The 144,179-nt window shown below is 41.4% G+C and overlaps 4 protein-coding genes across 4 annotated transcripts; all 4 read right to left on the reverse strand.

Annotated features, from left to right (window-relative positions):
* Positions 1-1,220: 1,220 nt before the first annotated feature.
* Positions 1,221-76,928, reverse strand: ptgfrnb (prostaglandin F2 receptor inhibitor b). Its single transcript, XM_030756506.1, has 15 exons — positions 76,597-76,928; positions 69,863-69,975; positions 68,654-68,912; positions 60,484-60,891; positions 55,966-56,379; positions 43,443-43,589; positions 43,202-43,362; positions 42,924-43,044; positions 41,688-41,907; positions 41,388-41,575; positions 32,474-32,581; positions 6,579-6,765; positions 6,340-6,458; positions 6,159-6,209; positions 1,221-4,515 (listed from the first exon to the last, which is right to left on the reverse strand). The coding sequence occupies exons 1-15, from the start codon at positions 76,640-76,642 to the stop codon at positions 4,403-4,405; spliced, it is 2,655 nt and encodes an 884-aa protein (XP_030612366.1). The 5' UTR covers positions 76,643-76,928; the 3' UTR covers positions 1,221-4,402.
* A 5,794-nt stretch (positions 76,929-82,722) lies between these two features.
* LOC115798888 (immunoglobulin superfamily member 8-like) lies at positions 82,723-89,386 on the reverse strand. The gene is made up of 4 exons (XM_030755889.1): positions 89,143-89,386; positions 88,640-89,047; positions 83,868-83,965; positions 82,723-83,094 (listed from the first exon to the last, which is right to left on the reverse strand). The coding sequence occupies exons 1-4, from the start codon at positions 89,384-89,386 to the stop codon at positions 83,056-83,058; spliced, it is 789 nt and encodes a 262-aa protein (XP_030611749.1). The 3' UTR covers positions 82,723-83,055.
* Positions 89,387-101,147: 11,761 nt separating this feature from the next.
* On the reverse strand, positions 101,148-111,747 carry si:ch211-132g1.1 (T-cell surface antigen CD2). The gene is made up of 8 exons (XM_030746560.1): positions 111,629-111,747; positions 105,961-106,251; positions 105,769-105,848; positions 105,273-105,438; positions 105,087-105,143; positions 104,868-104,945; positions 103,352-103,620; positions 101,148-103,109 (listed from the first exon to the last, which is right to left on the reverse strand). The coding sequence occupies exons 1-8, from the start codon at positions 111,687-111,689 to the stop codon at positions 103,026-103,028; spliced, it is 1,086 nt and encodes a 361-aa protein (XP_030602420.1). The 5' UTR covers positions 111,690-111,747; the 3' UTR covers positions 101,148-103,025.
* Positions 111,748-128,705: 16,958 nt separating this feature from the next.
* Positions 128,706-137,489, reverse strand: LOC115792150 (uncharacterized). The gene is made up of 10 exons (XM_030746572.1): positions 137,196-137,489; positions 135,642-135,760; positions 134,871-135,161; positions 134,528-134,607; positions 133,858-134,023; positions 132,806-132,882; positions 131,857-132,031; positions 131,680-131,736; positions 131,461-131,537; positions 128,706-129,313 (listed from the first exon to the last, which is right to left on the reverse strand). Exons 2-9 carry the CDS (start codon positions 135,709-135,711, stop codon positions 131,464-131,466), a joined length of 990 nt encoding a protein of 329 aa, XP_030602432.1. The 5' UTR covers positions 135,712-135,760; positions 137,196-137,489; the 3' UTR covers positions 128,706-129,313; positions 131,461-131,463.
* Positions 137,490-144,179: the final 6,690 nt, after the last annotated feature.

The following is a 144,179-nucleotide window of genomic DNA, read 5'->3' on the forward strand; positions in this document are numbered from 1 at the left end:
CTTAACAGAAAGAGGGCAAACGTGGGCCAGCCAGGGCCAGCTGCAGGAACTACTGGCTTATTTACACACAATACATCAACCAGCAGCAACAGATGATACAAACACTTAAATGTTGATTTGAGCGGCATCAGGAAGAAGCTCACTTTGCATCTAGTGACACCAGTGGTCAATCAGTGAACTGCAGCACCCCTCAGTTCTTTATATTGTGCTTCAAACAGCCAGACTTTGTCGGTGTTTACAGTAATCTTGAGCAAAGTGTTTCTTTGGACATTGGCTGCTTTTTCACTCATTTTCAGTCCAGTACTTGTACCCAACCATTTTCAGAGGAATGATATTTGGTGTGTTACACCACTTAACACTGAGTTTTTCAAGCATGAAAAAAAGGCACCTAACTCAAGAGCTGAACCGCTGTTATGTCTGCATATAACTCATTTCATTTTTTTAAAAAATTAGCAAAAAGTTGATATACGGACAGCTCGTTATCAGACCAGCTTCGCTAACTGAGGAGGTAATTAGAGAGGTACAGCAGTGAGTGTCTACAGCCATCTGTGAAACACAGCGGAGGCTCTGTGGTGGTTTGGCGCTGCAGTTCAGCCAATGGTTTTGGAGATCATGTCAAAATTGATGAAACTGTGGATGCAGAAAAGTACCACCAGATTTTGATCCAGCATGAAATACAATTTGAAAAGTGTTTGATTGGCAACAGCTTCATTTTTTTCAGCATGATAATGATCCCACACAAACACTGCCAATGCAGTAAAAACATACCTGAATAGAAAAAATACACAATGAAATTGCCCTCCCAAGACCCCGGACCTCAACATTACTGAAGCAGTTTTCCCAAACATATTTTGCTAACACACACCTGTACTCTGTGCCTGTACGCTGCATCTGATTGGTTCTGGCCACCACTTTGTTTTTTGCCTAACCACTGCTGGAGAATGAGGCCAACGCCAATGTGCCAAAATGCAGTTCTTCTAACGGCCACTTGAGCTTCCAAAAGTGAGACCATCCCCACAGACTCCCATGTTAAATTGGCAGCTTTTTCCAGCATTAAAAAAGCAGTTTTGGCTTCTAGAGATAGCATCACCCTTCATAAACAACTCTTAGGGGGGTTGAATCTTAAAACGGGTGTAATATTCATGTGATTGTTGTACAGAGCCATGAAACACCAATGAAATGAGACCATATAGACAAAAAAAAAACTGTCAGAATGAATACATCTTACAAATCTGTTTATTTAAAAAAAAAAAAAATTATGAGTCATCATACTAATTGCCATAAAATGACAAAATAGAAAAAGACACTGGGGAGGCTTTGCAGTGACATGATCACATGATCAGGGGTGTGTACTGATGCTGCTTTGTAGGTCTTGTTTACCCTCGCAGAACGATATTATTTGCCTGTGTGCTCAGGTTCTGTGAATGTGTAGGTGTGTGTTAATGATAGTGGTAAAACCTGATCTGAATACTGCAACAGTACAATCACAGAGAGGATTTAAGGAAACATACTGGAAGTTTCTGCACTAACCAGCCGCCTTCAGTCGAGCCAAAACACCATTTTTAATAGTTAAAGGAGGACATGTGGAAATGATGCAGACCATTATGTTAAATTGTTTCAGTGAGAAAGAAAAAAAAACAAAAAAACAGAAAGAAAAATGTTGATCTGAGAACATTTACTCAGAATCAAAGTGGCAGGGATCTTTTACATGTTTACTGTGTGTTTTAGGTCTGATTGAGGGTGAAAAAGAAAAGTTCAGCTTTCTGTGACCTGTGACTCGACTGCAGCCTCATATTGCTCATAAAGATGCCTAAAACTCCCTTTAAAAACACACCAAAAAGTCTGATTCAACCTCAGCCAGTTCAGGAGGAAACTGCCTGGCACATCATATTTAAAAAAACAAAACAAAAACCTAACAGACCCACTTGGATCCCGCTGGGTTTGGACACAAACTTCCTCACTTTGTGTGTGTGTGTTCACACAGCAGTCATGATACACCAGTCACCGCAAGTCCATTCATTTGCGATAAAAACACCACAGAGACTAAACAGATGTCAGCTGATATGAGCTGGACACAGCCAACTTTGCCAGCCGGCTGATTATTGCAGGTTTCTTTTTCGTTGTTGTCGTTCTACAGAAATACAATTTAGTCTCTCATCTCCAAAGTGCAAGGAAAACAGCAGAACTCTCAAAAAAAAACAAAACAAAAAAAAAACAGAGACTACACATCTCTAAGGAATTAGGGTAATAATGCACACATTGTTGGTTGTAGAAATGTTTACCGGCCACTTTTTTTTTTAGCTACACTGTAGCTCGTTGTTTGTCATCAGACCGATGTAGGGGTGAGCTCATAACTAATAAGTAGATAGGGGTGTAAGTGTGTGACCATAGACAGTATAAAACATGGATGTAGCTTCCAGGTTGGAAAATTGAAGCCAATGAGGAAGTGCCTTCAACCTGCCTTCTATCTGAAGGCCACCAGATGGCGGTAGCTGTGGTTGCAAAAACACTGTAGAAGCTTGTGAGAAAACAGATTTCTGGAAACACTTCATAGGCTCAGTCCCTCATTTTGGTTCATACTGAATAAAAAAAAAAATCAAGTCTGTATTGTAAATCTCGGTCATGCTGTGTTTCAAAATAGAGGATTATCTGTGGTATGAAACTGCATGCTCATTGGCTAACAAGCTGTAAATCGCAAGTCGTTAGCTAATGTGCGTGCAGTTTGACAGTGTTCCTCATCCCCTTTTCTGCAACCAAATGTTAATGGTGGAAATGCTCTTTTCAAGGTTTTAAAATGGGACTTTTAGATGGCGGTAGCTACGGCCATCTTTTATACTGTTTGTGGGGGTGGGACTGCTAGCCTAGCTACACCAAAAATGACACAAATTGCTTGGCAACCATTTCAGAAAGTCATTTATGTTGGTTATGTAAATTGGGTAGAAATGTAAATGAGAGAAGAACAAGTTCTTTCAAAGCCAACTGTTTCATTTCCGAATGAGCTAGGCTAGCATTTTCCCCCTCCTCCTCCACTAAGCTAACCAGGCTAAGCACATTTCCATGTTATTTGACTATTCCTTTTAAACCCAAAGCTAAGAAACATGCATGGACTTTATTCAAAACTGCAAACTATGGAAGAAACTGAGATCCTTGCATCACCCAAAGTCATGCTGTTCACAGCACACGCGAGTCTGCCACAGCGAGATGACAGCTAGCTTTTCAAATCTAGATGGAGGAAGCTCTGATGTGATCAAAATGTAACCCTGGGGGGTAAAAAAATAAAAAATTAAAAAATGGACTTGTGTTGCTCATGAATGACATCATACTGCCATTACAAAACAGTACATGCAACTCTTTGTCTCACACACTGTAGCACAGCACTCACACAGTGTACGAAACACACAAGACTCAGGCAAAAATAACAGCTGGATACATTTTTTTTTTGAATATTTATAAAAGAAGAGTGCTTGCTGTCGCTGCTTTGAGCAGCAGTTCAAGTGTTGATGTGGCAATATGAACCAAGCACACCTCCATTAGTTCAAAATATTGGCACCATGTACAGTATATCTCACACACAAACACACTGCATATCTCTGTGTAAAGCTTAAAAATGTCTCTCACTTAAAATCTCTTAATTTTCAAAAAACTAGAGTTGAGAATAAAGGTAAATATTGTCCATGTGTTAAGGTAGGAATACTTTGGGGTGGTAGTGCAATGCCAGAATACCTTTAGCAGGCGTAGCCCATGTGATTTAACAGGGATGTGTTATGTCTTTAACCCTGTGCAGATTCATTTAAGTAATGGCACTCCAGTCTCAACGACCCCAAAGAACCCCTGAAATTTGCGTGCTTCCTCCCAAAAAAAATTTTTAGCGCGATTCGCTGGTACACTGCTTACTGGTTGCCTTGGCATCAGGATAAGAAAAAAAAAAGCATGTAGTCTGGCCTGAGCACTTCATTTGTTATCTCTAGTGGTTACAGAGGCAGCAGATCTATTTAATGATCCTTTATTCCCAAGTGGCAGTGTTGTCTCAGAAGTCTCCTGTTCCTCAGATATTAAACTCTGGATCCCTCAGAGCTTCTCCTACGGCGGTGGTATCAGCGGGGCACAAATTTATCTGCATAAAATTCTCTAGAAGCGCCACAGATTTCTTCATAGAAACAGAAGTCTGAAAAGGCTATTTCTTCCCATTGGTGAGTGTGAAAAGTCCCCTGCTCCTACACTGCAGAGTCGAAAAAAAATCCTGAGCACCTTTTAAAGCACTGCGAAAATGCGTTTTTTAATCCCAACGCCCGTCGCCTGGGAACAACTGGGTGTCCCAGAAATCGTCTATGGGCGTGTGTCTGTTATGCGTGTGGTGCTTCCTGTGAGCGCTGCAGTGTGAGGGCGCGGGGGAAAGTGTTTGTCAGTCCATCTCCAGGTCCATGAGTTTGTTGCGTGAGCGTGGAAGGTGTGCGGTGTTGCGGCAGCAGCACTGGGCGCAAACCAGACCCAGGACCAGAGAGAAGAGGCCAACACCTGGAAAAACACAAGGTTCAAAAAAACAGAAAAGGCACCATGTTACCAACACTAATAAAAACCTACAACACCACACCAATGATCGCTAATGTAACCATTTCCATTGGCAAAACAAACTTATTCCCGTGTACCATTTTTACTAGTAATACAATACGCATGTACAACTCCAGGAACCAGTTCAGAAAGCTGTGACTTTAATGCTTTCGCCCCTGCTAAGTGGCTAACAGTCGACACACATTTCAAATGTAAAGCCATGTATAGAAGATCCCTTATTTCACAAGGGACTGGCCCATTTGGTAATAATGTTACACCAGATGCCCTTCCCATTTGATCCAAGCTTGGGACTGGGACTAGGCTTGGATTTACCCCTGAGGGTGGGCTTGTGTCTCCTCCTGGAATTGAACCACAACACCATGGCCCTGCATAAGTCTGTCAAGAGAGCTTTGTGGGTTGTCCTGGGAAAAGGGACCAAGTTCCAGAGGTATGAAGCATTATAAAAGATAGTTTTAACTCAAACTGAAGTCTCATTACTCCAATCTCATTTTCTTGTCTGTTTAAGGCACTGATTCGAGCTCTTAAGCGCTGATGTGCAGGGATTCCCTTATCTTCAGCTCATGTGGCACTGGGAAGACAGGACTATGTCAGGACTATAATCACTTCTGTGGCTATTACTGCTGCTAGCTTTATTGCAACAATCGCCACTCAAAATACTGATTTTTATGATTAACAGCAAACAGGAAAGCGCTTTCCAAAAATCACCACAAGTGCTAATTAAGGCATACTCTACTGACTATTTTGATTCAACTCAAATTCTTGTTCGCAGTGCATGGATGATGCCACCTATCAGAGTGGCACGTCCTAAATAGAGATGAACACTGTCAGCAAGTGAAGTGCAGTGCAGTGCAATAGAAAACACAAAAGAGAGTCTATTGGCCAGCACTTTCAGCAAGGATACCCTCACTTGACAGCAAGCATCAGCAAGCAGAGCTTTTCTCAGTTTCCAGAGACTTTTTTTCTGCTGCGGTTGGCTGCATTTACATTTTCTTCATGCTAAGTCAACATTTTAGTTAGCCAGCTTACAGAATCAGACTACGATGGCTTGTCAGCAACATAACAGTCTTTTAAAAATGCCTACACGCAACCATATACACATAAGAGTGGAGGATACTTTAGGGAACAGTATAGGAGAAGATGGAAACAGGAAAGCTGTGATGTAGTGTTTTAGTGCAGATTTAGTCAACTGTCAAACTTGTAGAAATACTGAATTAGACTCAGCAGTTGGTGGTTTGTTTTCTGACCTAAACATACTGTTACAATAGTGGTTACAAACATTAAAGTTTCAAATAAGGAGCTCATCGTATGTAGAATTCCCATGAGCCAAAAGCCCTGAGCTTCACACTGGCCTAAACAGTCTATTTCAGACATTTTTTTCCTACTCTGGGCTCTATGATGTCACAGAAAGGCCTTCTGTTTATAAGGGCCAGCCAATCAGGAGAAAGTTATCTTAAACGGAGGGCAAAGGGAGCTGAAATGCCTCGTTTCATACAGAGGTTGAATTGAGGGACTGGACCAGGGCTCGATATAAAATAAATAAGGATTATTTTGTAGTGTAGTGCAACAAACATATATAATGGCTATATTACCCAGTGAGGCCGATGCACCATATAGGAGCGGTAACTTTAGGGAGTCCCAAACTGCAGGAGGAGAGAGGAAACAACAGATCCGGTGTTACACAAATAATGTACATCTGTAAGAAGATCTTGACGTTTAAATGTGTTCATGTTAGATGTAACTGCAGTTTTGTTTTGTTTTTGTGCACCACACCTGCAAATTTGACAGTGAGGAAGATTCTGGATGATGTCAGCTCTCCAGCTTCTGTCCAGGCTCCCGTTGAGGCTGACAGGTACCAGGGAGTGACAACGCAGTAATACTCCCCACTGTCACTGGAAGCCACAGAGCACAGAGTCAGACAGTGCAGCTGGGATGATGTCGTAATGATGGTGATGTGTAACTCTCTCAGCCAAAAAGGGATTAAACAGACAAATCATTAGTTAGCACCTCACCTGTCCTGAGTGCCAAATATGTTCAGCAGGTAGGTGTGCGTGTCACTGCGCTCTATTGTAACGTCGCTGGATGAGTTACGGTTGATTTTCCTCACGACACCAAAGCGGTCGACGTTGGCCACCTGAGTCAGCGTATGTCCGCCACGCAGCCTGGTGAAAAACCACTTCACCTCATACGCCACTTCATCTAAGAGAGACACACAAACGCACACAAATTTAAGCCAAGCTGTAATGGATTTATAAAACATTTAGCGGTTGGTTAGTCTTTTGTGTGTATAAATAGTCAACAAGCAGGTAAATGCTCTTTACATCAGGCTCTGAATGAGATATGAACAAAACCGCATCTGTAAAGACCCTCAAAATACAAACAGAAGGAAAACGGAAAAGTTTGGTGCTGAAGTGTCAAATGGCTTTCTTAGCATATATATATATATATATATATATAAATAAATAAAAGCATCTATAAATACAGTACCACTGTAAATACCCAACACTAGATTTTTTACATACTGACATGCAGATATTGGTAATGTGCTTACATTAACCATATTTTCAGCAGCCAAATACCTTCAACCTAAATCTTACAAACCACAAATGCACAAATGCAGGCAAAATAAGGCGTGTGCCTGTTAATGAAGCACAGCAGAAGTGCCATTACAAGATAGCTTTGCTGCAGTGACGTGACATATTTCAAGCCAGTAAGAGATCAAACGTAACCCAATGAGCTGTTCAGGAGAACAAAGTCACTTTATTTAACAGAAGAGGAAGAAAGGCACGGCAATTAAAATGTGTGTTATTGCTGCTCGTGACGACACTCCAACACAGTTTTGAGTATTTCTTTGAGATTTGAAGTCAGTGGCACGGGCTAACGCTGACTTCAGCTTGCCTGTAGTTTAACATTTACAGACAAGTGCTACTATACACGCCTCACTGTAGAAACTGAGTGTTTTTTCAGGGTCCAACGCAGCCCTAATTTCACTATGATAGCAAACCAAACAGAGGAAAAAACCTAGAAAGCAGAATAAATCCATCATCACCGCATTATAACCGCTGCTGTTCCTTTTCCCACAGTAAGATGAAAAGACAGGGAGATGGACACGCATCATAAAAAGGATGATAGCGATGACAAAAGAAATAAAAACAGGGACGAGAGTTTGATAGAATTTGTGATAATAGATGCAATCTTTGGAAAGGGGGCGAGCGAGCTAATTATTTCCAAGAGCAAGACGTAGAGAGAGAGAGAGCGAGCGTGAGAGACAGAAGCACAAACTAGTCATTAGTCTGTCAGAGAGAGAGAGAGAGAGGGAGAGAGAGGGACTATTAGCACTGTACCTCCCACACACACACACACACGCGCGCACACACACAATAAAAACCCCATGGAGTCTTAGTCATCCTCTGTCATTTAGGAGACAAATAGAGGATACAGATGAAAAAATAAAAGGAACATTTGTGAGCGACTATGCAGAGTAAAAAAAAAAAAAAAGACAAATGATGATGAAAAACAATTATGAAAAAAAGAGTGAGATATACAGACACATGGAGGAAGAAAGAGGTGGGGAGAATGGATGGAGCAAATATAATGAAGAGAGAAAAAAAAACTGAGAAGAGGAGTGAACTCACCCAGAGCAGAGAAATGAATCACATCTCAATTTCTCTCTCCCCCTCCCCCTTTAATATTCAAGTGCTACATCATTAAAAATCAGTAGTAGTAGTACGAGCAGCAGCCTTGGTTTCAGTTTAGTATCCCCGGGTCTTAATATTGGTCATCACCTGAAACCTGTTTGCCTCTCCATGTGGCACCAGGCTGAAATTTCATTAAGTGTTGCTGTGGATATTCAGGGTTTAATGTGACTGAACGCCACACTAGTGGATGACCACAGGGCCCAAAAAGTACAGTATGTACAGTACAGTATGACCAAAGCACCCCCCCCCCAAAAAAAAATATCTTGTTTTAACAGGAAATCTTATGACTGCTTCCAATATCACACTATGAACCACCTTTTGAAATTAAAGTGGCACTCAAAGACGTGCCCCTAAAGTATGTACTGTTTTCTTTTAATTACGTTTTAGCTCCACAGATGGCAAAAATGTCACCTCATCCAGCGCTTTCATAGGCTATAGCCCGCGTAATATAAAAATTTTAAAGCGGTTTGTGTTTTTCTTTGAAAATTCTGTCCATGGTCTTAAGAGAAAAACTTTCAGTTGTTTTATATTACAAAGCATGGGTGCAGCTTATGGTTCTGAAAAAAAGAATCCAGTGCAGAAGAGACTTAATCCTGCATTCATACCAATAATCTTCCCAGGAGTGGACGTCCCAGAAAATCCCCCCCAAGGTCAACAGCAAAATTCCCAAGAGCCACATCTCAGAGGCCTGTAGTCCTCCGTTAGCATGTTGAAGTTTGTGTCAGTACAATTAGAAAAACACCGAGCGAGCATGGTGCGTTTGTTAAAGTTGCCAGGATTGCCAGGTTTGGAAAGTTTCTGGAACAATGTCCTTTGGGCAGACGAGACCAAAACGCAAGACCTCGTAACAACTATCAAGCACGGTGTTGGAGGGCTGATGATTTGGGCTGGTTTTGCAGCAGGACCTGAGCACCTTGCAGTCATTGGGGCGACCATGAACTTCTCTGTATACCAAAGTACTCTAGAGTCAAACGTGAGGCCGTCTGACTGACAGCTAAAGCTCGTCTTAAACTGGGTCTCATTGAGGCATAATTTTTAATCATGGTCTGATGTTAACTATAATCTATTTGCAAGTTTGTTCATGCACCTTCATCATAATCGATCACTTCCTTTTTTAAATTTTGCCTTCTTATAGTTTACTCTGGATTTATTCAGGTTTTATAAGCTTACAAAATTCTGCTTTCAGCCTTCATTAATGGTAACGCAGCCACACCAAACATGCAGATTTTATTCATGAGAATTGAAATTTAATGCAGAAATAACAACAGCAGAACGTCACTAAACTTCACTTTTATTTTGAGCTCCTCCTTTTTGAAGAGCACAAGATTAAAAGTTGTAGTTCGAGACGCGGTTCCTCTCTCTAAAGTCTAAATCAATCACTTCCTGTTAGTGGAGAAGTGGACACACTGGACACCAGGATGTAATTTTGGCAAATCAACTCTACTGCTTCTCATTTAGAGGAGAGGAGCTGCTCTCCACTCATGCAGAGACTGATTTAGGTGGAGGAGTTGGGCAGATTTATACTGTTTAAATGTGAAATTATTTATCAATTTGACAGGTTATTGATTTTTTTTTAATGTAAAAAAAAATGCACATCATGTATAGATCATTGTAGTAAAAAGTCCACCATTACTATTGCATAAAATTGTACTTGTACAAATGAATTAATGGTCATTATTTTAATTAAGTAGTTGCATATTAGGACTTAATCATGCATTATGTGTGCGTGTTTTCAACTTTAAACAGGCTGCAAAATGGAGCCAGAAATGAGCTTCATAATCAAGAGAAGACTCTTGATTATCAAGGTAAAGAAAATCATTAAGATTTGGTCATTTTTAACCACTCATGACAGAACAAACACATTAAATATTCCTCATACAGTCTCATAAAGCCTCCCCTCACATTGTTAAATCTGACTAAATTGATGGCGGTGATGATGGTGGTGATGAAGATGCATTAAGACAGCGTAGAGGGAGGGCACCGATATTTTTGCACAAAGACAAGTAGCCGAGCGCTCCATCCAACCAAAGAGGAGGAAACAGGAGGTGACACTGCGGGTCGACTGACCTCGCACAACACACACGCGCGTGCACACACACACACACACACACACACATACACACCCTCTCTAGACTCGCTGACCAGAATCAACTGAACTGTAAAGTTCTGACAGTGAAACGAGGCCGAGTTACCCTTTAACATCCTCAAGAAAGCCCACGTTTCCTCAAAGTAACACAAACGCTGCAGGCCAGATACAAAATAGTAGCTGCTGGGTTTTGGAATTTGAGCTGGACAAAGAATTTTATGCACTGACATTTAACAGGTTAAAGGATTAATCAAGAAAATAATCAAACAGATTATCAGACAGAATCTGATAATCAGGATCAAAAGGTCCTTCCTTGCTTCTGCCACACCTTCCAAACCACAAACACAAGCTGTAATTCTTTGTGTTTATGACACACAGAATTACAGCTCATCATACTTTAAAGACGAGCTCTAGGTCAGGGGCCCCACCAGTACATGTTCCAGTGAAAGAAGAAACAGTGAAAGAGTTCCTGTGCAAGATGAAGGATGAGTACGATATGAATGATGATCTCTTGGGCTGTGGATGCAAAGTGACCCGATGCAGCAATCACGTCTTGAGCTCAGACCAGATTTAAATGATGGAACGGATGAAATCACAAAAGTTCAAATGAGGTTTTCTAGTTCTTTATATGATATAATTCATAATTTATAGTTTTAAAGGGGACCTACTGTGCTTTTCTTTATATTCTGTTATATACAGTGTGGAGAGTGGCAGATGCTCCTCTAAACGCTCAGTTTCAGACACTTTTTTTTTTTAGTCTTGACTCTGTATGATGACAGATATCCTAATAGGGTCATCTCAGGCACAGGCATGTTCCATATGCAGACTTCTGTTTAAGGAGTTAAGAGATTATTTATTCTACTTTTCTTTTTAGTCTGTCAAATAGAGCTACACTGGTAGGTGCTCCTAATAGAGATGACCAAATTTTCAAATATTAGGGTCAGCATGTATACTTGTAATACATATGAACTAAAAGTTCAGGCTTCAGAGTGCTCTAAAAAGCTCAGTTTTTGAGGAATTTTTATGCCATTGGGTTGGTATGACATCACAGAGAGGGGCTCTGATTTCCTCCTCGTGTCAGATGAAATGATTGGCTGCATCAAGGCCCAATATAAGATTAAAAAAAAAAAAAAATCATAAGTTTGAAATTATGCAAAACTCCAGAGGTAGAGTGTAAGCATAAAAAAATTGTCATCTGATGATCAGGAAACAGGTAAAACTGATCTAAACACTCGTCACAGTTCAAGAACAGATTATTACAACCTGTCAGGTGCACTAAACTCTAGTTTTACTTCTAAATAAAGGGGAGCATTTTGCTGGGTTAGCATCTGATTGTTAATGTTTACTTAAATTGTGCTACAGTGTTACTACATCCCAGAAAGTAAGCCTGTCCACTCTGCAGCCACCTTGGTTATGGTATCGTGAAGCTCCAACCGAAACGAATGGGAAGAAATCCATATAAATCCGGGAGACACGAGGACATTAATAACTGCATGAACAGAATCATCAGACAAATCTGATAACCAGAACATCAGTGATGTAGCAGCTCATCCGGCCCACGATCCATCACAATTCACAGGTTATTATAATGTGTGAAGAAAGTGATAAATTTTCCTGTCACTGGTTTGCTGTTTTGCACAAACTAATTAGAATTCAAATCCACTGAGAACAACAAATATGACCTTGACCACAAATCTGATGAAGATCCATTAGGTGATCAGTGTATGTAAGTTTCACTAAGATCGGACAGATGGATGAGATCATCGGCCCTTTGACCGGTTTATTACCAACTCAATTCAAAGTGCTGACATTTTGGGCGTGTCAGCATCATCCTAGCAGAGGACTAAACAAACGCCATGGCAATTCATGTTTCAGTAACCTGTGAAAGATGACAAGTACATTTACCTTCATCTTTACTACAGTAAAGAGTAAATATATCTGCCACAGCACATTTAAAACTGTTGTGCTCTACTGTACACGTGGGCCAGAGGAAAAACACGCCATCTCAGCCATTAGAGAATTGATTTGATTGATTGATTTCTAATCTTTGAAAATTCTGGTTACATGTTTAACAAATATGACCTATTTATTGGCTAAACACCCTTTTCCTTGAATATTTCCAAAGAAAAGGAAATAAAAATAACACATTTCAGCATCTAAAAAAACTATGTTAATCTACTGCATAATTACTACAGTTATACTCTCATATAATGACATCATTTAAAAAGTGGCTAGCTGACAGTCAGACGATAGGCATTTCTCTGACGTTCTGATAACACCAGGTTAGAGTCTGACATTGCCGAGAGTGATCAAAGACGAGTTTTGCATAATTCCACGGGACTGATGCATGAACTCCGGTTGCTTGTTTCAGCGACGACACCACTACTCCAGAAATGGAGCTATAATTAGAAAGCCTCTGCTTTCTCACAGTTAGCCTCCATCCTTTATTTCTTTGTTCTTGACGGCGGAGCGGACGGAGAACGAGGGGAAGGAAAGAGGGAGGGAGAGAGGATTTAAAATACTTAGTGACTTAGAAGCTTATTTTGTTTATTACACAGCCATAAATCAACTGCAAAAAAAAAAAAAAGGCACTCAAAAATGTGAACATATCTCAAGCCGTGCATTTGGAGAGGACGCAGTATCACCAGAGAGGCCTCCAGCCCCTCCTCACGAGAGAGGCTCTAGGAGTAACTGATCCCCCACTAGCAGGGTGACGCACAGCCTCTTGCCCACAGCTGTTCCTCATCTGAATCTAGACTGCCGTGCAGACACCCCCCCCCAATTTGAACTTGTGAACTATCTCAACAGTTACTTGATAGGCTTTAAACACTGCCTTTAAGCTTCCTGTATACTGCAAACAGAGCCACCAGAACAAACACTAAAGTGTGGATGTGCTGCTACATTAGCACATGCAGAGCAACATTTTCATATTTTCTCTGCATGTAAATACGGCATCAAAAAAGAACTCTAAGGGTGATCCAACAGACTGTAAAATAAGCTAGTTTGTGTTTTAATAAACACAAAATTGGTCCAACTATTTGCAATGAGGTGATGATCATCTGGTGAAAACCAGCAATAACTGGTCGACAACATGTCACCTCGAGGAGGCGCCCATTAAAGATGCTCAAAAAAAAAAGTGCTTGCTGGATTGTCAAACAGAATTTCAGCATCTCCCTTATGTCCTCATTTTTCTTCACACAACTACTTCAATCACTTTTCATGTGTACAGAAGGAAAAAAAAAGCCTTTGAGTGGAGCTAGGCCTGAAGTGTGTGGCGTTATCTCCATTTGTGCAGTTGCATTGAGGCACAGCGAGCTGCAGCCTATGACAGCAGGCTTCTTGTGCCAGGTAGTCTGCTTTTAGAGGTGGTCAGACGATCTGGCTTATTTCAGTCATACTGAACCCTTAACCCTTGCTCTGTTTCCTGTAAAGCAGGCACTGAAGCTCTGTGGTGTGTCTGTGTCATCTTAAGCACTGCAAAGGGATTAGAAACACAAACTGTTAGTTGAAAATACCATCACCATCTGGTTTGAGGAGACTGTCCTACCACAACACCCCCGACAGACACAAAAAAAAACCAGCCAGATAGATTAGGTCATAATAACAGCTGGCACAAAGATTTGGTGACTGGGTGAAGAAGTCGAGGAGGATGCGAGTGAATGCCATGTACTAAAATGAGAAAAAACTAAACCTAACCAAGACATGAGCAAAAGCAAAACCTAAACCTCCTGGAAACCATCTTCTATGCAAACTATAGTCAACGGTGGCAACCTGCTAGTGTCCGAAGTAATCACACGGAGGTTTTAGGTGCAAGTGGCTCTTTGTGGCCAAGAGCCAGCAACCTCCAGCAACTACTTGCCAACTGGTTGGAGAATATGCATTTTTCCCAAGCAACCACACTGACTGATCTCTTGGCCTGTTTAACTGGTCCCTGATGAGACTTTGACTCCTGGTCACACATTTCAACCATAGAAATACAACCCCCCCCCAAAAAAACCCCAGAACTATTTGTAGGATTTCTTGGATCTGAAGATCTTTGCTCCCCAAGGCAAAAATAAGCCATATTTCATTTTCCCTATTCAATTTTGAAACTTAAATGGGTTAAATTTGCTTGGGTCTAGGCCTTAAATCCATGCACTCAAGAGTACTCTAAAGCCGCATTTCCATTAGTACCAATTCAGTGCGGGTTGACTCGGCATGATTCGCAACTGTCTTGTTTTGTTTTCCATTGTAATTAAATACCACCTCAATGTGGATGGAGTCGATATAGCAACCCGGGCAGTAGTCTCTTGAAGTAATTTATATGCGACTCAAAACACAACACAACAATGGATGAGATAGAGGCAAGCTAACATAACTAATGCCAGTTTACTCTTGGCATCATGCATAAGTCCCCTGTACAATGTTTTAATGGATGAAGGTTATTATTGTTAAGTAACCCTACACCACCGAACATGTAAATCGACTCAGTGTACTTCAAAAGTGCTGCCGTTCGCATACTTCTGGCAACAATTACCGTAATAACTATGTTGGGTGTGAAGTGCAGTTTCTCAGCTTTCAGAAATTTTTCCGATATGACAAACGGTTGACATAATTACGGTAATTCAAAGTTCCTTTGATCAGCCGCCTCAGTGCTTGTTGTTAACCAGCTGTTCACAGCTAGTAGAGACTGGTAATGGGTGCTTCAGCGGCGATCGCCCGGCAGTATAGGGTTAAAATATTTATACTGTGTGCGTTTCAGATGGCTCTCTTGTTGCAAAACTACCGCTGCAAAATGTCGGTCTGGGCTTTCAACTGAGCCTCCCAGTGCTTTGCGTGCCTCCATTTTCTTGTTGTTGGGTTTTAAAAATGTCACAGTTGATTCCGGTGAAGGAGTCGCTCTTATGACTCAACTAGTGACGACCCTCCGGCATGCTGTTTTTCCACGTCACATTTTCAGATCGCCTTGGATTGCTTGGAACCCTGGCTAAGTGGGTACTACAAAAGTACCTGGTACAAAGTACTAATGGAAATGCCCACAAACCGTGTCGAGTCGAGCCGCGCTGAGTAGGTACTAATGGAAATGTGGCATATCAGGCATTCAACTGTGAGACCTAGATCTCCCAGTGGTCCATTAACAACAAGCCAAATCACAAGCTGATCAACACTACTGTCAAGCTTTCTCTCTGTTTGGTTAATAATTGTTCTGCTTAATAATATTTCATTTGATATTAGCCCTTAAATTAAACTAAATTCATGTATTCTTAATATTACTTGGTACTGAAATTTATTTTTACTCTGCTATACTCCACTCTCAAAACCCTGGCAAACCAGTAAAGCTGGAATGGATACACATCACGCAGACTTGGTCTGCAGTGACTGGTATGAGAAAATCATCTCTGAAAGAGCGGTGGCAAAGCCACACTGATATCCTGGTATTTTAGGAAGAATGTGAGAAAATGGTACCAAATCCCAGCCTCAGCTTTTGGTGCTTCTGCAGCAGCTTCATTAAGCAAAAAGGGGCATCGGCTCTGGTGATAGGATGGCAGAAACTAAACTACAGTGGATCTCTAATAGAATATCTGGCTCCTGTCTGAGCTAATAAAACTAAAATGGCTGTCGGTGGAAATGAAGACAGTCTGATTGGATTTCTCTGGATTAATCCCTTGAGGAGAGTCCAAGGCGTAAAACTGCCTGAAACACACACACAGACACACAAAAGACTGACGATTACCACCAGTGCTTCTAATGAAACTGTGTGTGTGTGTTCTCTGCTCCATAAAGCAGGACAGCACTGGTAGAGTGGAATACTAAACACTATAAAAACACCATTTAGCTTCACAGAAACAAAGCCACTGGGAGGCTAAGTTTCCCTCGTTACTCGCTGCATGTTTAATAAGAACTCCAGTAAATGAAGGCAAATTGTACTCCATATCTGGCACACTGACATACAGCTGCCTTTAAACAAATGACCACACTGATATGGATTTCATAGGAAATATACTTTTAGATCTGTTATATTTAAACAGATAGGATGTGAAAACTACAAAAGATATTTTCATAATTCTTTGTTCCAAAGTTCCATGAATATACAATGCTGAGCCATCCCTTATTTTTGCTTCCAAGGAGACAGACTTTGTGTTTTGTAAGGTGGTCTTGAGCCACAGTTGACCAAGCTTTCTGAAGGGCTTTCAAAATTTTACTTTGGACCTTGGCTGCTTTTTGACACATTTTCAGTCAAGTCCTTGTGCCTGTCGATTTTAGGAGAAATGTTTATTAATTAAGCCACTTAACGCTGACCTATGAATCAATCAAGCATAAAAACAGGTACCCGAGCCAAGGGATGAACCAGTGTTGTATCTATACATAACAGATAACTTAGTAAAGAACCCATTTTAAATGGTATCTCGTGGCACTTCGTTACTAGCAGCCTGTTACAAAACATGACTTGTTCCCATTTCTTCAATTTATTTTATGAAAAATCCCAAAGACAGCAGTTAGACAGGTGTATAATAGTATTTTTGCACCAACAAGGTGATTCCCAAAGTGCAATTAGCTAAAAACCATGTTCATATATGCCAACATATATCAAAATGGTGCACTTTTTGAGGAAACTGGACAAGTGGAGGGCAAAAGAAACTATGCACAGCAGATGAAAGTCATGCCCTTAAGAAATAGGGGAAATAAATCCAGCAAAGACCTGACAAGGGACCTGAGAGACGCATCTGGTCCTTCAGTCGATCCATCTACTGTTCACTGAAGACTCATCAGAAATCAGTGGAAGGGTGGCTGTCAAATAGCCATTCTTAAGGAAGGGAAACAAGGAGAAAAGGCTGAAGTATGCCACATTACAGAAGAACTGCCCTGCGGGCGTGGGTGGGGTGGGGGGAAAATCAGTGGAATCCTGTCTTATGGTGTAATAAATCAAAAATTTTGATTCAAATGGTCAATATGTCTGAAGAAGGTCAGGAGCCATGTCATGGTTTGGGGCTACATTTCAGTTGTGCTGGGGATCTTATCAAAATGGATAGAATTATGAACACAGAAAAATACCATCAGATTTTGATCCACCATGAATGTCCTTCAAGAAGCCTGGAGAACCAGTCCTGAAGACTGCTTAAAGAAATGACAAGAAAGCTGCCTCAGAGAGTTCAGGCTGTGCTGAAGAATATTGATTATTGATTAAATATTGATTTTCTAGCTCTTTAGAATTGTACAAACTCTTTTTTTGCCTTGTAGACTGTATTTACATTTGCACATGCTTCAATAAATTGATGCACCCATTTCGCATTTTCCCATGACACTCTATATGAACTAATGCTCAAAATGATCTAACCTAATCCATTAATTTTTTCATTAATTGCTACATTGCTTCATTAAGTGCTACAGTCAATTGTTTGTCCTATCTTGTGAACAAGAAAGCTGTCTCAGAGAGTTCAGGCTGTGCTGAAGAATAAAGATGCTCATACAAATACTGACTTTCAGCCAAGTTAGAGTTGCACAAACTCTGTTTTGCCTTATATGCTGCATTTCCATGTGTGTTTGTATGTTTCAATCACTGAACTCATTTCCCATTTTCCTAAGTTTCAAAAAGAAATGAATATTCACCTGCACCTTTTGCCTCACCAGAGCTCCTAAATATTTTCTGTGAACATGTGTTTTGCCAGAAAACCGAATATAACTTTTAAGAGCGAGCTGTCCCGAGAGACTGCCCCATAGATTTCCACAAGCTATAAGCATGACTAAATGATACAACCATATCACACACATTGGCAGTCCACGAAACACTGCCTTGTATAATCTGAACCATTCTGACATTTGCTCTTGTTGACTGACACATGCACTGTAAGCCCAAACGAAAGAATCCCCCTGCGTGCGGTCACCATCTTTTATCTATGCGTGTGGAACGCTTCTGTTGAAAACTGCTGCCTTAGCAGTCTGATGACACTGATCTGCTGTTTCCAAGGATTACTTCAAAGCTGCATCTCTGCTCCTACTCCTGTTTAACTGGGAAACCTAATGGAGTGAAAATTATGGCACTGTGCAACTCTGTGCAACATTTTCAATTTGTGTTTAACTGTCAACCCGTCCTTTCCCTTTTTCCTCTTCTCACACTCCCTGATTGGCAACCATTGGCTCTACTTTTTCAATGAAGTGAAAATATCCAGAATTGCACCGCATTTGATGTTTTCACTCAGTCTTCTTTCATTGAAGCTGAAAAGAGGTAGTTCTGGCTTTTTGTAGTCATCTAGAGGACACAGAATTTTAGAAATTTTTTCTGCTGTGTGTTTTCTCAAGTTTCATGTACTTTTGATACTTTATAAAACAAGCTGCACTTCTAAAAATGTTTATTCCTACTCAAACCGAAATGCAGCCATTCCTGACTTTAGTTTTCTTTGCATGCAGGTTAGAGTCATTATCATATGAATGACTGTAATAAAAGCTGAATGCACAAACAACAGGCATTTGGAACATTGATGAAAAAAAAACAAAACTACATTTACGCTGGTTACTGAACTGTGGTCACAGGTACTAAACTGTGTTTGCATAAGGGAGTAAACTTTCTTCATAAATGCCAGTTGCCGAAGATGCTGAGTGGAGATTACCAAATACACAAAGCCCTGCAGAAGGGGACGGGCATAAGCAGCTCCACCTGCACGGAGCGAAGAGGAAACGGTGTGCAAGAAGAGCAAGAAGTGCACAACCAGCTGGGCTGCTCACCTGACTTTTTCATTAATTGGACAAGAAATTAGAGCTGCTCTAGCTCAGATTGAGTGCACAACAGGAGACGAGGAAGTGACTAATACTTGACTCAAAAATAACTTGCAGGATTAAGCATTTTTGAAATTATGTATGTTGCTTTAAACAGGTAAAATAAAAGGCCTTGTCATAATTTGGACATAGTAAATATAAGGAAATGATCAAGTTGCAGATTATACCGATGTCCTTCCAGACATTTTAAATTTTTGGATATAAAATGTCATCCCTTCATGATTTTTATTATAATTAAATACATTGGTGTGGAATTTTGCCTTGATATGATCAGAATTCCAATAATTCTATTCTATCATGGCTCAAATGTGCCCATTGATGCCACAGTGACCTTGACTACCAAAATCTAATCAATTCCTCCTTGAATGCAAGTAAATGTCAAGAAATTCCCCTCAAGATGTTTCTGATATACCGTGTTCGTGAAAATGAAACAACCCAAACACATCATGCCTCTGGCCACTGGGCAGGCAGTAAAACAAAGAGAAAGAAAAATTCTGAGGCGTTAGTAGTGCATCGCAGCTGGTGGGGTGGTAAAGAGTTTGTAACCAGAACATGTAGAGGCCTACAAGCTCAACCTGGTGGTTCTGGTGATGGAGAAAGAATCCTGATACATTTTTACTCACCAAGTGGATACGCAGATGGACATAATGGGTTAATCTGTCATCCTTAAACTCTGAGGGCGTCCAGGCAAATAATGGGCCCAGTATTTAACCCATAAACTACTACTAACCTGAACTGACAAGTTGTTGAATGGACTCAGCCTATTTTTTTTTTTTTTTGTAGTAGTAGTAGTAGTAATTATTAGTTCCCCAGAAACATTAATGGAGTGCGAACCATTTAGCCTTTCTGTCATCTCACCACTTCATGCACTTCACCATCTATCCGCTCTTCATCCTTCCCTCTCCTCTTCTCTACTCAACGACTCTTCCCATTCTTTCTCTCACCACTTTGAATTCTCTGCCTTCCTCTCGTCCTCATCTCTCTCTTTAGGAAACTTTGCATGGTGTTCTCTAACCACTTTTCCTCCATTTACTGCCTCCTCTATTCACTCTCTTCCACTCTCACTCACTTTAACAATCTGTTTAGCTCCCTCCACTCCCCCCACCACCACCATTCACTCCCGCCATCTCTCCCATCTCTCTCCAGCTCTGGGTCTATTCTTTCTCTACCTCGTTCTATGTCCCCGGCCGGCTAACGGAGCGTGAGATTGGCTAATTAACGGCTGCCTGTCGGCCCTGCGAAGACAGCTGGGTTATTTGGTGAGAGTGGAGAGAAGGGAGGAGAGACTGAAGAGGAAATGAGAAGAGGAGTGAGGTGCATATCGTTATATGCATCGCACAACCTTATTTTAAAATACAACTTTAATGCTTCCAATGTACATTTGAAAAAAGTTGGTGCTGAACTTCTTTCCCCTCGGGTAATCCCAGGTTGTTCTAAACAAATGAATCCAGTTTGTGTGTATAAGGCTCTATTTTTTTCTAACCTCTCATTAGAAAGGTAGCAAGAGAAATAGTTTATTTAGATGTCTGTCCACCTGACCAAATTATGCCCAGTGCCACCTCTCCATTTAACTCCACTTCGGTTTCCAAAACTGAAACCACCATCCTCTAAAACAGACATGTTAGAAACACTAAATGTGTTTGTTGGTTTCTCATGTGTGGCACTCAGTCATGTGCTGGCACCCTAAATTGGCACTCAGTCGACAAATCCTTTAGAGCCCTTCATCAGCAGGCAGTCATTTGCCCATCATCTGTCTGTCTGTGGGTTGGTGACGTACAGGTGTGCAGTACTCAGTTTATCAGAGGTTCTTGGCTAAACCTGGAGGGCCAGGCGACAGTTCTCTGCAGGTTTGTCACAACAATCATTTTCACATCACATCCCGTCATACTTGCTATAGCCAGGAGGCACTTTTGCAAAATGACAAAAGACAAGGGCCCATTAAATAAGTCCACACATTTTTTATTAGATAGAATGAGCAAAAATGAAACGTAACGGACTGATTAGCTGCACCATATGGACAAAAGCACTGGGCCATGGAAATCCATGTCACAAAGCTCCCAGCACACAGTTTTTGTGCTGATGTTACTGTACAGCTGATTATGGGAGACCTACGAGGGAAGAAATTTCACAAACTTAGGAGTGGTGGCTTCATACTACAGTACCATGCTCAAATTAGAATGACGCAATCTTTGACAAATGGCAGACAGCATTGCTAGGTGCTTGATTTCATACACCTGTGGCGATGGGACTGAAAACACCTGAATTCAAATGTTATAAAAGGTGTGGCCCAATTCTTTCGCCAACAGTGTGCATTCAGTAGAGGTAAGTATTGACACTTGACCTAAATGATAGATAAATGATATATTCTATTGCATTCAAAAGTAAAACTGGACTCCAAGTGTAACTAGTGCTTTGTTTACATTTGAAATTGTTTATATGGCATTAACCATACATGGAAAGTCTCTAATAAAGTTTATTTGGATAATTGGAAAATCCTGTCAGGGACTATTTTGTTAATTTGGCCCAGAAGCTGTGAAGGAACATTTTGAGGTTCTGCGGGAAAGTTACAGTTTTTTATACGTCATTATCAAAACCAACGAATGTGGACAACTAATGTCAGTGTTACCTGTAAATCTAGTCTAAAATCAAAATTTTTAACTTTTAAACAAAAGAACTAAACACAATCAAATTATCAGGAAAATGCTGCCAGTACTGTAGTTTTATTCCTGTATTTAACAGTTTTTTTTTTGTTTTTTTTTTAGACTGTGGGTCTCTAAAAAACTGTGAACCTGGAGAGATGGTTGGCAGACAAATGCAGGCTTCACTGCTGTGCCAACAGGATTCGATATCATTTTCTTTCCCCTCAGAATTATAAAGGAATTTTCACCAAAATGTTCTTGGAAAAATGCAACTGTTTTTTGACTATATCTTTGTGCACCTCTGTGAGGTCTACTTTGCAGTAAACAGCAGTGATACAAACTACTTTGGAACAGGATGTTTCAAATGCAAATCTGTGTCGCTGAGCTCACCGGTTAAGTTTAGTGCCTTTAACAACCATCTTGGTTGGCATTTGCTAATTGTAGCCGTCTACCTTGAACCTATTCTCTTTTTCTGCATGCCCGACGCCTTATTTGGAGGGTAAAAGAAGACTGTATGTGTCTGTATTAATGAACACTGAGGAACAAGGCTTTATTTTTTTTCCCCCCCTGAAGGAACAGAGTGATATGCTGTTACTTAAACAATAGAATTTCAGGGTGGTAAAAACAGTGGTATCTTGTGAAGAGTCACAGTTTCAGAGGCACTGCTTCAAAACAGAAAGAAAAATATCTCTAATGGTGATGTCATCTCCCCACCACTGACATCTAGTAAGCAACATCTGACAAGTGCAGACTTCCACGAGTGCAATAACATGCCATTCATTCCACGGGTAATGAAGGCTGCGTGTCCGCATGCAGAAGCACGCTGAGATAATCAAAAGCAAAACAACACAGGGTCAAAGCGACAGCAAGACAAACACACACATCAATCTTTTGTGTTGCGGTAAGAAAAATCTTTTTTTTCCCTTCTATAAACTTTAAATATGTTGACAAATGATTACACTGTCCAATTACTGTACACTACAGAGGGTGGTACTCTTGTTTGAATAGCAAATTAGCTCTAAATTTAACTCTAATGACTAAAAGAACAAAGGATCAAAGTAACCTCAACCTGGGGAAGAAGAGAACACCCAATCCTTATGGAATAATATCCTGTAAATCTGACATATTTGTCCACAATTAATTCTCCTGTCATCATCAGGGTTGTAAAACTCCCCACACAGGAGGTGATGAAAGCAGTGACTGAAATTGAAATGTAATTTGAAAGCCAATAATCATGTGAACTTCTCCCATGCTCCATCAGATTTATGAAAAATAATTACCTACTACTCCAGCTGCTGCGTGACGGTATCAGTGAGTGGAACTGCCAAAAATATGTTAAAAGCCAAAGGGAAAAAAAAAAAGCACCTGAAACCAGCCAGTACTGGCTATTTGCCGATTTATCGTATTTGCATTTGTAACCGCCGTTAAATGGAAATTCAAAAGTTAACAGACGGGACCAACACCCTTCTGCATAATCTGTCCACCAGAGGGCGCTCTGCAACTTCCCTGTTGAAAAACGCGTTTGGAGCGCCACACAACACAACAACCAGAATCGTGCTTGTGACACTAAAACGTTCTTTTTAAACTGCATTTTCATCTTAATAAGGACTCAAATAACTACACATAACACATGTTTATGTTTTGTGTGATTGTATTTTAAAACCCCAAATATCGGTATTGGTTGGCCCCTACCGAATGCTAACAAGCACATTGGCACTGAACCAGGGTTATTATAGTTAACGAAAACGAACGAAATAACGAAAACTGAAATTGAAAAAACATTGTCGTTAACTGAAATAAATAAAAACTATAATTAAAAGGAAAAAACGATAACTAATTAAAACTGAATTGTGAGTTTACAAAACTAACTAAAACTAACTGAAATTATCGATAAGCTGACTTTCATTTACTTGTTTTTTTTTTTTTTTTAAGCCTTGTGGATTGATATGAAATCATTTTTTCCGCTCTCCGAGTTTAAGCTGGGAGCGCCACAGGACAACTGTGTGAGTGCGCATGTGCGTGCGCTCACCGCGCTGGTCCGCAAAGTAATGGCTGCGGTCTGCCGAGAAAGCGGCAGAGTCCCGTATGGAGGTTCTTTGAGTACAAACACCTGCACACGACCACAAGGTAATTAACACACACAATCCAGCTACACAAGCATAAATGTGGACATGAGGTCGGCAAGTTCCGTAGGTTATATACAAAGACCCTGCAGGTTTAATTAGCGAGCATCTAACCAAGCTAGCTCCAAAACAGAAGCAGCTTCAGGTGGTGAGAACATCAGGATGCAGCTGGATTTGAGCTTTGACTCCTTCAAAGAGTTTGTTTTTGTCAAACACCACTTGTAGGTGTTGTTAATCTACTGCACTGATGCTGAACTTTATTGTGGAGTTTATTGTAGAATTTATTGAGTTTGGGAGTTTTTCTTTGTTTCTCCCTGTTGATGTTCATGTGTGTCCTTAATATTACACACATTTAGCATGTCTTGTGAACAGTTGGTTGTTGACTATATTTCTTTAAACTGTATCTTTTGTCAAGTTTTCATTACACAATAGTCACTTTTGCGCCTTGAATCTTGCACCTGATTAGGTATGAAAATACTAAAACTAATACTGAAACTAACTAAAACTAAGCATGAAACCAAAAATAAAAACTAATAAAAACGAGAAAATCCACTCTGAAAACTAATTAAAACTAACTGAATTAAAGAAAAAAAAGTAAAAACTAACTAAAACTAAACTATAATGTAAAATCCAAAACTATTATAACCCTGCACTGAACGTAAAGTTCTGGAGTCATGCAACAAGTGTGGCTTAAAAAAATGTACCACATGCCCCAGAAAGCAGGAATTACAGCATGCTTGATTACAATGTATCAATCTGATTAAAAGTTATCTTCCCATATAGGCAATTTGCTCTGATGTTGGTGGTAGAGGAAGGCTGTGAATGAGCAGCATACTCAAGATTCACCCTTTTGTGAGCACCAGCATTAAAGATCATCCCTGAATTTTCTTGTGTCACCAGGGGCCCTTTTCCAGGAAGCAGGTTCAACAAACTGAGTTTAAAAACATATTCTGAGTTGACCAACTCTGAAATCGGCAACTCCGAACAGCCGTTCCAGAACAGCTGATAAGAGTTAGCTCAATCAACTCTGAGTATCATCACCCTGATTTAGCACGTGCGTGAGTAAGGAACGAAAGCCATCATCAATGAAGCGCCGACACCATAATTCACCATGGCAACGGGTAAATAATGAGCAGAGCCTCCATTTTAATCCGATGGATGGAGGATCGCGCATTTCAGTGTGGAGCATGACGAGCCACTTTAATCAGCCCGACCCACTCTGTCATCATCATAGACAGAATAAAAGTTTGTTATAAAATATATAGTTTCCTTTATAATATCTGCTGTCATTACTTACACAACTTGAATCTCCATCAGATGAAGCTGAATCCTGATTTTACATGTGATTTATAAAATCTAATTATTCAGCTGCAGCCTGACGGACAAAACAGCTCAGACTGAGTTTACCTGTGTATTAGTTACTAAGACAGCAGCAGACCGTGGGGGCGGAGCATTTTTACTGAATAATTACTTAATCTATTGATGAATTAGCAACCTCACTTTAATCGTTTTTTAATGGACAATTTCAATATTTCTGCTATTACTGGATAAAAACGAGTAATGAGATTTTTGGTAAAGAATGCAGATTGTGTTGGGAAAATGAATCCATTATTAACGGATCCAGACTGGATGAGCTGGAAAATGACTAGAGCCTGAACTGGATCTGGGCCTTATCCGGTCTGAATCCGTGATCTCTATCCATTTGGATCCTCCTGCTGTGAACGTGGACTCAGACACGGTTTGTTGATCCGGTATAGAGCCGATGATCTCCGATTTAGGTGATTCTCAGTGGAAAATATGTCGCGATTTGCACTCTGAATTTCAGACACCATAACCTTTAAAGTTTTGAAATCATTTAAGTCACTTTAAATACATTTAGGTCAGTTTTCAAGCCTCATCTTCACTCAAACATTCACATCATCTTCTGATCCAGACATTTTTCCATCCAAAGTGTGTTCTGCATCTAAAGCTTCATCCAGATCAGTGTGATGTAACAGTGATGCTGCAGTAACTACAGTAAATGTTTCAGAGGAACTGACTGACAGTCTGACAGCTGCAGCTGCCTCATTATAAATCCGTGACATCATCACTGTCTCCGTCCTTACAGCCTGTTGACGAGCGAACGACTGTAAAAGCTTCATGTTGCGTACAAAAATAACAAACTAACGTCTAACTGGGATTTCAGTGCTTGTAGGAACATAAACGTCTGCAGATGAATTCTCTCCTCTGATCGCTTTGCAGCGTCTTTATGAATGAAGAAATGAATCGTAGTGTCAGACAGGTGGTTCAGGTGCAGCAGGAGGGGCGGAGTCAGAGAGATACTCAGGTGCCGTTTACACGAGACCGTTTTCATTTTGAAACGGTGTCGTTTTGATGCGTTTCGGCCTTGCGTTTACACGACAACGGTGTCGTTTTGATGCGTTTCGCCCTTCTGTTTACACGACAACAGAGTGAAAACGATGTGTTTCAGAAACGGGGTCCAGAGTGGAGCGTTTCAGAAACGCACCGGCTTGCGTTTTCGTGTAAACACTTGAAACCGGGGTGATTTGAAAACGCTCGACTCGCACATGCGCACTATGGTTGCGACGGCCAGTTTTTCGCGCACGCGCAAACTGATAAACAGTACTCGCGGATTCACGAGTGCTTCTTATGCTTTTCCTGTGTTTTTACCGTTTTGTAATTCAGCGTTGTGTGCAGCAGCGATCCAACCTCATCATCTGTCCACACAAAACCTCTCACATTGGCCGTTTTGTAAGTAATGAACAATTTGCCGCACTACCTACTGTGTCACTCCACGCATGCGCGTCTTGCGTAAACAAACTGCAAAGAGAAAACCAACGCCAACTTGTGGCCTGGCATGGGAACTACATCGTTTTCATCGTTTCACATGTCCTCGTGTAAACGCGGATCGTTTCTGAAATGCCATCGTGTAAACGCAAGGCCGAAACGCATCAAAACGACACCGTTTCAAAATGAAAACGGTCTCGTGTAAACGGCACCTCAGAGTTTGTTGGATAAAACCTGCCAGCGAGCAGGTTAGAGTCACAGAGTCTGTTACCCCGATAACTGACTCAGAGTTGGAGTTAGGCTCTTTCTGGAACTGGAAACCCGAGTTTCCCTCATTTTAGGGTTAACAAACCCAGAGTTGTTAGCAAAACCTGCTTCCTGGAATAGGCCCCAGAACTAAGTTATCCTTGCGTCCTACATGACAACTGGTAGACTGCATAGGAAGTGGTTATTTATCACGCAGTTACTCATGAACTGAATTCCTGGTGCTCAGAATTTGTCATTGACCAAACTTCAAGAAACTTCTACAGCCAATAAAAGAGTAATCTGCCCTATGAGTGCAGTTGGAGAGTTGGGAAGTATCTCCTTGGCTAGTAATTCCTTCCCCTAAGCCTCCTACTGGGATAAAGTTTACCATTAATTAGTGGCACAATTAAAATCTACTGTGGATGACATTATAAATGATTTACGTCCTGCTCATTTAGGACATTTTAATAAATTCTTACAGCAACATTATAAAAAGGTTCTCATGGTTTTGTCTCTTCATCTTAGCACCATTTAAGCTCGTGTAACGTCTCTCCGTAAACATGCACACTTATTCCTAAGTAGTTAATAGTTTCACTAATAATGGGAATAATGGGATGAATCAGCGCAACAGTAAATATGATCACTGACTGACTAAGCAGTGAGAAACAATGTCGGATATTGTGTGTGCAATTGTGTTTCACCATGCCCACTGTTAAAACAAGCTCCAACAGGAGAGCTGTTTTTGGCCATCTCTAAGGAATGTACTGTTCTCACACACACACACACACACACACACACACACACACACACACACACAGACACACACACACACACACACACACACACACACACACACACACACACACACACACACACACACACACACACACTCAACCTTCTCAGTAATTTCCTGACGTTTCCTTCTTGTGTCAGAACAATAAGCTACAGAGGCAAGGTAGTAACACATCACTTGTATTAGAACACACACAGACACACGTATACGGAGCAGTGCACATAGGAGCTGTTTTATTATATAACGCACTGTCACACCCAACAAAAAAATAGCTGTGTGTGGGTGTTTGATGTAAGAACACCTGCGTAAGTCAAGGTTTGGCTGCCGTCCAAGCCGAGGTAACGTACCTGCCACACCTTTGTTGCTGCATGTTACCCAATACCAGTGTCCTAATTGGTCCATTATCTAGTCTGTTACCTGTTTGTTATGGATACTTGTCACGCTTCTGGCCACTTTCTCCGACTTAAACACACCTGCCCGTCACAGTCATTTAAACCCCTAATTGTAAACAGCGTGATAAAAGAAAGTGCTCTGGTTAGCTAGATCATAGAGGAACTCAAACATGAATTGATCCAACTAGGTGTGCTTTCAAAACTGGGCAGCCATCTCTAAGATTTACAAAGAAAATATCCAGTGAGCGGCACTTCTCTGTGGAAAAATGCCTTGATGATGTCAGAGGTCAGAGGAGAAGGACTGCCTCAAGGTGACGGGAAGGCATCAGTAACTCAGTAAGCACCAAAGTATGGAGACGAGCGCCTCTGAATGCATAACATGTTGAACATTGAAGCAACAACATGACAGCATGGATCCATCCTGCCTTGTATCAATGGCTCAGATTGGTGGCGGTGATGTAATGGTGTGGGGTTTGGGCCCCTTAGTACCAACTCAGCATTGTTTGAACACCACAGCCTACCTGAGTATTGTTGCTGACCATGCCCAGGCTGCTTCCAGCAGGATAACGCACCATATCACAAAGTCCAAATCATCTCAAACTGGTTTCTCGAACATGACACCGAGTTCACAGCATTCAGATGGCCTCCACAGTCACTGGATCTCAATCCTGTAGAGCACCTTTGGGATATGGACCAAAATTTCCAGCACCTTGTTGGCAAAACGGGGATCCGATCCAATATTAGCAAGGTGCACCAAATAAAGTGGCTGGTGACTGTATACTTAATCTAGATAACATGTTAGTTCATTAATAAACATGTCTTTTGCAAATATTAAACATAACCACTCCAGTTGGGGTTAACATCGTTCTGCCGCAGCACTAAGCTGAAAATAGTCTCCAACGTATTTCCTATTTACTCCTGTTTCAGTGGCATCTGCTAAACCCCGTCAGCTGTTTTAGAGAATTACAGTTTGTCTGCAAAATGAGTGAACAAATCATCAGGTGCTGAATGAGACAGATTTTCAGACTAAACGTTACTGCAGAGCAAAGTGTGACTCAGAGCGCCTTCATTCATGCGCAAAGTGGAACCAGATGTTGTGCTGAGAGCATACTGCAGGAGCGCTGATACAGAAATGCCCAAGTAACTCAACAGGTTCCTACTGTCGTCGTATTTCTCAGCAAACACATGTTCAAGTGACAAATGATTTGCCGTTAGCACTAAGCCTGTTAGTTACAGTTCACCTTAAACCCAGACCACAGCACACAAGTCTCACACAAACCGGGAAACATGCGTCACAGTGACTGCAGAGGAAAGGGCTTGAAGGCGATGCCAAGCTGAGGGGAAAGACTGCTCATTTCCTTTCTTTAACAGTAAATAACCACGCTTTAGGTTTGGAGGTTTTAACTTTAACTCTTACTCTATAGAGATACAGATTTAAAAAAAAAAAGTGAACTAATTTTACGCACTGAAATGACGGCAGTCACTGACAGATTTTTGCTAGCTGCAGCTATTAGCTAGCTAATTAGGCGTATGTTAGCACCCTGGAATGGTTGAAATGCCGTCACCAGCTGACTCCTTGGTGTTTCCAGCTGACTGCCCTTAACAGAAAGCCTAAAAAGACTTGCTAAATATGCACTTGATGCTAAATATGGTATTTCTACTTGAAAGTATAAACTGTATATCTGAGGTAGGCCAGCAGTCAACAGCAGAAAACTACTACATGCTTTTTCTGCCTGTCTCCTCCTACAATGAACACATCAATATCCACGTGTAACATCTTTATCGGCTGTCATCGGAGATGCAGGCTCACCCCCCCCCCGTGCAGCGTGCAGTCCACAACTACCAAGCCGCCAATCACCACAGCACTGCACTGCTGTATTTGTGTTAATATATGCGCATAGATTACATATATGCATGCCTATAAGGACAGAGGTGCAAATTAAAAAATAAATAAATAAAAAAAACATGTTTGCATGCTTGCAAAAATTGGAAGAACTTGAGCTTGTGCCTGCTAAAATGCAGCATTAACTACCAAACTCACAAGCAGAGAGTGGAGCTGTCTTTGCTTTATCGGCTCACTGTGAGGATGTAACACAGAAAACACATGCTGGACAGGATAGGAAATATGCACAGAGAAACCGGAGGGAAACACTGACAGAGGTGGTGAGTTATGCACAGCATCATGTGATGTGTTTAAGTTGAAGAGTATGGAGTGAAGGGGAAGAGGAGGAGGAGGACACAAGATGAATGGATGTTTATAGAGTGATGGAGAAGGGGTGGGGGCAGCAGGAGAAAGAGAGCAGAAGTGGTTCCCACAGGAAGCATCCATTTGTGTGCTATAGGGAATTTCTAGAATAGTAAAACATTGTACATGTATACAAATAATGTATCAAAATTTTTATATGATTTATTACAGCTTCTAGTGTTTTATATCCTTTACTCCCCATATTCATCTGACCACTTTACAGCCTAATACTTCATAAAGAACATGACTAAAATATAATGTCTAAATTAATAGTATATTCAGTCTATGGCTGCAACCATTGATTATATTTGTAATCAAGTTTTCTATCAATTATTCCATTGATTAATAAAACAACTGGATAAACAGCACTTTTGGCTTATGAATAATTTATTTGCCCAATAATATTTTTACTGGCCTACCAAAAAAAAAGCTTTTATTTTTATATTTTTAAATATTAATACAATTTAGTTAATATAATTTGATATTTTATATTCACATCTGTAAAGCAATGTTTCTAAAGCCTTGAAATAAATATGGTCCAGTGGTACACCCAATGGCCCCCTTTAGAATCACCCCTGCTTGCTGTAGGTATCGCTGTGACAGGAAGTGGGACGGCTGCAGTCAGCCTTCAGCATGGATCCATCCTGCCTTGTTTAAAAGAGGAATTAGCATGGAATAAAATAATCCAGTTTTGAGGTGAGCAATTTGGCCACCATCTTGGTTTGAATCTAGACGCCACCAAAAAGTGGAGTGTATAACAGCATACCCTCCTTTATTGTCGATTTTACTCTAAATGTGTTCATAATTTCCTAAATGAACACCGTGCTGTATTAAAAAAGACTTGAAACTAGCAACTGAGACCCTAAACTCATCAGGTAAGTGATTACTGAGGTCATAAATCACGTGGAATAATAGGGTCAGTTTCACATAAACTTCTATGCAATTTCGGCAGCATTTTTCAACCAGTGGCAGCACACCCCGCTGGCCACAAGTAGTAGTGCAGGTGTCCACTTTAAGCTGGGATACTACTTTCCTCTTCTGCAAGTCTGCTAGGGTCCATTAGGGTTCCTATGATGTAAATTTCATCATCAGACAGTGAGCGTGAGCATCCATGTGGCTGTCCCTGTGCCCGCCTGTGGTTTTTTTTTTTTTTTGTGACCACGTAGATTCATCCACGGAGAATTTATATTACAATCCACCAACTATGCATGCGCCCCAGGCGGTGGATTTAAAGCAGACTTCAAAGACGTGCAAAAGGAATGACTACTTGTCCGTGTCCCTGTTCGCAACGGAGCATAATCTAGGCCTTACTTTTCAGGCTATGTCCATCTTTTGTATGCAGTGTATGACAATTGAATTAACCACAGCTAATTTAGGACAAGCAGTAGTCGCCTCAGTGAGTGGAAATCATCACACTTGAAAAGACTTGGACAAGAGAACATGAGATGTCACGAACATTGTGTGTTAGTGATTTATGTTCTGTATTAGTATGTATGCAAACTCAATGACAATCTGCATTATGAGATTTTAAGGTTTGACATTTTGGCATTATGGTGGTGGCAGAAAGGCTGAGGTATTAAAATCTTTGTGCAGGATATGCTGCTCTGAATCACAGTATTGTTGGACCACCTAACTACTGTACTGAAAGCAACCCTCCAACAGTATTCTGATTTGACTGTATTCCCCCATTTTACCTGTGATTTCCAATCTCATATTAAAAGAAAATGCAACCTGATAATTCAAACCTCAAAGTTAACATGAGTGAAAGCATGAGTGTGACTGCAGCACACCCAGTAACCGCAAATGCAAACCCGCAAAGGAAAGCAAAAGAACACGGAGCTCTTTTTGTGTGCACGTTAAAGAAAGCGTGTGAGACAATCTATTTCATCTGTAAGACCCTCTGAAATCATTCCTATTAGCAGCTGACAGGTTGGCAGGTGAAGAAGGGAAAGGTAGTGTTTATATGAATTTGTACATGTGAGAGCTGCAGCAGTATGTCTTGATGCAGGTGTGTGCGAAATTTGCAAAACGTGGAAAGAAACCGAAACAGATACAGAGTGTGATTCATGAGTGTATGTGAGAAAACCTCACATTACACTACCTGCATATTTGCTATATATGTGTGTGCGCGTGTGTATGTGCTGTACCAGTCTTTGGTGAGGATCCAGAGACGCTGAGCGAACACTTCATCTTGGCCGTTTCCCACGGATAAACGCTGCTATCGTCTGAGTGGATGGCGATGGAGAAGGATGGGCCTGCAACGCCAGCACATCAGTTCAAATGAGCTTTATTCAAGAAACATTTGACACAGACAACAAACATCAGAGAAACTCGGCTGAGATCAAAAGGACTCATTTAAACACAGGCTGCTTTTAAACCTACATATACTATAATTCAGCATTCATGTCCCTGAGGAAAGACAGTAGATGTGAGCTTGCAGGGAGAAAATGCTGCTTTAAAGTCACAGTCTGTGGGTTCTCTGATGTGCTGAAGTCAACACGCAGGAAACAGTAGCACTGTAGCTAAAGCAGACGGCAGCTGAAACCAAAGCTCGACACCAGCTATAAATTTGTAAATGCAACCGCTGCTGCAAGGCTAACAAAGCCCTCAACTATAAAATTTATAGCTACAATTTCAAGTGTGCCTTCAGTGTTGACACCTTAATGGCTTTATATTCTGGGACCCAGCGAAGTTTTCAGGTTGGCTTTGGGCCGTTTTTGTTGTGGGGGAAAAAAACGAAGCTTCAGGCCCTGTGGCTTTATATTTAAAATTAGCTTAATAAGTAATTTCTCTTTTTGAACGCTATATTTCTAAGTGGAAGGAAGGAGTGAAATGCTGTTTTCACATTGGAAGCTTTTTTTGGAGATCTAGATCAGGATATTTTTCACAGTCCTCCCTTCTCACATGGAGCACATAGCAGGAAACAGTCTGCTCCAGACGCCGTCTCATACTGGAAACACTTTTTTTTTTTTTTTAAGCAGTGGAGCTGCCTGAATTGAACATGAAGGATGCACCACACATAGCGCCCACTCGCTAGCGGATGCACTATTTGCAAATTGGAGAAGTCTGACATCACACTGTCTTATTAGCCTGCATCAGACATGGAATTCTCACTTGCATTTGCACCTCCGTCAGGTAAGTCCTTACAAACAGTTAACTTGTGAAAAAGGCTCAAGAGAATGTAGCCACTTTGGTGCATTACCCTGGTGTGCTACTGCAACAGTCAGAGATAAAGCAAAAAAATATATATATGAGTCTTGGATTGGGCTCTAGTTGCAGATTTTGAAGGTAAAAAGGTCCACGGCAGCCCTGGATGGAAGCCTCACACAGGACTGCTTAACCTGACAGTCTGCCCGCCCCCTCACTGCTCCTCACTCCGTTCTGGATACTTTTAAAATGTGTGCAGATGGTCTGCTGAATTATGTTGGTCCCCATAGTCTCCAATGTTAAACTGGTCAACTTTGCAGCATTTTTAAAAAAAAAAAAAAAGAAGAAGAAGAAAAAAAAGTTTACAGGTGCCTTCTGTATATGAATTGCTGTGTGGTTAATTGCACTGACAGATTGTCTAAGAATATCTAATTATGAGGTATCTACATCGGTGTGATGCACCTATACAGTCTATGAGTACAAATTTGCTAAGACCTCAGTCACACAGGCCGAGAGACCAGTTAACAACCACTTGAAAGATGAGAAATGTGTATTCACTGACCAGTTGAGAGGTGGTTGCTGGCTGTTGCTACAAGGGTGCTGGACCCAAAAACATCGTTGTGATTGCTTTGGCCATTAGCAGATTGCAGCTCGCTTTTCACAGTTTAACCACCACTCAATGAGTAGCTGGCGAGTGCTTGCAGCCATGTCGGCAGCGTGCATGCAAATTACCCTGCAACCCTCTTTGCAACCAACTGCACACTAGTGACAGCTGACAAAGTCCAGCAACCACACACCAACTGGTTGCAGAATGCAGTTTTCTCTAGGGACTGGTGGCCACCAGGAGCTCACTGACCAGTCTCTAGGACTGTTTGAATGAGGCTTTACTAATCAATTTCACAATGCCTGCTAGCAACCTCCAGCATCCACTCGCAGCCCGCACCAGGCTGCGGTACTGTCGCACCGGGCTGAGAATTTCACCAGTTCGTTACCACAATTAACACGCAGGCACGGAATTAGTCTCATCCTCCGATACTGCCGGGCTGAGAATTCTTTTCTGGCTAGATCCCTGCTATCCTTGGACCACCTAAGTGGTGGTGAATTTGTGTTTGGAAGTGTAGAGCTGACTGGTCTGCAAAACAAGAAAACTGACACACAAATGAATTTGATTGAATGTGGAAAAAACTGCCTGGGAATAATTACTGTCATGTTATTACGGCTTTCAATGTGTAGAGACCTTGGAGCCATTTCTCGTAAAATTTAAAATGTTCTGACAGTTTTCCCTTAGAAGTCTGTACTACTCATGCTGTCATGAGTATCATACTGCATAATGCATGCACTCTAGCTGCATAAACATCATGAAAACACTAAGATATTTTTCTCTCTTAGCACTGGTGAGCTATATTCAAGTCTAATGCAAGCATGCAAGAAAGGCCCAGCCTTAAAAAATCTTTACATAACTGTTTGAATGGGGAAGCACTGTATATATTCATTATTCCATGATTATGGATGACCTTGCCATAAGAGGACAAACCAAGCATTTAACACTATCTGGAGAATACCTCTAATTTCATTTAAACCTTCAAATAAAAGATGCAGACAGAAGTATTGAGTTTAGGAATCGATCTCAGTAAAGCTGGACCTGTAGCTTATTCTGAGATCAGACACAGGCTGTGATAATGAAGGCTCATGTATAGGATGAGGACATTGTCTCTTATGGAGGCATCTAGGCCTTACTCTAGGCAAAGATACCATTTTTCCAGTGGACACTTCATACTTATGTACCGCTCACTTAATTTTAATGGTTAAAATCACTTAAACACTAAAATATTTAACATCAAATGTGCTGTGAGATTTTGCATTTCTGTATACCTCCTCACAGAAGAGGCAGAAATACCACAACACGTCTGAAACATTGAAGATACAGCTGGAACAATGGGAGACTTGCCAGTTTGTGGATGCGCGCCACACACACACACGCACACACACACACCACACACACACACACTTACACACGAGTGCACAGAGCTTCCGTCCCCTAAGGCGAGTATAAGGGTTTCTTGAAAACTGCTCTGCTTGAAGCTTGATCGCTGTTAGTGTGTGTGTGTGTGTGTGTGTGTGTGTGTGTGTGTGTGTGTGTGGGCTGCTCTATGTGGGGTCAACTCAAAATGTTCAACTTGGACACACGCTCGAACACTTGAAAGATTACACACGCACGCAAGCAGAGAGAGAAAAGGAAAGCAGCGGTGCAGATCTTTGCAGCTGGCTGATTGGCCAAAGGGCTTCACTTTGAAGATGTCTCAGAGAGAGGGAGGGAGGGGGTGAGGTAGAGGGAGACAGCAGGGGTGAGAGAGAGCGAAGGCGTGGTGGAGGGAACGAAGGAGGTAAAAAACAGTGAGTGAGAGAGGACAGAAAAAAGGAAGTAATGCTCAAGGGTTCCTGCCCTCCCCAGAGAAAGACAGAAGACAGTCTTCGGTTTATCTTCTCCTTTTCCACACTTCCTCCAATTTGCTGTCATCTTTCTCTTATTTGCTCCTGCAGCCTCAGAGCAGCTTTGCTGTCACCAAAACGTCTCTCGCACATGATTAAAAATGTTTCATCCAGGCCTTTTAACAAAGATATGCAACTTACTCCAGGTGCCAGCGTCTGGTTTCAAACTAAATATTATGCCCCCTGAGAAGGCTTCTGAATCATTTTAGCCCACACAGAAACTTGCAGGCTCTCATCATCTAAACTGTGCCTTGGATTTTCATGTTCTTACATCCTGATGGTAGCTCATTTACTCATCAGTTAAATGAGTCCTAATTTAATGACACCATCTTTCTTCTCTCTTCTAGTATTCTTTGTATAAAATACTTCATGTCAGCAGGTTAAATTATTACTTGTGGTTACTTATTAGCTGTATATAAAAGATGGAGGAAGCCACCGTGATGTCACCTATTGTTTATTAACCCTTTAACTTCGGGCGATCGCCACTGAAGCACCAGTTTTCTGCCCTTACAAGCCGCAAACAGCTGGTTAAAACATAGTGTATAACCGCTGAGTCAGCTGATCAAAGAAACTTTAATCAGCTGGCTTTTTACCATTTTTTTTTTTTTTTTTTTTTTAAACCGTTTGTCCTATCAGAAAAATTCAAACGGTTCCTGAAAGCCCAGAAATTGAACTTCACGGCCACATAGGGGTATTACGGTATTTGTTGCTGGAAGTCAGTGAACGGTGGCACTTTTGAAGTACGTTGTGCCACAGCCGATGCATTCGGCAGTTAAAGGGTTAAAGTCCTGTGCTTTGATAGCGGTGACCCATCCTGGGTTTTCAGAGAAAGATGTTACTATATTTGCATGAGATGTTGTGTTGCAGCACTAAGCTATCAGCTAATGCTAGCAAGCATGGTTAGCAAGATGCCTCAAATGATATATGGGTGCATGACACGGACTGCTACTTAGTGCTAAGTAACATACAAATGAAATTCTAAAATTTCACTCACCAAAACTGGAGAACAGACTTCTTGGACCATCTGCACCACAGAGCAATCCTTATTAATTGTCAGGTAATTGCTCCAAAAGGCATCAAAACCACAAACTCAGTCAGAATTAGCAGTGATGCCTAACAGGAAGCTAGGGGCTATAGCTGCCTGTGTCAGCACCCCCCTGTCACTCCACTCAATGTAGGCAAGCCTTAAAACATCCAAAACTTTGAGCTTAACTGTAACTGCACTGTAAACAGGTGAGTTATACACAAATCCACCCCCATACACGAAGGGGAAAAACAGTCGTGGTGACCAAACCTGTTTTTTGTAACTTTAAACCTGTTTATTTGGCCTCAGGTGGCCATTAGAGAAACTAGTGGGGGTTTCTTTGTACATTTTTCCATTGGATTTAGTTTTCAGCTCTTACGGGCACCTCATAGAGGGGATAGGATTATTTGTTTGTAGAAGACTAAAATATTAACACATTCCAAAACTTTTAACTCTTAATACTACAAAAGAAGAAGAAAAAACAGTATGCATCTATGGTGTGAATTTGAGATCATTCTGCCATTATCGTGTTCACAAGATATTTAGAAAACTTGACCTTTGACCTTTATCTTGAGGTCAGGGTTACCGAAATTCAAATGTGGCTGAGATTTTTAGTAGATGAATCTATGGTGTGCATTTGAACAGCCTAGGTCACACTGTTCTCAAGTTATGACCAACGTTAAAGCTTTTGTGGCACAGACGCCAACACCGCCGATGCCAAGGCTATGATAATACCTCAATGTTTTCTTCAAAACAGCCGAGCTAAAAGGGACATTTGCCCAGTAAATGCATTGAACTGTATTGTGTTCGGCAACCAACTGCAAGTTGCTGTGGCAGCCAACTTTCAGTTGCAAGGTGATTGCACAGATCACCTGATGGGAGGCAACATGTCTCCAAATAATCACAGACTGACTTTGACTGCAACCACTCTAAGACAGACTGAAGAAGGTTTGCAAATAATTACTGTCTAATTAATAAACACTAGCAGATTGCCAACATGCTGCAATCAATCCAAGTCAGTCTGTGCCAATGAGCGCATTAATTTTAATGCTTACATTAAAAAGCAAGGTTGCTGAGCACCTGTGTCATTTTGCAGTGAAATTGCTGTCCTGCAGTAACTTCGTCACCATTTATGGAGCAATTTCTGAACATCTATGAGGTTCTGACTGGAGTCTGAATGAAGTATTATTGGACATTTCTGTTTAATGTGAATTTCTGTGTATGTAGACGGCAACAGGTTTGTGCTTTTCACTGATTTATCACAGCTATTTGCCATATTATCACAGACTGCATGCCAACTCAATCTCATTCAACCGCAAACTGATAACAGCCTGAAAAAGGACTGACTTGGAGCCGTTGGACTTTATCACTGTTTTGAAACAGCAAAGTCCCTTTGAAGACCACAACTGACTGCAAGTGGTCCTCAACCTGGTACCTGTCTTCAAAGCAACCAAAGATCGCAACAAGATTGCAGGACCTTTGCACACATTGCCAATAATTTTGCTCATGCTGCAACCTCCAACCCATCTTCCCTAGTGCCACTGCAGCATAATACTATTGTTCTTCCTCTAAAATACTCCACCTTTCGTTAGTGTTGTCTCCTCCATTTGAAAACTTTCCTTCCTCTGGTGACGCATACCTCCACGCCACCCCGCGCCGATACTTCAATTATTCCCCTTTTCTTTCACCTCCACTGCTCTCCACATTGTTTCCATTTCTATCTCTCTGCCTCACCCATTGCACTTTCCTCCTCCTCAGTCCACTTTACCACCTCTCTCTCTTTTGTCTTCCTCCTTGTTGCCTCCCTCCTTCCCTTTCCGAGGCTCCTGTTTCTCCTCCTGTTCTCCCACTTCCCAGATCAAAGAAAGTTAAGTAGGCCAGTGGCTGTGGTGGGCGTCAAAGGGCTTAAGGTGTGTATCTGTGTGTGTGAGAGCATCTTTATCACTGCACATTTTTAGGGAATTTATGTTGCTCATTATTAACACTGTGTGGGAGGAGGATGTGTTTTTATTTTGTGTAGAGAAATGTACAGAACAGAGCTGCTTACATATTTCTATTAATAGACAGCTACTTTGAGATTTCCAGGATAATTGCAAGGACTTAATATTAATTTATTCACTGTATTTGTTCCAACTGTTATGAAAGTGAATAAGTGATCGAAAGACTAGACAATGGCTTTACATTATTGATGAACATTACTACAATGTTAGAAAATACTTTATCACCATTTAGAATTTAATTATGCTCTTTGTATAAAGGCCGCTTTCAGGAAATTTCATTAAATGAGCACCGTGTCTTACAAAAACAAACACAGCCTTAGGAGCAACACAATTAAAAAAAAAAAAAAAAAAATTAAGAGTAAAAAGATGTAATTAGGGTGGAAGTTCACCATGAACTCTGTCATCCTGTGTTAAACAGAGGAGCAGCTGCTGGTTCTTCAACTCTAAATTCACATGTAAAGTTTATCTCAAAGCATAAACTGAACCCTGCTCAGCACACACACACACACACACACACACACACACACACACACACACACACACACACACACACACACACACACACACACACACACACACACGTCTCCTGGGTGATTTAGATGATACTCTCGTGCTATGTTTTAACAGCAGCCATGAGCTACTTCAGTCACTGCAACGACAGACAAATGCTCAAAATCAGAGTTTCCTTTAAAAGCAGCAATGAAGAAGTTACGTCTGCATATTAAAAAAAAAGCAAAATAACCATCTTCACTGTGACAGTCATCTGATTATGCACCTTTGGACGGCTTCCAGTGTAAATGATATTTGTAGATTGCTTCCTAGAAGTCCTGTTCTGACCGCTTGCATTTTTGCAATTTCATCACATTTGAACTTGAACTCCTGTTTCAAAGTGACCCAACCTTCACACAGAGTCATTTCTGGTGACGAGTGCTGGGCCTATGAATCTGAGACCAAACAGCAGCTGTCTGATTCTTCAGAGTTCAAGCCAGCTGCATGCTCATTTTTTTCCCTTGTTTTCTTATATTCCACGATGAACTCATCCCCCAGGATAGATATAATGCAGATTTCTACTGTAATATTCTGAGGTACCTGAGGAAAGACATTTGATTAAGATGGAGGGAACTGCGGTGCATGCCACTGTGTGTCGGCACACAGCCGACTGAAAGTAAACTGTTTATTTTGGCCACACAACACAGTCTTCCATAAAGACTGCAGTTTATCTTAAAGAGAAATTGGGATACTCCTGCATTTAATAATTATCAGCCTATTTCTAACATTCTGTTTATTGGTAAAATTATTAAGACAGTAGTTTTTAAATCAAATTTGTAATTTCTTGATTATTAACCGTTATCATGACATTTTCCTAGTGGACTTGGTACTCGCCTGAAGGCAAACTGACTCTTAGTGCAGCATTTGATACTGTAGATCATAACACACTATTAAACAGATTAGAAAATTTGATGGGCCTTTCAGCAGCCATCTCAGACTGTTTAAATCAAAGCCTGAAGGTAGGGATTATTTTGTCTCTACTGATGCTTATAAATCAGAGAAAACCCTAATGCCATATGGAGTCCCGCAAGGATCAATTCTTGGGCCCCTCTTGTCTGATCATTACATGCTTCCTCTGAGTGACATCTGTCAGGAACACAAGGTGGATTGCTACAGTTATTCAGATAATACCCAAAATTATTTGGCTTTCTCACCAAATGATTTTGATCCTATAGATTATAGACTATAGCCTTGGAAAAGTGGACGGCTGGATACAACAAAATTTCCTTCAATTAAATAAACTGAGATTATAAGATTTGGAAACAAAGATGGAAGTTTGCATCCCTTATTTTATTTTTATTTTTTTGCTAGGACACTGAAGACTTAAACCTATGTGAAAAATCTTAGTGTAATCATGGATGACAACCTTAGTTTTGCTGACTATTATGACATCTCAAAAATCTAGCTAAACTTAATATGTAGAAGCTAACAACAGTATTATTCACTACTGCTTTTAATTTTATCTTCTAAAGCACCTTGAATTGACTGTAGTGTTTGAAAGATGCTATATAAATAAATTTTACTGAATTTTTTTACACAGTGGAGGACATGCAGCGTGCATCGCAGACACACAATGCAAGGGTTAAAACAGTAGCAATCTAAAACCAGCAGCCACGCGAAGAGCAATGCAGGGCTGCCCAAGGAGGTGACCGTGAAGGGGAGATCATCACAAACCACTTGAGTCACTGATGTGACAGATGAGGGTGGAAATCAGAGTAGTAGAGCTCAATTACCCTGGTTCACCAAATATTACTCCATCCACTGAGTGACGCATTCACCAGTGTACTGAAGGGGTGAAATGTTTTAATTTTGGTGAAATACTACAGCTACTGTCTATAAACACAAACTCACCGTTTTCCTGGAAGTTTATCTGGAGTTTATTTGACTCTGAGCTGCTGGCTTTAGTCCAAGCCTGCCCTGGCTGCTGTTTTGTCCATGCAGTGATGTCACACCAGTAGTAACCTCTGTCGGACAACTGGACGCCTGCCAGGCGAAACCGAAACTCTGCCGGACCCGACTTGGTCAGAACCAGATTGTCTCTGAGTAAACAGTCAGGGGGAAAAAAATCCATTTATATACGTCTCAAAATAAAACATGTACTGAAGTACATGAATGAAATGTGTTTATGTGAATATATAACACAATGTGTACCTCCTGTTTGGGTCTGTGGCTCCCCCATGCTGTACAACATTGTCGGGGCTGAGAGTCATGATGGTTCTCACGGTGCTTTCCAAGCTGTCCTGAGACTGGATGAGCACCGAGTACCCCGCCTCACCAATGTTGGTAGTGGAGACACTGCAGCTCATTTCAAAGGTAGACCCACCCACCGATGCCTCACGGATGCGTTTGGCCACCACATTCACAGTTGGACCTGGAAACACGAGCACTCGCTCAATCATTTAACTCTGAGAAGGACATCATTCAGCCCATTACAGTGAGGGGGAAATCCCCTACAGAGGTCAACGGGAAGTGATAAGAACATAGACCATGAACTTTGACTCATTCAAAACAGGCCCATACACACAGCACAGTGCAGTGCAGTTGCGTCACAGCTCAATCAGCTAAATTACGGCCACCAAGTCCAACATGCGGGTTCTAAATAGGGAGGAAGTAAAAGTCTGTGTATGCACTGTGACTAAGAAGCTGAGACAACAGGAGGTCTGTTGTGGGATTTTTCTGTAAAGTCTATAAACGATATGACCACATTAGAGCTTATTCATAAAACCCAGCAGTGCAGCTACTGCGGCAGTCTGGCAGTGCATTACTAGTTTTCTGAATGTGAGTTAATGGTTCGGATTTTCTGTATTTCTTCCAAAATATCTCATTAAGTACCTCACTGACTTGGCACATCGGTGTATGCACACAGGCAGGTATATTGTTAATTTTGCAAAAGCACTGATAAAAAGCTCAGTTTTTGCTTTCTGAATTACTTGTGCTCAGTATTTTATCTGCACGTAACACAGAATAAAATCCACACTTTTAACCGGAAGCCTCAGTTACATAAATGAAACGTCACTTGACCAGTGTTTCTGCTATTTTCATATCTTTTTCCATGAGTCACATCAAATTAAAAGGCAATATGTTGGTGAAACCATTTGATTTTGAGGCTATGTCATAAAGTTTTATGACACTTTTGACTTGGACGCTTGGAGCCTGAGGAAGAAAGGCAGATATTTTGGGGCTGATTTAAGTTAATTGGAAAGTTTGTAATAGTTGTTGCAAAGTCATTTCTCCATATTTTTTTGATAAAGTTTCCTTTGCCCCACAGGCAGACAAAAGCTAGAAGAAAAAAAAATAGATCTATATGCTTTTTCTGATTACTAATGTCAGTGAATCAAAACAATGTTTGAATCGTGGTAAGAGGGCAGATATTTAAAGCTTCCTTACGCTTGGCGTCCCATCGCACAGTCAGCGGCGAGCTTTTATACTCGGTGCTCTTCACCATGTCTCCCTGGCTGTTGACGCTCCAAGCAGATACACTGCAAACATACTGGCCCATGTCGATCTCCTGCAGAGTGAAAATGAATCCCCGTTTCTAAATTCCTTTATCAGCACATGACTGCCGTTTCCTGTTTCTATCAGTTTATACACAGAATTTATCCTAATAACACTTTGTAAAGTTCAGGAGCCCAGCAATGCTTCTCTGCACAGCTCTGCTTTGCTACCTGTGTGCGGAGGAATCGCAGCTTGAACGTGTTGGGCTGGACTCTGCTCAGCGACAATGCGCCGCTCTTCACCCTTTCCGCATAAATCGACCCCGGCAGCAGGTTGCCATAGGCATCCAAGGAGCCAATGGGATGCGAGGACTGAGGATCGTTCCCTAGACCTGCCGGAGATCAGAACAATTTAAAAATCAAGTAATTCTGTAGGAAAAACTTCTCTGAAGTAAAGTTGAAGCAAACATACCAGGAAGTGATGTGTGCTCCCAGCTGATGCCCAGTCGGCCTCCTGGAGGTAAGTTGGTAATGTTGGTCACGCGACAAGCCAGCTCTGTTGGCTCAGCTGTCGTCTGGGGGTTGAGCTGAGCTTCAAGGGTCAGCATGAAGTTTGGCTCTGTGGTGAAAAAGTGAGGGAGCATAAAATTAAACTCAGTGTCAGTACGGAATAGGAAACTTTAAATGAGGTTGGGTGGTCTGATAACTCCGGTCCTTTTGGGTTTTAAACTCATTTGCAATATTTTTACCCAATTAATTTTTATCAGTTTAAACTGCCATGTTTTAAATTCAACCTCAGGAAAGGCACAAGCTGCACTTTTATAGGAAAGAGCCACAGCTTCATGGCTGCAGACTATACAAAACCCCCTTATCCAATTGTCAACATATAGAAAGTACAAATAAAGATTTAAAATGTGTCACATTTGACCTCTGCTTCAAGGTCAATAGATTGATCTGAAGGTCAAAGTGATAAGAATGCTGTCTAGATCTATTTAAAACTATATTTCTTGCTGCCAATGTTTGACAACATATAGGCATACAGGAAATGATATATGGGGATATCACATTAACCTCTGACCTTAACTGCACTACAAACCTCTTAAAAAGAACAAAGAAAACAACATTAATGTGTACAAAATACAATACTCCCTTACTCTTAATATTTTTGAGTCCACCTTTTACTAGTTTGGCCAGAGCACAGTGGGAGTGCCAGCAAACTGCTTTTGACAGCTATTCAGTAAAATTAAGAAGATCTCTCATACAAAACTAAAGTACTTATTAAGCTCCTTGTTGTATCTTTCTGTGGATTCTTCTGTCCCCAGCAACTATCTTGTCCCTGTTATGAACTCGATATCTGAAGTATGGTAGCCTTAAGCCCAGATGGTGCAACTGGCATAATTATCTGGTCAAACCTAGAATGGCAATTAAGCTCACCAGCTAACAGCCGAGGAGGCTGCAGATTAATGGCCATATAACATACATCTACATATACATAAATATATAGTCTACAGCTGGAGACCCATTCATAGAGTACTTAATTATCCCTGTTGTCAGCGCGGTTGAAATGAACACTTCTTTAAAGAGGAGAATCAGAACCGTGATGTCTGAACAGCTCCTTCCCGATGATGCCAGAAACTGAGTTACTGCGCTGCCTCAAGAGAAATGATTCCCAACCCAGCCCGCTTTCACTTTCATCAGTCAATCCCAGGTCACGTTAACAGTCTGACATCACCAGACACATGCAAAGTGAATCCTCCTTTTTTTTTTTTCCTTTTGGTGGTTTCTTCCTTAAATAGAGTTAGGTGATTGAGCCAGATGACAGAAATAGAGCTGAAATAACACTGTTAAATGTGTGAGATGAGGTGTGTATCAAAGCATTAATAGTGTGTGTGTAGGTGGGGAGGCAGGTCCTCTCAGTCAGACATCCAGATTGCACTTTTACGCATCAGTGAACAGGAAACGCAAAACAAGATTTCCACCTGCTTAACCGTGAGAAATTGCACACACACACACACACACACACACACACACACAGAGTATATAAAAGTAGTTCCTGACACATACCAACGTGTGCCAGCACACCACACACACACACACACACACACACACACACACACACACACACACACACAGCCAAAAATGTTAGAAATCAAGTACATACGCTTGGGTGTGTTTGGCAAAGGAGTTGCTTCGCATGATGTCAGCTGGACGTCATACACACAGACACACAGACACACACACACTGACTCATGCACTGTCACCATCTGGTGTGAAACACACACACACACTTTGATCAATGAGAACGTGTGAAGCTTCTCTGCCAATTAGCCATGCTCCTCGCTCTCTCCCACACTGAAATGTTGCCTTATTTAGTAGAGCAACATGACCACCCGTCACCTGTTCAGGGGCTCTGATACTGTACAGCAGCGTCTGACACAGGCTTTAAAATCCAATAGGTATACACTGTTCAGCCACAACATTAAAACCACTGACAGATTTAGTGGATTTTTTTTAAAATGGTATGCTGTTCTGTGGGGAATCATTTGCTCGTGGCATTTAACTGGCCAACACTATATAGCACACTCACCCACAGCAGTGGCACACAAACCTAGGACAACACATACCACACTGCAAAGACAATTCAGGGCCACAACAGAGAGCTGAAGTTGCAAACCTGGCTTCCAAACTCTCCAGATTTCAATCTGATCAAACATTCATGGGATGCGTCTTAACAAGCCCAAACGAGAGAGGCTCCAACCTGCAACCTAAAGGACGTCAGGACCTCGGGACATGGCTGAAACTTGGGCTTCAACTGTGAATGGCTGTTCTGTTTTAAAATACCACCAATAAGACAATGTCCACACATCCATTTATCTATTTTTTCTACCCATTTATCCAACTTAGGTTCCCCATGGAGGGGGTGAAGCCTATTCCAGCTGACACTGAGCTAAAAGGCGGGGTACACCCTGGACCGTTCACCAGTCCTCTCTGAGGGGATATCTATTTCCTAGTCAGTCGACTACATAAGTAACACAAACTAATTTAATAAATAGTCTCAAACATTCAGCTAATCATTGCTGGTTAAACCCCTAAGCCCTCATGACAAAAGCAGATTTCCAACTATGAAAAAGCAATGCTGTAAATATGGAAAACAGATGCAGTATGCATGAAACTGGGCAACAATTCACCATCATCCTGCAGTTTGTGTCAATATAAGAAGAGAGAGAAAATAAAAAAAAAAAGAGAGATTTCATGTTAAAAAGGCTTTTACGCATCTGACCTCAAGTCATGTCCTCAAAGCTGAGTCTGACTGGCAGCCTAAATTGCTCCTGTTTGTTATCCTGCGTTCTGCGGAGCTTAGCAGAGAAGAAAACTGTGTAAAACAAGCTTTAAGAAGAAGAAAATGGCTCCATTAGTGTGTGGCTCTGGGAGGCAGAGTGAGAAAAAATAGGTCATTGTCAATAACACAACAAACTGCTTTCATCACACAGCATGTGTTCATGTCGAGAAGCTACTCTTTAGATTTCAGCGGGAGCAATGGTGATGGATTCACTTGCCACTAAGTGCTGTGTTTCAGATTTTATGTATCAATTGTTAGTTTCATGTGAGCTGCAAAATAACAATAATTATTTTTTTATTAAATGCTCTGATCAGCCTCAACACTCGGCGCTCTGGGACAACAGCACCTTTCAGCAGGACAAAAAACCCAGAGGATTAAAAAAAAAACCCACCCAGGAACAGTTCAGGTAACATGACAGTAAAGCCTGTGGCACAGACTAGAGACGCACCAAATGCAACTTTCTCAGCTGACTCCAATTTCCAGTGTTTTTGAAAGAGTGACCCGTCGATAGCCCATTTTTACCGATTCCAATGAGTTGCTGTGCAGCCACCTTCACCTGACGTATTTCACCTTATCAAACAAAAGCAGGTTTACAGAACAAGACCTTGTCAGGTACTCATGTCATTTTCTAATTTGTAACTTCACCAGATGACAGGACATCGACCCTTCTCTCTTTTCCACTCATCTCCAAAACTTTCCTCGTAATTGTTTTGCTCCTTTGCTCATACCGAGGCTGCTGGCTTGTAGCTGGCTCTGAGCTCTGGGCAGCTTTAGCCTTAGCCACATTTCCCTTGTTAGCTTCCGTGTTCAGACACTTAATTCACCCTCACCCTTCTGATCAGGTGTTTTAAGAACGTTTTCGTGGTCATCCACCCATGGTTTACATTGCCGAACTTTGTGTCTTCCCTCACAGTGAAGAGCTTATACCCTAACAACATGTGGCTGTGAATGTGCGCCGCTATGTGCGTGTTGCACATGCATGAAACAAACTAGCATGTAATCAGACATACGTGAGGCAGATTGGATGGTCAGTGTCGCGAATGCTGGAAACCAACCAACTGGCCTGTCAGTTGGTCCATCTCTAGCACCGAACCAACAATTTCCCGGATCTCCAAAGTAAAGGACCCGACATTTCCAATAGGAGAAGGTGGAGACCAAAAACACAGGTACAACAGAATTGAATATTAGACTCCAACTGAATAATAGTAATGCTCATGTAACTGCTGGATGTGTAAATTTTCAATTGTTTCCTACAAAGTTTTCCATATCCATAATATGATGTAAACTTTGTGTTCACATCTTGAACTGTAATCCGGCTGTAAGTCCTTCTCTGAAGAGGGCCCCTGTGTCTAAGTTTAGATTTAAAGTGATATCTGTGAGATGGAGGCATCAGCTGGGGCCCACCACTGAGTTTTGCCTGCAGTTGATGCACAAGCGCATGCATATAGTGTTAGAGAGTTCACATTTGCATCTCATGAAAAGTTTACAGTTTGTAAAAAATGTATCCAAGAATCCATTAAAGTGAAGCTTTGCTCACAGACGCAAACAAGGAAGTGCAGCCATCAGCATCGGCTTCAGTGGGATTTGAGAAGGGCTTGTTGTTCTTTCGATGAGCTGGGCTTAAACTGGAATGTGTCTGGTCAGTGTTTCCTGCCTCGGCTCATTTACAGGTGGGCCGGATGCCACGATAGCACCAGGGTGACTAAGAGACAGAAGTAAGAGAGGGAAGTTTGGCGGTGACTGTGCCACTGAGCTGAACAGCGGAATTAAACTCTCAACCAGAGCAGAGTGAGCAATTTCAGAGAGCAGAAGTTTGCATGCTGCCAAAACAACCAGAGGCATGAGAGGCGCTCTGATTTCATGCAGCGTGCAGGCGCGTGTGCACGTTTTGTGTATGTGATAGGAAAAGCAGATATGAAAAAGCCACTCAAGCCATTCCCTTCCTCCTGTCAACACACACCGCATGTCTCCCAGGACGGGGGGAAAAATGCAGGCCGACACTGAACAGATGTGCTTTTGATATCATACATTACATCTCAAACAACTGCTAATCTAATGGAGAATAAGAAACTGATATTTGGACACTGAATCCCAAAGATGGGTTACATTAATTGCCTAATGTGTTTTAAAATACGACTTTAAAAAAAAAAAAAATTTGGATCATGAGGTGTAAAAATCACACCGAGGCACAATAAAACTGCAGGGGTTCAGCGAGTGAGCGCTCAAGCTCTCCAGCTAGAAAGACAGATACTTAACATCATAGATGCTAAACATCTCAAAACCACAGAGTGGAGCTTCTTACAGCCTGTGGCCATGCACAACCTCCTTAATTTAGCTACTTTTCATTTTACTGAAGGATAGATTTTCACTGAGTGTAGGAAACTGCTGGAGCACGGCAGGAAGCATCTTAAACACTTTCCTTAGGGAAGAAAAAAAAAAAAGTCATACAGTTAATCCTGTATGAAATAAACTTTACCATGCTTAACTCTCTTATTCATGCAACCCTTATATAGAAAACTGACTAATTATAGGTTCAAAATCACTAATTGTTGGAGCAAACTTAAACATAGAAAGGAAAGAACTGGGAATTTACTGCCTTGCTCATGAGCTTGAACCCTACTTCCCTAAGCTACGGACACCCACAACAGCAATAAACACCCAACAGACCACACGTTGAGTAAGCCAGTTGTGAGTTAAAAATGTCTATTCCCTGACTGGTTATTGAGTGATTCCTGGAGTTTGCCGGCTGTCACTCTGCAAAATTGGTTGGACCAAAAACTTCCTTGTGCTTTCTTTGGTTCCTAGCCGACTGCTGCAGTTGCCTGTAGAAGCTGTGCCTCGGCACTGGGGCCAACACATTTGAAAAGGTGAAACTTTTACTCTGAAGGAAGACGCTTTCTGCTTCCAGTCTGTGTCGTTTCACTACAGATCGGAGAGTTTGCAGACAAGTATTCCACGCAAACGATGGGTGACTGTGGCAATCTACAGGCGACCAACCAGGGGGTCACTGACTGGTCTCTAAGCCTGCGTGACTGGGACTTTAGCAACTGACTTCCCAGCAACTCCCATTAACCTTCAGCAACCACTTGCCAACCGGTCAGTGAATACACATTTTTCCCTTGCGACCGGTGGTTGTCAGTGTCGTAGACCTTGTGTGACAGGGCCCTTATTCACTTGACCCGACATTGACTGTCACATGCCCAAAATAGCAGGTTAACAGTCACGTGTCTGCAGAGCAAGAAAGCAAGACACAGAAAGATAGTCAAATGTGTTTCTTTCTCTCCTCTTTGAATCACCGTTTTGGTCTCCATCTACTTTGGTGGAAAAATATCTCCCTCTTTAGCAGCTAAATGCTCAGATACATTTATCAGCTGGTTGATAACAGCTTATCTGATCCCAGTACAGCTGGATTATCAGAGCTTTTTCCACTCAAAATGGCACCACCTGACCTTCAGATCTCAGCTGGGAGACTGAGCCTCTTCAGGCTATCTGCAGAGAGGTCTCAGTCTCTCCTCTCAGTCATGCATCCAATTGAGTGGGGCTGTGACCTCCCCCAAGTGGTTCAACCACCTCCACTGACTACTCTCAGTGTGGAGTAGCAGCTGAAATGCACAAAGGTTCCCACATAATACTGAATTCCTCATTGCGCTCTGGCACGAGGCCAGGCAGGCGGCAGAGAAACGAGATTTCAGCTGCTCATTTTTCTGTCTTGTGCCCAGGGAGTGACTGTAAAGCAAAAAAAAAAAAGATCAGGTGGTTAACGAAGCAGCTCGCATCTCTGTTCTCCAACACCAGAGACACGGAAATGCTGATCTTTATTTTGAGATCACAACCTAATAAAGCCCTCATTAAACTGGAATGGCTAAACATTTTTTTTCTGTTGCAAGCGTGTGCAGCAGCAAAACCACAACAGCTTGATTGTTTGGTTGACTGCAATAAAACACTGGGAAAAGCATCGATATCTGTCATTTATCCTTTATGTGAGAAACCCGCTGGCAGTGAAAAGCTCCAGATGGAGATTACAATCGAAAGAAGAAACGGAATACGAAGTTCTGAGCGGCCCCTTTAGTTCAGCTTGAGCTCAAACGCCTTTGACTCGTATGCATATACTGGCTTGTACTTGCAGTCAGCCGTGCATGTTGCTGTACCAGCTTTTTGCTGCATTTGACAGCGAACAGCTACATGACACCTGTCTTTTCTCCCCCAGCAGAGTATCATATGACACTGTATGAAAAGATGAACATGTTCCTTTAGATTTAGGATGTGTAAGGTATACTGAATGGTTACAAGAAGAATTAAAGACTATTAAAACCCTTTTGCTGCAGAATTTAAAAGATAATGTTTTACTGCTCTTTTATATTTATATATTTCCTTGCACTAAAAGAAGACACATGAAGAAAAAAGTCAAGCAGGCGTGTGGCTTCATATCACTTTAAAAGTATTTGTGAGAGGGCAACAGTAAAATGACTGTCAGTATAAAGGGTGACCTCCTGGTTGAACTTTGACCCAGAGCACACACCGCAGCTGTGTGCACACAGCTCGGGCTTATTAAGCACACACCCCTTTGGTTTACCTTCAAGTGAAGTGGTTTGGATAATCCTGAAAAAGTGGCCGAGAGACAAAAATGTGCACAGAGCCTTATCTGAGATATGCAGACATGATTGCAGAGCATCTTCATAAAATATACAAAATGTAATAATTTGCATGAAATACAAGCTGTCCTTTTTCAAGTCAAGTGGCTTCACTGACAGTAACTCCAGCTGACACAACACACACACACACACACACGGGGGAAGTGTAGCCAGGGGTGAGACGAATTACATCCTCTTTAACTCTGCATGCGTACGTGTGTGCGTGTGTGCGTGTGTTCCTGCCGTGGGGGAAACTCCTGAACAAGTTCTCCAACTCTTTTTTGTGTGCTTCGTGGTAGGCTGAGCCCACAGCAAAGCATCGTGGGAAGAAGGGGCGATCCTCAAGGCCGCACATCAATAGAATAGGAGCTGACTGGTTGACAACAGAGAGAGACACACACAAACGTGCGCGCACACACACACACACACACAAGCTTGAGAGGAACAGGGTTGGAATATATGAGCTTCGGTATAGTCAATTAGAAATGTTGTTCTCGTGGTGTGTGTGTTTCAGCAGACAGTATGAAGGAATGTATACCCCCAGGCCAGCATGTACGAGTTCCACCAGCGAGAACCGCCTCATACTCTCAATATGTGGGACACACAAACACACTGAAGACAGTGTTTGAAGTGTGTGTGTGTGTGTGTGTGTGTGTGTGTGTGTGTGTGTGTGTGTGTGTGTGTGTGTGTGTGTGTGTGCATACGTGGCATTTTTTCTCTGGAGAATGCCTTCAACAAACCTACTTTCGTTCTCATACACTTGTAAACCACTCAGCAGACACACACACACGGCGAAGACGCAGATAATCTGAGCAGTATCACACATGTAAACACAAACACGCGCAAACAGCAAGGCGGAAAGCGAGACAACGTCCTTGATGGTGCTGCTCGATGATGTGCCCTCATGCAGGCTGACTTTGATATGTGCGTGCCCGTAAAGCCTGGCTGATATTTGTAAATGTAAGACGGATCCTCCAGGCTTGAGGAATCTTTTGAGTTTGGAGAAGAGATGCCGTTATTTTAACTAAAGGCTGCCTTTGACATGATTTACAGGATGTCCTGCAGCTAGCAGAGGCACACTGAGACTGACCGTCCCTGGTTTAGATATGTTTTACTTTCATAGCTGGACGACACCATACAACTGTACAGTAGCTTGGAGTAAAAAAAAGTGTTTCTTTAATGCGACATTTACCATATTTAACTGTATTCCCAAGAACTGATGCATTACTGTATATAGCTCCCGTTTACTTTTAAAAACAGTTTGTTAGTGTGGTTGCAGAATTTAGCTGCAAACACACAGGAACTGTGATCCTCACGAGCTTCACACTAAATACATACGAAGAAATCCAACTAAACTGTTCCACGTATGCATGCGTCTAATGTGCTCCCCCCAATCCTACCACCATCTGGAGCAAAATCAAATCGAATTCAAGCAGCCCGCTCTTTTGATGAACTTCTTCATGTGTAAAAATTGCTGCATGCCACAAATTAGGCCTGGGCTGCGAGTCTGAACGAGGCCATAGGCTGTTTTTTAACAGGCTGGATGTTGCCAGTTTTGATCATTTGTTTGCACAGTCGACTGAAGTCAACCAGTGACGATAGCTTCCTCCTTAAAACTAAGCTGTGCCCAGTGCTCAACACGCATAGCTGGAACAAGGTCTGTTTATTTTTTTTTATTACAATTTGTCTAAAGATTGTAAAGAAAGAGGGCATTGCAACTGGGGGATAGCCTCAGCGGTTCCAAAGCAAACACCGGGCACCCTGTGGTTTTATAATTTACATGCGAGGCAAGAAGAAACAGGAACAGCTCAAAGCAGGGTTGGGTGCAATACTCTTAGATTTAACAGTAATGACACCTTGTAGCTTTGGCAAAACTAAATTAACCTGCTTTTCCAATTGTTGATATTGATCCCACATTGTGTATCCCAACCACACGCTGGATATGGGAAAGGAAAGCCCAGCCACAAAACTGGGTGCAAACCAGGAAGTGATAAAACTAAAGCGTACACCGCTGGCAGTTGTTTAGGCCGAGACATCCGCGGCATGATCTTAACTACAGGCTAGTTGACTATTACTATCCACGGAGAAAGTAAACTGAAGAATCTGGAAACAGCATGAACCTCATGTGCCAAATCCATCACAATGTGCAGGGATTTATGGGTTATTAACTTGTTAGCTGAAAGTCCAGTAAATGCTGAAATTTTTCAGATTTCCCTTTGATGCAAGCATTTTCTGGCACCCTCTTCCTCCGAACTCCTCAGAGGGAATATGGGACTATGAGGTGCTTTTGATCCTTGCTGACAATATTACAGCCAAGAAGCACCAAAGCAAACTGGACTCCATGAATATCATTAAAGATCTCTTATTCTCTCTGTGGCTTACCCTGAAAAAGAAACGGGGACAAAAAGAACTAATTGCCTCTTTCCCAAAATAAACCAACACTTGGGCTTTTCAGCTCACGGAAAACTTTTAGCCAGTCGATCTGCCAAAGCACTTCCTGGGAATTCCCAAAAATCATTAAAAAATATTGTACAGTAGATGAAAGTGCTTATGTAACAAGTTTTTATTTATTCATTTTCAGTCCATTTCTTTCATTAAGATCTGGGAATTAGGGAATTTGTCAGAAATCCAGCTCCTCTTATGATCAATTACAACAGGACTTTTACACCAGTGTTGAACACTGGGCTGCAACACTCAACTGCAATGGTTTGGTTAACAGACCCAAGCTTTAGCGCACCATCTGTGCACGTGTTATTAAACTTTCTTCCGGCTACTTCCTGAGTTCCCCAAGGGGCAAAAACCCTCCCACTTAACCAAATCCTTGGGCCACCCCTGATGCTGGGTTTGTGCCTCCTACCGGAATCGAACTAGGGATTTCTTCTGTGTAGGGCAAAGATGTTAACCACGACACCACAGGGCCATCTGGAGACCTTATTAGATTATATTTAGCTTAAACTGAACACACCAAATATTATGGCTGGGCAGTTAATTAAATTTGATTTTCAATTGTGAGTTTGACTTTCAACCATTATGAAAATAAGAGGATCAAGTGTTCTGCTGCTTAACACAGTTTTGTCTTGCTTTTATAAATCCAGCAGTTTCCTTCACTTCCAAAAGATCCAAACGAACTCACTGATTGGCTGACCTCACTGGAAGAAGTTTTTGGTCAACAAGATCCATCCAGCGGACGTAAAACCTACGTAAACCCTCTCTCACTTTTCCCATCGCTTCTGTAAATGTTTCCAGACTCACTGAAGACCAACTGAACCCTTTGTCTCCCAAGTCTTCCCATGGTGAAAGTTGCACCTGAGATTGGCTGAGTCTTTGCCACTCTGGCTATCCTTCGATCCATTTGAATGGTAGTCTTTTCTCTGGTTTTGCTTTCCATTTTGTTTTGTAGTTCATCTTAAGTTGTATTTACCTAATTTTCAGAGCTGCTAAGGACGAGTTATTTTCATTATGTCCTGATGTGTAAATCTTAGAGTTGAAAGAGGCTGTACTTTCTTTTTACCAGGACTGTATGGATGCATGCGTCTTAAGCTTTTTCAGCTAGGTGCTGCTAATAAGGGTGAAACAAAGAAACCAATTCCGTGACTAACAGCGTGCCACACATAACCTTCCCAGCCAGCCAGTTATATTTAAATGCAACATGGAGTGAAATTCAAACACAGTGAAAACAGGATGGAAATAGAGAAAGGACAGGCAGAGAGACCACCCACCATGCCAGTAATTGATTGCTGTGTCGACTGTGTTTGACATCACTGCTCTTAAGAAGCGGGATCAGAGCATCGTGCACATGTACCCCAACACACTAACAGCACACCCAGAGGTACACAGAGCAGGACAGGCATGACTAATCAATCGTCCCCGCAGCGGGAGTCGACAGGCTGACGAGAGGATTAAAGAGCTTCCCCTTGAGACTCAAGATTAATCTGTAGCAGCACTGTTGCACACCTCGTGAAATCATACATGAGCAACGTGCACATGGTCGTTTATTGTTACTTTCACCAACTATCCCTTTAAGAAAAATTGGCCAATCACAGCCAAGTAGAAGACATTACATTTGCACTTATGTTCCCAAGAATGCCTGCTTGTCTAGACTAGTAAAATGTAATGTTCAATGATAATCTGATAGTTAGGGAAGAGACGGTGATCATAGTGAATAGAGAAAGAAATCGGCTGTATCACAATTCAAAGTGGCCACCAAAAACAAAAATCATTACAGCTCAGAACACATCCAAAAGTCCCAACAACTCAAATCTATCAGAAAAAATAGACTTAAAAAAAAGAAAGAAAGAAAACATGAAAACCAGACCTGCTGTTATTTAAACACTTCATTCAACAAGAAGAGGATTATTTTTTTAGCAGCTCATCAGGGTGACACTTCCCAGATTTACCCACAGCAGTGCAAAGTGGGGCATTTCCCTTTTTGTCCCCTAGGGCATCGGCTTTAGTGCTAGAAACAAATCCTGACCCTGGGGCGCGCAATGTTAACAAGCAGATAGCAAGCCCCAGTATTTTTAGTAACGTTTGGTTAATGTCATCAAGCACCTGAGTTTGATGACAGTAAAGGCTTCTGATTCTGATTATTACAAATAAATTAAATAATCTTGTTACTTAAGAACTTGGAACTGAAGGAAGACCTACGTTCCATCTCCAGATTTCAGCTCTAATAGGGTACCTTTGCATGATTTACACTTAAAAAATAAGCTGTTTTAGCACCCTTGCTCCTGATTTTACAAACATTCTTCTGATTGGCTAACCCTGGCAAACAGAAAGTGGGTGGGGCTTCTTCACTCAAGGCCAGAGCCTTGTGCTGAAGATAATATCAGATTTAATGATGTCTATTCTCTTACAGAGCCAAGAGCAGAAAACGACTGCCTAGAACGAAGCATCTAGAAGCTTTATACAAGCAACCACCATTGTAGCAGTGCATTTACTGTTTTCTTCTCATTACTGATTTGGTCCTTTTGGCTCAACTCATGCATCTGAAATATGATATCAAGATGAGCGGTTTCACTCACTGATCTCAGAGACCTTCACGGCCACAGGGTTGGACGTCTTCTCCGTTGTCATGTGCCACCGCCGTCCTCCTTTCTCGATGAATGCTCGGATCCGGCAGGTGTACTCTCCTCCGTCCTCGCCGCTCACCTTCCCCACCCCCAACCTGTACTCCCCGGCTCCCGTGCGCTCTAGGCTGGCCTCCCCTCTTTTCCCTTGCGCTCCGCTGGAGGATGTGTTTGTGATCACCACCCCGCTGCGCTCCATGGTGACGATTTCACGGCCGTCGGCCAGCCAGGTCACTTCCAGGGAGAGGGCAGGCAGGTTGTCGGCGGCGACGTAGCACATCAGGGTCAGCGAGTTGCCGGGGGTGAGGACCAGAGAGGTGGAGGAGGGAGAGGAGGAGGTGGCTGAAGCCTTCACGCTGAGGGAATGACCTTGAGAGGACAAAGACAGCATCAGTCAATTAATCTTAATACACTTAAGTATGCATCGGAAAAATACTACATAAAGACAATAAAATATTTCAAGTCCCTTTCTTTGCATGGATCTAACCCCCACAAACATCTCCAGCCAGTTTTCTTAACTGAGATTTCATTGACTGAAGCATAATGAGCATTTCTGTGTTTTCAAGTAGTCAGATAGCAGGAGAAGGTACAGATTTCTGTCAAATTAGATAACCCCAGTGTTTCCCACACACTGGCTTTACTTAGGCAGGCTTATTTTTTAATAAGGCGCCCATACGTGCACACTCCCTGTCCCCGCAACCCCCACAAATACAATCAAATTGTGGGAAACACTGACAGACTCACTGGCTTTATGTACACAAACCAGCTGGGGGCTGACAGCACATGTAAGCACACTCAAAGCCCAAAGGAAAAAAAAAAAAAAATCTATACCTGTGACTCATTTAATATGACAGATATGTGAATAAGCAAATTGGCATACTAGCTGATTCTAATCTTAACAAAGTGGGAAGTGCCATTATCATAGGGAACAAACGAGGATGTCACAGCACAGTCTGTACATCCTGGTCATATGAGTCAGTGAGATAAGGATGGAAACAGGTGGATAACAAAAAAAGAACCATTGGAGGCAATAAGTCAAAGTGTTAGATCTATTAGAGCATTAGTTATCGATTGTTTTGTTTTTTTCAGTAGACACAGCAGAATTTTTTATTTTTTTTTTAAAGTAGCAACCAACTTTTTTTTGTTTAATGTATCTTCAAACCAAATGTTGGATCGGGCCTGTAAATATCATCTCCAGTAACAACATAAACAGCAGTATTTGGGGGGGGGGGGGTCTTTACATGGCGTCTGGAAATGGACAAGAGAGACAAAGCTTACTCTGTTTGACTTTTCTCATCTCTTTACTCAAGTCAGTAAGTCAATATAAAGAGACTGGGACACAATGGACCTGAGATCAAGACCTGTATGTGTGTGTGTCTGTGTGTGTGTGTGTGTGTGTATCTCATCTCTGGTTTCATTACAAACCACTGTGTGCTCTGCAGCACTTAAGAGGATATGGCAACCCGGAAAGATATAAGATATGGTGACCAGAGCAACCACATTGATGATTGTGAGAGAGACAGAGAAAATGTGTGTGTCTGTGAGTGCGTGTGTGTATGCACATAGGGGCCTCTCTATGGTCAGCCAATGAGGGTCATGAACCTCCTGGGAGAGAGCGAGGCAGGCAGAGGGAATAAAAAGACAAGCGTTTCACAGAGGAGGGGATTCCTTTACAATAAAGACAGCCACACAACAGACTGAGAACTCTCCCATGTCCCTCCCCCTCCCTCTCATCCTTGACTTTCTTCCAGTTTTACTCCAGGCATTGTTGCAAGCTGCTTGCTCACAGGGACTCGTTGGGTTCCTCTCTACACTTTACCTTACATTGTGTCCTGACATGACTGTTGCTGCGAACTGCTGTTAAAACTAGAGTTAAACATCCAGCAGTAGCTCGCAGAACTGCGCATACACGAACCAATTAAGCGTGCATATACTAATATCTTTCATCCCAAATCAAGAATGAGATTTGAGGATTACGTGCTGATCCGTCCCCTGTCGGGGGTGTGCGGGGAACCTGTGTGCATGTACTCACGTGGAAGCACCGCATGCTAACCCATACTGCACCGCTGCTGACGACCCAGAGCTTTTTCAAAGGGTCTTTTGAAGCCTGAATAACCACCGGCTAGCTTCCTTTTCAATTATCAGAGAAAAGATATTCAAATTTTGTCCAAGAGAAGGGCAAATGCACGGAGGTAAGGCTGGGCAACAAACCACTGATCATTATGGCCGAAAGAAACTGGACAAAAATAGTTTTCTGTAACTCTAAAGAGTCCTGCAGTTTACCCCAATAGTAGTGTTAGAAGTAAAAGGAGTGTTAAAAAATAAATAAATAAATACATAAAAATACAATCAAACAATACAACATTAAAAAAAAAAAATCAAATTCCCATTTAAAGTTGTTCAGGGTTTAATGTTCACTTTTGTTAAAGTATAAAAGATTGCATGAAGAAATCTAATAAACTGCTCACTGCTGTGGCCTGTTTTAATTACCTGCTACTCTCCAACACCTCCTCTCAACAAATAGAGTCATAAAGGTGTGATTCTGTGGTTCTGCAGTAATGTGAATTAAAGCACACCACGCAGGTCAGAGTCCCAAGTCTGTGTCAACAGCAATAAGCTCAAGCAGAGGTGTGTGTGGTATGACTGGACCACGGCCAGTCAAGCTGCCTGTTTGTGTGAAGTGGTGGACAAAAGGAAATGTACATCTTTGCCATTATGAAGCATTTCTTATTTTTAAGTCTTTAAACGTGTATGGCTGCTCCCTTTAGGGGTCACCACAGTGGATCATCTGCCTCCATCTCACCCTATCCTTAGCATCCTCCTCCATCACACAGAGTTTCTACATGTCCTCCTTCATGAATCTTTTCTGTGGTCTTCCTCTTTTCCTCCTGACTGACAGCTCCATGTTCAGCATCCTTTGTCCAGTATATCCACCATCCCTCCTCTGCACATGTCCATCTAACTTTGTCTCCAAACTGCTCAGCCTGAGCTGTCCCTCTGGTGTACTCATTTCTAATCCTGTCCATCCTGGTCACTCCCAATCACAATCTTCATCTCTGCCACCTCCAGCTCTACCACCTGTCTCTAAACCATAACTATCTTAGAAACCTTCCCCTTCCCTCTTGCATCTGATATTGTTACACACTGCTGTATAAATATACCTGTCTGTTAAAAATATATCACTCAACAGTACAACTCACTCCATGACACTGTAACTAATAATTCCTAAGTTATTTAACAGCAATATTAAAGCAACACAAACAAAGAAAATCGTGGGGTGTATTATTAGTAATGAAGGTGTATGGATGGATACATGAACAATGTGGTGGGAATACTGAGAGGAACAAAGCAATAACACATGCTGGAGAAGAGCTCTCCAAGGTCTGAGGAAGGGTGGGGTTTGCATTTGGGAAACAACCCGGCTTGACTGTGACTTCTGTCCAGGTTAGGAGACAGCTGCACATCAGAGCAAGGCTGCAGGCCCTGATGGCATCAGCCCCACGGTCCTGAGGACCTGTGCTAGTCAGCTGTCACATTTACAACCTCAGTATGAAACAGGCGAAGATACCAGTTTTGTGTCTGGTTCCTGTTCCATGAGAGCTTAATGATTATTGACCATGGAGACCATGGAGAGACTAGTCTAGGCTCACTAAAGTCCACAAGTCAAAACATCGCTTGACCTTCTGCAATTTGCATCCAGACCAAATCCAGGAGTGGGTGATGCAATCATCTACATGCTGCAGAGAGCTTCCTCCCATCTAGACTGTAATGGCTGCACAATGAGGATCCTTTGATTTCAGTGCATTTAATAGCTGCTGCTGCTGAAAGAGAAGCTACAAGAAATATCAGTAAACTCACATCTACCATCTCATACATTATGGACTACCTGACGTGCAAGCTGTAAATGTGTGATAATGTGCAGTACTTGGGGCTCCAGAGGGGACAGTGCTGTCTCCCTTCTTGTACACCTCAGACTTGTAGTACAACTCTGGGTCATGCCACCTACAGAAATCAGACAAATCTACAGTATTTGGATGTATTAGTGATGGGCAGGAGGAGTACAGAGCACCAGTGGATGTTTTTGGGGAGTGGGCTGAGAGGAATCATTTGCTTCTGTGGCTGAATGACACCTGTCGATGCTGTACTTTACTGTGGACTCCTGGGAGAGCCAGATCGGAGCTGGTGACACCAACAGACTGAATGAAGTAATTAGGAAGGCTGGCTCTGTCTCTGAGGAGGTCAGTGGACCATCATGGAAAATCTTGACCACCTTCTGCACAACATACTGGACAGGCAGCGGAGCGCTTTCCCTAACAGAGTGATTCAGCTCCACTGCCACAAGGCCAGATACAGGAAATCTTCCATACCACATGCCATCACCCTCTATAATATAACATATCTGTCTGACAGAGAGGCATGTTTTTTTTAAACAAAAGAAAGAATCAGCTGTGAAACCAACAGTTTAACTCTTACTTGTAGGAGTAACGGCAACGGTTCCCATCTCTTTAGTACTCTCCACGATTTTTATCCATTGTCCTCCACTTTCGTGCGTCCACTCTGTTCCATTGCATTCATAATTCCCTTCATCAGACGTCGTCATTCTGGAAATCACCAGTTCAAACAATCCATTCCTGCCGGGGACCAATCGGATGCCTCCGTCCGCATAACGCCGAGCAAACCTGGGCCCCGTGACCACGTCTCCCTGAGGACCAAACGTCAAAATCTCCTCCGACGCTGTCCCCTTCTTCACCGACCAGGTGACCGACAGGTAGGTGGGGTGGACGAGTTCCCGGCTGACGTTGCAGGAGAGAGTTAGGTCACTTCCCTCGGGGATGACTGGGGGCGGGGTCTTGGGGGAGACCTTGAGGGTGTTGGAGATGACTGAAGAAACAGAAAAGAAAGAGTTTATTATACTGCAGCAAGCTGAACTATGATGAAAGTTACTCCCAACACACACAATTTAAAGAACATTTAAAGAACTGCAACCCCTACTTGAACTGTTTGCCTGCATGCAATCAAATCCTGACTGATAAAATTTGAACTACAAGCAGGAAATGAACATAAACCAGAAAGCTTTGTGCACCAATGATCTTGTCCTTTACCTACAGATTCAGCATATATTCATATGCAGATATCTGATTTCTCATACAGGGCCCGGTGGCTAAACCAGCAGCACATCTGCAGTTTCCTCCAGTTTTCTGCTTTTTCGCTGTCTATCACTTGAGGCATATTTGAGCTGTGAGCAAAAAGATTTTGTTCGCAGCAAAGATCTGTTTAAACCAATTCCTGCTTTAAAAAGCAGCATATTTGGGGGTGGAAAATGTGGGTAAAATGATGACACAACAACTCGGGGTAAGCAAAAGCCATTCCCTGCTCTGTTGATGCTGAGCAGCAGAAACACTGTAAGAAATGAACAATTCAACATTCAGCCATTAGACTGCTGGGAATTACTGGGTGGAGTGCCAAAAATCATAAATAATGATCGCATGTCCTACTTGATAATGTCACACCTTTGTTTACCACAGCTCAAAGCAGCCTGTCAGTCAGGCAATCAGGTTAAACTAAGGACTAGAGCAAGGCGAGCCAACAAAGTGTCTCACATACACTTGAGTCAAGGTCATTGGCTGAAGAAGCGCTTCAGCAAACAGACGCAGATAAAGCTGTAAATTTGTGCCTGCGTGTGTGGCATGTGCATAGAAACACACCCAGGGGAGTGCTTATGAAGGTCAGCGTCTTAACCGAGTAAACTCTGAAACAAGTTTCACCTCTGCTCTTTCATCTCGGACTCGTTTATGTGTTAAAAAAATGAGACTAAATGTGTCATCTAGGAGGAGGCCTTTACAGAGCAGCTTTCACCGCTCCTTTCTTTCTTATTATGACACAAAGAAGGATGATGAGTCACTGTTGGAGGGGGAAGGAAAAAAAAAAAAATGAAAAGCTTATGACTCCTGGATTTCCTGATGGGAGCATGACTTTGCTTTCAAATGCTTGCACATGGAGAGCAATGAAAATAAGTTTTACCTCTGCTCTTCGCAACAGGGGAAGTACAGGAAAAGACAGATGCCGCGACGCAGTGAAGACATGGGGGGTTAATAACAATGCTGAGAGGCAAAAATCAGGGTGGGGTTTGGATGTCTGCTAAGCAGAAATTACAGGCTCTGTTTTATCATTGCAATCAAGTCATCTGGAGCTTTTGTATACTTAAAAAAAATTTAAAAAATAACAAAGAAATGAGGGCTGTGTGTGTGTGTGTGTGTGTGTGTCAGACCATTTTAAAGCAACAGTAGCTCCAAACTGAGATTTAGCACTGAAATACTTTAGATAAATGATGAACTGTGTATTTTGGAAGCCAACTCGAGTCGCGTTACAAATGAATCCAAGAGGCGGCAGATGGCTGGGAATGAGAAGTACGTAGCTATGCATTATGGGAATTTGAGAAATGCCACGTTTACATCCTGTGGGAAAGGCTGCTTTGTAAGCATTTAGGAATAAAAAGTTCATCCCAACTTCAGATGCAAAGTTAAAAAACAACAATGGATCAACACGTCCTTAACGCGAGCGCGAATGACACACAAAGCTGGTCATCTTGGCTCTTTATTAAAAATTCTACCATGAATAAATCATTAACAGATTAATTACTACTGTACAAAGTATGTGTGCAGTAGCAGGTTTGACTGTCCTCGGAGAATCTGACACACAGCTTGTAATGTGTGAAAAACACCGATCAAGGTGGTCTCACAACAGGGCCGGAAAGTGTGAGCCAACAATGTTGAGAAGGAATATATGATCTTATCCATGTTTACAGTAGATGAACTCAGCGCAGAGCAGGATATGAAGCAAATATTTAAGTAAAATACATGATGTAATGCATGTATAATTACAAAAATGCATCTATAGCAGAAGTTTAGCTCTGTAGGCTCAATCATCATTATCAAATTTCTGTTTGCATGTGCATGAAACACACTCAGATTAGCGTTTCTAAAGGTTAATTACATATTTAGAGTCTCCGCTCTTGACAATGTCGGGAAAAGTTGCCCGTAGTTGTCTTCTCTGACACGTCGCACGCAACAGGAAACTGTCTGCTTCAGACTCATTCTCACTACTGCAAATATATTCCAGTTGGTCCAGACAAGGGTGCCGCCTGAGCACATCATGCAGGAGACAGGAGACAACTCCCACTCGCTCACTGGGAATTCTTTACACCGTTACCTCCCATATGCACTCACACAGGCACAACAGGGGGCCTGTGCTAAAAAGAGGGTGCAGCCCATTCAGCACCTGAGCTGGATAATGTCTTGTTACCTATTGGTCAGACTGTCAAATCAGATCTGAAGATGAGGCTGCAAAATGCTGCTGAAGGTGCCAGATGAATAAAGCAGATACGCATGGATGTCAATCGCGTGTTTCCTCTGTTTATTTATGTCTGTTTGGCATCATCAGAACAATAACATCCCAAGCATTAGCCATTACCGATCATGTTTATAAGGTTGACCTTGGCAGATCTGCATCACGCTGCTTTAGCTATCACAATGCCTCCGCTTGTAAGAGAACATTCTATGTATAGGAGTAAATGTGCTCATTGCAGGGTTTCAAACACTTGTTTCACTCCTTGAGGTGTTCTTAAACATGTGGATATAAACAGGACAGCAGACGACACCAGCCAGACCTGGCACTGGAGGTCAGAGTAGCCTGCAGGCCTTATAGTGCTGTTGCTGCTGCGCTGCAGTGATTGTGTATGGCAGATGAGAAAGGCAGTGCAAATAATCTGCGTTTTGCTCTATCAATTAAAATTAGCCTGAAAGGAGTTTTCAAACCCTCAGCGACCTCTACTTCACTTGTTTCTTACATAACCAATCGGCCTCAGTGGGCCGATGGAGGCAGCGCGTGCGTGTGTGTGTGTGTGTGTGTGTGTGTGTATGTATGTGTGAATCAGAAATGTGGCACACATGTCTCAACTGGCATAAATCTAACTCATCATCTGTGTTACCAACAGCCACAAATACGCAGAACTGTATACGCTGCAAAATGCAGCGCTCACTAATACATATGCTCCACATATACACGACAATCTCTCGCTCACAAACAGCGCTGCCTAGTTAATTCAGGTCTAAATTTAACAAGGTGTCTGGGGAGCCGTGCTGGGAAGCAGAGAGCAGCTGAACATGATGGTGCATTATGGAGCTAACTAACCTGCTGTCACACAAGGCTCTTTGTGAGTTCGTCTCTTAAACTTAAACTGAAGTAAAAATCCTCCTTAAATCAACCCTTAAAAATCCTTTCCTGAAGACAGAGTTGCCTCTGCTTGAGGATGGGTTAACACTGGATTAAACCAATGCAGAGAGGATGGGTTTAATTACCAACTAGAAGAAGAGAAACCCAATTAAAATCAAAGGAAAATGCTGAATACAAGTTTCTTTATCAGGAAGTAGTTCAAATTAATTGTGCCTGTAGTGGATGATCTGAGTAATGGAAAACGTGTTTGTTTCAACTGTATGTCTACAAATGACATTTACAGCATTTTAGCTATCCAAAGCCTACATTTAGCTTGAAATAGTCTGCCTTTAGCAAAAATAACTACGGCTAAAACCGGGAAACTTCAAAATGCAGTTTAAGGCTGGCTAAACTGGAGTTGCACTTCCTTGAATGGCAACTTGTGGTTCCACAAACAAGTCGATGCCTACAGACTCGAGGTAAAAGTATAATGTTAGAACAGAAATAAACTAAATCAAAACCCAGACAAAACCCAGACGAAAGCGCAATGACAGAAGCACAAAACAAGGTGGTTGTCAGCCCCAAAATAAAAAGCACGCAGCTGCAGGTAAGTGCAGATGGAAACCCCGAAAGAAAAAACCCTGGGCCCTCTGCAGAGACTCAGGACGATGGGACCGATCCAAATTTTAGACCCAGTCAGGACAAAGTCCCATATAATGCAGAGGAGGTGATCGCGGCTCTCAGAAAGCAACTGCAGGACTCGCAGGACCAGCAGAACAAACTTAAAATGGAACTGGTAGCTGCCAACAAGAGGGCTTCACTATACCAATCTCGGTTTGATCGGCTTCGAACACACTCTAACACCTTTGAAGCAAATGCTGCGATAACAATAGCAGACCTGACCAAACAGCTAGAAGAGGCTGGTGGTAACAAGCCACAGGACAACAGTGACGCAGCAGCTGTTACAGACAACAGTCCCATAACAGAGAACCTGGAAGATGTGATCCAAAACACGGAGGAACAAAGCAGCAACCCTGCTGCAGAACTGTTTGTGGAGCCTCCCACCCAATCCATGGAGGTCTCACAGATACAAGCATCTGCCAAGCAGGCTAACCTTAAGGTCCTGTGCAAGAATCAAAAGCAGCAGATCAAGAAACTCCAGCAGCAGCTCCTAGAAACTCAGGGACAGCTGGAGGAACAGGCTGTTCAGCTCAGACAGGAACAAGACAGACTCTGTGTTGAACGTCACGAGTTTTCCTCCCACACCTCTACCCTCGAGGCTCTTCATAATATAAGGTTAATGAGACTGCACCAAGACCTGAAAATGGCCAAAGCTTCCTACCTCCAAAGCATGCAGGAACAGAAAGAGGAAAACATCAACATTGCAAACCAGTTGCTAATAGCAGAGGAAGAGAAGGAACTACTGCAGCAGAATGTGAGGTCTCTGCAGGAGTCCCTGCAGAAGTCTGTCCAAGAAGATCGAGACAAAGATCAAAGCAAGGAAGACCAAGACGACTTACTGCCCCAGACTTCAGTGTTTCTGCAGGACTCTGTCCCAGAAACAGAAAATGTCCAACAAGACAAGGAGGAAAAAGAGGACATACTGCTGCAAAGCATCAAGTCGTCTTTGCAACGAAACCAAGAAAAAGAGAACGTCCTTTTCACCAACATGGACAAACTCGACGAACAAACTGAGATCAAGCCAGAGAAAAAGAAAAAGAAAAGGTTCAAGTGGCTGCGTCGACTGTTCTCGTGATTACACCAGGATTGTGTCCTAAAACTCACATTTATCCACAGTATTCCTGACTAAGTAATGCTGAACAAACAAGGCAACGTTGTTTTCCTTAAAGCAGCTGTAGAGCCGAGCCAGCGCATCTGCTAAGCTAAGCGCTTAGCATGGGTCATGCTAAGGGAAAGTGGAGCGGTGCAGACAGTCAGCTGTTCCTGTATCGCTGATTAGGGAAATCATGTCGTCATGCAGCAGCTATTCTGTGGAAGGTATATCACTGATCTGGATATCAGAGTGTTCAGATCACTGAAACAGAAACACTGGACTGGCCGAAGGCTGTGATCGAGGAGACACGCAGCTGTCATCCTGCTAACTGCTACATGTTTACACGTGGACACTGCCTACGCAGTGTTAAAACTTTGCGTAGGCTGTATACTGTAGGGTCACACTATAAATAAAATAATGTAAAAAAATAAATAAATAAGAGGCTGTACATTAAAAGGAAAACTTAAAACATAAGAAAAAAAAAAACAGTAATAGTATGCGCAACTGGGTAGTATAATTTGGGGGGGAAAGAACAAATTTACAGAATAAAATAATTTGAAAAAAAATGTACAAACTGACGTAGTGACAACCGACAACAGCACAAGTTGACCCCGAGCTCATGTTCCAACTAATAAAGCCGCCCGTTACAGCACAAAGTAACACAATTTTGTCATTCATTCTGGCTCTAACTTTGGGTAACCGGAAGTATAAAACCGTACAGCAGAAGTAGCAGTCAGTCATGGCAGCCTACATACACTCTTACAGAAACCTGTGGATAATAACCCTGCGTAACACCAGCAATCTTCTAACCCCTGCCAACCAGAGCTCTGGCCATCTTTACAAACCATTTTACAATTTCTTCAGTCGAGACGCTACAAACACGTAGATAACCAACAGATAGTTCACTGCTCAGTTCTATCATTTTAAGCGTAAGCCACATTTTCACGTGTTTTTGCAGCTTCAGTTACTGTCAGGAAGGCATTTCTGACGAGGAACTGAAGATTTGGTCTCACCAAAGGCACCAGACTCAGAATAATTTTACCTTGTTGTCCCTTTGAAGCATTTCTAATGCTGATAATACGGCTTGCTGTGTGGTTAACTGGTCCAACAATGTCAACTGATACGTCTCACTGCATCCGAATACAATCACTTCTGGATCCAAAAAAGCCCGGATGGAGACGCTCGAGACGACCCACCTTCTCAATCTGGTTGAAGCCAAGACTGCACAGAGATCATTTTAAACTTTCTTTAAACAGCAGAAAGTGTGGTATATGTGGTTCACTGGCTCACAAAAAAAAAAAATCAATATTTATCCGCCCTGTTGCTCATCAAGGTGAATGATGCAACCATGTCTTCTGAAAATTTGCACTAATTTGCAACCACAACCACAAATGCCACCTGCATTATATTTCTCATCAACATCAATATCCAGCCATGATGTTACATTATGTTAGCAAAAAGTGACTGCTTACGTGTAGGTAATACACAGGTGTAGATCAGTAATAGTCAACATCACATGTACAATGTTTCCCTGATTGTGTCACACATGATGCCAAACAAACGTGCAACCTGAGGATGGTGGTTGGATGAGGAAGTGATGCACTTCCTAGTTCTTGTTATATCGCTGCATTCAAACAAAAGTTCCCCTTTTTGTGGCTCACCAACAGATGACTTGTCCAGACAGTTAAATTAATGTAAAACAGGCAAAACACAACATTTTGCATACAGTTTATTTTTACACTTGAAGACCAGCACAGCAGGGAGCGAGAGCTTCTCACATTACTGTGCTGAATTTACTATCAGCTGGTGTGTCAGCAGGAGTAATGTAACGGTAATTTGATGTAAAAGCTTAATCAGAGTATCATCACTGTGATATCACAGTAATCATTTCACATATTTCAAGGTCTGATAAGCAAACCTCTTTCCAGTTTTTCCAGTTTTGTGGTAATGTTAACAGACTTTATGTCTCACTGTATCCGATTTTTAGCTTTCCATTTAAAAGTCTCTTTGATGCAGTGCTTTTGTACTGGACTTCCACAAACACACCATTTTCCCTAACTGTTTATAAAGGTAAATATTATCTGGCAGCAGGTGCGCTTCTCCTTCTTGTTAAGGAAAATTACACCAGTTATTACAAAGATTATAAGCAGAATAAACCATGTAATTAAGCATTTCACCTACACCATGGTATTTATATTCTTCATCCAAATCTGTCTCCCTGGTCCTCATTTGACACAAGCCAAGTACTCCCACCTGACATCTGCTCCCCGTGAGTCTGACAGTGTGTCGGGGTATGTGTGTCCATGAGAAAGCCAAATTATAAGCCACTAATTGTCTAAAATCAGTGGGAGTGTGTGTGCAAGAGGATATATACATGGTCAGCAAAGCATTAGTAAGTTGTGTGGATGGCTGTTAAATGAGCCAACATATCCAAATAGCCTCAAACACAAAGTAAAACAGCTACTTCAGAAGCTTTATTGCTGTAATAAATGACCACAGCTAATTTTCCACAGGAATGCTGGTATTTCATTGGATAGGATGGAAAGTCTGTCAAACAGGATTTAGAGATATTTAATATCAAAAGGACAGAATTGTCAAACACACACACACACACACACACACACACACACACACACACACATCCACGCACACTCATACCTGTGAGTTGGACCTTAGCCGCATAGTTTCCGCTGATGACGTAGTCGGTGCTCGGTGTCTGACACTCGTAGAAGCCGGCATCCTGCGACTTCACCTCCGCGATCTTCAGCTCCACCTCGTTGTCTTGGAGACGCACCACCGAGATGTCCCCGGACGCAACGCGCTTGCTGAGCGACGGATCAGAGTAGCGAGAGTCGAAAGTGGAGATTATCTTTATCTTCGGCCCACTCGTGTCCTTTAACATATTCCATTCAAAATCCTGCAGGAAAAAGGAGGTTAGCTGAAGGTAAACTTTCCCTTAAAAACATTCAACCACCATCTAAAATAATAAATAAAAACAATTTCTCAGTCATCTAAAACATATTTGTTTAAAATCTGGATGGACAAAAGACCTCTCAGTAATAAATCAGTACTCAAAATCCTCATTAGTGGAACCCTACATAACTGTACTGCTGGCAGAGTAAATTAGAAACACTGGGCCCAGAGCCGTGGGGTCGCCAATCAAAATAATATTCAACTTGATGAGAGTATGGCCTCATTATTGGCCTCCTTCGACAGACCTTAGTAAGGTTGTTTTTTGTGCATACTAAGCTTATAATACTAGATTAGAGGTAGAACTATTTAATGATCCATTCTTAGTAGCGCCCTTTGAAACAGAATACTACAAGTTACACACATGTTCATAAGCACAGCTTATTTTATAGTCATTTAAAATCATGACCATAACCTTGAGACTTCAGGCTTTTAAGAAAGTCTTTTTTCAGAGCTTATCTTTGGACATTGGCTGCTTTTTCACTCATTTTAAGTCCAGTCCTTGTATTAAAAAAAAAAAAAAAAATCATCAACAGCAACCTATGAATCATTGAAGCATTAAAATAAAAAGCACCCAACTCAAGGGATAAACCAGTATTGTGTCTACACATAACAGATGACTTAACAAAGCACCCATTTTAAAATTGTCTCTTTAGGCACTTTGTCACACCAAATATTGATATTTAAACTTATTATATCTGTACAAGCTCTTTTTGCCTTATATACTATATTTCCACATATGTTTGCAGTACTTTTAATTAAAAGAAAGAAAAAGAAAACTCATTAACTACACAGTATTAGTGACAGCAGGTACTACTGGATGTGGTGGTCAGTGGCACAAACACTGGAAGTGGAAAACCGGCATGCATCATCAGAGATGCGTGTTGGGAGAATGACCTGCTCATTAGGTCCTGTGTACTCTTTGACGTCACATCTGATGGAGACTGGCTGGCCTTCCACCCGGATTAACGGACCTGGGGGCACCGTCACCACACGGGCCGAGCACCCACCTTGAAGGACAGAGAAAATATTTTAAAAATAAACGTCATCAACGGGGGGGGAAAAAAGAAAAAAAAAAAAAAAAGTGTGAAGGCAGAGTTGGCCTCCAAAACCTCTGAGATGAAGGAAAATTCATCCACACGCAGAACAAAATAATTACCAGACCGTACTGTGTTAAAGAAGCAGCGTCCTATAAATCAAAGGTGTGTGTTTAAAGAGCTGCATAACAGACACAGACACAGGGCTTGCTGTAACTTGAGCGAAGCACTGACATTATTGACGATGACGCTGACTGTGCTAAAACTTGAATTGCACTCTCCACGCGCATGTGTTTCTATACACGCTCACACCCACATCATTTTCTTTGGCACGAACACCAACCGCTGGTTACGACAGCCCTCCAGCAGATTTCAGAGATTCTCCGAAGGAAGAAAACAGCAACGAGAGACTGAGATTTATATGCGCCTCTTTAATTTCGTTCAAATTGCACAACAGATCACTAGTGCGTGTTTGGTTATATTGTAAGACTTCTTCTATCAAATCAAACCATCTGCACTTCATTCCTCCTTGGTCAAAGTGTTGAAATCTTGAGTTCCAGCTGGGTTGAAGCATGTAGCAACACAGCAGAACTGACTGAACTATGTTCAGTTACTTGACACTGTGCTTCCTGGTTGGTGAGGCGGGCTTCACGCTCCAGCTAATGTCAGGATCAAGGTAGAGTTTTACTGAACCACACCGAACTCATCCTGGCAGGTGATCCAACACATTCTTCAGTGTAGAGAACAATAGTAATAATAATAATATGATCAAAGTAGGTAATAGCTTATAGCTGATAATGAGCATGCACTCAAATTAGTACTGCTGTCTGATTTACATTAATGTTCATCGTCCTTACAATTTGTGTCTTGTGGCGGCTGTCAGACAAATACAACCACTGCAAGAAGTTCGTCACATGTATAAACATTAAAGTCATTAATAACAACAACAACACCTGGATTTGTTCAACAGAGTCATCAAGGTATAAAAGTGGCCTGTACCTCTGTCACGATGGCAGGAAGGTGTATTCACCGTGAAGAAGGTGCGATACATTACTGAGGATGTCTTCCACAGCTGCATCATACTATCCCCACCCCCCAAAATAATCCAGTTTGTTCTTATTAACAGACAGTGGGAAAACACCACTAAAATATCTTGATGCATGCTCGATCATCCAGGTAAGGAAATCACTGAAGAAGTCCGACTGTCACTTGGACGTTTCTCCCACTGAACAGGCCACGTCCAGACGAACACAATCAACTTTCATTGAAAATACCAATAAAATGTGAATTTTAACACACTTATCTTCTACAAGGCATCTGTTGTACTCGGTTCAGCTCACCACATGGCCATGATCAGCTGTAATCAGTCCCCTATATATCATATATACCACTTCCACTTACTAGCAAGCTCAGTAGGCAGTCATTTTTCATTGTAATCAGTGATAAATAACAAGCAACACAAATTACAGAGGAGCCTTCCTGTGAAGAAGCGCATGCACAGCCTCCGGTGGTGGGATACAGGGTTATGATGAGCTGGAAAATGAAGCTTTGTAACATGTTTTGTAATCGCAATCTTTTCCTTAACTTAAGTAGGCAGTTTTGATGGGTAAGTGCGCCTAAACTAAAGTGAGCAGCAAGTAAAAACAAAACCGAAAACAGAGATCTCAGAAACACACACTGACCACCAGTGAGGCTTGGGTTTCGACCATTCGACCTGCCGGTTACAGTGCTAAGAGATCACGGCTTGCAGCGGCGCTGCCAAGAAACTACAGTGCTCATGTCATGACCAGTCAGCTCAATCGGGGCATTCCTACTCTGTGTTCAGAGCCAGATTGCTAAATAAGTCTGACAGGGCAGGAGCATACCCAGCCAGAACATCAGACAGGTTGGGAATTATCTAATAATTAGTTCTGACCTATTCTGATTGGGTGCAATTGGTCTGTTCCAATAAAGCATAATGGATTCAGCTGATGACCAGAGCTGCAGCATTAAATCAGAGTTGCTCCTTTTAATTAATGACATAACTTTTTAATTGCATAAAAGCACTCATTTTTTTTTTTTTGTAGAGTAATATCAAAAGTGATTCCATCATGTGATGTGATTTTAAAAGCAGCTCTATAAGCCTATACCTATAAGCATACTGAGAGGTCTGCAAACAAAGAAGCATTTTCACAGAAAAAGTGACGTCTTCTATCTTTAAACCCTTAAACCTATAAATGGATCACAAAAAAAAAAAAAAAAAAAAAGAACGGTGCTTCAAGAAAAAGCCCTGTGCTTGTATGAGCCATCAATACTTGAAAGTTGTTCAATTCTTGTGTTTTTGGCAGTTGGCCTGTTGGTGTGTGTGTGTGTGTGCGCGCCTGCTGAGTGTGGGCTTTTTTTCTGCTTTGCAAGTAGCAGGAACAATGAGGCAAGAACCATATGAAACCTACTGTATGTTCACCGTCTGTCTGCAGCGCTCTACAGTTTAATCCATCTTTATCTTCACATCAGAGATGGGTGGTTGGCTCGTTGGTCTCAAATGACAGTGCGACTGTAACAGTGGACGTCCCCTACGCAGAGCACCTGAGGCTCAGTGAGTCACACACGTCTACTGGGGTTTTCTGCACCTCTGAGTCGCAAGTCTGCATCATTCAAAACTCAAATAATTTCCCTTAAATTACTTTTTTTTTTTCAGCTTATGCAGCTAATGCAAGTTACTATCATGTGATACGTTCCTTCCCTTTTAATATTAAGGTGCTTTAAAACAAAATGGGCAGAAAGTTCCGCACAGCCTGGATGTGAGAGAAGAGCGAGTGCCGTAAATCACTAAAGGGGGAAAAAAAAACTCAGTTTCCTGCTTGCATGACTCTCGGTCTCTCGTGAAAATAAAAGATTGTGCAACCAGTGGAGCCTGAAAATTCCCACAAGGTCTGATAATCAATTAAGACTTTGTAAAAATAAGGTATCTGGATATTTTTGCATCGCTGTGGCAGAGTGAGTGAGCACGTCTGGACCGCCATCTGGAAGCTTAGCTGGCTCGTAATGTTTAGGTGATGCTGACCGTCAATCTTATCAGCAAAAAAAACCACCAAAACCCCTTCTATCTTCTATCTTGCAGCTGATGTCTTATTTCTGCTCCATTAGAGGCAGTTATGCTATGGCTGATTGACAGGTGGCAGGAGTCAGCCATTTAAACTTCAAGCTTGCACTAATTTGAAATTCCTGCATCCAGCTGAGCCCTCGAACCAAAATCCCCCCCTTTCTAAACAAAATAAGGCGTCAGATCACTAACACCGTGTCTCTAATGTTCTATTTTTTTTTTTTTTTAATTCATGACTGTGTGTTGAAACACTGCAATGAGTCACGATAAAAAGCACTGGTTTCTGGGCCCTGAGTCATAAAATCAGGTTCAACGGTTTCTGCCACTTAAAGATGACTGCAAAAGCTCTGATGTGATTATTTAACCTTGGTATATTAATAAGTACAATAAATGATCTATAGCTATAGTTTGGACTGTTCTATAATAGATACTGTCTGGTACTGTAGGCGGTCTTCTCATTTCAGAAGCTCCATGATTTATATGGACAGGTCCTGAAAGAACTGGCTGGTTCTCAGTGAGCTTCACTATAAACACCACTGCTGGCCTGACCTGAGAGTCATTAAATAAACATAAAGGGCACAAAACTGGGGCTGAAAAACTTCTGCATGATAAAAACAAACTACATAATACATAATAAATCATCACTGGTTCTCTGATTGAACTGTACATTAACAATTGACAGCATTTAGGGTACATTATACAGTAATGAGAGCGTTTTCACAGGGACTCTACGCTGTACTATGAAAAAACTAAATACACCCCATGATTCAGTGGCTTGTAACACCACCTTTATCAGCAATAACTTATCAATCTCTCACATCACTGTGAAGGAAGTTTGACCCGCTCTTCTTTACAGGGTTGCTTCGGTTCACTGAGGTTTGTGGGCATTTGCTTATGCACAGCTCTCTTAAGGTCCCACCACTGCATTTCAGTCAGGTTGACCTCTAGACTTTGACTGGTCTATGATCATTTTCTTTTTCTAGATTTGCTGCTGTGCCTGGAATCACGTACTGCTCCATGACCCTTTTTGGATCAACCTTTAGCTGTCGGACTGATAGCCTCACATTTAGCTCTGGAATACTTTGGTACACAGAGGAGTTCATGGTCGACTCAGTGACTGCAAGGTCCCCTGTGGCTGCAAAACAAGCCCAAATCATGACCCCTCCACCAGCGTGCATGAATATTTGGTACAAGATGTTTGGCTTTTCAGCAAACATGGTGCTCCACATCTCTGCTTTGCTCTCGTTTCTCCAAAGGACATCGTTCCAGGAGTCTTGTAGTTTGTTCAGATTCATCTTTGCAAACCTAAGCTGTGCTGTCACATTCTTTTTAGAGAGAAGAGACTTTCTCCCAGTAACCCATTCAAAAAAGCCATACTTCTGCTGTCATGAACTTTAGTATTTAACGTGCTAACTGAGGCCTGTAGCGTCTGAGATGTAGCTGTTGGGTTTTTTGCAGTTTCTCAGAGCGCTGCACGGTCTGACCTAGGGGTGAATTTGATTGGCCGTCCACTCCTGACAAGATTGGGATGTTCCAGACTCTTGGGAAGCAGTAAGGGTGCACTTAGTTTTTCACAGGACTACATAGAGTCATGTGACAGCTCTGTTTTTCACATGAATGCATGCGGGGCTTCTTTGATTTTAATGTGTGCCCTCTGATTGAACTCTCTCTAAAGTCATATTAGTCTTTAAAGACTTGGCAACCTTCACTCATAACCCATAATATTTCTTTACTGATAGACGGCAGGAGACCAGTTTGGCTTGTTAACGGCACAAGATCACTGAAATCAGTAGGTTTCACTTTCATGCTCACAGCTGGAGCAGATCAACAGGTACATTTGGTAACAAGAAAAAATTCACACACACACACACACATTATCAGATCAAAGAACTAATCTCCAGCTACAACAGTTGATCTAGTGGCAGGGTTAAGTCTTTCTAAACTTTCACCAGTGAGTGTTAATTAAACACTAACAGACGGATCAATTGGCTGCTTGCCTTTGATGGATACTCAACAAATACAAAGCCCAACAATCTCCAGCCATTTTTTTAAAAAACTAATAAAACCACTAGAACACGTCAGTGGTGCACTGCATTAAAAATATCCAGTATCCACCATAAACCATTATAAAAAAGGAAAAAAATGGAAGTGCTTTATGGGTTGTTACAGGAAAGGAAACAAAGTCAGCTGGTCACAATAAAAGAAGTCCTGCGAACTGGTTTCCTCCTCTTTGAGGGTATGAATGCATGCGGGAAACCAAGATGTTTAAGCTCCGCTACCAGAAACAGATCAGCAGTCTGTTATGTGATTTTCTGTTATTTGAAGCATGACAGTTGAACACCCAAATGAAGGGAAATATTTTGCATATTACAGCCACTTTCTCCTTGCGTGGAGTCAGAATACACACAGCATGAGTGCTGGTGGCATCTGATCGTCTTACACTGCACTAATTTAAGCCAAGTCCCCCCCCCTCTCTCTTTCTCTCTGTATACAGGAGAACCCCTGTGGCAGTCACTGTTATACTCATAAACATATGGCAACTGCAGTATTCAGGTATGCCAGTGAACAGGCCCTGGTCTGTCCCTGTGGAGAAAACCAGCTCAACACCGGCTTGGTCTGGCCCGGCACTTTGGCTCAGAGCAGTCTGATGTGATTATATTAATACAGCTCATCATTATGACCAGGCCATGACTTCTCAGCAGGCTAATGGAACCATGTCAACTCATGTTGGCTAATTGGTTTTAATGGGAGTACAGTTTGCTAGGCTAATCAGAGGCTGAACAGGATAGACAGGAACACACCAAACTCGGGACTTTTTCCCCTCATTTGACATTGAAAACTATTTCATTCTTTCTTATGTTGTTCAATTAAAAAGTCCTTGTAGTATCGTTTTAATAAATTGCCCATGGTGGAAATGACTTCATTGCATTAGCTTAACACACCTGTATGAGAGGGCGGACGCCGTGAAACGGTTAATTTAATGGAGGAAGTAGGTGCAAGTCTTAACGTGACGAACTCCATTTAAAAACACCACATTTTTGCGCAACTCCATCGTCGTCACACCCAGTCACCTCTCACAGGACAAGTCAGTGACTCCTTTTTAATCTCACGGATTCGCTTTTCAATTCGGCTTAATCCGATATGCCAACAGACACCTCCGTTTTACTTAAAATCCAACTTTTTAAGCAGGTTAGCCTGTGGCACTCGTGAACTTCTCCCATCCAAATCCACAGCATTAGCAGCGGGAGCCAGTTCAAAAGTTACAAATGCATTAAAAATAAGAGTTGGTGGGTGGGTTGGGTGTATGCCGAACCAGGTAGGAGGTCATAAACATACGGAAGATAGTTTAAATAATAATTTTAAAGGAGTGCGCGCCGGCAGACAAGCAAAACATATTAAATTGGCAGATTTCAAAACGGGGATCAACATTGGCTTCTCGCTACTGGAGAATGCCGACATCTATCGGGAGTTAATTAGCCATCAATATAGTCAAGCAAAGAAACGTCTCTTACCGAGCATTAAAAGCCCAAAAGCGAGTGCGAAGAGACAGCTGTCCATGTTCACTCCTCTCTTATTCCACTCTTATCCTGTTTCCTTGATCTCCCCCCGGTTTCTTTGTCCCGCGTTGGGGGTAAGACTAGTCCTCTCCCGCCGCTGTCGGGCAATCCAATAAAACTCTCAGATGTGTGCCGTCAGTCCGCACCGCACACCGGGCGGAGCCGCAAGGCAAAACGGATGCACACACCGCGATTCCTGATCCCCACCGAGGCGAAAGTCCTGGTCCCGTGAGAGAGCGTTTACATGACACTGACACTGAACCGGTTTAATGTGTGTGTGTGTGTGTGTGTATGGGAACTGGGGCGAGCTAGATAGAGACGGGGTGAGGCTCATAGAGGGGAGGGAGAGAGAATGTGTGTGCTTGTATATGTGTGTGTGTGTGAGAAAGAGAGAGAGTGGCCGGAAGTTAGGTGACGGTCTGGAGGAGGAGTGGAGGGAAACAGGGAGGTCCCAGGTGGAGAGAGATATTCCCACATCATTCCTGGTGTGCCACAAGTTTAATAGTTAATAGTCTTTATTGCATGTCGGATATAGTCCAGTGATGATGTGATGGATTCCTCAATCACAGAGTTTAAATTACAGCTGCTAAATCTCCAGTGATTATCCTTTAATATCGACCTCCCCAGCCCACGGTGCTATACCAGCTCCTTGTGCATAATAATTGCTAAATTTGATTTATTTCTCTGTATATTAATTTTACATTTATGATGTGTTGAACTATGAAATTGAGCTGTTTGAGAAATGAAGCTGTGTTGGTCCTAATAAATAAAATGAAGCAATTGAAGCAATTGTGTGCAAATAAACTTGCCTTAAGGACACTTTGAATTAAAGTGAAAGAAGCCTGTTGGGGGAAGGTTCCTGTAAGTTCCTGTAAGTCAGATAAACAGTGACAGAGAGAATTAGGGGGAAAAAAACCTAGACAAGATGCAGGGATGTGAAAAAAAAAAGGCGTCTAAATGAACACAAACAGACACTAAAGAAGTGCAAAGACGCACAAAAAGACGTCAATCACCCACAGAGAGATAACTAAAGAGAAATGCTAAACAAACAGGAATGGATGCAAAGCAAACACACACAGAAGCACCGCAGAGTCACAAAAAGGAGCACAGTATCAAAACACATCGACCCTGTTTGTAGTCGTTTTGTGTCTCGCTCGGTCGGAGCGTCTCGCCTCTGTGTGGGACAGGCGGGGACCTGATTTCTGATCACTGCGTGTGTGGGTCAGTAATGAAGACACTGTGGCACCCAGACTGCTTTATGATAATAAAGCTCATTTGGAGAGCTGCCATGAAGATTTGAAAAACGGTAGTGATAAAGGGCCAGTGCGCTAAATTACATGTAACCCTGGCGAGCATTTCGAGAAGAGCTCAAAGTGAGGTGAGGTCAGGGGGCAGCAGGGAATTTATGGCTCAGGCAACAGAAGAAGAGTTAAAGGAGGTGGGGGCTGATACTTAAAATATACAGTTTACATGTATCCTCAGGTCTTCCAAAGGAAATGTATTATTTTTTTTATTATTATATAAGCCACATAGTCATAAAATGTCCCACTCTCATGCACAAACCACATGTACTTCCTTCCCAAAACTACGATTCCTGCAGCCATATTTGCACGGTCACATTTCTCACGTTTTCCTTTTCCTCGCAGCCTGCCCTTTCACCAGCGCTGACACATGCCAGTTGTCAGTTACAGTCCTGCGGCCGAGCCCACGCTGCGTATTTACACAAAAGCCACCGGGCAGGGCAAAGCTCACAGCTCAGTCAGTCGCTCCGCAGGCAAGGAGACAGAGAAAGGAGCAAGAGGCTGAGAGGAGGTGAGAAGTTTGGGTTTGCAAGCTCGGGGGTCAAAGGTTAAGACTTCGTAGGTCATTTCTGGTGGTGGTGCGTTCTAATTTTAAAATGTGCGTGTGCAGCCCGCTGCTGCATGTGGAGACTGTTATTGCTCTACTCCTCTATCAGTTATTAACTAGGTCATGGAGTCTTGGCACCACCTCTGGTTTTATTGACTTTTACTCCTCCAACAACCTCAGACACGATGCACTTTAGACTGTGTGAGTTCACATGTTCAGAACATTTGGAGCCAGATCACCACCTTCTGGCCACAGAGAGAAACTGATGAGACAGAGAAGGATAACAGGGGGGTGTCGGCTATTTAAATAAAATGATCAATTCAATCCTTATACGTTATTTTACTGTCTCATCAGAGAGAGAACCAAAACTGCAGTTTGGTTTCCATCGGATAGCATCTCAACAGTGTAGTCTGGAAACTTTACCGGGTGAGAGAGAGAGAGGGTGCACCCTGCCTCCCGCCTATCTCAGGGCTAACACAGAGAGACACACAACCACTCATGCTCACATTCACACCTATGGCCCATTCAGTATCACCAACTGAAGCCGGTGTCGCCCCGGCAAACTCCACACGGAAAGGCCCCAGCTGGCTCACGGATTCAAACCCAGGATGTTCTTGCTGTGAGGCGCACCACCACGCCGCCTGCACAAAAAAGGTCAAATTCAAGCGTAGTATGAGCGCTCATAGATGCAGTTGAAGAGTGTGTGCAGCGTGCTAAGGCAGGCTGTGTATACAGCAGCTGATCCTTTCTGCATCGGGTTTGCCTCACAGAGCAGTTTCTCTTACTCCAAACATGTTCTCCTTTTTTTTTTTCCTGTTTACATTCTGTCGCACACCAAAGCTCATTGTGTAGGTGTGAACAAATGCCTCATGTATTTCATTTCCAGCACTGGAGAGCAGATTGTTTTTGATCCAGGATTGTTTACACCCATTTCTGCGAGCTAACTGTCTGCATGCATGTTGCATCTAGCTGTTTTTATTTAATGGAACAGTGACAAGCAATAGAGAGGTATGTGTTGCCTGCCTGCGTGCACTCTCGTGCATGTCTACCCTTGTCCAGGAACTCCACAGGTTCTACTTTACACTGCATTAACACACTGCGTCAAGTCTCGGGCATCACTGCTTGTGCACGAAACTACAACCTTCTTAAGAAAGTATAATTTTTCCAAAATTCAAGAAAATTGAGTTTATCTCAAAGTTCAGATGGATTGAGACGAAATGAGAAGCAAAAACAAGAGTTGAAGTTAACAGAGGGTCAAAGTCATCTCACATGCTCATCTTAAATAGATGAGGTTAAACTAGAAGGGCACTCAGCAGAGCGCATACCGCTCCCAGCCCAAATTTTGTATGTGCCGATACCACGCTGTAATAGATCCAACCCAGTGCTGTCACCCTCCATCAGGTTCAGCTATATTTTGGTGTTAGCATGTCACTGGCTTACTTTCTTACTCTACAGGACTGAATTTTTTCCCTATAATTTTCAGCATTACACTAGATATTTATGTACACATGTTCAGCAATGACAGCTCACATTTCCTGGTGAAATATTGGCCTTTCAAGCCTTTCACAACTCCAGAAACAGACGCACACCGGAGAAGAAATGGAAGTCATCACCTGATACTTGTATTAAACCTCACGTGGCCCCATAGATTGTTTGCACAGTGCACTGAGGTCTGCATGTTCTGCTATTTATCTACATTTCTTTCATTATGAGAAGAGCAAATTCTATAAAGATGATGAGAAAGGTATGAAAATCAGCAAACAGCAGCGCTGTGTGGGTGCACACAATATGCAGCCACCAGTGTACACTCACACAGTTAAATACAATTACAGACAATTTGGTTGGTCTCTCAGAGAGTACAGCTGTTTTTAATGGCTCCTAGCTACACCCTGGTCAGGCCAAAGTAAGACAGCACACAGGATGAAAATCCTTATTGACCTTATTTTGAAAAGGCTGCTTCCTGTACTTCAAGATGCTGCGCTTTGATTTTCTAACCCCTCACCTCCTTCATCACTTCAGCTTTTCTCAGTCACTGTTTTCCTTTAAAAACCAAATGTTATCCTCCCAGGACGCCTCCATCAGATGGAAGTCTCTGTCCTCTTCCCTCTTGCTGAAGCAGACTGCAGCTCTCTGTGTGTTTCTGCTGAGGCTGAAGCGCCACCTGCTGGCGCGCTCTGTGAAGGACGCTCCGTGGGACGCTGCTCTCGTGAAAGCGTACAAACCTGTGGGGAAAAAAGTGAAACACACTCTAATCAGGGATGGTTACAGTGTGTGTGTGTAACCAATGTTAATACTTCTTATTAATCATGCTAGTGCTTCTAGTTTGAAATTCACCCTTTGTGCTTTGGTGTAAAGCAAATATAATACAAAAATAATTAAATTTTATGATCGTTTTTATATATTTCTTGTCATTTTCCTTTGCTGAGGAGGAGGTTCTAAACTCAGAAGACCGAATAAGGATACTAATAGAAGCTGTTCCTGCAGACAGGTGTGTGCTCACCTGGATCCACCCACTCCAGCCAGCGCGCTCGATCTTGCTCGCCATGTTTCCCGAGATGCCATGCTGAAATCTTTTTAAAAGCACATTAAATACAATAAAAACTAGGGTATGCAAACTGAGACGTTGCAGTGTGATTGTTGCTCCTGCTGCTGACGTCTGTTGAAACTGTGACACCTCAAAGCACGCCAGTGAAATCAGTCAGGGCTTTTAATTTGAAATTTTGAGGTATTTGTCAGTATCCTTATTCTCTAAAATGAAGCAGGGGCTTTGATTTTCCGGCTCTCACAGCTTTTAAGCTTCTTTATAAAGTTCACTAACTAAATGAAGATTTTTTGTTTGTTTGTGTGGTTTTTTTTTTTTTTGTAAAAGTAAGATTTTAAAGTTTCCTGTTGACCTCCTTTAAGAAAAAGATGTCATTTCTGCTTCTCTCCAAAACTCATTCATCAGATTATAATGATCTCTATCAGGCAGTTAGATGACCACAGATTAAAAAGTCTGTTGGCCCTGAGGAAGAAATGGGTTTTCCTGTGATTCACTGTTAAAATGATGCATGTAGAATGAAGTGTGGGCTCTGCTGCAAGTTACAGAGAAAATTTCAAAAAACATTTCTAAAGATAAAACGAACCACAAACATGCCGACAGAAGGCAGCAGGAAGTCCTTCCTGCCAGCAGCAATCAGACTCTTTAATGCCAACAACTAACCTCAATGCACAGTTGTGTAATAATATTTATATTGTGTATACAGTATTTTTATTGCATTCTTATAGCATTGTATATTGTGTCAGTGTTAGCTGCTACTACTGCTGTAACAAAGTAATTTCCTGCAGATCAATAAAGTTCTATTCTATTCTATTCTATTCTATTCTATAAGCTTTAAACACTGAAAACACCCCCCACCCAAAAAAAAAAATAAACAAACAAAAATATTACATTTTTTAACATAAATTAATACATCAATTGATTTTAATATGTTTTAATAGGAATTTTCAGGATCTGGAATATTTTTTACACTAAACTTTAATGTTTTTTTATGCATTGATTGACTAAACTTATGTACTTTGAATACTTTTGACCATTTTCATATATTTAAAAGAAAAATTCAAATATGTATGTGTTTTAAAAATTTGTAGGGCTCAAAAATATTCATTTAAATTAATTTAAACGTGTTTTTTTTACTTTCATCTTAATTCAAAATAAGATGGTAAATGGTTTTAAACAATTTCACCTTTCTAAACCAATTGCCAAGGCTTAGAACAATTTCTTTATAATAATTCAAATTCAAATATTTAAAGACTTTTAAAGCTATACCTTAATCACATCATTATAAACTCCTTGTTTCGTACTGAAGTGAAAGCCTTCTATTAAAAGAACATTTAAAGGATGATTTTCTACAGCAAACCTTTCTTCACGGATGTGTTTCAGCTTTCATCCACCAGGTGGCAGAAATGTCCAAAAATCTGCTCTTCAGCTGGTTTGAAATTCCTCAAACTGAGTTCATTTATTTATGACAAATTTTATAAAAACAAACAAACAAACAAACAATCCAGAGCTTTACAGACTTTAATAATGAAGCAAAAACATTTATACAAGAACAAAATAACTGTTGTGAGTACAGCACAACTTCTCAAAAAGGTTACAACACAGGTTTTTATCCTGTCAGATTAAAACATAGAGAAGTGTAAAAAAAACAAAAACAAATCAAAAAACAATTAAATCTGTAAAGTATGCAGGCATAAAAGGTATCGTAAAAAAAAAAATAGAAAAAGAAACCCCTTCTGAAACTATTTTAATAATTACTCATTTCCTTATTTTTACTTGCTCAACCAGAGCAAATGGTGGTTGGAAATTATTGATGTGGTTCAATGGTGGTAAAGGAGGGGTTCAAGCAGCTGAGTAAAAAGCTCAATCCGGGTTACAACATCCCAGGTAGAAAATATTTTTCAATGTTATTATGTGACAATATTGTACTTTAGTTACTTTATAGTTCAAGTGTTCAGCAGTTACTTTTACTTAAAACTTCCAGGGAAAAGTATGGTAAGTGGCTCGTTACTGAGCAGGAAGTGGTTTTATCTCAAGGGAGTCATAGTCGTGGCTGAACTCGGACCCTAAAGAGAAGTGAAACTGATCAGTGTGTGAGGGGCCAGAGATGATCACAGCTAAAACAGTCTGGAGATTTAGTTAATGGTTTAAGCTTTTTGAAACTAACAAGGTTTATTCTGTTCACATGTAAACAGCGTAAAACACAAATAATAATAAATCAGTTTTTCTATAACTGAATAATTCATTAATTATTATTAATTCAATTCAATTCAATTCAATTCAATTCAATTCAATTCAATTCAATTCACATTGTATTTGTATAGCACAAATCACAACAGACAGTCGCCTCAAGGCGCTTTGTATTGTAGGTAAAGACCCTACAATAATACAGAGAAAACCCAACAGTCAAAACGACCCCCTCTGAGCAGCACTTGGAGACAGTGGGAAGGAAAAACTCCCTTTTAACAGGAAGAAACCTCCAGCAGAACCAGGCTCAGGGAGGGACAGTCATCTGCTGTGACTGGTTGAGGCTGATGGGAGAGAGACAGGACAAAAGACATGCTGTGGAAGAGAGACAGAGATTCAAGACAAGAAATCCCAAGTCCAAAACAACATGTCCCCCAACAATATTAGCAGGTCCTAAGACCCGAATCACGACTAACAAATCCCAATTATTGGAGTTCACAGCAGTGTCTTCATGTAGACCTCACAGGGTTAAAATCAAGATTATAATCATCAGTCAAACAGTCAATAACATCAATAACTCTGGATTTACTTCTTCAAAGATCAGATTCTACTCAGCAGTAAATGTGAAATAAAATGAAGCAGAATGACCCACCTTCTCTTTGATCAACATACTGGTGATGATGAGGCTGTAAAGGCCGAGGAAGCTGCTCACGACATAACACGGTACAGAGTCGTACGACTTCACGGGCTCTGTGGAGGTCAAAGTTCAAAGACTCAAATATTCATGTAAATCTTTTAAAAAGAGTTGCTGAAGGCTCCACAGTGTGATCATGATTGACTACAAATGGTAGCTCCTCTTTGCCAGCATAAAAAGCATTTGTTTGACACACTCACTGGAATGAGCGATACTCAGAACAATGGGAAAGTCCAAACTCAGTGAAGATCTAAGGAAGAGAGTTGCAGATTTACACAAGTTTGGATTCAATTCGATTCAATTCAAAGATCTTTATTATCCCCTAAGGGCAGTTTCTTCCACAGTCAGCAGTAAAAAACATAAAAACAAACAAGTATAACATGACGACATACATAAAATCACAACAAATCCTTTAAAAACCTAATTGCTGCAGAGACAAAGGAGTCTCTCAGTCTGCTCGTCCTATAACTTGGCAGTCGATATCTGCGTCTGGAAGGAAGCAACCTAAACTCATGTGGGCGGTCTGACTCTGCCAGGATCAGTCCGACCTTATTCACTGACCTCACCTTGAGCAAGTCAGTGAGGTTGCTCAGGGCTATGCCAGCAATTTTTCTGCACACCTTTACGATTCCCAGCAGTTTGTTCCTGTGCTTAAAAGTTAGAAGTCTGAACCAGCAGAGAAGAAGCTAAAAGTAAGGAAAAGAGGACATCGGAAAGGACCCTGCTGAACCTCACCCTCTGAAAACGTGCAGTTAAAAAGTCTATAAACCAACCAATATATGAGGCCAGAATCAAAACCATAAGAACATTGTAATTTCTTAGCAAAACTATGTGGTTAAATACAGAGGTGGGAAGTAACGAAGTACAAATACTTCGTTACTGTACTTAAGTAGATTTTTCAGGTATCTGTACTTTACTTAAGTATTTATTTTTCTGACTACTTTTTACTTTTACTCCCTACATTTTTATGCAAGTATCTGTACTTTCTACTTCTTACATTTTCAAACAGACTCGTTACTTTTTAACGTCAGAGAGAAATTTGCATTTCCGGTCAGTGCGCCTTCAAACATCAAACGATCTGAGCCTAAATGGAGGAATAATAACATATAAGAGACAATCGTACTGCGTATCCTTCATCACCGGGGCTTATCTCGTACAAAGGGATTAAATACGCAAACCCATATAATTAATGTATCATTTATAGTGCTATAATCGGGCCGGACCGAGTCCGTAAGTTGCGCTGCGGCACATAAACAGCTTAGCTAGCGCTACTGAAGAGGAGCGAGCATGAAGGGAGTAACCTGTGGCAGGTAAATGCAACGTTTCTAAATGCTCAACAAATATCAGCAAACACACAAAGTGTGTGCAGTTTGTCACACAGTGTGTCTGCTAGCTAAAAGAAGAGCTGCTGTATTTCAGGGAGAGTAAAGAGAGAGAAATTCACTCAGAGATGGAGAAAGAGGACAGGAGAGGAAGAAGAGGTTAGAATTAAAGGTAAGGACTGGAAAATAAACTGAAGTATGCTGACTTTGTGTAATTCAAAGATTGTATGAAAATACTGCAGTTTAGTGTGTAATAAATAGGTTAGTTTGTTGTACTGTATTTACAGTAAAGCTCTGTGTTGGTGCACAGTGTTTGTGTTCATGGTCAGAGTTACAGGTTACATCAGTGCAGCAGAGATAAGTTTGAATCAAAGCTGCTGATGCTGAGATTCATTCACTGAATCCAACATTTCTACAGCCTGTATGCTGTCAGTGTAGGGGATGGAAATCAGCTCAGATAGCTGTGAAATACTGGGTTACATCTTTGTGAATTCAGTTCATCCACACAGAGCAGTAAACCTCAGAGCAGCAGCAGCAGGTCAGCTGATCACAGCCTGCACACCAACATCATTTACTGCAGCTCACAATAGAAAGCTGTGATTCTTCTCCCCATGCAGAGCTGCTACAGCTGATCTTAGGGTTCCTCCACTTTCTGAATCCCACTGTAACGCCTGAGAATCCTCATGTTGGTGTTTAGGTGGAGGCACACTCACCCTCTACTATGGAGGACACAGAGAACAGAGCAAATTCCCTTTCACAGTTTGTGTCCTACATAACAGATTCAAGCTGATTGCATTCATTAGAATTAAAATTTAGATTGGAATAACATTTGTATTCTCATGTACTATTTTATATTATTACAATAATATATAATGAGGTTCGGTTAGTTTTACACAAAAATAGTAGGTAGAAACGTCCTCCAAAGAACTACTTTTACTTTCTTACTTTGAGTACATTTCAGAGCCTGTACTTTTTTACTTTTACTTAAGTAGAGAAGTTGAACCAGTACTTCGACTTTTACTAAAGTATTTTTTAACATAAGTACTTGTACTTCTACTTAAGTACAGAATGTCAGTACTTTTGCCACCTCTGGTTAAATACAGTTAAAAGCAATTCAATTCTATTTTATTTATATAGCGCCAAATCACAACAGCCACCTTAAGGTGCTTTATATTGTAAGGCATAGACCCTACAATAATTACAGAAAGCAATCAATAAAAAGTAATCTTTCCAAGAATTTTGTGCCCTCCAGATGTCTTAAAATCATTTTTAAAAGGGTTCCTGTTGCATCCTCCGCTCCCCTCCCCTGACCTGTAAGCAAATTGAAGTATTAAGCACTTCCTTAATAATCTTTTCAAATGACTTCATTGCTAATGAAGTAAGGGTAAAAGGCCTGAAGGCATTCAGAGACTGAGTGAGCCTACCTTTAGGGAGAGGAACAATGACAGAGGCTTCCCACAGCTGAGGGACCCTCTGGGTCTGGAGAGACATTTTAAGAAGAAAACTAAAGATGTCTGCCAGCTGCAGAGCATCAGGACTCATACTTTTCCCAAGCCAGATGAGAATTATTGGACCTGAACATATTCTCCACCATCTCTTTATAATTGACTCTGGCTATTTTCAGTCCCTTCCTCACTTGTTTCTTGAGTATGTGGTAGCAAGCCATGTCCCCATTATCAAAACTTATATCAAGCAAGTTAATCATACTTTTAACCGATTTGGAAAGCCAAGGTTTATTGTTAGGAAATACAGTGAGGGATTTCCTGGGAAAGACCGATTCCTCACAGAAAGTGACATATAATGAAACGGTGTAAGATCATCAAAGTCAGTGCATGCTCTGATAAACCTTTCCCAGGCTGTGCAGCTGAAGCAGTCCTGAAGACAGCGGATAGACTCCTCTGACCACACCGGAACCCAATGGCGCTCCGACTTGTGTTTCTTCAGGACAGGTTTGTAGGACGGAACCAAATAAACAACACTTGCCCTTTTCCCACTGACACTGTGCCAGTGCTGCTGCCAAGTGCTCGAACCGTTCAGCGCTTTTTCCACCGTGAACTCACTCGGTGATTGGCTGAAAAACAGGTTCTGCTCCAGCACCGTAAATTAGCTGGTCTGGAACCAAGGAACATGTGACGCAACCAGCAGAAGGGAGTAGCTCTGCCATCTTCACGTAAAGTTTTTCCATCGCCACTTCACTGAAAGGTGTGTATTACATGAGAAAAGTGATGTGATTTTCATGGCTGTGAATTAGGTTGGGCCCTAAGGCTGAACTTGCTGCTTTGTATCAGTTCATATCACAGATAAAAGGACGCAAAGTGCGTAATTGTCGTATTGCTCGTAATCGCTGTCTGTGTTTACCTTGTGCTGCACACAGATGCTGCAGTAGTTTTGTTTGGACCGTAAAATGTGTTCGCCAAGACACAAGCACTTTTGTACTCTGCCAGATACCTGACATTGACCTGAAGCGCTTCAGTTTTGCAACAGAGTGACATTTGCCAACATGATAGTGGGAAGCGGCATCCGACGGTGGCCCTGCCACTTCAGCCTCTGACACACACCACCTCGTCTTCCCCACTTCCTGACCACTGACGACTTGTACCCCCAGCCTCGATTCTCCATGGACATTCCTATCTGGAGAATATCCGAACTGCAGAGGGTTCCACAAAGCCCACACCGACATACTTGGTTCTCGCAGTCCACCCAAAAAGTGACACAAAACTTTCAGAAGGATCAAAAAGTGCACCACACAAGTGTATATCATGATTGTTGCTTTCTACCATTCGCACATATAACATTAAAAAATGATATAAAAAACACCCAAAATGCACAAAATACACACACAGAGCGCACACAACTACTGCTGCCTGTCGCCATTACCTGCACCAACTTCGAGTGGATAGGTGTTTCAACGGGACAATGATCCCAAATACACATCAAAACCAGTTTTGGAAGGGATAAAGCGGGCTAGCATTTCTGGAATGCCTTCTCTAACCCCGTACCTCAACCCTATTGGAAACTGATGGACTACACTAAAAATCTCAGTAGGACTTTAGAGCCACTCAGTTACTCTAGTATTTTCTAGTACTGTTTCTAGTATAGTATGATTCAGACTGAGTAAATCACATAAAAGAGACATGTCAAAGTTTAAGGTAGTAAAGGAGTGTATGACAGAATATGCAGCCGTGCTAACTGTAATAAAAGGACTGCTGTCACTTATGGAGATGGACAGCTGAAGACCCCACAGACAGGCTGTCACTTTTATTATCCTTTTTTAAAAGTCTGTTTGGACCTATCCTTAAGCAAAGTGCTGCTTTGACCAGAATGATAATGCTAGTGTGCCAACATGATCATAATGAAACTTCCAACAGATGTTTCTCAGCCAGCATGTTTACCCTGGTCACCATTTACCTGTAGGAGTAACAGCAACGGTTCCCATCTCTTTGGTATCTTCTACAAGTTTCGTCCATCGTCCTCCACTTTCATACGCCCACTCTGTTCCTGTGCATTCATAATTCCCTTCATCAGACGTCGTCATTCTAGAAATCACCAATTCAAACAATCCATTCCTGCCGGGGGCCAATCGGATGCCTCCGTCTGCATAACGCTGAGCAAAACTGGACCCTGTGACCACGTCTCCCTGAGGACCAAACGTCAAAATCTTCTCTGATGCTGTCCCCTTCTTCACTGACCAGGTGACAGACAGGTAGGTGGGGCGGACGAGTTCCCGTGCGATGTTGCAGGAGAGAGTTAGGTCACTTCCCTCAGAGACAACAGGGGGCAGGGTCTTGGAGGAGACCTTTAAGGTGTTGGGGATGACTGATGGGAAAACCAAAAAATGATAATAATAATAATTTTCATTCCATACACACACACACACACACACACACACACACACACACACAAGCTCATACCTGTGAGTTGGACCTTAGCCGCATAGTTTCCACTGATGACGTAGTCGGTGCTCGGTGTCTGACACTCGTAGAAGCCGGCATCCTGCGACTTCACCTGAGCAATCTTTAGCTCCACCTCGTTGTCTTGGAGACGCACCACCGAGATGTCGCCGGAAGCAACGCGCTTGCTGAGCGACGGATCAGAGTAGTGAGAGTCGAAAGTGGAGATTATCTTTATCTTCGGCCCACTTGTGTCCTTTAACATATTCCATTCAAAATCCTGCAGGAAAAAGGAGGTTAGCTGAAGGTAAACTTTCCCTTAAAAACATTCAACCTCCATGGAGAAAAGCAAGAGTATAAAAATCTAAAATAATAAATAAAAACAATTTCCTGTAAAACATTTGTTTAAAATCTGGATGGACAAAAGACTTTTCAGTAATAAATCAGTACTGAAAATCCTCATTAGTGGAACCCTACATAACTGTACTGCTGGCAGAGTAAATTAGAAACACTGGGCCCAGAGCCGTGGGGTCGCCAATCAAAATAATATTCAACTTGATGGGAGTATGGCCTCATTATTGGCCTCCTGCAACAGACCCAAGTATTGTGTCTACACATAACAGATGACTTAGCAAAGAACCCATTTTAAATTGTCTCTTTAGGCACTTTGTGACACCAAATATTGATATTTAAGCTTGTTATATCTGTACAAGCTGTTTTGCCTTATATACTGTATTTCCATGTATGTTTGCAGTACTTTTAATTAAAAGAAAGAAAAAAACTCATTAACTATACAGTATTTGTGACAGCGGGTACCACTGCATGTGGTGGTCAGTGACACAAACACTGGAAGTGGAAAACCGGCATGCATCATCAGAGGAAGTTTTGGGAGAATGACCTGCTCAATAGGTCCTGTGTACTCTTTGACGTCACAGCTGATGGAGACTGGGTGGCCTTCCACCCGGATTAACAGACCGTCACCACACGGGCCGAGCACCCACCTTGAAGGACAGAGAAAATATTTAAAAAATTAAAAGTTTTCTACAGAATAAATAATGAAAAAAAAAGAAGTGTGAAGGCTGAGTTGGACTCCAAAACCTCTAAGATGAAGGAAAGTTTATCCATATGTAGAACAAAATAGAATTTACATGAAGAATAAACTACAGTCACACATTTGCTAAGAAAAATATATAATTGGGAGCAAACTATAAGCACAGAGAGATGTGTGGTTTGAGTGAAGTACTGACGTTATTGACGATAACAGTAACATGTTTTGATGATGCACGCTCACGTGTAACTGTGCACTGAATTTTAAAAAGCCAAGAAACCAAAGTGGTCACATCATAGCTGGTCAGCTCAATCGGGGCATTCCTACTCTGTGTTCAGAGCCAGATTGCTAAAAATAAGTGACAGCACAGACAGACATCCAGTCAGACCACCAGACAGGTTCAGGATGATCTCATAATTAGTTTTGACCTATTCTGATTGGGCACAACTGGTCTGTTGAAGTGAAACATAACAGAGTCAGCTGGTGGCCAAGTTATAACGCCACCACAGGGTTCCTTTTAATTAAAAACACAAGTTTTTACTGCATAAAATTGAAGCACTCCTTTTTTCATAGAATACTGTCAAAAGTATTGTCATCATTTAAAGTTACTTTTTGAGAGTTAATTTGGATTATAAGACTGTACAGACTTCATATAACAGTTTGCAGAATCGATTTAGCTTTAGCAGTCAGCAACTGCTAAAATGTAAAATGTATTTTTTGTCAGGTCATGTTTTTTCTGTCTTTTTCAGATTGCTGTTTGATGACAAAAAAAAAAAGAAAAAAAAAGCATTTTCACAGAACAAGTAATGTCGTTTATTGTTAAACCCTTAAACCTATAAATGGATGAGAAGAAAAGTACCCAAAGAAAAGGCATGGTAGATGGTGTGCATGTACGTGAGCCTGCTGATAGTGTGTGTGTTTTTAAGTAACAAGAAAAAATCCACATAAAAGCCACAGGCTGTTTCGCTTCACTATCTGCCAACAGTGGGCTACAGAAAAGTAGAAATGCTGTGTGAGTTGTTACAGGAAAGGAAAATTTAAGTCTGGCGGTCACAATGAAAGGAGAAGTCTGACTAAGAGGCATCCTCCTCTCCCTGGGTATGAATGGATATGGGACACTTCCTAGAGGTAGGGCAGGTAAACCAGTGAACAGGCCCTGGTCTGTCCCTGTGGAGAAAACCAGCCCAGCACCGGCTGTCATCGGTCCTGAACAGGACAGAGACTGATGACAGGAATACAAACTTTTTTCTCATTTGTTTTTTCTTGTTTTTCTTGTGGTACCATTTGAATAAAAATTAACTCACTTCATTAAATTGGCACTTCCAGGAGTGACTTTATTATGTTACCGTAACACACCTGTATGCATGTATGAGAGGGCGGACACTGCGAAAACTTTATGGAGAAAACTGGTACAAGTATCACTGTGACGAACTGCATTTGAAAGCACCACATTTTTGCGCAACTCCACCATCGTCACACCCACTTGCCTCTCACAGGACATCTCAGTGATTTCTTTTCAATCTCTCGGATTCACTTTTCAATTCGGCTTAATCCGATATACCAACCGACACCTCCGTTTTACTTAAAATTAAAATTTTTAAGCAGGTTAGCCTGTGGCACTCGTAAACTTCTTCCATTCAAATCCACAGCATCAGCAGCGGGAGCCGCTTCAAAAGTTACAAATGCATTAAAAATAAGAGTTGGATCATGGATTGGATGCATGCCGAACCGCATAGTGAATATTAAACATACTGAAAGTATGTAATAATATTTTTTTAAAACAGTCTCCGCTGGCAGAGAAGCAGGAAATATTAAATGGGCAAATTTCTAAACGGGGCTTCTCGCTACCGAAAAACAATCATCTCCCCAAATAGTTGCCGCTATTTGCCAAAAAAAAAAAAAGTTTGCCAGTACTTAAACTGTTGCAAATGGCATGTTGCTATAATCTGTCAAGCACATTTCTCGTGGATATTCATGGAGTCATTTTGAGGCAGAAAAGCTGCACTCAGTTTTTGGCAAAGGACAACTGGCAAAAGGAAGTGAATATAATGCAGAACACATACGGTCATTGGATAATTTATTATCTAACTCCATCGTAAATCCTCTTGACTACAGCCTATTTGCCGGCATAAACAAAAACTATTATTAGAGATTAAAAAAAAAAAAGCATAACTTATTTATCTCTTTTTGGCAGAGGATCATTTTTTGGCACGACACCGGCAGGGTTAATTAGCCATGGAGCAAAGAAACGTCTCTTACCGAGCAGCCAAAGCCCCAAAGCCAGAGCGACGACACAGTTATTCATTTCACTCCTCAGTTATTCCCCTCCGATCCTTTCCCCTGATTTGCTCCTGCTTTCTTTGAGGGTCAGATCGCTGATGTCAGTCCTTTCTCTCCGCTGTCACTGACACTGAACCAGTTTAATGAGAGAGAGAGACACACACACACACAGGGAGGTTACAGAGAGAGAGAGACACACACAGAGAGAGGTTACAGAGAGAGAGAGAGAGACACACAGAGAGAGAGGTTACAGAGAGAGAGAGACACACACACACACAGGGAGGTTACAGAGAGAGAGAGACACACACACACACAGGGAGGTTACAGAGAGAGAGAGAGACACACACAGAGAGAGGTTACAGAGAGAGAGAGACACACACACAGAGAGAGGTTACAGAGAGAGAGAGACACACACACAGAGAGAGGTTACAGAGAGAGAGAGAGACACACACAGAGAGAGGTTACAGAGAGAGAGAGAGACACACACAGAGAGAGGTTACAGAGAGAGAGAGACACACACACAGAGAGAGGTTACAGAGAGAGAGAGACACACACACAGAGAGAGAGAGACACACACACAGAGAGAGAGGCTACAGAGAGAGAGACACACAGAGAGAGGTTACAGAGAGAGAGAGACACACACACAGAGAGAGGTTACAGAGAGAGAGAGAGACACACAGAGAGAGGTTACAGAGAGAGAGAGAGACACACACAGAGAGAGGTTACAGAGAGAGAGAGACACACACACAGAGAGAGGTTACAGAGAGAGAGAGAGACACACACACAGAGAGAGAGAGACACACACACAGAGAGAGAGGCTACAGAGAGAGAGACACACAGAGAGAGGTTACAGAGAGAGAGAGACACACACACAGAGAGAGGTTACAGAGAGAGAGAGACACACACACAGAGAGAGGTTACAGAGAGAGAGAGACACACACACAGAGAGAGGTTACAGAGAGAGAGACACACACACAGAGAGAGGTTACAGAGAGAGAGAGAGACACACACAGAGAGAGGTTACAGAGAGAGAGAGAGACACACACAGAGAGAGGATACAGAGAGAGAGAGAGACACACACAGAGAGAGGTTACAGAGAGAGAGAGACACACACACAGAGAGAGAGAGACACACACACAGAGAGAGAGGCTACAGAGAGAGAGACACACAGAGAGAGGTTACAGAGAGAGAGAGACAGGGTGAGAGGTTACAGGTGCAGTTTGGGGCCCCTGACCTCCCTAAGGGGGCCCCGCCCTCTCCATTCACTTACAGGTGGCATGCATAACTCTGTTTGAACAACTGGAAAAGACGATCAACAAAAATGAGAACGAAAGAAGAAAAAAGAGGAAGAGGAAGAACAAACCAAACTAAATGCTGCCAGTCTGTTGGTGTCCTCCTTGCAGTATGCTGGTGTGAAGGTTTGGAGTGAAGACTTTCTGCTGGTTAGGTCACGTATAGGACGCCAGCTCAGCCTGTTCAGCTTCACACAGAGACTCCATGAAGATGAGGGACTGGGGCAGACATGTTGACACTTTGAGGAAAGCCCCCGCAGAAGGGCATGGAGACCCAGCTGCTCCTGGACACCTGGGGGGAACTGTGGGTAGCCACATCAGGCACGCAGCTGCATATCTGCAATGAAGGTGCCCAGCCTCTCTCCTTCTCAACGATCCCTGTTTTTGCTGGTGGATAGCGCATTGTGCGTTGCCGCTAGCTGGATTTGTGAGAAATTGGGCTCTTGCTGTGTCATCCTGTTGTACTTTGGTTTGGGAGGTCAGACAATTCAAAAACGTGACCAAAAAAAAAAAAAAAAAGAAGAAAAGAAAAGACACCACTCATCCAGCTGGATCCAGCATGCACCCTACTGGGCATACAGGAAATGCTTTTGTTTTGAAGGATTTTGCACAGTAATGATTCTTTTAGTGAACTGAGTTCTGATTGTGGAATTCAAAATCAAATAAGATGGACACTCTTTATATGTCATTTTTACTGTCATACTGCAGAATATACTGTTATAGCACGTTAATATGAGGAATTTATTAAGTGGACACAGAAGTAGCTTTTCACACTAATGACATCAATGCCGCCGGTATTTAGAGGAACGCATACATTTTCTGATTTCTGCGAATACTATAAGATTTAACAGTATTTTGTTTATTTTTAAGGTGTGAATTCATTGCAGTCACTTGTGTATAACATTGTAACAATAGTGTTTATAGAAATTATTAATTACAATTAAAATATTTAGATTTTACTTAAAGAAAAGTAGAGAATTGGGATATTTTATAGGCTGGGCTCACAGATTTTTGATTCTGTCATTAAACAGTTGCCAGATCCCCAAATTAGAAATAAAATAAAAATAATTCCTCATGTTCATAATGAATGCATTACATTGTAAGCATTGTTTGTTAATAACCACCATCCAGCTCTGTAATCTACCTTTTTCTAGTTTTATCTAATGTCAAGCTTCTGCTGTCAAAATGAGTCAAATCGGGCAGATTTCTTTTGTGCACTTTTTAAAACCAAAACTTTACTTTCTGTTGCAATATTCCTGCTGTAGCTCAGCAGCAACAACACCGACAAAACAAGGACTTTCTCTGCTAAAAACACTGTAAATGTAGGAGTTATATAACCCAGACTGGTTGTGATAAAATATTGTATACATAATAATGCATTGTTGCTATTTACTTATTAAAATGACATACTAGAGCATCTACTGCCATCTAGTGGTACAAACTAGTATTGCTGCACGACTATATCTTCTGAAGTGAAAGCAGAAGATATTTTAAAATGAGAAGCAAATAACAAGCTAACAGAATCAGAATTCTACAAAACCTGTTAGCACCTAAAATGTGGACATGAGCTTTATTATTAATGTTGGTTCTTGTTACGTGATTGTTTTCCTGTTAATGACCTCGTCCACGGAGAGGTGGAGGGAGGTCATATTTTCACCCCTGTTTGTTTGTCTCTTAGCAAAATAACTCAAAAAGTTTTAACCATTTCATGAAACTTTGTGCAAATATTCTTTACAACATATTATTTCATTTTCAAGGTCAAAGGTCAAGGTCAACAAAGATAAAAAAAAAAAAAAGGAATTGGTACCTTTTTTCAAATCATATCTCAGTGAATTTTTCATCTATTGAGACGAATTTTGGTACTCGAGTATAAACAATTACTTTTACAATTACTGTCTTTGTGTTCAGTGCCAGGTTACTTCCTGTTTTGTTTGTCTGTCATGTTCGGTTTTGCTTCCTCTTGTCTCGTCTGTGTAATGTGATTCACCTGTGTTTCCACTCCTCTCGTTATCCTTTGCTGTATTTAAGTCCAGTGTTTTCTTTGCCTGTTGTTGTGTCATTGGTTGTTTGCTTGCATGTACGTCTGTTTGAGTAAAGCCCAGTCAGTTTCACGTCTCTCCCCCGCTAGGTGTATGCCGGGGACAGCTCCTGTATTTCTGTGTTATTTGTGTAAATAAAGCGTGTGAGTAAATTACATCTGTCCTGGATTTCTGCATTTTGGGGTCCTCCTTCCTGCCTGCACAGCGGCGAGCCGTGACAGGGTGCCCTTGTTTATGATAAATGGAGATGACATTGTGAATGCTACTTAATATAAAAATAAAATTTCTCTGCTCACATTCTTTGAAAAAGAAAAGATGTCCCAAACAGTGGAAGCCTTTATGGAAAACTGATTGACTGACATGAATTCAGTGTTACATATCATGTTGTTAACATCATTTTGCTATATTTTTCATACGTCCAGCTTGTCTACATTTCTCCAATCTAGTATGTTTATTTTTCCACTATTCTGTTGTGGCCTCAGGTGAAAGTTTAAAGGTTAATATGTAAAATGAATCATGAAATCTAAACTACAATATCACTCAACACTCTTAAATATTGAATGTTTCATACGCAACAGACCTGGACAGCTCACACTATCTTCTGGACATTGTGCGATACTGTTTGGTTGGGTGGTCTGCTGTGTGCGGCACAGGCACACGTGTCCTCCCCTCCACTAGTGGGCCACAGACACATCAGGGTGGGCTGGAAGACTTGGATCACTGGGCTGCTCTTGCGAGGTTTTCCAGATGACAAATGTTCAGCTCTTTGTGTTTTCCAGTTCTTCTCTCTGTTTCACTTCATTATTCAAGTGTCAAGCTCACATGGAAGTATTACCATGAGCAATTCTTGTGTTTGTGCACCACCAAACCCTAGAAATACAGCTTTTTTTTAGCGTTAACGCACACACACAAACAGGAAACATCAGTTGCATCAGTTGCCACAGGAGTCTAAGATATGATGCATTTCTGGGTTCACATATTCAGAAAATATGGAGCTAGATCGCCCTCTTGTGGCCACATAGAGGAACAGCGATATAAATGCACAAAACAGAGCGGAAGGACAAAAGGGAAACAGACCAAAGACACAGCAAGATGAAAGTGTTTTTTTTTTTTTTCCACTCTAGACAGCAGAGCTGTGAGGCAGGCCGTGTCTACAACAGTGTAAACATTTTGCTATGAGTTCACTTTTGTCAGTATTACAGATTCAGTTTTCTCTGTTTGCGCTCTGTTACCCACCAAAGCGCATTGTGTAGATCCTAACACATGTCTCATGTCTTTACTTCCCAGCACTGGAGAGCAGATTATTTTAGATCCAGCATTATTGATTTTCATGCATGTTGCATCCAGCTGTTTTTGTTTTTTCTAAAAGTGTGACAAATCATTTATGGGGATGTTTTACCTGCATGCACTCACGTGCATGTCCACAAAAGTGTTACTAGGGGAACTCCACAGGCCACTAATTGTGAATGAAACTAAAACCCCTCTACATGAATATTTTTTCTTCAAAACTCACGTAAAAACTTTTTATTTTTTAAAGTTCAAGTGGATTGCGTGCATGAAGCTCAAACACTGAAAGGAAGCATAAACAAAGGGTTAAATTCCTCTCACACCCCCCCCACCTTAAACAGACGAGCTTAAATGACGACCTCAGTGAAGCAGATGTAGGATAAGAAGTAAAGAGTCAACTGAAATTTCCATCCAGACCTGCCGGCTCACTCAAAGGTGAATGCAGTCCTTAAATGAGGAGCAATCAGCGGAAGATTTCAGTTAAATGAGGGGCGGCAAAGAGACCATGCAAGTGCCAAAGGTGAAGGAGGCGATGGAAGGAAGTGAGTCATAGGAAGTGGGGTAGGTTAAGAAAGGAAGCCAAAATAGTGAATTGTGATTGTGTAACTGTTCAAATTGCTGCAGTTTGTGAGCTCCTCGTATCTGACCATGATTTGAGCTTCATATTCTGGATCCATATAAGGTGTCGAACCGTCGCAGGCTACAGCAACAGCTTCAGCGTGCCTCGACACTGACTTGCATGGAGGGATGAGCGCCATTCTTCCACGTGGGGTTTTGAAGATGATGGTGGAGAGCGCCGTCACAACACTTCAGCCCCAAATCTCCCACAGGCAGTTCTTCTGGGCAAGATCTGAGCTCCATGAAAGTCATAACATAACCGCTGTCCTGAATGAGAGCAGTCCCAGCAGAACAGAAATAAGAGGTGATCGCTCAGAGCAGCTTTGGAATGATTCACAACGAGCCTGCTCTCCTCAGGGACAAATGCACCCACAAAACCCACAGAATAACAGACGATCCCCTTGCTGCTGGGGTCAAAGGATCAAGTTCTCCTCTTGATACTGATCTGTACATTTTCATCACCACCATAACCCCATCAGAGCACAGTGCTGATGCTGTTGAGTGAGAGAAACCATAAATAAGATCACCACAGCATACGTTCATAGCAGGAGTTTATGACCTCACTAATATATCCACTGCAACATCAGTTTGCTATAAACAGATGTGGTTTTGACAGCATGGAGCCAGAGCAGCTCTGAGTCACTGTAAACCGAAACTAAAATTGGAAGCTAAAATTCCCGTAGACTGCACCTGTAATATTTTATCCCACACCTGCAAGGCAAAGATGAGCTTATTCTCTTCACAGCAAATGCCTTATTCTATTTGAAGCAGCAGAAAGCTCGTTGATGCAATGAGTCAGCGTGCTTTAATGAAGACATAATAAGAAGCAACAATACTCAGGCAGACTGTGGTGTTTAAATGATGCTCAGCTGGTACTAAGGGGCCCGAAGTGTGCCAAGAAAATATCACACACCATTACAGCATCACGTCCAACCTGAACTCATACAAGCCAGGATGGAGCCATGCTTTAGTGTTGTTTATGCCAAAGTCTGAACCTACCGTCTGAATGTGGAAATCAAGACTCATCAGACCGTTTCTCCAATCTCACAGGTCAACAATGATTTTGCTACCTGGAGAAAAATACCTGATAGGTATGCTGATTCCAAATCTATAATCAGAATTTCTCTTGCACGTCAGGTTCTTGAGTTATGCACATGTCAGTATTTAGCTAATGTTTTGCTGTACTGGCGCTTCTCACGCAAATGTAGTGTGTGCTATGATTTTCTAACTTTGAAACTGAACAGAATTTAGCAATAATTTGGGTGATCTGGGGTGCTGAATCCAAATATGGTCATTAAACTTCAACCAACTAAAGTTTAACTGCCAATATTGAGGATCAACAATGCCAGAAATTTGCATTTTCTTGTAGTGACTGCTTTGATCTGTCAGTAGATAAAAACAAAGTTTTAGTGCTACATCAAGTCATGAATAGAGTTTCTGGAGCGGTCCAAAGTGATGCCAAGCTTAAAGCCAGGATCTTTGATGGACCCCAAGTCCGTGAGCTTATTAGAGACAAAGACTTTCCATCTAAGCTCAGACCCCTTGAACTGAGCGCACGGGAGTCATTTGTTCTGGTGGGACAGAATTTCTTGGGCAACCACAAAGCCACAAACTATGAATAACTAGTTGACGACATGCTCATATTATTCAGACGCATGGGTTGCAGAACGTCACTTAAGATTAATTTCCTTCACTCTCATCTTGACTTCTTTCCACCCAATTTGGGTGACGTGAGCGATGAGCATGCTGAAAGGTTCCATCAAGATGTCTCTGACATGGAGATCAGGTACCAGGGGCGCTATAATGCAAACATGATGGGTGAGTACTGCTGGTTTCTACAGCGTGACACTTCCATGAAGCACAAGAGAAGAGTTTGTCACACTTTTGAACTGGTTAGGCAGACTAACTGTGGACTGTATTAGTTTGAGACTCCTCATATGATTGATTTTGGTATCTGTGTCTTTTTTTCACCAGTTGTATGTCCATGGTGTACTTTTCTAATAAAATCATTGATGTCAAGTTTGGCGATTGGCATTTGTTGGCATAGTTACGTAATTCAAGATCCTGACGTGCTAGAGAAATTCTGTTTGCATATTCAGAATCAGAATCACCCAAATTAGTAAAAATCACTTATTTTTCCTCAGGTTTTTTTTGCTGACCAGTGTCTTCTATAGACCAGCTTTGGTGAGCTTGTGTAAATCGCAGCATCAGTTTCCTGCACATGTGCATTACAAGATACACTTCTGCAAACCTTGTTTATAACAAGTGATTATTTGAGTTACTGTTTCCTCAAACGCAGTGTGGCCATTCTCCTCTGACCTTTGGCATCAATAAGGCATTTTCTCTCAGAAGAACTGCCGCTCACTTTTGTTTGGATCATTCTCCGCAAACTCCAAAGATGTGTGGAATAATCCCAGCAGATCAGCAGTTTCTGAAACACCCAGACAGCCCGTGTGGCACCGAGAACCGCACCACATTCAAAGTCTCTTGAATCACCTTTCTTCCCCCATTCTTATGCTCGGTCTGAACTTCAGCTGCTTTGACCTAAATGCACTGAGTTGCTGCCATGAGATCAACAGATCAGATATTTGTGTGAACGAGCAGTTGAGCAGGTGCGCCTGGTAAGTTTGGACCGTGTGTGTAAATAAATGATACTGAACTAAAACTAGAACTGTGCAATTATGTGTTATTGTATATAAATTATGTCCTTACATATCAGAGAGTACTGTTCTGCTTCACTGTAGTGAAACAGAACATAGTTTCAAGCTCTCTACCATTTAAATATTCATCCATGTCAGAAGGAAACCAGAAGTCATCACTTAAGAAACATATGAGAACTCGGTCACAAAGTTAAACCTCATCTCTCTTCTATTTTTCCACCACACAGATCACACCACAGTGCAGTGGGGTATGCATATTTCACAGCATCTCTAGATCTCTTGTTCTGACAACAGGAAAATATATATAGCTGCACTGAAAGGTGTGAAAAGAAGTGAACAGGAGCACCATGTGGGTATGCACATTATTCAGTCATTGGTGTTCACACACAACTAAGCACAATAGGGCTGAGAATACAGTCAAATATTTAAAATAATTACTAGTATTTCACTTTAGAGTAGCAACAAAAAGGAAAAAGATCTGATGGGAAATTTAGTAATTTTCTGTTACTATACAAAAGCAGCAAGTACAGGAAAACCTCCACCACACGCACACAATGATCTGGCATGTAGAAGTAGCTCAGTGTGTTCAATCAAAAGCCACAAACACATTTTCAGCAAAAAGACAGGATATGTGAATGACACACACACACACACACACACACACACCGCCTGCTTGCATCGCTCTGTGCACTTAGAAAAGAGCAAAGGTGAAAATGACGCAGTCTGCAACATTTGCACCCAAATTGATGCTGCAAAAGTCCCATCATAATTTATAATTACACAATTTATTTAAAGACGACTGCACACAGTTTACATCAACATATTGGCATTACTTCATTGCAAACAATGTGAAGAGTTAACTTTTGTAAAATTTAATTATCTACAGCTGACTACAGTTACAGGCCAACCTCAGAAGATCAGCAAATTTACAAAAGTAAAAGCCAACATGACACATAGTTTTCCTTATTGTAAAACACACAGTAAAGGCTGTTCTCACAATGCAAACATCTGACATGACATTCTTTTTGCACCCTGTCTGGAAAGAAGAAGAAGCCTTCGGGATAGAACACTGATCACAGATCGAAGGCTCTGTGCTGCTGGTAGTAACGTAAGTAATGTAAGTGCAACCCTAAAATACATAATGTGCAATTCTTCTCGTAGAAAGAAAAAAAAAAGGTTTAGGTTCCAAGAAAAAGGTGAAAACATGATATTTTAAAGGCACCTCTGCAGGCACAACCTGCAGTTCTTCTTATGGCCAGCAGGGGGAAGCTCGTGGTTCCAAAAAAGCAGTTTGGTTCGAAAGATGTCTGAAGAAGCATAACTCCATCACACCCTCAATACATGTCCTCAGCAGCAACTTTTTTTTCTCCTGATAAAAACATGGTTTCAGTTCCGAGTTTCAAGCCGTGCTAACAGCGGCACGACGCTCGGGTTATAAATGATAGTCCCCGTTTGATTCAGGGTGCTAAAGCAGGGTGTGCTTTAGTGCGTGGCTCTTGGTTTCTCAGAAAGATCCACTCCTCGCTCATGAGGTCTGCCTTCAAGAAGCTAGTCATGATGGGTGACCACATCTTTTATAGACAGTCAGACAGATTTTGCTTAACCTACCAAAACGTTTGTAGGAAACCTCAAATAGCTTGCCCGTCTCTGCCAAGAAGCAAAGGGATGGTCTACCTCACATATAAACCAAGCTAACCAGCTGCTGGCCTCAGCTTTGCATTCAGCATCCAAACGTGACAGCGGTCAATCTAATAAACATGAAAATAAGAGTATTTCCCAAAATGTTGAACTGTGTCTAGGATGTTTATATGGGCTAAGCAGCGAGGGCTAATAACTACTCGCAGTATTCTGTGTGCATGTGTACATTAAACAGCATTTACTTTGTATTTTAATTAGTATAACAAGAAAAAATGAAAAACAAACAAAAAAAAAAAAACAGCACTCTTGAAGGCAGTTTGAAACTATGAAATAAAAGTTTGATTTTTCATATAATACACCTCGTATTTACCACTAGTCTGTTTCCTCCTGGACGCTCTCAGAAGGCTGTTTAAATAGTCTCAAGGATCAAGTTTGAGCAACACCTCATTGGGTAGATTTATAGTTTGATTTCAGCTTTAAAAAGAGAGAATGTTGTGTTGTGTAAACAGAGGCTCTATTCCCCGCGCTGGCTTGCCTCCACGGTACCCGGGACTCACTTGCCCCCTCTGGCACATCCCCTCCCCTCCCCACCCTTGTGCTCCCATGCAGTTTATGTGCTTCTATGCTATGCAGAGTTTTTTTTTAATCTCATATTGTGCCCCATTAGGGCACAATATAAGATTATTATGCCCTAATGTGTTTGCTTTGTTTCCATCTTTTTAAACGGCAGCGCCTCTGAGGGCAGCAAGGTCGCAGAACACTTATGCTCCATGTTTGTTTGATTGTCTGTCTTTTGGATGGTTGTTCTGGAACTCCATTTTGTTATATGTTTGACATGTAATGACAATAAAATGATTCTGGTTCTGAAAAAAAAAACTCCTTTTTTTGTTTTAAGTTTGTTCAAATTCATTTCCATCATACTCTAATGAAATCCTGATGTGCTGACAGCAACACACAGATGACCAACTTCTACAATGTGGATTGAAGAACAACTCTGTTTCAGAAATACTGAGCTCACATTTTCTATAAAGTCAGGAAAGTTTCACTCTTTTGGTGCCTTTTTCTTCCTGGGCTGAGGAAGAGGAGGAGGCTGCTCTTCGTTGTTGTTATCAGCCGGTCTGGAGGCCTGAAGGGGGGGGTGAAAATTGGAGTGTCAGACCTATAATTGTGCATTTCCACATGACACAGTGCTGCAAGTTGCAGCTCTTTGCTTCTTGGCTCATCATAACTGACAGAAATAATGGCACGTACTACAAAAACAAATCAGAACTATCTGTTCAAACTGTGTATGGCAGATTAATTTTTTTACTCTCTCTTTTGGTCTATAAACTCAACAATGCAGGTCCCAGATCCACTTCAGTGTCCTACCTGGGCAGCCCGTCGGGGGCTGGGCTGAGGGTGGCCGTTGGGGGGGTCAGGGGCTCTGGGGCGCTGCTGGGCGCGCTGCTGCTTAGAGCGAGGCTGTCGAGGGCCGGTGTTGCCTGCCGGCTGCTGCTGATGGTGGTGGGGGTGCTGATGCTGATGCTGATCGGGATGATTTTGATGCTGATGCTGATGTTGTTGATGCTGATGATGATGATGTTGTTGTTGATGTTGCCGTTCCTGGTTGGACCACTGCAAACGAAGCTCCCCCTCGTCTGTTAAAATAAGTACAGATGACGGGTCAGACCTGGAGACTCATAATCATCTCTCTGTTTGTGGCAAGAAAAAAAGAGACAATCTGACTATTTTTTCACTAGTTTTGCATTTGCTTAGGCTCAGTGTCACTGCTGGTAGCATGAGGCCACACCTGGACCCTACAGAGGCTGCACATGTAGTCCAACTCCTCCAGGATGGCACAGTAATACGTGCCATTGCCAGAAGGTTTCCTGTGTCCCTCAGCACAGCCAGGAGACAGGCAGTTACTCTAGGAGAGCTGGACACGGCCGTAGAAGGTCCTTAACCCATCAGCAGGACCTGTATCTGCTCCTTCGTGCAAGGAGGAACAGGATGAGCACTGCCAGAGCTACAAAATGATCTCCAGCAGCCACTGGTGTGAATGTCTCTGACCAAACAATCAGAAACAAACTTCATGAGGGTGGCCTGAAGGCCCAGTATCTTCTAGTGGGCCCTGTGCTCACTGTCTGGTATTGTGGAGCCCGACTTCCATTTACCATAGAATACCAGAACTGGATGGTCCACCACTGCTGTCCTGTGCTTTTCACAGATGAGAGCAGGTTCACCCTGAGCACATGTGACAGATGTGAAAGGGTCTGGAGAAGCCTTTGAGAACATTATGCTGCCTGTAACATTGTTCAGCATGATGGGTTTGGGTGGGTCAGTGATGGTCAGGGGAGGCATATCCATGGAGGACACACAGACTTCTACAGGCTGGGCAACAGCACCCTGACTGCCATTAGGTTTCAGGATGAAATCCTTGGACCCACTGTCAGACCCTGCACTGGAGATCTCCAAGGATTACATCTGTCATCTCATTAGGAGCCCCGATGTTGTCAGGCATGACTCATGCATACAAGAACACGGGGGTCATACAAACTACTGAACACCATTTTGAGTTGCTGCAGTGGAATTTCAGCAAAATGTTCTAGCCTGCTCCATCATTTATTCACTTTGATTTTTGTGGTGTTTTTTGAATTCAGCCTCTGTAAGTTGATCATTTTCTTTTCCATCAAAAAATGTGGCATCCTTTCATTCCTAATACCCAGTCCATATCACTATTGATATGGGAACATTCAAGCAGTCCACAGTGAAGTGTGAATGGGAGGATTTAGAGGCTAACTAATTCATTAGTTATTCATGCAACTAAAACTGTTTCAGCAAGGTTCTGCCAGAGCACAGTGACCAATATTTAAAACATGAATTCACTAAATAAAGAAATTCTCACCCTTTAGTCGCATACGCCTTTTCCGTTTGGTCTGGATACAACAAATGATGACAATCAGGATCAGCACCAGAACAACACCTGATGGTGAATAATAACAGCAAACTGTATTAGACAAATGAAATCGAACAAACTTCGTATGTGCATTACTTCAAAATTAATTACTATGCATGTCAGCATAGTATCAAACTGTGAGGATTTTACACAGAAGACAAAACATACCTGCTCCTCCACCCACGAAAACCCAGATACTGATTCCCCACAGTTCATCAGGGAACGCTTCAGGAATAAAACAAGAGGAGAAGAAAATATCTCATTAAGATATGAGCTTAATAAAATGATTACTTGAGTGTCATGAACATTTGGAGCATTTGAGGTTTTGCACAGTTGATATCACGTGATACTTACAGGGCTCATAGCAGTTTTGTTGAACAGGCAGACTGATCTCAGAGCTGACGGGGTTTGAAACTTTACAATAGAAACGGGCATTTGCTACAGTGCTGGCCACTTTCGTCAGTATTTTCTTGTTTTCTGTCAAGTTTTTATCATCCATAAACCATTCAAGTTTCTCATTCTGTAGAAGAAAATATGATTTGTGGATTAGTTGAAGGTTCAAACTTCAAGTCTAACATAAAAAGTCTAACTTGGCTAAAATGTCTTCATCTTTTCCTGCACTCGGCTTCATTTCCTGTACAGTAGAATGAAATGATGCACACACAGAGAGCCAAACTTTGCTGAAACAGCAGCATCAGAGTGAATGATTACAGTCAACACAGTAAAACTCATGATGGGTTTCAGTGGAGGAGAAATGAGGCCTTTGTCTGCAGATTCTTCAACAGCTTCATTACGAATTTGAAGAACACTCAAACTTTAATGTGTTTGAAACATTAAATTTTGTCCTCACCTGACCAACACTGCAAGTAAAACGGACGTTTTTCTTAGAGTCGAGACACGTCATCGTCACTTTGGGCTTCTGCACACGATCTGAGTAAAGAACATTTTATTATTCCAACATTTTAGGAACTGCTGATAATGTTTTTCTACAAAAACAATACTGTTGTTGTATAATGAAACTGAACAGTGAGTTGTTACCTACCTAATACACACAAACGCGTGCTCTGTAAATCCCCTACACTCACTCCATCTGCACCATGAACCTCTGGGGTGTATCGTCCTTTGTTATTTGTCGTCAGTTGTGTCAGCTTCAGTGATCCAGTTGAATCAACATCATCCTTTTTCCCTGTGATCACCTTTTTATTTCTGCGCATAAAGATTACTGTTGCATCCTTGAGCCATTTCAGGTTAACCGTTTCATTCAAAGTGTATCTAAGGCGCACAGTAACATTTGTGCCTGTTGCAGCATACAGATCACAAACATCCTGAGAGTCTTTGAAACAGAAAGAAAGACAAAAGAATCAGATGAAAAAATAGATTAGTCACGTTAAAAAAGCTTTTCTTATGCAAACATTGGATAAGCCAAGTTAATTTTATTCACTGTGACTAATGAAAGTATCAGGCATTAACAGTCTGCTTAAAATCTTCTTCACATGCAAGACAAGATGGGAAAATAAAGCTCCCTCTCACACCATGAGAGTAAGGTTGTAACTATGTCCTCCCAAACTTAGGTCCTAGATATGAAGCTCGAGATTTTAAGGGGTTTCCCTGCATTTTAATGGTTCCTATATACAGGGGTTAAATACTGTAAGTATTGAACACATCACCAATTTTCTAGTGCCACTGACATGAAATTTGCACCAGATGTTGGCAACAACCCATCCAATGCATACATGCAGAGAAATCAAACCATAAATGTCCCTAAATTAAGTTATGAGCAATAATGAGAAATGACACAGGAAATAATATTGAACACATTACTGAAGGTTCCAGTGAGCACTGTTGGGGCAGGACCACCTGCTCCACACAAGATTTCAGACAGAGGGGTGAAACAAATTATCATTATATAATCATTGTGGAGAGCTACAGAAAGACCTGGAATCAGCAGACACAATTGTTTAAAAGAAAACAATGAGTAACTGCCATGGCCTGTTTACAAGCTTCACTGCTGGAAGAAAAAAAAAAAAAGCATGTTGAAGTGAATTTAAAGTTTGCTGAGCAACATTTAGACACGCCTGTGAAATGACTTTGGCTTAAAGTATAATGCCAAGAAGAGCAACATTATGACTGTTAGAAGTAAGGCAGATAAGCATTTGATAACTCCTGACTTCTCCTTGTCTGGTGCTGTTCTTAAAATCTGTAATGAGGTTAAATACTTGGGGCATTACATAAATGATGACCTGTCTGATGATCGTGACATTTATAGGCAGTATCGTATGATGTACGCACAAGCTAATATGCTGCTCAGAAAATTTGGTATGTCCTCACCCTCTGTAAAAATAGCTCTTTTTAAAGCCTTTTGTACTCCAGTGTACACTGCTCATTTGTGGCGACAATACAAAAGAGGCAGCATGCAGAAACTTTATGTAGCATACAATGATGCTATGAGGCTACTACTCAAAATACCTAGAGTAGTGCTAGCCAAATGTTTGTAAATGTTGCTGTACCCACATGTCCTGCTGTGCTCAGAAACCTTATGCACAGGTATATGTGTAGATTATCTGTGTCATGTAATGGCATAATTTCCATTTTAGTAAACCCTGCACTGAGTACAGTCAGATTTAGAACCTGTTATCTTATTTATCTTTTTGTATGTGTTTTTATCTCTTTTATTTTACTTTAATATGGACCATCTTTGTGTCTGGAATAAAGATTGGTTGATTGATTGATTGATTGATTGATTGAAATACTGAGACATTAAAGTCTGGTCAGATGAGACCAAAACTGAACTCTTTCGATGTCGTAATATAGACCATGTTTGGAGGTCAAAAGGCACTGCATATCACCCCAAAAACAGGATTGGATGGAACATCACGGTGGGGGGGCTGTTTTTCAGCATATGTCACTGGCATGCTTCATATAATTTTCATATAATTTTTGATAACAATCTGTTGTTTGTTTGGTTGATACTGTTGGAAAGCCTGTTTATTTCCCCGTAAACTAAGCCACATTTGTAAGGAAAATCCATTTGTGGGTTTCTCAGAGACTACCTCCAGAATTTGGGAATGGAGAGGATGGAACGGCCAGCCTGCAGTCCTGACCTCAACCCCACTGAACATTTGTGGGCTCAGCCTGGGTGTGCTGTTCCTGCCAGAATGACCAACACAACCAAACTGGGTGACTTGTGACAAATACTGGTTGAAGAACAGGATGCCATCCCACAGCGGTGTGTGACCAAGCAGGAGACCAGCATGAGGAGGAGGTGCCAGGCTGTTGTGGCTGTGTGTGGCTCTTCCACATGCTGCTGGGGCCCTTGTTTGTAAAATGAGTAAATTGTTAAACTGCAAATATATCTTGTTTCTACAGACTGCAATGATTCAGTCCAATAAAAGACACCAAACTAGAGTCAATAGCAGAATAAGCTGTTTGGCATTGGCAGAGAAGATTTTCATGAGCACAGCCCACAAACTCAACTCTGCTGCTCAACCCACAAATGCATTTTTCTTACAAATGTGGCTCCATTTAAGGGGAAATTAACAAGCTTTCCAATTATATAAGATTTATTGCCATGAAGCATTGTCACAATAAAAACAAAACAAACACACATTTACTTACTTTCTGTGATAATTTTATATAGGAACCAAGTTGTATATAAATTAAGTGACACTGGCAACCAACTTACTGCCCATTTTGAATTTTTCAGGAACTATAAGGGACAGCTCTTAAATATAGAGATGGATTTTGAGGATTTGATCAAGTTTTTAATCACTTATTTCCCTCCACTCTCACAACCCAAAGCACATTATAAACCTGCAGAGTTTTAAAGAAGGGTAAAGATTATTTCCTCTGAAACCTGAATGCTGATTTCCTTTCTTTTACATTAGTCTACTTCAGGTATTAAACATATAGCATAAATATTTCTATGTAAACACATTTTTTGACTTCCTGAATGCCCCAATTTCTCAGAGCTGTGTGCTGTTGTTTTGTGAAACTCTAACTTATGAATGTACCAAATCTGTCAAATTCAGATACAATGTAGAAGTTAACAAATAAATGGGATTCAGCTGATACTTCAGAATAAAGTTGGTAGCTCGGGTTTAGTCACTCAATGTCAATCAGAAGCTGAATGTTGTTGGTTCAGATTGATTGAGCTGACAAACATCTATAAAATGAAACACTGTGGGCGTCCTGCACACATCACTTTACCCCATCGCTGAGGCTGGATGTTGATTACATTTTATTATTTTGCACACTGTGGTCTGTAGAGACAGCATGCTCATTCAATCGTGCACAAAAAGGGACTTTTTTTCTATCAATTGTTTAAAAATATATTTTATTTCTGTTTAAAGAGGTGCATAGATTATTATTTTTCAGAGATCACGAGGTGCACACACACACACACACACACAAACGTGTGTGCGCGAGCGCAGTAGAACAGATGTTGCAATCACTGAACAACTTTTCACAGAGTTTCCTTCTCTGTGAAGAAAACCCACAGGAAGTGAGTGGTTATATAAGTCATCTTCTCTTTAAACACAGCATTAATATTTTCCTGGATGATAATTAAAAAAAAAAAAGGTAATTTTAGCCCACCCTCGTTTGGAGTTACTAATCATGACTGGGTGTGTGTGTCTTTTATATGAGGAAGTTCCAAAGTGGCTTGAGGTTAATTGCCCTACACCTTTGATATAGCAAAGAAAAAGAAAATACTCAATATTTTGCCAAAAACCATAATCGTCTTTAACATTAACCAAAAGTGTTCTTCTTCTTCTCTAAATCAGCTAACCACAAGTTAGACTCAAGAATCTAACCCAGAATACTTCCCAGTACTTGAATACTTCCCAATGACAGCCACTTCCTGCGACGTTCAGGAACTCCCCACCAGAAACTCTGTTTCCTTAAAAGTGTTTCACATGTACTCAAGAAAACAAGTGAAAGAAGAGAAATGTGTAATTGATGATATTTTATTTCTACAGGAGTTCAGAGGAGCAACACCTTACCCCCACTCCATGTGAATAAGTCCATTTTCACCTATGCTACATGTACATATAGACACAAATGCTCTGTGATATTGGGATGAGCTTCCTGGTCTGTTTGGGTCAGTTTCTGGTAATAAACTGTGATGTCAAGTCAGCAAAAAGGCATCAGATTAATGTAAGCATTTGGCATGAAACTGTAATCACAAGACAAATGTTTTAAAGAAGCACAATTAGTCAGTGAGGGTTTCTTCCACTGAAATTCACAGTATTGTTCCGTTTCGATAAATTAAGCCTCTTTTGCACTTCATAACCGCATGTCAAACTGTCGTGCTAAGAAACAACAGAAGAACGTGTGAAGGTTGGGTGCACCATCTATCACCCACGCCTCCACAAAGCCCTGACATTTTCAAGAAGCAGAAACAAGAAGATGCTCAATCTGTTCATCAACAAGACCCAAACTGCATATTTTGGAATTCATCTCTCATATTCAGCTGAGCTTATAACAAATATAGTCATATAAACATGAAATGATTTAAAGAAAAATTGGGGAAATTTACAATTTAATTACTGAAAAAAGAGTTCAGAAAAAAGTTCATAATTACAACATTTGATGGGAGTAGATAAATATATATATATATTCATCTACTAAGTATGTTCTGCACATATTTATTTATATCTAGATAAGTATGTGCAGAACATAGATTTCATTTTCCTCTGATTGAACAGAGTAATACTGCTTAATCGAACCAATTTTGCAAGCTAGATTATTTTTATATTATATATATATATATATATATATATATATATATGTGTGTGTGTGTGTGTGTGTGTGTGTGTGTGTTCCTCTACCTCCTTAATTTATATATATTCTCATATACAAATTGATATATGTAATTGTATTTAAAAATTCAGTTTTATTTCTTTCTAAGATTTGCTGCATTTACGGCTTCAATTCTTCATCATTTTTATTGTTCAGATCTTAAAGCTGCTTCTCTGCGCTGCGCGCTCGCAGCTTCTACAGGTCACCTCTACTTTTGCACCTTTGCATTGCTTCCTGTTCGTCCCCATTTCAGACCAAAGTTACCACATCAGCAGCGTGTCTCATCTGCAGAAGTTTCTGGACTGTTTTGTCTCTTTTGTCTAACGCTGGTGTATTTATGGCCGAGGTTTTGAGTTGCACTCACCGCTGAAAATCAAAGACACATCTTTTTTTGTGTGTGTGTGTAAGTGCGCACTAAAGCACTAGTCACAAAGATGTAACACGATGAGCAAATATAGAAAAGAAAACCAGAGTACAGTTTCACACAAAAAAATTTTTAAAAAGCTGCACACTAGTAAAAATGTAACCTCAGCAGGAACTAAACCCTCATCCTTGCCCATGGCAGCCGCACACCCTACAGTATTACTACAGTTCATTTCTTAGTTCCCTTTTAGGAGAGTTTTTCCTCAATAAAGGATCATATTTAATAGCGCAGTAAATAAAAACCTTTGGGATGGTTAAGCTCATTTATTACAACTAAATGAAGGAGTTCTATTTCCCTGCATGCTGTGGGAATTTCACAGGTGTCACAGAACAATAGAACAAGCCTCTATAAAGTGTCCACAGCTGATAGGTTCAGATTAGTATTTCCTTGAAAAAAAAAAAATGGATAGAAATAGAAACCAGTAAGTTTGGAAAGTAGACAGAATAAACCTACACCTGACAGAATAAAGAGATGAATTGTGGCGTACCTGTGGCGCTGAAGAAGCAGCAGCAGAGCAGAAACACAGCGAGGGTGGCAGCAGGAGCCATCTTCTACACTGTTCTCATCACATTCAGCTACAGCAAGAGCAGCCGCTTTCCATCATCGAGGTTATTTCCTGCCAGAGTGCAGCAACTTCAAGTATTTTATGTGTGTGTGTGTGTGTGTGTGCCAGTGTGCACGCACGCGCAATGCTGGTTTTGAAAGGAAGTGATCCAAGAGGCCTCATCTACTTTTACAGATAAAGAACAAAGCAAGCAAAGCAAATGTCACACTTAGAAGACAGACAGTTGTAGCCCAGGTGACAAAACTGACTAATGAAAGGAAAATGGAATTAATAGGAGTGTATGCTTAAATTTCAAATGCCCTACTGCACTTGAATGCATCGTTCAGTGTATGCGATCCGACGCTGTTCAGCAGCCAATCAGGAATCACGCTCAGAAGCATAGGGTGAAGTCGAGGCGCAAATGGAGAAGGTAGCTACATGCTGAAGGGAGAACATCTCGGTTGATAAAGTGAAGAGAAAGCCAGAAGCAATTAGCTTACTTGCTGCGAGTTCAGGAGAGAGTGATTCGGCAAAGGGAGACGAGTTACAGCAGCTGGTTTTGCCGTTCGCGTTGGGAGCTGTGGATGAGCCAGAGCTAACAAACTCCGTTTGAAATCCAGAGCAACGGTGAGAACCACGTTTCGTTTAGCTACAGCTAGCTTGTTTCGGCTGCTGGAATTAAAGCTAATGAGTGAGCTATGGTGAGATAAGTGCAAACTGAATGTGTAGCTGCGAGTAGGCTGCAGTCACTGTGATTTATGTATTGTAATGTATGCTAAGAAGAGTTGTAGTTGTGTGTTGTTGCTAAATGTGTTTTGTAAGTTCAAATTATAGGGGAACTCTATTCCTCCTTTGTAAATTAAAGCAGGTTAGAGGGCAATTTTTGGTGCAGTTTCTCTATTGTATTAATAGGCCTGTAATGCAAGGGAAGAAATTAAGCACACTTCTTTGATACCTCTAAACCAACTTGTATGTGTACTCGTTTTGTTGAAAATTGTTTGTTTATTCAGGTTGTGATAACTTTTCACAAGATTGATTTGAATTGTAACTTAGTAGAACATTGTTCACACGAACAGTAAGTAATATGAGTGCTTGAATATTTAGTTCTCATGTTTGATTAGTTTTGAATTGCTGAATGTTGTACAACTAAAACAGATATTTAACTGACTGAGGACATATGACCAAGGTTAAATTCAATAGATATGTTGATTTTGAATCTTTAATGATGCATCTAAGAATATGAAGTAATGGACATGTACATGTATGACCTTATCTGTAGGTCAGGTTTTTTGAGTGGACAAGAAAAACAGTCTTGAGGACCCAGCGAGACTCCGATCCAATTCGATGGCGAGCTAAAAGGACTTTGGAGAAAGACCCAGATCCAGAGAAGGAAAGAGTCAAGTACACACATATACACATACAGACCATTCAGATAGACTCAGCATACCCGGTACACCTGCAACACGGGCTGTCTTTCCCATAAGAGACTCAGACGGACAATTTCCTTTTTCATCCCTAGTGGGACTTGTGCACAATTTTCTTTTCTTTTGTTTTGGGGTTTTCAGTTAATTGATTGTAAGCCATGGCAAATTTTATTTTTATTATGTAACAATATAAGAGTTGCTACTCAATTTCATCTCTGTGTTCGGCTCATTATTACTGCTTTATTCCTTGGCTCCACGAACCAGGTTCTTCTGATCTTAGGCCCACAGTTGTTCTATCAGTTATCTCACTATTAAATGTAATCTGCTCTCGTATCTCGGGAAGTTGGTTACATAAGTGGCGAGCCAGCCAGGAGCCATTTGAATTTAGCAGCAATACTGAGACGTGATCAGTATGGATTTCATACAGAAGTCTGGCGTCAAAATTCCAAATGCAGTTATTATCAGCGGAGTCACTAAGGTGGCCAGCCAAGATGAGCAGGTGATCGACTTTCTGAAACATTATGGGGAGATTGAGAGATGCTTTTCTGTTGATGATTCATTGTCTAAGTTCCACCAAAACCTGATCGTTGAATATTCCAGTGGTTCAGCCATAGAAGGTTTAGAGGCTCACTTACCTTATAAATACACCTCACATGATGACCCCACTGTTGTGTATGAAATCAGTGCACTCAGTAGCGTATATGCTGCCCAGGTTGGAAGTAATGTCACAAAAACTTACTTAGCTGAACTTAAAGAACTAGCCAAGCTGAGTGGCAAAGACTATAGTGAGGTGTTGAAGCAAACAATGTCCCAGATTGGGGAGGATGTTGAAGCCATTCAACCCGTAGCCGAAGATTCTCCCCATACACATGTTGAGACCATCACACTATCTTCACCCACTATTAAAGAGCAACAAGATCCCACTATTTTCCTAAATGCCACACCAAGCAGCAAAGGTGCCACTGACCATGTCACCCTCACTAGTAAAGGGAGGACACTGCCACTTTCATTAAGTGATATGAACCCACCTGACATCCAGAAGGTCGTGGTTGAGCATATAGTACGGAGTCAAGATGTTGTTCCACCCATGCAGTCCCAAGTGAGGCTTCGCTCTTTCTCCGGGAAAACTTCCCGACCTAATAATGAAACCGATTATGACACATGGCGCGCACACATTGAACTACTCCAAAGTGATCCTAGTATGCCTCCCTTGCAAATATCCAGAAAGATTCTTGAGAGCCTGCTTCCTCCAGCAGCGGATATAGTAAGGGGTTTACGGCCTGAGTCATCACCCGCAGCCTACCTGCAGCTCCTAGACTCCGCCTTTGGCACAGTGGAAGATGGGGAGGAACTTTTTGCCCGATTCTTGAATACTCTCCAAGATCCAGGTGAGAAACCATCCACTTACCTCCATCGACTTCAGGCTGCATTAAGCCGCGTTGCAAAGAGGGGTGGAATTGCCTGTACAGAGGTTGACAAACATCTCCTAAAACAATTCTGCAGGGGTTGTTGGGATGACGCTCTGCTGAGTGCCTTGCAGCTTGAACGAAAGAAAACCGATCCCCCCCAGTTTTCAGATCTCCTACTACTGATTCGCTCTGAAGAAGATCGACAACAAGCAAAAAGTAGTCGTATGAAAAAACACATGGGTACCACAAAACACAGAGCCCAGTTGCAGCTCCAAGGTGCCTATGCTTGTGAGCCAGAAAAGAAACATGAGGGTAGTAAAAATGCCATTGAGGAATTGAGGAAACAGGTGGCCAGTTTACAAAGTCAGTTAACTACATTCATGACACAGAAGAAAGACAAAAATAAGGGATCTCCATGGAAACCTCAGGGCAGAATGTCAAGACCAGAGGAAGGGGATGCAGACGCACAAAGGCAGACTAAAAAGAAACAGATATACAAACCAAAACCCTGGTACTGCTTCAACTGCGGCGAAGATGGGCATATTGCCTCACGTTGCACTGACCCTCCCAACCCTATCCTAGTAGGAGAAAAGAAGAAGCAGTTGAAAGAAAGACAGCTCAAGTGGGAGTCACAAAATGGTGCTGCCTCACCTTTAAACGGTTAACAGTTCCTGTTGTGGGACAAACAGGGACTGAGGGGAGTCAACAATGTCCCTCAGACATGCCAAGTGAATCCAAACTCTCTGTCAAGAGCTGTGGGGCGACTACATCCGCGGAAGAGCTTAATGCTCAACCACGCTCTGGCCTACGACATTCAAAGCAGAACCAACCCTCCCAAATGCCCAAACGGTTGGTTGGTACCAAGAGTACAGCTCAAGTGATTGTGAAAGGGGAAGAGGTTAGCTGTCTTCTTGACTCAGGATCGCAAGTTACAACTGTACCTGAGTCATTTTACAAGCAATACCTCTCCGACCAGGAGATTAAGCCCCTGCACGACCTCTTAGAAGTGGAAGGTGCAAATGGCCAGTTGGTGCCATATTTTGGTTATGTTGAGCTTACCATAACTTTTCCAAAAGACTTCTTAGGGGATTCGATAGATGTGACCACACTCGCTTTAGTTGTGCCTGATACCTCACAGTCCCTCATGATTATAGGCACAAACACGTTAGATGTATTGTTTGACATTTACTCAGGGACTGATGTAATCTGTCGCCATTCTCTCCCATATGGCTACAAAGTAGTTTTCAAACTTATTGAGCTGAGACGAAAACAAGCAAGTAATGACCAGCAGGGGTTGGTGAGAATGCAAGGCAGGAGCCCTCAAGTCATCCCAGCCGGTAAAACAGTAGTGGTGGAGGGGGTTGCTCTGGCCAATGGCCTCCAAGGTGAAAAATCCGTTATTATTGAGTACCCATCATCATCCCCCTTGCCAGGTGGGCTGCTGGTCCGAGCTGGTCTAGTTGACTTCCCTCGGTTTCGGCCCCATAAGTTGCCAGTAGTCATAAGCAATGAGTCAGACCATGACATTGTCATCCCTGCAAAAAGCACTATTGCAGAGATTGGCACTTATCAGACCATCCTATTAAAAGAACATGGCATAGTCAAGCAATCAGAATCCCTCCAAAGAACCCCAGAAACTCAGTCATCTCAAGAGTCCATCTTACATTTCAATTTTGGTGACTCCCCAGTCCCACTTGAATGGAGAGAACGCATCACTCGGCAGCTCAACAGCATGCCTGATGTCTTTGCGCAGCATGATCTGGACTTTGGCCAGACAGATAAAGTGAGACACCACATAAAACTCACAGATGAAACCCCTTTCAAACTGCGTGCCCGACCAATACACCCTCAAGACATTGAGGCTGTCCGAAGGCACATTCAAGAGCTCCTTGATGCAGGAGTAATCAGAGAGTCAGAGTCACCATTTGCGTCACCCATAGTGGTAGTACGGAAAAAGAATGGCCAAGTACGGCTATGCATTGACTACAGACGTCTGAATCTCCAGACTATAAAAGACGCATACAACCTTCCAAAGCTGGAGGACACATTCTCAGCTCTCAGTGGTTCCCAGTGGTTCTCTGTACTCGACCTAAAGTCAGGATACTATCAGATAGAGGTCGAAGAAGCAGACAGACAAAAGACAGCCTTTGTATGTCCCCTCGGATTCTGGGAGTTCAACAGGATGCCCCAGGGTGTAACTAATGCTCCCAGCACCTTCCAGAGATTGATGGAAAGGTGCATGGGGGACATGCATTTGAAGGACGTGCTGGTATTCCTGGATGACTTGATAGTATTCTCCAAAACTCTTGAGGAGCATGAGGAGAGACTTATGAAGGTGCTCACTCGCCTCAAAGAGTTCGGATTGAAGCTATCCCCAGAAAAATGCATCTTCTTTCAGACCTCAGTTAGATACTTGGGCCATATAGTCTCCAGAGATGGGGTTCAGACTGATCCTGAGAAGATAGCAGCCCTTAAATCATGGCCTGTTCCCCAGACCCTGCGAGAACTAAAATCTTTCCTCGGTTTTGCTGGGTACTACAGGAGGTTTGTTAAGGGTTACTCTAGCACCGTAAAACCTCTCCACAATTTGACCTCTGGTTACCCACCTTACCACAAGAAATCAAGGGGGAAACCAGTAGGTATAACACAGAGAAGAGACCAATACCATAACCCGAAAGAGCCCTTTGGAAGTCGCTGGACGCCAGGTTGCCAGCAGGCTTTCGAGACAGTCATTCAGAGCCTTACAACCGCCCCTGTATTAGCCTTTGCTGACCCCCAGAAGCCTTATATATTGCACACCGATGCCAGCACCACTGGCCTGGGAGCGGTGTTATATCAGGAACAAGAGGGCCAGCTTCGAGTTATAGGCTATGCAAGCAGAGGGCTGTCTCGAAGTGAGAGTCGATATCCAGCACACAAGTTGGAATTTTTGGCACTCAAGTGGTCGGTGACAGAGAAGTTCAGTGATTATCTTTACGGCAACCACTTCACTGTTGTAACAGATAGCAATCCACTGACTTACATCCTGACCTCTGCAAAACTTGATGCAACCAGTTATCGATGGCTATCAGCGCTATCCACGTTCTCATTCAAACTCCTCTATCGTCCAGGAAAACAGAATGGAGATGCAGATGGGTTATCTCGAAGGCCCCATGGGGTACTGGCAGATGATTTAAGGTCTCAAAAAGAAAGAGAGCGCATTCAACAGTTCACGCAAGATCACCTCTCTGATCCAAAGAACATCAATGCAGTAGATCAGTCAGTTGTGAGAGCAATTTGTGAGAGGCAGCTCATCTACAGTGCCCGTCCTGATGATGGGGAAGAGGGGAAGACAGACTGCGTTGCTTTAGTGGAGACTCTTGCCATGTCCCCTAGTGCTGTACCCGACAGCTATGGACAGGAAGAACGGTTTGGTGGCCTGCCAACCATCCCCCACCTGTCTGAGACCGAACTGGCAGATAAGCAAAGGGCTGATGAATGCATAAAACATGTCATTTCCCAGATGGAGCATGGGAGCACACCACCTCCCACATTGCGGGATCAACTTCCTGATCTCCCGCTCCTTCTCCGAGAACTCCCCCGTCTTGAGCTTATGAACAAAGTTCTGTATAGACGACGCCAGGTAGGGTCTCAGATAACTTACCAGCTTGTACTTCCATCAGAGCTTCGAGACACAGTCCTCACCAGCCTGCATGACCACATGGGTCATATGGGAGTCGACCGCACCATGGATCTTGTGAGGACCAGGTTCTATTGGCCAAGGATGGCTGTGGGTGTAGAGAAGAAAGTGAGGACATGTGGCAGGTGCGTGCGGAGGAAAGCACAACCTGAAAGAGCGGCACCCTTGGTGAATATTAGCGCAACCAGACCCCTTGAACTCCTCTGCATGGATTTCTTGTCCCTGGAAGCCGACAAAAGTGGAACCAAGGATATACTTGTGATCACAGATCACTTCACCAAATTTGCAGTTGCCATCCCAACATCCAACCAAAAGGCCCGCACAGTAGCAAAGTGTCTGTGGGAAAATTTCATGGTACACTATGGTATCCCAGAAAAGCTACATAGTGACCAGGGGCCAGATTTCGAGTCCCGAACAATCAAGGAACTTTGTCATGTCGCCGGTATCCACAAGGTTAGGACAACTCCATATCACCCAAGAGGAAACCCTGTGGAGCGATTTAATCGCACCCTGCTTGACATGTTGGGCACTCTCCAAAATCAAGATAAGTGTTGTTGGCGTGACCATGTAAGACCTCTTGTCCATGCCTATAATTGCACCAGGAATGAGGTAACTGGTTTCACCCCATATGAACTGATGTTTGGCCGCCAACCTCGTCTGCCAGTTGACCTTGCCTTCAACTTGCCAGTAAACGAGAGTCAGCATTCATCTCACTCCGAGTATGTGAGAAACCTCAAGTCACGTCTCAAAGAAAGCTACCAGGTAGCTATGGACCAGGCTGCAAAAATAGCTCATAAGAACAAAGCAAGGTACGACAGACGTGTAACAGCCTCAGATTTGGAAGCTGGAGATCGAGTGCTGGTCAGAAATGTCCGCATTCGGGGTAAACATAAGCTGTCAGACAAATGGGAAACCACTGTGCATGTAGTGGTGAGAAGAGCAGGTACCCTCCCAGTTTACATGGTCAAGCCTGAGAACAGGGATGGTCCCTTAAGGACGCTACATAGAGATCTACTACTCCCATGTGGGTATCTGCCCATGGAGGAAAGCAGTGCGCCTGTCCAAAACCCAGTACCCCGCAAGCCAGGAACTCGTGCTAATCCTGCTGTAGAGGAGGAGAACTCCTCAGATGAAGGAGATGATGTACTAATTCCAATTTATTCAGGGTCTCCTGTTCCCACAGTTTGTGAAAGTCCTGTGGAACCTGATCTATTGTTGACTAATGTACAAGATACACAGCGTGCTGAACCTCCAGGCCTTCACCCTGTCGAGAGTCCAGAAACCGCTCAGAATGCCAAGAGAATTTCTGATATTGACAACCTGCCTGATATTGACAACCCGCCTGATATTGACAATCTACCCGATCTTGACCAAAACTTACCTGATATGTCCAACAGTACTTCAGATGGTCCCCTGATACTCACTGAGTCTAACTCTTATCAGAGTGACACTGAGTGCTTACCTAAATCCACCGAACAAGCAGAAAAGACAGCCTTCACTCAAGAAGAATTACCTGAGGTTGAATACCCGAGCATCCAAGGTGAGCAATCTCTAGTTCCAGCAAAGATAACAGCGAGTACTGAGGAGAATGGCAGTAAAAGTGCAGAATCTGAGGAGGATGGGACAGTCCTGATGGATGAAGAGAAGGAAAAGAAGGAAACAGATATGAATGATTTTGTCAGGAGATCTGAGAGGGACCGTCAACCACCAAAACGGCTCGACTATCCGGAGTTAGGTAATCCCTTAATCACTGCAGTGAAGTCATTCTTTCAAGGACTCTCCAAAGCTTGGGAAGATATCGAAGGTGATGGTAAAGAACCTGGTCCTACCCCTTCTCTGTCCCCCCGAGTGATCATCATTTAACCATCTACCATGCACAGGGACGTGCATAGGTTCAGGAGGGGAGGGTGTAGCCCAGGTGACAAAACTGACTAATGAAAGGAAAATGGAATTAATAGGAGTGTATGCTTAAATTTCAAATGCCCTACTGCACTTGAATGCATCGTTCAGTGTATGCGATCCGACGCTGTTCAGCAGCCAATCAGGAATCACGCTCAGAAGCATAGGGTGAAGTCGAGGCGCAAATGGAGAAGGTAGCTACATGCTGAAGGGAGAACATCTCGGTTGATAAAGTGAAGAGAAAGCCAGAAGCAATTAGCTTACTTGCTGCGAGTTCAGGAGAGAGTGATTCGGCAAAGGGAGACGAGTTACAGCAGCTGGTTTTGCCGTTCGCGTTGGGAGCTGTGGATGAGCCAGAGCTAACAAACTCCGTTTGAAATCCAGAGCAACGGTGAGAACCACGTTTCGTTTAGCTACAGCTAGCTTGTTTCGGCTGCTGGAATTAAAGCTAATGAGTGAGCTATGGTGAGATAAGTGCAAACTGAATGTGTAGCTGCGAGTAGGCTGCAGTCACTGTGATTTATGTATTGTAATGTATGCTAAGAAGAGTTGTAGTTGTGTGTTGTTGCTAAATGTGTTTTGTAAGTTCAAATTATAGGGGAACTCTATTCCTCCTTTGTAAATTAAAGCAGGTTAGAGGGCAATTTTTGGTGCAGTTTCTCTATTGTATTAATAGGCCTGTAATGCAAGGGAAGAAATTAAGCACACTTCTTTGATACCTCTAAACCAACTTGTATGTGTACTCGTTTTGTTGAAAATTGTTTGTTTATTCAGGTTGTGATAACTTTTCACAAGATTGATTTGAATTGTAACTTAGTAGAACATTGTTCACACGAACAGTAAGTAATATGAGTGCTTGAATATTTAGTTCTCATGTTTGATTAGTTTTGAATTGCTGAATGTTGTACAACTAAAACAGATATTTAACTGACTGAGGACATATGACCAAGGTTAAATTCAATAGATATGTTGATTTTGAATCTTTAATGATGCATCTAAGAATATGAAGTAATGGACATGTACATGTATGACCTTATCTGTAGGTCAGGTTTTTTGAGTGGACAAGAAAAACAGTCTTGAGGACCCAGCGAGACTCCGATCCAATTCGATGGCGAGCTAAAAGGACTTTGGAGAAAGACCCAGATCCAGAGAAGGAAAGAGTCAAGTACACACATATACACATACAGACCATTCAGATAGACTCAGCATACCCGGTACACCTGCAACACGGGCTGTCTTTCCCATAAGAGACTCAGACGGACAATTTCCTTTTTCATCCCTAGTGGGACTTGTGCACAATTTTCTTTTCTTTTGTTTTGGGGTTTTCAGTTAATTGATTGTAAGCCATGGCAAATTTTATTTTTATTATGTAACAATATAAGAGTTGCTACTCAATTTCATCTCTGTGTTCGGCTCATTATTACTGCTTTATTCCTTGGCTCCACGAACCAGGTTCTTCTGATCTTAGGCCCACAGTTGTTCTATCAGTTATCTCACTATTAAATGTAATCTGCTCTCGTATCTCGGGAAGTTGGTTACACAGTGCTTCTTTTTTTAGGTCTGTTGCTTCAGCAACTATATTTATAAATATAATCTGTGATCTCCAGGTAGAGATGTTCAAAAGGTAACCAAGTACTCAAGCACTGAGCTACTATAATTTAGGTGGTAACGAGTATTTTAGGCCATAAAGCATAATTTTTTTTATGTCTTTTTGAAATTACTTTCTGCTACCTTGCAGAAACCTGCTGATCTTCTTGTTGCTTCCTTGTTGTTCCTCATTGTTTTCTACCTAATTAAAAGCAGGGCAGCATAAACATGCCATCGTGAGCTCATAAGCTTAAATGTTCTCCTGCAGGTACACGGTCACAACTCTGATCATATCGAGTTTTAAGCATCTCACCTCTGAAAGGCTGACATGACGAAAGGTCAGAAGGCCACGCCGTCAGCGCACACGTTTTTCCTCTCAGTCTGACAGTAACGCAGCAGAAACTCATGCTCACACTCATGAATGAGAGCCGTGCACTGACTGCATGTTGCTTTTGCGCTGCTGCCTTATCACAGGGGAGAGTGTACACCTGTTACAGTAAGTCAGCCTGTGGTTCCCAAACACAAACCTGAGAACCTCAGAACTGTGGCTCTGAATTCATGAGACTGATTTTAGTCCATTTAGTCGTTCTTCTTGATGCTTCACCCGTCTGTTTGTTGGTGTTTGTTTTCTGGAACTGAAGCAAATGTGATCAAGTATTGGTTTTCTTTTTTCTTTCTCGTGAGACACAAAAACATTCACAACTGAACCGGAGTGATATGCCTTTCCTTTTACTTCAGAGTGGTGGGCCAAGCTCTAAAAACACTTTATCCTACTTTTCCCACAATGCTCTGGAACTCAACAGCCTCTGTAGCTGGAATTCATCTCTCATATTCAGCTGAGCTTATAACAAATATAGTCATATAAACATGAAATGATTTAAACAAAAATCAGTTGGACCCTATCTGCCTGATTCCTACAAGACACAAAGGTAGCAAGGACAGTCTTTAAACGCACACACACACACACACACACACACACACACACACACACACACACACACACACACACACACGCACGCACGCGCACACACACACAAATGTAATTTTATTGCTTTTTCATTTCCCCCTATTTTAGCTATCCCGTGACAAATACGCAAAACACTACTAATGTATGAAAAAAAATACTGAATATTAGTAGAGTTATTTATCAAGCGTTCTGGACATATTATCTAAAAAGAACAAGTCTCAGCCCCCCGTCTACAGCTGATTCACTAAATGTTTAATTAACCAATCGTAAGCTGACTCAATGCTCCTCGGACCCTCTAAGTTCCCTTTCAGTCGTGTGCAAAGCAACATCTGAGGTTCACTCTGACGTTTACATCAGGAGCTGGACTCTCTCCAGTTTAATGAGCTGATTTTTATGTATTAAAAACAGCTCTCTGTGGCCACATGTGCACTGACTGAGTGTGCTGTGAGAATCGGACCTGGGCAACAACGTACCAATTCTCACATGTGGTTTGACACCTCACTGAGACTCATCGCATGTGAAGCAGGAGGAAACACCTAGCATTTTCTCTAAAACCCTGCAGTCCAAACAAAACTCTTCTATTGTATTTCATGTCGCACAGCAATGCTAAGCTTCTTTTGGTTTTGGTTTTAGTACCCTAAACCTGTTCCTTTTTCCAGTTGTGTCTGCATGCATGCATGCACACAAAAAGCAAAAATCTGTGTCGTACAGAAATGTCAAAGTTGGAATTATTTTTCACCATGGTGGTCAACTGAGGACATCTGTTGTAGCTATTTCTGCAAATGAGTCAATGACACCAAGGAAATGACACCAACATTAATGGTTAACGTGTGATGGGCAGTATTAGAATGGTTTGTTGTTTTTCCACTGTTATTAAGAAGCACTTCATGTTTCATGTTAACATATATATATATATATATATATATATATATATATATATATATATATATATATATATCCACAGGGTGGCACCATGACGTTACACATGCATGTATGTATTACAAACACATTCTACAAACAGGAAGAACCTTTAGAATATTATCATTTAATATTGCATAAAATATGAATTTATTCACATATTGTGTGTGTGAGGAGCTGGATGAACTAGATTAAAACCTCTCATAATGAGAAGCCAGTAGTTTTGGATCATATTAATCCCAGTTATGAGCTTTTGTCTTGAGTTTCTACTTTGTACCAGTGTGGGGTTGTTTCAGTCTAACCTCTGGAGCAACTGAGATTTCTTTTTATTTCTATACAGGTCACAATTTATACTTTTGAAGGGGTAACAACTGCAGAATTGATCCCTACACCAGGCCATTAACATTGACATACAAAAATGCTTGGGTAATTTTGCTTTCTCCAAATTCCTTTAAAGAAAATCTGTGTTTTATTCAAACAAAAAAAAACTTTATTTAAGCTAAGTCATTTTTAAAATTTTTTTTGTTTTATTAATTAAAGGTGTAGTTAGGGTTAGAAACTATTATCAAAATTCACCCGCAGGACGCAACCCAGAGGTTTAGTGTGATGTGGACTGGACAGCAGTCAGAGGCCCCGGTCTGATTCTCAGTTGCCAGAAATGGTTTCATACATCACCTCTCTGCAGGAGGAGGAGCCTGAGCTAGTGCTTGAGGTGGAGAGATACTGGCAGGAAACAATGCTGTTAAAAAGTATTTCACCACTCCTGATTTATTTATTTTTTTAATATTTGTCACACTTACATGTTTAAGGTTTTAGACCCGGCCTAGTCTGGGCTTAAATCAGATTTAGATGGTTTGGCATGACCTTAAACAGGCCGTTAATACGTTAATACTCCAGTGTGGCTGAATTAAAACGATTTTGCAAATGCTTGATTGCAGTTCTTGCAGCCAAAAGGTGGCACAACCAGTTATTAGGTTTAGAGGGCAGTTACTTTTTCCTCACAGGGCCAGGATAGTTTTTTTCTTTAACAAATGAAATAATTATTTAAAAACTGGATTTAGTTTTTACGCTAATTATCTTTGTCGTATATATTTGTTTGATGATCAGAAATATAAGTGTGACAAATATGCCAAAAATTAAGAAATCAGGAAGGGGGCCTTTACTTTTGCAGCACTTTACAGTCAGGTATAGTTAAAGGATATTGATGAACCTCCAACTCCACTTAATCAAATATTTAAGTGAGGGTGTGAATGGATTTGAGCCTGTAAAGAAAATTCAAAATAAAGCCAAACTTATGTTCCAATTCTTGTTTTTTAAAGTCATTAAAGGTACAGTATGTAATTTTTTGGAGGTTATTTAAGAGAAAAAAAAAGAGTGCTGTACTCATAAATATAAACAGATTAGTGGATGATTACATCATTCTCATAGACTTAGAATTAATCTATTAAAAACACATAGGAGCAGGTGCAGGTGTGTGGAAGCCGCCATGTTCCCCTGCCATCTTCAATAGAGTGGGTGAGATGGACACCGTCACCGTTTCACCTAATCATGCTTTTCTGTATGTAGCTAAAGCCAGGCCACATAGGTAGTATGTCTTATAAGTTACTTTTAATTTAAAGATCACAAATAGCTCTTTCAACCTGGTTATAACTAACATTAGGGTCCTAAAATCACACTTTCCCTCTGATAAACAATTTGATTAAATTCTCACATCATATGAGAGTTTATTTGTTAAGTGTCTAAGTTCAGTAATGTGAGATCCACTTCAAGGACAGTCTCACTAACACCACTAGGGGCAGATACAGCAGCGCTTACCGACAGAAAAGTTCAGGTATCACCCGCAGATGAGCGCGAGGGGTTAATATGCAGCGGTTTGTGCTCGTGGGCAAAACACAGATTTCATAGCCGAGCAAAAGTTGTTCTGTTGCACCTCAAGCTGGTCGGCGATGGCACGCTCCTTGTTACATGGTTAACTAAAAATCCCACTTTAACTCTTGTGTATGGAGAACTGTGAGGTGGTAGATTTCTGATCACTAAACAGTTTTCTTTAATTGATCTCTTTCATACCCTGTCTTAAAACCTCAAGCTGTCATTCAATCTGGCATCATTGTTGCTGATTCTACAAAATCATTGGTGTCTTCTTCTTACAACTTCCTCTTAGAATACCACCAAGCTTCAGACTCTGTAAGTGCACAAGTGTGAGGCAGGGTTATTATAGTTAACGAAAAGGAGCGAAATAACGAAAACTGAAATTGAAAAAACATTGTCGTTAACTGAAATAAATAAAAACTAAAATTAAAAGGAAAAAACGATAACTAACTAAAACTGTATTATGAGTTTAAAAAACTAACTAAAACTAACTGAAATTATAGATAAAATGACCTTCCTTTTCTTGTTTGTCATTTTATTTAAAAGCCTTGTGGACTGATCATTTAAGCTGGGAGCGCCGTCGGGCAGCTGTGTGGGTGCGTGCGCGCGCTCACCACGCTGGTCCACAAAGTAATGGCAGCGGTCTGCCGAGAAAGCGGTAGAGTCCCACATGGAGTTTCTTTGAGTCCGATAATACAGATAGAAGAGTGTCTTGTTGTGAATGATGAAAAATGTATGGAACACGTCTCAGTGAGGAAAAAACACCAACATCAAAGTCCACCTGAGAAGCCCCACACAAGGCAGCTACGGAAACCGCTCTGAACCGGCTTAATCTGGCGTTCACCTCCGGAGAAATGTGACTACTCGTCACTGCCATGCAGCCGCAACGTTGTGATGAACCTGTTCCGTCCTTGTGTTTCCGGCCACTTTATCAGTGAGAGAATAACAATCAGGAACAATCAATACAAGGACTCACAAATGTCAGCAAATTCCTTGAGGGAGCTGCTAAAACTGTCGGAATGGACTCGAGGGAATGAAGAAAGTGAAAAAACAGGGACAAATATGTTTGCAGCCAAAAAACTGAGCACAAAGAGCAACAAGTCCCAGCCGGCACCACATATAAAAGACCAGCACACGACCGTAAGGTAATGAACAAACACAATCCAGCTACACAAGCAGAAATGCGACATGAGGTCACCATATATGAGCATCTAACCAAGCTAGCTCCAAAACAGAAGCTGTTGTTAATCTGCTGCACTGACGCTGAACTTTATTGAGTTTATTGTAGGAGTTATTGAGTTTGGGAGTTCATGTTTTTCTTTGTTTCTCCCTGTTGATGTTCAAGTGTGTCCTTAATATTACACACATTCAGCCTGTAGTGCTGCTGTCTGTGAACAGTTGGTTGTTGAATATATTTCTTTAAGCGGTATCTTTGGTTGAGTCTTTATTACACAGTAGTCACTCTTGTACCTTGAATCTTGCACCTGACAAAGTCTGAAAAACTAAAACTAATACCGAAACTAACGAAACTAAACTAAAACTAAGCAATAAACCAAAAATAAAAACGAGCAACACCACTCTGAAAACTAATTAAAACTGAATTAAAGAAAAAAAAAAGTAAAAACTATCTAAAACTAAACAATAATGTAAAATCCAAAACTATTATAACCCTGGTGTGAGGGAATTTAATGTAAAAAAAAAAAATACCAGAAAGCAGTTACATATGCAAGATCAACATACTTCTCTCACATCATATCCAGAAATGGTGTCATGGCCGGGGAGGAAACAGGCGAGGAAGGGCAAACACGAGGGACTCCAGAGAAAGGCAAAACTTAGAGTTATTTATTTATGTAAGGGAGACGAAGGGAAGACACGGGGAACACAGGAACACGCAGGCACAATAACAACCACGCGACAAGGAACACATGGAAACTGAGGGCTTAAATACACAATGGGTAATCAGGGTAAGAGGAAACAGCAGGGAACAACAGGTGAGGCAAAGGAAACTAATTACACAGGGAAAGCAAAGCTAGACACAAAGCACAGGGAAACCACACTGGCAAAATAATACAGGAAGTGATAAACCAAGGAACACGCAGACAAGTCACAACACTAGGAACAAGACATCAAACATACTGGGAGGACACGCACAGGAAATAAACTATAAACACAAAACGCTGGGCAAACGGCCCAGGACAAATGGTCACAATCCTGGGGTATAATTCATTGTCATAGATTCTGCTCTTAATGCTCAGACCTCACACCTGAAAATGACATATTCCACTATACTAGGAAAATCAAATCATTCACAAATAGCAAACTATTAGCAGCTGTTTACCTTCTGCTGTTTTTCTGGCTTGATTTAAACATGTTATTACAGCCAAGCAGATCATCCTGTTTGCTCCGTCTCTCTCCTTTTCTGTTCCGATGGAGCACACCTGTAAGTTAATTACTGGGTGGCATTTTTCCAGGATATAATCAGGCAGTTTTCCCTCTCGCTCATTGACTCCTTTTGTCTTTTCAGAGTTTGACTGATCCGAGTCCATAACATGAATCGAGTTTACCACCACTGGTTGGCTCTGGCTGGATGGGACTGAGCAGGACTCACTGAAAGTTCTGGACCCTCTGGCTCTGGATACACAGACTCCTCCGGTTGGGGCTACGCAGGTCCCACAAACTTGGGTGGCTGAGGCTACACTGAGCAGGACTCAGGATACTAGGAAGACTTGGTATTCTAAGTCATTAAGGTGTGCGTAGAATTGGGGGACCCAAATGCAAACTTTTGAGGCAAACTTGGCAGAACAAAAGGCGAGCCTTTATTGAGGCTGATTAAATCCAAAGGGTATAAAATAAATGCGTCACACAGGGAATATAGTAGGATCAACAGAGCAGGAACACAGGTGGACGCATCAAAGAACTCATCCAAACTGAGGCTCCAAATGCAAATGAGGTAATGAGGGAAGAGGAAACAGGAGGGAGACTAAAAACAGCCGTATACTCCCGATTCCTGTGACTGAGAAAAGATTTGTATTATTGTACTGCCTCTCCTTAAATAGGTATGTTTTCTTGCTTCAGCTTATTTTGCCATTCTCATAATGGACTCAACAGAAATTACATATTATTCTTGTTTTTGATGTGCTGCTCTTTAATGCAAAACCTGTTTGCTTTGCATATTCTGGTTCAATAAAGATGTATTTAAAAAATTACATGACGTACTGCTCGTAATGCATTAAATAAAGACTGATCACACAGGAACATAAGTGTGCATCAAAACAATTTATTTTTGTAAATCTATATAAAAAAAGTGCTTTATACATTTTTTTGTATAAAAATATGCAAATATGTTCACATGAATGTAATATATGTAAAAACATGCAGCTGATAAGGTAATATGGGGAAAAGTGGCTCTAAATGTGCATAAGCAATGTTTCTTTATGAAGGTCTGTGTCTACAAAACAAGATAATCCATCAGTTAATCAGTTGTGTTAGTTTGACAGGTCACTGAAAATCAGCTGATATTTCAGGTTTGCATAACTGATCAAGTCACTTAATGATTATTGGTTAAATTAGTTTCCTTTAATCTGCTACATTTTTGAGAACTCAACCCAGTTTGTGCATTCAGTATGAAGCTGACAGACAGTGATGAAATGAAACTCTGTGGGCGTCCTGCAAAGATCACGTCAACCAGTGAGGCTGGATGGGGTTTATATCATATCCTGTTTCCTGTTGTCTCTATTCAGACCACAGTCTGCAGCGATGTAAGGCTCTGGGACATTGCCGGGCACGCTGTTGTGTAGAGTGGTTTTGTCAACTGCTGCTGCTGCTGATGGTGTTGCCGTTCTTGACTAGGCCGCTGCAAACAAAGTTCTCCTCCATCTGTTAAAATAAGCATAGATGGCAGGTCAGACCTGGAGAATCACAGTCAAGAAAGAAAAATTTTAAAAAGCAAAGCTTCTACTAAGAATATGACTTTGATTGGGTTGTTTCAGCAAAAACAAACAAACAAAAAAAAAAAAAAAAACATACATATAAAGAATCATAATGGACAATGCTGTGGTGTGCTGGAGTTTACATGACTCGTGGAATTTAAGTCACCAACCAGAAAGAGCTACCAATAGCCCCTGGATCCCAGACCTGAAGAATCTCAAAGCTCTGAGCATTATCAACTAATTTAATGCTAATGTAATTAACAAAGAGTCTGTTATTAGTTGGTCATTTATAAAGACCCTCAGCATGTTTCCAATAAATGCTGGTTTAGAGGCTGTCAGAACAGGTTTATGAGTCAGAGTCTCAGCTGCAGAAGAAATTGGAAAGAATGGAAATCCAGCCGCTACAGAGCGGGGATACCATTCAAATGTGTGATAACAGCATACAACTTCACTCAATCTATCCAGAAAGGTGTGTGTGATGCCCATATTTCCACAAAGTAACTAATATAGTGTAAACAAATATCGCAAAGCCCAACTTTGTTTCCTTTGACACACTTCTTGCAAAATCTAGCACCAAATGTTCAACTCACATTGTGATTATGAGCTTAAAGGCAACAATCCCCCATAAATCTGGCTTACTTAAAATTAAACATTATTTAGTACTAATTTAGTATGTGGAAGCACTCCATTTTAAGTTAAATGCATTTCAAGCAATTGTAGCTTAGGAAACTTTGTAAAATATAAAAAAAAATTAAACTATATTATTTTACATTTTATGATTATCTGCAATTGTTAAGAGTACACAACATTTACTTTATGTGTTAAGAAGCACATCTTTTAGCTGTTACATGCCTGTGCCACACACACACACACACACACTACACAGATACAGGTGCACGGTCTCATTTGAACAATGACACTGAACATGTTCTTGGCCACATCGACTCCAGACACCACGTTACACTTTCACAGGGTCAATTGAAATAATGATCGCAACACAACCAAAGTTAATCATTAAAATTCAAGCTTATGAAATTAAACACATGCGCAACTATATTGCTCAGTAAGCTTGCACAGTGTATTGAATGTTAATCTGTACTTCAGTTTTGGCTTTCCACAGTAAAATGAGCATGATTCACAGATATTTAAAATGCATTTTAAATCAAACACACAGAGAGCTTGTCCCTTCATGAGGATCATCATCCACTGTTTGGAAATACTTTGGATTTAGCAGAAGTGATGTTAACCAAGAACCAATCATTTGCAAAGAGTGCCCTGTGTCTGTAACTAAGTTATTTAACTAAGTTATTTAACTGCCAGAAAACACACCACAAACTGTAGGATAATTAACGCATGATGGCCAAAAAATAAATAAATAAATAAATCAGTGCAGTGGTTGCTAATGTGAATCGTTCAACACCAACTTAGATGTCAAGACCTGTACAGTGTCTCCGTGTATCCACACAACACACTGAAACCATCAACACAATCACATTCCATTTGACCCAAATGACCAAATTACTGGACAGCACGTGTCATCCCCTCGTGCAGTTATGGAATTTTTTTTTTGTCAATACCTGAGCTGTATGCAAAAGATCTCACAACTGTCATGTACTTTGCTACATTTTATTCACATCATCATGCAAATAAATGGAGTGAAAAAGGTTCTATTAATTGTCTGCAAAGATTAATTTCTAAATATTAATTAACAGAAGCACAAAGTAAAAGTGAAAGCAGTGCCCTGTTATTGTGTAAGTAAGAACTTTCCTTGCATTTTCAGTGTGGTTTCCTCAAACCTCAAGTTGATGCCACCCATAGAGGTTTTACATATTCTTATCTTAGAATACAACTGAATAACCTGCAAATAAAAAGGAGGAAATGTTTTTTAACCCCTAAAAATAAATGTCAGGTAAATATAAATAATAAAAATATAATGGACTTAAGATAGAGCCTTGGGGAACTCCACAAGTAACCTTCAAGCACTGCACAATGAAGGGTGATTGACTGGGCAATATGTGGCTTATATTTTAAACACGAACTATAATAATAATAATGATAATAAAAGTTATTATAGTGGCAAATAAATAAATTTACCTTTTATTGAATACGCTTCTTCCGTCTGGTCCAGATACAACAAACCACGACAATGACGATCACCAACAGAACAAAACCTGATGGCAAATAATAACAGCAAATTATATTAGACATGTAAAACTGAAAAATAGAGAATTCATCATGTGAAGCTTAATTCATATGCTTTTCAGCATAAGCTCATATAAGATGTGAGCACTTTACACAGAACGTGAAACGTACCTGCTCCTCCACCGATGAAAACCCAGATGCTAATTCCAAATAATTCATCAGGGAAAGCTTTAGGAATAAAAAAAAAAAAAAAAAAAAGATGAGATATATATTTTATCATGAAATGAGTGTAAAATGGTCATACTGCCATTAATAATTTAGTGGACAGTTAATGGACATGATACTTACAGGGATTGAAGCAGTTTTGTACAGCAGGATCACTGATCTTAGAGCTGACGGGGTTCGAAACATTGCAAAAGAAACGGGTGTTTCCCACATCTGTGACTTTCACTGTCAGTATTTCTCCTGTTCTTTCCAACTTTTTGTCCTCACTGAACCATTTAAATTCCAAATATTTGTCTTTCTGTAGAATAAAAATGATTAATGGATACATTAAAGGTTTAAACTTAAAGTATAGCAGCAAATTATTTTAAATACAAACACATTTTAAATACAAATACAGTTTACTTGAGATTTGATCGTTTAGTTATCTAGTGTGTGTGTGCGCGTGTGTGTGTGTTCCTTTTGATGCTGTTGACTAGGTTGTTGCATTTTTGTCTCAGTGAGTTTGTACAGTTGGTGAACTCAGAACATTAAAAAAAGTCATCAGAAAGATCAATAGTCACTTCTATAGCGGTACAAGTTTGACAGAGAAACGAACCACATCTAAATGTTTTAATCAGTCGCAGAGCCTCCAGGAGGACAGGAAGTCTCTTTAAAAAGCAGCTCAGAGGACTTTGAGTCCCTTATGAACGTCCCATGATTAGGTAATGCTCTGACCTTCAAATCAACTAAAAACATGAGTAGAAGAGAATGAAAAACAGATCAATTTTACTTTCCCTACATCTGCCTTTATTATTATCTACAATAAAAAGATAGCTGTTAATACAGCGACTTCTGTGTGAACATTTATAATCAGTTCAGCTCATGAAGCAAAGCCTCAAAATCTCATTGTCTTGTCTACAGATTCTTCAAACACATAATTATGACTCAGCCATATTTTTCAATTTTCTTTTTACAAGCTCATTTTCATCTGCAGCCTGTGGAGGATGGCCCTCATAGGTGCAGAGAACAGTTGAATTTAAAGCTAAAAGAAACAAATATATTAAAAAAATGAAATGAAGCATATAGCTCTCACCTGACTAACAGTACAAGTAAATGTGACTTCTGACGTGCCGGTACAATTCTGCGTCACCTTAGGTTTCTGCACAGGGGCTGAATAGAGAAGATTGATTATATCAATATTACATGAAGCACTGCTGATGATGCATTAAATAAACATGGATTGCACAATGATGCAATCATCTGTTGCACCATACGGGTCATAAACATCCCGGGAAACTTTGAATAAGAGAAAAAAAAAATAACAGAACCACATGAAAAATTACGGCTCTTTCACAACCAAACTGCAGTGTGAACCTGCCCAGGTGATAAATGTATTTCCTTAAAAATAAGACAACAAAAAGTCTGTTCAGAAAAAAATTCAGATTGTTTATTGTTTTTAAAATAAGATGCTTTATGATTCTTTTTGCCTTTTCTTTTTTTTTTTTTTTACACATTAGTCTACTAAATGGTACACAAGACTGGCTGCAAATGCACGCATTAGCAATGCTTCTTTGCAAAGGTGTCTATGTTGCATACCTTGAGTGACTATGGAGCACATAAACTGCCTGCGTTGCACGCCCGACTTCCTGCATGTCCCAGTTTCATATGAATACCTTTTTTTTTTTGAGAATCTACTTACAAAACTACAAAATCTCAAAATCTGTCAGGAGACATTTTGATACGGTGTATTAGAGTTACAGCTCACTGATGATCAGCTTTATTTGAGAATAAAGTTTGCCCCTCTGGTCTAGTCACTTAATGCTTTTAACTGTTCCATTTGCTTTAAGTTGTTTCCTTTACTCTTCCACCTTTTTGTGTGCATTCAACACAGTTTGTAAGTTCAGTCTGAAGCAGACAATCATCTATGAAATAAAACTCTGTGGGGGTGCTGCACAGGTTGCTTCACCTCATCACTGGCGCCACACGGAGATTATATTATAGATTGTTATACGACTACCCTCAAATCACAGTCTGCAGAGAAGCCGTGCACATCTGAACACGCACTAAAAGTGACACACTTTTGTCATCAGTTGTTAGCAAAACACAATATTTTTGTGAATGGAAATTGCACTCAATAATACTTACAGTGCTTAAAGCACGTTTGTTGAACAGGCAGACTGATTTCAAAGCTGACGGCGTTGGAAACATTGCAAGAGAAACGGGTGTTTGCCACGTCTTTGGCTGCTCTCGTCAGCGTCCTCTCGTTTTCTGCCAGCTTTTCACCATCCATAAACCATTCAATTTTCTCATTCTGTAGAGATAAATATGAGTAATTGATCGGTTGAAAGTTCATCAAAAACACCTCACATGGAAAGTTCTGCAATGGATCACAAACACATTTTAAAGGACAATGTGTGCAAATAGTGAACTTAGAAAATTAAAAAAATAATAAGAGCAATAATAAGACAGGAGAATGTTTCTGATCATAGAGCTAAAGGTTTAACAGAGAAGTCCTTAACCACATCTCAGTGTCTTTATTAACAAGTGGAGTGAAATTTTCGGGAGGGTCAGGAAATCTCTGAGGAAGCTGTTTAGCGGATTTTGAGCCTCTCAGCTAATGATCCATAAAAGAGAAGCGTTGCCCCCAGGAGCCCAACACGAATGTCTGTGTGTGAATGTTGATCATCAACTCTCTTCGTTTGATTCATGAGTTTCAGAGGAAGTGAGGCATTTAACATATAACTACTGTATGGGTTCCCTTTATGACAAACACTCACTATAAATGTGAGTAAAGCACATTAAATACTGTACTCACCTGACCAACACTGCAATTAAAAGTGACGTTTGTGTCGGAGTCTGTGCACCTCATCCTCACTGTGGGCTTCTGCACGCGGTCTGAGCAAAGAAAATTTGATCTATTAACATTTCATGAACTACTGCTGATAATGATTTTCTACAAAAACCAATATTGTTGCATGATGGTTAAACTCTAGCTGCGAGGCGCAGTGCGAACACCACGCCACCGTGCTGCCATAATAATAATAAAAGCAGCTTCTTATTAAAGTGTACGACTAGAACAGCTTCTGATGCATCAGCACACTTGCTTGCTGTGATATATATGTTTAGCTAGAATAAATGTACAGTGTGTTGTTACCTACCTAATACACACAAACGCGTGCTCTGTAAATCCCCTGCACTCACTCCTTCTGCACCATGAACCTCTGGGGTGTATCGTCCTCTGTTTTTTGTCATCAATTTTGTCAGCTTCAGTGATCCAGTTGAATCAACATCATCATTTTTCCCTATGATCACCTTTTTATTTCTGCGCATAAAGATTACTGTTGCATCTTTGAGCCATTTCAGGTTATCTGATTCCTTCAAAGTGTATTTAAGGGCCACAGTAACACTTGTGCCTGTTGCAGCATACAGATCACAAACATCCTGAGAATCTTTGAAACAGAAAGAAAGACAAAAAGACAGAAAAAACCAGATAAAAAAAAAAATCTGATTAATCCTGTTACACTCCTGTGTCAGTTTTTTCAGATTAGGAGGAAATTTAGATTGTTTTAATTGTTGAAGAGCTTCAAAATGTAAACTCTGATCAAATATTAACTTTTTATTGAACAAACAAGACAAAATATGTTACAAAGGGGAAGAGTAACCTGATCATGAGCAAAACATAACATTAACAATGAGAAAAACTAAAACAGGCTATGTTCACGTAGATAGCTACAAACAGAAGTCACGTCATGCTTTCACAGGTGTTAAAAAACAAGAGATTCTTGAAGGATTATTAAGTCGGCAAACAACATGTTAAAATTAGTTTTGTAAAAAAAAAAAAAAAAAAAAAAAAAAAAGTATTAATCTTAACCTGTAAGTTGGGAATTTAGAGCTAAAACGCTGCAGCTGACAGATGAATTGTAGCGTACCTGTGGAGGCGATGAAGCAGCAGCAGAGCAGAAACACAGCGATGGTGGCAGCAGGAGCCATCTTCTGCATCACATTCGGCTAAAAAAGAGCAGCCGCTTTCTAGTATCGAGGTTATTTCCTGTCAGAGCACAGTATCATCACATATTTAGTGTGTGTGTGTACATGTACGCGTATGCATGTGTATGGGTTTTGAAGGGAAGTGATCCAAGAGGCTGCATCTGCTTTCACAGATAAAGAACAAAGCAAGCAAAGCAAATGTCAGACTCAGAAGACAGTTTTGTTTTGTTGATATGTATAAATGGAATCTGTGATCTGCACTTAGACTTGTTGTTGCTGCTGCAGCAGCCTCTCATTCATTTCTTCAGTTTTCTAATTAAAGCAGGACAATTTAAACCTTAAAAAGCGGTGCTGTGCTTCTGATTTTGAAGAAAATCAATGATCCATCATGAGCTCGTGAGCTTAAACGTTCATTGTGATTTTGTACTCTTCAGACTTTACACATCACGAACGAGCTCCTGTGAATGATGTAACATCGTCAACATTTCGTCCCAATAAAAGGACAGATCGTGTCAAAGTTTAAACACCTCACCTGTGAAGGTCTGACACGATGAAAGGTCAGAAAGCCGCCGTGACCACACGCACGTTTTACCTCTCACTCTAACAGCTCACACACATAAGAGAGCTCTGCCCTTGTTTTTGCCTGAGTGCAGACTGTTTTTGTGCTGCTAAAGTTTCACAGTGGAAAGTCTGCACTCATTTGTAGTTTCTGGTTCCCCTCATGAACCTGAGCTAACTGGAACTGTATTAATGAGGCTGGTTTTAGTCATTCATTGCAGAGGTGAGACTTCTTCCTCATCTGCATTTGGGCAAAAATTAATTTGGTGCCAAATAAATAAAACTGAACTGAATTGAAATGAATTAGCCCTCAGTGTGTCCTTGTGTATTCAAGGCCTCAGTTTGCCCTGCTGATTCTATTTTTCACTGTTGTCTTCCCTCGTGTGTCTCCTGGTTTGAATTCTTGGACTTCTCTGCCTCGTCTGATTAAAAGTTTGTTTTTATACTCTGTCCAGTGAGTCTGCATTTGAGTCCAGACCAAAATACTCAGACCAAGATATCCTGACTTTTCCTTCAGAATGTGGGTTGAGCTCTAACAACACTTTATCTTACACTTCCCATTTTGTTTAGCAACTTAAATCTCTCTTTTTTTTTTTTTTTTAAATACCCACAGAAAATTTTGTTTTAGTTTTTCTTTTTTCTGATGTTTGATTATAAAGACCTTTACAGCAAAGAGATACCACTTCTCTCCTGTTGTTTAACATCTCACTGCAAATGCTGATCACATGGTAAGGAGGAGGAAACACATTAAAGTAACATGTTTTAGGAAAAAAACCTCTTCTATAGGGTTTCACATCACACAGCAATGCTAGTCTTCGTTTGGCTTTAGTTTTAGTACCTTAAAATCATTCCCCTTATATCTGTGTTTGCATGCCATTCAAACAGGATATGACAACCTCACCACGGTGCTCTGAAACCCAACATTTCCAATGGCTTACACTGCACAGCTCTGGTTTGTCAGGTGCAGCACTTTGATGAGTGCCAGTGAAAGTCCATCCATCAGTCCAGGGACGGCAAACTGGAGAAAACTTTGATATTTTGGATCTGAATTCACTCAGTTTTGGAGTGAATTGGTATCGAGCCCTCAGGAAGAAAGATCTTTCCTGGGAATGGGTTCAAGTAAAGATGTTCAAGCTGACATCTCCAACAAAGTTTTAAAACTCTGCAGCTCAACAAACAATGCACAGTGGGGAGCAAAGCCCTTTAAAGCAGGGGTATTCAACTGCAGGCCTCGAGGGCCGGTGTCCTGCAGTTTTAGATGTGTCCCTGATCCAACACACCTGAATCAAATGTCTGAATTACCTCCTCAGTATGCAGTCAAGTTCTCCAGAGTCCTGCTAATGACTTCTATATTTGACTCAGGTGTGTTGAAGCAGAGACACTTCTAAAACCTGCAGGACAGGGGCTCTCGAGGCCTGGAGTTGAATACCGTAGTCTCTACTGTACATTATTGGTTTCCACCTTTCAGTTTTATAGCAAATGCTATTGTGTTCATCCAGCTGACATCACCTGAGGTAGCTGTTACTGAGTTACAGGTAATGACAGCATGTTTAGTGGTTAGCATGTCTTGGACACTCCGTGCACTTAAGCAGCAGTTTGAGCTTCGTTTGGCTCACTGACCATAAACACCTGCGCACACGATGGCACATCACCTAACGTCACTCATTAGAAATAGTTTGGGAAAAAAATGGGCTTTTAGCAGCCTTTTCAAACCTTTTCTTTCATGGCCACCTCCAGAAGATGAAAAAAAAATAGCACGCTCCCTTTCAGCTTTAACCTCTATTTGCATTATGGAAAAGTACTTTTACTTATTGATCTAGTAGAAAAGGTGCCGGCTGAACATCCTTGTGCCCTCTCTGTTGAGGTAATTCTGGCCCAGTGCTTCTCTCTTGGTTAATTTTCCATCTGTATCACTCTCCCTCCCTCCAACAACAGGACTGTTCCTGTGGGTGGTGTGCACACAGGAAATACTGTAGGGGTTCAGTGTGACGTGGACTCTGCAGAGGTTGAGGGCAGAGGGTCAAGTCGATCCCCGGTTGCCAAGTGTGGATTTAGATATATGGAATATCACCTCTCTGGTGGGGAAGGAGCACGGGCTAGTGCGTGAGGTTGTGATAGACCAGATGACATAAATGACTGGCTAGAAATGAGTGGACCATGTACAGAGCTGTGGTCATAAGATGGTTGGTGCCTGCTGTGGTGGTAAGCCTCTAACCAAATGGTGGCCACTAGTTTTGAAGAGACTCAACAAGCTGAAGGAGGAGTTCTAACAGGCTTGGTGAGCCCGTGCAGCTCTGATCACAGTCCTCATCCTCCACAGGAAGGTCTAAGCCAAACCTCAGATCCAAGAGGAACGATCCTGGATGCAGAACACTGTACCTGCTCTTTATCCTCTTGAGGGTATTCAAGATTGTTTGCATGATCAGTCTACATGTGTTTGGGAACAGGAGATGGGCCATGTCCTCCTGGGTGTGTGAAAATTCACATCTTTCATGTGTTTCTTTCAAAATAAAATCATTATAGAGATACAGAGTTAAATGTGTGAGACATGAATGATATTCATTACAACAATGAATACTATTTTATATTATGGAGCATTACATTTTCCAAAAATTGTACAGTATAAAATATTTATTTTAAAACAATATTTTATGATTGTAGTCCTGTCAGTCATGATTATTAAAGTGTTTGCTTTTTTCTAATTTCTATAAGATATAAAGTAGCAATGTTTTACTTATATGACAGAGGAACAGGGGTTTAGATGGTCCTGGGAATGCTTGATTCCAGCTTGAATTTGATCGCCTGTCAACATAAAACACTGCTTTTTTTTTCTTTTTTCACGAGTCCTGACGTGATCTTTTGATGGAGGGAGTTTGTGGCAGCAGCAGGACAGACGCAGACGACCCCTTACTGTTAAATGAGCAGCTATTTCTCCCTCTGTTCTCGGAGGGTGTTGGTCTCCGCCGAGGCTGCCATTTGTCATGTCTGTGCCTCAGACAGACACAAACTCCTTTAGACATCAAATCAAAACCTGCTATAATAACCTCAACAGCCAATCTGAGCCTTTCATCATTATATCAAAATGCTTCAAAGAGCAGCCTATTGCTTATTTCATCTGGTCTGCCTCAAACAAAATGGTCTTCACGCTTGTTTCTGTCCTGCAGATGGCATGACTGTTGATCAGACACAAACTCTGAGTCTGTGACCTAAACAGCAGAAATCGCTCTAATACTGAGCGAAATATAATTCCAGGGATGTTCACTTGCAACATTTTACAATTCACACCTGGACTGTGAGGCTTTACAATGCAGGGCAGGTTGGGTGATTCAGCCAACAAACTCTACTGCTGTAAATGTGACTTCTCACTTTCCTGTACCCTGCTTCAGCACGACAGGCTTCTGCGCATAATCTGAGATTGGAGATTAGATTAAAACTAAACACATTATAAAAATATAAAAAACACTCTTCTCATAGAGCATGTCCTACAGCACCATCATGAAGGTTGCTGAGGCAAAACTACAGTAATAATAATGATAAACAATCATTTTTAAACACACAGCTCAAGATTTTTTACATGAATTTCACCAGAGACAAACTGCACATTTGTGAGTGGAGCCAAATTTTTAATGTGCATTTAAGACTTTGTGCACTTGAGAATCCTGCCCGAAGACTGATTAAAAAAAGTTTAAGGGGCAATAAAATAGTGCTTCTCTGCTGTGGTTTAACATGTCACTGCAGATACTGATCACACAGGAAAAGGTGGAAACATGCACGAGTAATTTGTTCCAGGGCTTTCACATCAGAGAGCAGTGCTGGTCTTATTTTGACTTTGGTTTTAGTACCTTAAACTTGTTCCTTCTTCTGGTGGTGTTTGCATGTGACACAAATAACAAAGTAGTGGGTACTTGCCACTATACATATATTTCATTCACTGCCTGTACCATTCTGCCCTCAACAGCCCCCTATACTCTCTATACTTTCTTTCCCCTCTTTGAACTTTCTCCCCTTATACTTTTTCTCTCTCTCCTCGGGTGTCCTTATCAGCATCATATACTGTCTATACCATTTCCCCCACTATTAGCAGTAATTATTCTCCACTTGTTCTGTCCTCAATACATGTGCTGTATATATCTCTGGACAGACAGCTAAACTCTTTTCTACTTCAAGACTCTGAAAACGTTGTCAGCTTGTCCACAGGTTTATTGAAGACTCAGAAAAGTGTGAAACTAAAACACATGAAAACACAAATCAGTTATATACTAATTTTTTAACGTATGTAAGCACAACAGAAATATACACAATTACATGAACTGCATATCTTAACATCACTGTATCTACTGTATCTGTTAATTTTATCAACTAATGAGCTCAAATATTTATTGTAACTTGTTGAGACACTGAACAATGTGCCCCAGAGCTAAGCCATTCTGACCAGACTTTCCATTACAGTCAAAAGGTCATCATTGGTGACCTCTGTTTGAACTGTTGTGACGTAAGCGATAGACCTGTGAGGTACAGCTTTAATCAAGTGTCCTAAAGTGGGTGACGAGTGCCCAAAAGTTGATGGGGTGAGGATCAAATATCAAAGGGTGACAACTTATGCATATTAATTTAGGGTGGAGGAAAGTCCTGTGGACAGGGTATAATTGCCCTGTTTTTTTTTTCTGCGCTGCTTCTCTTTTTTGCTGGACTAACTGCTTAAGGCTGTACACTCCCGGGAGGTGCTTGCTTGCTTTCTTGCTTTCTTGTTTTTTGTAACACTTTTGTGGAAATAAATCCTTGAAATGAACCCTGCTCGATTCCTGTGGATTGTTTTGATTTTTGTGGAATATTTCAAAAAAGTGGATTTAATTGGGAAAATTTCCAGCTGCAGTCGGGGCCACCCTGAGGATAAAAAGGTAAAAGGGGAACCCGAACCACGACCGATAGTGTTCCCCTTTTATCTTGCAATTGCCGATCTCATTCCTGCCTCACTTTGCATTTTGGAAGAAACTTCAGCATTAAAGCTGCTCTTTAAGTTGATTCCCTGTCCTCTGAGTCCTGCATTTGGGTCCTACTCTGTCTGATCCGTGACAATCTTACAATCTTTCCTCCATATTTATAAATTCCTGTGGTGCAAGCTTTTGACAAGAGTTGATATGTTCCTTTATCCCAGGATAACAGCTTCACCGATTCCTGGTCTAATACTGATCTCATTTTTCTCAGTTTTTTTTTTTTTCTTTTAATCCCAGAATTGTTGCAGACTGTAGTTACTTTACTTGAAGTAGAGGCAAGAATAATTTAACTGTTGAAGGTTTTAAGAAACTCCCCTGTTGCCTGGTGATCTTTAAGTTCCCCTATAGAATAAGTTACCTCTCACAAGCTTAATCCACTGTCACATGACTTATTTTTAAGCGCTTTTCCCTCTAACAGACACCAGTTCCAGTCCCCACATTATAGACTATCACTGAACACTGTATGCATAGTGCTTTAGTCAAACTCAGTATTTAACCATTTTAAGATGAGCTTACGTTCATTCAAAATATCAGAGCAATTAAATGTTAAAATCTATATAAAGGATGCATGTCTTCACTTTCTGTTGCTCAGGTCTTTAACATAACTAAAATAATTCAAGCTCAGGTAAGTCTCAGATCCCCTTCAGCAGTCTCAGCTCTTTGCAGGGTCCCAGTGCTCGATCCTTCACCCTGTGCCTGCAAAGCAGCATCTCAGTTTCATTTTGAGGTTTAACTTTAGAGGTTTAAAGAGGTGCGCGCACACACACACACACACACACACACACACACACACACACACACACACACACACACACACACACACACACACACACACACACACACACACACACACACAAAAACTGTTGCACAAGCATAAAGTGCTGTTTTTGTCCTGCTGTAAGCAGTGATGGTGGACCCAGGCGAAGGTTGCTGTGTAAGAATCAGTCATAATTCTTACATGAGATTTGTACATGAAGATAAAAACAGTGCTCTAAGACTGTGTGTGTGTACTCTAAGCTGTAGATGTTTGATTAGGAAAAAAAAAAAAGAGTAAAACTGGGTAATGAAATATCACTTGTGTGGTTTGACACCTCGCTGCACATCCTGATTGTCTGAGAGGAAGGAGGAAACACAAAGTTGTTTGTTCTAGAGAAAATTCTTCTATAGGGTTTCACACAATACAGCAGTGCTGGTCTTCCTTTAGTTTTTGTTTCAATGCTTCGAACTTGTTTCTTCTTCTATCCGTGTTTGCAAGCCACTGGTACACGAGAACACATAAATCTGGTTTTTATAGACATGTTAAAAAAAAAAAAAAAAAAAGGATTTGAGCAAATTATTCTTTTTTGAGACAAAATGATTATTAACCTTTAACCCATCAAACCTATGAGACAGGATGTGACACCCTCACCACGGTTCTGTGCAACCCAGCATGTCCAATGGCCTACAGGGGCCAATTCCAGGAAGCAGGTTTAGCGACGCTCTGGGTTTGTTCACCGTAAAATGAGGGAAACTCGGGTGTCCAGTTTCAGAAAGAGCTATCTCCAACTCTGAGTCTGTTATCGTGGTAACAGACTCGCCGGCAGGTTTTATCCAACAAACTCTGAGTGTCGGCGCTTCATCAGATGAAGCTGAATCCTAACTTTACATTTATTTTAAAAATTTAATTATTCAGCTGCAGCCTGATGGACAAACTGCAGGAGACAGAAAGTGAAGATAAAACTGTGGAGAAACAGCAGTAGACCCCGGGGCAGAGCTGACCTCAGGTCAGTTTTTATTTAATAAAAACCGTTTTTGCAGCAGTTTATGACCATTTAATTGTTTAACATTCTTACTGAATAATTATTTAAACTACTGATGGAATAGCAACCTCACTTTATTCATTCTTTTAATTGAGAATTTTATTATTTCAGTCACTACTGGATAAAAATGAGTGATGAGGTTTACGGAAAAACTTCTTTAGTGTTTCCAGTTTATCCGTTTCTAATCTGATCTAAGATCAGCTTCACTGATAGATGATGGCTCTCTGACAGCCACAGCGGAGATGTTTCACTGAGTTACTGTTAAAGGTCAAAGTTCAGTAATAGTTTATTATTTAGCTGAAAACATTCAGAGCAGCTTTCCAGGTCAGTGATGAATGTAAAGTTTTACCAGTAAAGGCAAATCCAATATAATAAATGTCTCAGCTTTATAGGTTTTAAATATTTCAGTACATTTTGGGAGGATGAGACATTTTAACTAAAGAATGCAGATTGTGTTGGGAAAATGAATCCATTATGAACAGATCTGGACTGGATGAGCTGGGAAATGACTGGATCGGGACCTTATCTAAACCCATGATCCTGATCATTTTGGATCCTCCTGCTGTGAAGCTGGACACGGTTTGCTGACCCGTTATAGAGCCAATGATCTCCGATTGGTGATTTTCAGTGGAAAATATGTCGAGATTCATACTCTGAATTTCAGACATCATTTCTTTCAAAATGTTGATTGACGTCACTTTAAATCGATTAAGTTCAGTTTTCAGGTCTTCAGATCATTTCAGCCTCATCTTCACTCAAACATTCACATCATCTCCAGGATCCATTTTTCCATCCACAGTGTGTTCTGTGTCTAAAGCTTCATCCAGATCAGTGTGATGTAACAGTGATGCTGCAGTGACTACAGTAAATGTTTCAGAGGAACTGACTGACAGACTGACAGCTACAGCTGCCTCATTATAAATCCGTGACATCATCGCTGTCTCCGTCCTTACAGCCTGTTGACGAGGGAACGACTGTAAAAGCTTCATGTTACGTACAAAAATAGCAAACTAACGTCTAACTGGGATTTCAGTGCTTGTAAGAACATAAACATCTGCAGATGAATTCTCTCCTCTGACGCTCTGACAGCCACTTTATGAATGAGGAAATGAATGGGAGTGTCAGACAG

The sequence above is a fragment of the Archocentrus centrarchus genome, chromosome 2 (assembly GCF_007364275.1).
Source record: "Archocentrus centrarchus isolate MPI-CPG fArcCen1 chromosome 2, fArcCen1, whole genome shotgun sequence".
Lineage (NCBI taxonomy): Eukaryota > Metazoa > Chordata > Actinopteri > Cichliformes > Cichlidae > Archocentrus > Archocentrus centrarchus.

What these genes read in the sequence shown, in the direction of transcription:
- ptgfrnb (XM_030756506.1), bottom strand. Translation starts at nt 76,642, where the DNA reads ATGGACAGCTGTCTCTTCGCACTCGCTTTTGGGCTTTTAATGCTCG. An exon ending in CGTTGCCGTTACTCCTACAA is followed by an intron (nt 56,380 to 60,483) that starts GTAAGAGTTAAA and finishes TGTCCTCTCAAG; the next exon opens with GTCATTCCCTCAGCGTGAAG. An exon ending in TGCGATTCCTCCGCACACAG is followed by an intron (nt 43,045 to 43,201) that starts GTAGCAAAGCAG and finishes TTCACTCTGCAG; the next exon opens with GAGATCGACATGGGCCAGTA.
- si:ch211-132g1.1 (XM_030746560.1), bottom strand. Translation starts at nt 111,689, where the DNA reads ATGGCTCCTGCTGCCACCCTCGCTGTGTTTCTGCTCTGCTGCTGCTTC. An exon ending in TTACTTGCAGTGTTGGTCAG is followed by an intron (nt 105,439 to 105,768) that starts GTGAGGACAAAA and finishes TTTCTTCTACAG; the next exon opens with AATGAGAAACTTGAATGGTT. An exon ending in TTTCGTGGGTGGAGGAGCAG is followed by an intron (nt 104,946 to 105,086) that starts GTATGTTTTGTC and finishes ATTCACCATCAG; the next exon opens with GTGTTGTTCTGGTGCTGATC.
- LOC115798888 (XM_030755889.1), bottom strand. Translation starts at nt 89,386, where the DNA reads ATGTTAAAGGACACAAGTGGGCCGAAGATAAAGATAATCTCCACTTTC. An exon ending in CGTTGCTGTTACTCCTACAG is followed by an intron (nt 83,966 to 88,639) that starts GTAAATGGTGAC and finishes TGACCTCCACAG; the next exon opens with AGCCCGTGAAGTCGTACGAC. An exon ending in GTATGTTGATCAAAGAGAAG is followed by an intron (nt 83,095 to 83,867) that starts GTGGGTCATTCT and finishes ACTTCTCTTTAG; the next exon opens with GGTCCGAGTTCAGCCACGAC.
- LOC115792150 (XM_030746572.1), bottom strand. Translation starts at nt 135,711, where the DNA reads ATGCAGAAGATGGCTCCTGCTGCCACCATCGCTGTGTTTCTGCTCTGC. An exon ending in CACGCGTTTGTGTGTATTAG is followed by an intron (nt 134,608 to 134,870) that starts GTAGGTAACAAC and finishes TTCTTTGCTCAG; the next exon opens with ACCGCGTGCAGAAGCCCACA. An exon ending in TTAATTGCAGTGTTGGTCAG is followed by an intron (nt 134,024 to 134,527) that starts GTGAGTACAGTA and finishes TTATCTCTACAG; the next exon opens with AATGAGAAAATTGAATGGTT.